This window comes from Hyla sarda, unplaced genomic scaffold (genome assembly GCF_029499605.1).
Source record: "Hyla sarda isolate aHylSar1 unplaced genomic scaffold, aHylSar1.hap1 scaffold_1012, whole genome shotgun sequence".
In the NCBI taxonomy this organism is placed as follows: Eukaryota; Metazoa; Chordata; class Amphibia; order Anura; family Hylidae; genus Hyla; species Hyla sarda.
In genome coordinates, this window is record NW_026607631.1 from 1 (window position 1) to 132728 (window position 132728).

Sequence of the window (132728 nt, forward strand, 5' to 3'; positions counted from 1 at the left end):
TATGATTAAGAACTTCTTGAGCATCTATTGTGAGTCTATTGCTGGTGGTACTAAGCAGACAAGCAGCATTGGTGTATTTAATGGCACGTATAAGTTCTTTGTGAAGTTGCGGCTTGATGGAGATTGCATTGGAGGCGTTAAGCACCCTCCGGCGAACTTTACCATTGCTGGTTTCAGAGGTTATCTCTATTACTACGGACAGCCATCTTTCTGTAGAAATTGTCTATTGTTTGGACATGTGAAGGAGGCCTGCCCTGGCAGTAAGAAATGCAGGAACTGTAAGCAACCGGGGCATGAGGCGGGTGCATGTCCACACCCGAGGACCTGTGACCTATGTGGGGAAGCTGGCCATGTGTACAAGAACTGTCCAGTGTTGAAGAGGAGGGAGGAGGAGAGGAGAATGGAAGAGGAAATGGTGGAGAGGAGGAGGGCAGCTGCAGCTGCGGCTGCAGTGGTTCCTGCAAGAGAGAGCGTTATTATTGGAGAGGTACAGAGTCCTGTGGTGGTAGAGGAGCAAGTGAAGGTGGTGGAGGAGCAAGTGGTGGTGGAGGAGGAGCAAATGGCGGTGCAAGTGGAAGAAGGGGAGATTGAGGATGCTCCCAGTCCCCCGGCTGAGGAGTCGCCGCAAATTGAAGAGTGGTCTTCTTCTGAGGGTGAAGACCGTGAGGAGAGACATAGAGAGAGAGAGGATGACTTTGATCTTTTTCGTCCCCCCAAGAAGACGGCCAGGAAGCTTTCTGGTGGACAGATGGAGTCGACGCTGGTGGCTACGGACAATCGGTATCAACCGCTATCTGAGAGCGACATGGATGCGTGCTCTGCGGGAGAAGCTTCTCCCACACCGCTGAGGAAAGCTACTTAAATAACTTTCTTCTTTTCTGTCAAATTCTTCCTTAGGGTTGTTAAGATGGTGGTATGTCTTTTTTAGTCGGTTCTATAAACGTTAGAGTCTTTAGAAGTAAAGTAAGAAGGACAGTAATTTTGGAGGACTTGGCAGGGAAAAAAGCGGACATTATTTGTTTGCAGGAATGTGGGCTAAATGATATTCCGGGGAAGGGAGAATGGGCTTATGGTCCTGCTGTTTGGTCGGTGTCTGGGCATAATAGGAATGATGGGGTAGGGGTGCTTTTTAAGAGCTTTAAGTTTGAAGTTTGTAGTTATGTGGTAATAGAGGAGGGGAGGTGTATCATGGTGGAGGTTAAGGTGCAGGGGGTTAAATTTAGGTTGATAAATGTGTATGCGCCGGTAAGGAGGGAGGAGCGGGTGGGGTTGTTGGAGGTAATTAAGAGGTTTCTGCCGGGTAAAATACCTTTGGTGTGGGTGGGGGATTTCAATTGTGAAATTGAGGGGAATGTGGATGTATCTGGGAATATTCTTAAAAGTATGGTGTGTGACTTTAAGTTAAAGGATGTGGCTGAAGCGTGTGGAGTGTGTCCTTTGTTAGATACATATTATTCTGATAGTGGAAGTCATAGTTCCAGACTTGATATGTGTTTTGTGTCTAAGGGTGTGTTATGTAAGAATTATATGCAAGAAAAAGTAGGATATTCAGATCATGAGTATGTGTGTTGTGAGTTAGTATTGGATGCAGATTGTGTGAGTGGGAGGGGTGTATGGAAATTAAATGTTAAATTGTTGGAAGTGGAAGGAGTGTATGATAGATATGTTAATAAGTATAGGGGTTGGTGTAAGAAAAAGAATGATTTTCCTGATATATTGTGTTGGTGGGAATGGGTTAAGGGTCAAACAAAAGTTTTCTTTAAAAGAGAGGGATATAAGCGGAATGCTGGGAGGAAGAAGAAGTATGAATGGTTGAATAAAAGATTGGTGTTTCTCAATAAGTTAAAGAAGTATGGCTGGAGTGTGGGTGAGCAGATTGAGGTTGTGAAGAGTGATCTAAAAAATTGGTTGAATGAGAAAGGTAAAGAGTTGATGTATCAAGCAAAACTTGATAAGTTAGAGAAAGATGAGAAATGTTCGAGATATTTCTTTAAAAAAGTTATTGGGAAGAGAGAGGATATGGTAAGAGTGTATGATGATGATGGCTGTCTGGTTAAAGGTAAAGCTGTGTTGGGAGTGGTTAAAAATTTTTATGAAGAGTTGTATGCGGTAAAAGATTGTGAAGAGGACTTGCAGGATGAAGTGTTGAGAGTGCTTGATAAGAGGGTGGATGGTAGTGAATATGGGACTCTGATGAGAGAGATTGGAGAGGAGGAAGTGAAGAGGACTGCGGATAGTATGTCAAGAAATAAAACGCCTGGAGAGGATGGGTTACCTGTTGAATTTTATGCTTGGATTTGGGATGTTGTGAAGGATGATTTGGTGGAAGTGTATAGGTATATGTGGAGGAATGAGAGAATGGTGGAAAGTATGAAGAGTGGAGTGGTTGTGTTGATTTATAAGAAAGGTGATGTGAATGATGTGAGGAATTGGAGGCCGATAACTTTGTTGAATGTAGATTATAAGGTGTTTGCTAAAATAATTACAAATAGGATGAGAGATGTGGTTGAGCAGGTGATTGAAGAAGAACAAGTGTGTGGAGTGCCTGGGAGAAGAATAAATGAAAATTTGTGTTTGTTGAGAGATTTGTTATGGGATAGTATGAGTAGGAAACAGGAGGTTAGAGTGATGTCGATAGATTTTGAAAAGGCGTTTGATCGTCTGTCACATAGGTTTTTGTTTAGAGTATTAGTGAGAATGGGATTCCCGGGTGATTTTGTTAATGTTGTAAGGATGCTGTATGATGGAGTATATAGTAAGGTTTTGATAAATGGTTGGATGTCTGAGAAGGTGAAAGTATGTTCTGGTGTAAGGCAGGGTTGTCCGTTGTCCCCTATGGCTTTTATATGTGCTATGGAGCCATTATTAGAGATGTTGCGGCGGGATAAGTGTGTTAGAGGGTTAAAAATTCCAGGGAGTGGTGGGAGAGAAGTCAAAGTTTTGGCCTACATGGATGATGTGTGTATTTTGGGAGAGTCTGTGGCTGTTATGAGAAGGGCAAAGTTACTAGTTGGATTGTTTTGTGGAGCGTCTGGGTTTAAGGTGAATTGGGACAAAAGTGAGTATAAATGTTTTGGTAGTATGCAAGGAAGTGAGGATGTGGGTATGAAGAATATTGAAGGTGGTATTCAGGTTTTAGGTGTTAAAATGGATGAAAGATTGGATGGGAGAGAAAGTTGGGATGATGTAGAGAAGAGAGTGTCCAAAAAATTGAGTCTTTGGAGGTTGAGAGATTTGTCTATGGTTGGGAAAGTGCTGGTTGTGAAAAGTGTAATATTGCCTATTTTATTGTATGTGGCAATAGTGTTTCCGCCAAGTTATATGGTTTTAAGGAAGTTAAAAAGAATTTTGTTTGTGTTTTTTTGGGGTACAAAAGTGGAAAGAGTGAGGAGAGAAGTTGTGATGAAGGATGGTAGTAAGGGTGGAATGGGATTTCCAAATCTAGATGTGTATTTGGGGGTGAATGTGGTGTTTGCGGTTAGAAGGATGATGAGAGGAGAAAAGAATTTTGCATGTATGTTGAGATATTTAGGTGGGCGTGTGTTATGCAAATTAGGTTGGCTGGAGAGAGATTTGAGAGTGCCTTATGCGTTTGTGTGCCCGAGTTGGTATTTGTATGTGGAAAAGTTTTTGGAGAGTTATAGGTTGATTGGTGTGAGAAAGGAGTTGTTTGAAAGTAAGAAGAATGTGTTTGGGTATGTCGCCGCAAGTGAGGTGGAGTGTCCGATTAATATGGTAAGAGGCCAGGATGTGTCTAAGGTGTGGAAGAGTTTAATGACAGATGGAATATCAAATAGACAGAGAGAGATAGGATGGCAGTGTTTGCATGGAGCCCTACCAGTAAGAGAGTTCCAAAGGAATAGAGGTATTGGAAGGAGTGAAATATGTCCGAGGGAAGATTGTAGTGGGGTTGAAAGTGTGATGCATGTGATTTGGAATTGTGACATGGCTCAGAATGTATGGAGAGGGATAGGTCCGTTGTGTAAGGAGTTGACTGGGATAAATAGGTTCTCATATGAGGTTGTGATGTTTGGTCTTAGTATGATTGGAAGAAAGAATGAAAGGGTGTTGTTTGTGTTGTTGGCGATTGTGAAGGAAGTCTTGTGGGATGTTAGAAATTTATATGTGTTTAAGAGAAAAGATGTGACTGTGGAAGGAAGTTTAAGAATGATTCTGGATAGGTTGTACACCGTTTATTTACGTGATAAAAAGAAATTAGGTGAAATAGATGCAGAGGGGATATGGAAATTTTTGAAGTGGAGACATGTTGTAAGGGTGTAATGGTGATGGTATTTGAATTTGTTTTGAATTTGCTTTGAACAAATAAAGAATGACCTAATGATGAGTTAGACTTTACCATGAGTCAAAAATGACGCGTTATCTAAGTGGTGTTTAGTCTAAACCTGAAGGTTTATAAAAAAAAAAAAAAAAAAAAAAAAATCTGTTCTTATCAGTTTAATATCTGATACGTCCCCTATCTGGGGACCATATATTAAATGGATTTTTGAGAACGGGGGCTGATTTCGAAGCTTGCTTCCGTCGCCCTATGCATTGACCCGATATGGCAGTATCTTCGGGTACAGTGCACCACCCCCTTACAGGGTTAAAAAGAAAGATTCCTACTTTCATTGCTACCTGCTTGCTGGCTAGCCAGCTAGCCAGCCCCGTGGGCCTTGCTGCTGCTGCAGCCAAAAAACAAAAGGTGGTGCTGCTGCTGCTTCTGCTGCTTCTGCTTCTGCTTGTGTCTGGCCGCTGTTGGAGCGTCCAGGCACAGGACTTCTGCTGCTGCTGACTAAATGGCCTCCTTAATTGGATCATTTGAGTAGCCAGCACACCTGTGCAGGTAGGGCATGACATGATAGGCAGCTGCCTTGATAGCGGGTGGGTGCTGAATGTTCCTAATTGACAAAATAAGATTAATGCTTATGAAGAAATATAAAATCTCATCCCTTCCCCAATATCGCGCCACACCCCTACCCCTTAATTCCCTGGTTGAACTTGATGGACATATGTCTTTTTTCGACCGTACTAACTATGTAACTATGTAACATAACATGGGGGGGGGGGGGGTCTCCTGGCTGTTCACACAGGTGTGTCATTGCTGTACATTGACCATGCATTGCTTCTGTGGTATTGCAAAGGCAAAGACAAATGCTTCCAGCCATCCATTGCACTAATGGATTGGTCATCAGCTGGTTGTCTATGTCCCGCATCAATATAGACCAAAGTACAGAGGGTTAGGCTATGCTATTGTGCACCTACCTGATGCATCAGAAGGTGCGAGGCCCTTGCTAAATTCTGTGCACAGACTTTGAGATCTATACTTTAGACTGTATCTAAACCTGCTCCAACATGGACTGACATTCTGGCCTACTTTCAGCCGATGCGACTTGTCTGTCGCTGAACAGTCGCTTTTTATGTATTCAGCACCTATGTATAATGTTGTAAAAATGCTCTAGAAGCTAAAGTCGCAGAAATGTCACACATATTTGGCCTGCAACTTTCTGTGCGACAAATTCAGACAGGAAAAATCAGTATAAATCCTTAGAAAATTATCCCCCAGTGTCTCCATCTGCTGGCGGTATTGAATAAGCATTGCTGCACTGATGGGGTATGCATTAGACGAAAAAAAAGAAGAAAAAGAAGAATAATACGCCCAGAAAAGAGGCGAAAAGGAGAAAAACGTAAAAAAACGTGAAAAAAAGTAAGAGGAAGAGAAGGGAAAAAAAGGTGGAAATGGGTTTAAAAGTGATTTCGGCGGAGAAATATATATATATATATATATATATATATATATATACGCGCACACACACACATATATATAAACGTATTCTCCGTTGAGATATTGCAGCCGCTGCTGTGTCCAGGCCCAGGAGCCTTAGCACTGTGCTGTGATGTCACTCAATACCACTGACATCACTAGGTGTAAACAACATCTCTCCTTTGCTGTGTATGTGACTATGGAGCTGTTTGGTGATGTCGTCTATTATGGCCTTCATAGAAGCAACAGGAGATTGTTGCATCCATCTAGAACCCTCAGAACTACAGTGCTATGATGTCACTCACTTCCACAGGCCTTGCAGAGTGTAAACAACAACAACCCAGCTTTGTTGTGTATGTAACCATAGGGATTTGTGATGTCACCTAGAACCTTCACAGCAGCGACAGCTTTATGAGGAGCATCAGCACTGCTCTGCCTGAGCAGAACCATCACCGCCATAGGTTGTCAAATAACCCGGGTTTAACCCACACAGGTAAGTCCAATGGGGTGCAGGCATGTCCTCTATGCTTACAGCTTCCCGTGGGTGTTGGTTTGATACCGTTTGGGGACAGCCAAGGAGGCATCTGCAGGCAACAAAGGTAGGTGTGTGCTTGTGTGTGTGTTTCCTATGCAGATCCTAAGCCCAGTGTCACATGCAAGTAGGAGGAGTAAGAAGGGTTCCTGGCAAATCCGGGTTATGGATTGCATTTAAAAAGGCCCCGTGGGAGTGCAATGGGCCCCTGTCTTGCTGCTTAGCAATAATGGTATGGGTTTAGGTTCTGCTGTGTGTACTGGTGGTTGACTGCCCCCCAGCCCAGAGTGTGCATGGAAAATTGTCTGGCAGCCTCCCTGACAGCAAGCAGTGATAGTGCCCATGAAGGGCACCTTGTTGGGCCCGCCCCTTTCACGGTTATCGCTTCTCGGCCTTTTGGCTTCGATCCCGTGCGGTTTACCGGGCGGGTTAGGAGTTGAAGGGGGTGGTGATCGGGGCCCTCTTTGCGGGGGGCCCTGGGTTATTTCGGAGTTGCGATAGTGGGTTTCATCGCCTGCAAAAATGAGTGGAGGAGAGAGGATTCGCGGAATGGAAGACACGGTCAGGATTTTCGTCCCAACGGAACATCGGGGAACGGTTGGCCTGGACCAGATTGTGCTGGAGATTCTACGCAGGCTCCAGTACCTAAAGGTAACAGATGTATTTGCAATGCAAGATTTCCCTAGACAGGGTATTTATGATGTTACATTTGTTAATTCCGAGATTTGTCAGAGGGTCTACAAGGACCTGGAAGGAATGAAGAGAAAGAATGAGCCGGATATTATGAGGAAAGTTAAAGTAGAGCCTTTGTTTCTGAGTACAGAGAAAGTGGTCATCGTACATATGTACAATCCCAAAGTTACAGACTCAATGTTAACAAATTTTCTTTATCGTTATTGTGAAGAAGTGAAGTTTTTTGGAAAACTAAAGAACAGACATGGTTTTTTTAACTGTAAAAGGAAATATGTTGTGAAGTTCAAGAAGGATGAGTCTATGGAGGAGGGAATTAAGAGTATTCCTCAAGTTTTTTCCATTGGAGGAGAGCGTGGTTTTTGTTTTTATGAGGGGCAGCTTCAGTTTTGCCGCAAATGTCAAGCATATGGCCACGTGCAGGACGCATGTCCTGTGAAGGGTGTTGTTTGTAGGAACTGTGGCAAGACTGGGCATGAAACAAGTTTTTGCGTTGAGGAAAAGACTTGTGATATTTGTGGGAGTAATTCCCATTTGGCAAGAGGATGTCACTTATGGTACAAGAGAAGGAGTTATGCTGATGCGGCTGGAAGTAAAGGTGGACAGAGCAATGAACAGGGAATGGGAAGGAGGTCTTTTTCAGAAGCCACAGGTGTGGATGGAGGTGTGGATGGAGGTGAAAAATCTAATGTGGAGGGGGAATGTGAAGTCGGGAGGAGCGCAGGTGGTACGATTGTTAAAAATGTTGTTGCTCAGGTGGATGTGATTAAAGAGGCTTTTGTGGAGACAAGTGTGGTGGTTGAACAGGAGTATAAGAAAGTGGTCTCCACAAGTGAAATAACATGTGCAAAGGGGGTGGAGGTCAAGAAGATTGAAACTGTGTATGGAGATGTTTTTCCTTGTGGAAGCATGAGTGGTGATGTGGAATGTCCAGACCCTGTTGTGGGGGAGGAGGAGGGAATGGAATTCCAAGAAAATGTGCAGTCACCTGAGAAGTCCCTTACACCTGCTCAGAGATTTGTCAGCAGTGATGAGGAGGATGAGGTGGGGGTGGAAAGTAAAAGAAGTAAAAAAGGAAGTTGGACTGGGGATCAAGAGGACCCAGTGGTTGGAAGAGGAGTTGAAATGGACAGGGACTCTGATCCAGGGTCGCCTGATTGTTATGAAAATGTTTTAAGGAAAGTTGAGAGTCAGAGCAGTAATTTTTAACTATGATGGATATTAAAGTTTTGATTTTATTCATTTTAGTTATTATGACTCTTATCTTAACAACCCTTAATGTCAGGAGTATTGGATCAGAAGTAAGAAGAGCTGCTATTTTTGAGGTGTTGGAGAATGTGAGAGCTGATATAATATGTTTACAGGAGTGTGCAATTAAATCTGCACCTTATGCTGATGAGTGGAGGATGGGACAATCTTTTTGGTCAACTAGTACGGATAACAAGAATGAAGGAGTTGGTTTTTTAATCAAAAATAACAATATCAAAGTTTTAAATTGCCAGATTTTAATACCAGGCCGTTGCATGGTTTTAAACTTTGAGTTTTTAGACCAGAGGATTAGAGTTTTTAACGTATATGCCCCAGCAGAGAAGAAAGAGCGGTTGGTTTTTTTAGAGTCCTTGAAGTTTTTTATCCCTGGTCGGGAAAGTACTATAGTGGCTGGTGATTTTAACTGTATCCGTACTGTTAATGACCGTGAGAGTGCTGCTGAAGTCCGAACTGACATTACCTCTAATGCTTTAAATCAATTAGTACAAGACTTACACTATATAGATGCTGGACTGATGATTGACACTGATGATAGATATACATATGTATCGGATAGTGGTCACTGTAAATCCCGAATAGATTATATTTTTGTGTCTGAAGGGATGAAGGTGGCCCGGTGTAATCAGATGATGTCGATTTTCTCAGATCATAAAATTTTATCTGCTGAAATAAGCATCTCAGAGTCCATTGCCTTTGGTAGGGGACTCTAGAAGTTGAATGTGAGTTTACTTGAAGAAGAGGAGGTAATGGCAGGTTTTAAAAATATATTTTTATCCTGTGCTGCTAAACATGACTGTTTTAAAAATATTTTAGACTGGTGGGATTGGGCTAAAGTGAACTTTGCTGGTTATTTTAAGTCTGTTTGCATTAAGAGAGCACAGGAGAAGAGGCGGAGAGATGAGACTTTAGTTTCACAGTTGGAGACTCTCTTTAAGTTTAAGAACGCTGGTCTAGAGGTGGATGCTGAAATTTGTGAAATTAAGGAAGAGATGAAGACAAGGTTGAAGGAAAGAGGAAGGAATATTGTTTACAGGGCTAAGGTGCAACATTTGGAGGAGAATGAACAATGTAGTCGATATTTTTTTAAAAAGTGTTTTAAGCCAAAGGGGGTCTTTAAGTCGGTTTTAACCTCAAGTGGTGAGGTGGTTGGTAGGGAGATGGAGGAGGAGGTTTGTAAATTTTATGAAACACTTTTTAGTAATGAAAGTAAAGCTGCTATTAATGAAATGGAAGACTACTGTAACATTTTAGAGGATCAAATTCCAGATGAGGAGAAAGTTTTTTTGGTGGAAGATGTTAGTGAAAATGAAATTAGAATGGCGCTGAATGGAATGGCAAAAGGTAAAACCCCTGGTAGTGACGGCCTTCCAGCTGAGTTTTATGTTGTATTTTGGCCTCTTTTAAAAGATGTTTTTACTCGGGTTGTGCAATATGTTTTTAAGTTTGGGATTTTAGCTGATTCAATGAAGAAGGGAATTATCACACTAATACATAAGAAAGGTGACGAACGTGATATAAAAAATTGGAGACCAATTTTATTGTTAAACAGTGACTATAAAATTATTGCTAAAATTGTTGCAAACAGGCTTAGGAATATTATTGGCCATATGGTAGATAATTACCAAGTATGTGCTGTACCCGGGAGAAGAATTACTGATAATTTATTGATTTTAAGGGATGTTATTTATTATTGTAATTTTAATAAGGTGCCTCTTTTTGTCGAGTCAGTGGATTTCGAGAAGGCCTATGATAAAGTCGCACACAAATTTATGTTTATGGCCCTAAAACATATGGGGATCCCAATGAAGTTATTACATGTTATTAAAGGGTTATATAATGGTGTTACTGGACAAGTTTTAATGAATGGCCATGTTGGTCCTGCTTTTAAGATTTTATCAGGGGTTCGGCAGGGTTGCCCACTCTCCCCAATCCTTTTCATCTGTGTAATAGAGGCCTTGTTAAAGAATGTTCAGAAAGACAAATGTGTTAAAGGAGTTTTTATACCTGGCAGTGGTGGGAGTGATCTTAAGGTTTTAAGCTACATGGATGATGTTGTGTTTACATGTACTTCAAAAGCAGATTTGAATAGAGTGAATTTGCATATTCAAATTTTTTGCTGTGTGGCCGGAATGTGTGTAAACTGGGGCAAATGTCATTTGGTGAATTTTGGGAAATGCGAAGATGTGTTGGTGGATGGAGTAGAGATAAAGGAGAATGTGGAAGTTTTAGGGGTCATTTTTGAAAAGAATCTTAAAGGGACAGAGACTTACAACAAGCTGGACAGTAAAATTGAAAAGAAATTGAATTTTTGGAAATTGAGGAGTTTATCCCTTAAAGGGAAAGTACTTGTTATTAAGACTGTGATTTTACCTTTACTTTTATATACTGCGATGGTTTTTCCACCTGGTAAGCTTTGGATGAGGAAGACAACAAGAAGACTTTTTGTTTTCTTTTGGGGATCCAAAATGGAAAAAATGAAAAGAGAGAAGGTAATGAGTACTGTAAAGAATGGTGGATATGACTTTCCAAATATTGATTTGTTTTTAAAGTTACACTATTTTCTTTTAATTTTCAAGACGATCCAGTGCAATAGTAAAACAGCTGATATGTGTAAATATTTAGCAGGATGGTTGTTTTCTAAGTGGGGCTGGTGTGAGAGGGATCTGAGGAAACCAATGGCGCTGATTATACCTACCTTTTATGTGGTTCTTCGGTCTTTCAATGATCAGTTTAATTTGAGCTCCTTGGGGAAACCTGAAAAGAAGAAAATAGAATATGAGTTGAGAAAGAGTGAAAAATTTAATGAAGTACCATTCTGTAATATTGCACAGTCAGTTAAGATTTGGAGCCTTTTTAATTCCTTTGGTTTATCAAATAGACAAAAAGATGTGGTATGGATGTCTTACCATGGTTGCCTCCCAACTCGAGTGTTTTTAAGAGGAAGAGGAATAAGAGTGAGTGAACAGTGTCCAAGAGAGGGTTGTGGAGGTAAAGAAGATATTGTACATTTGTGGTGGGACTGTTTTTATGCCAAGGAAGTTTTTAGGCTTTTAACAAGATTTTTTATTGCACTTATGGGTTTTAATGATTTTACTTTTGAGAAAATTTTTATCGGTCAGGACTTTAACATGAAGAATGATGCACGTGTTACTTGGATAATTTTTTCTGTTTTTAAAGAAGTTTTATGGGACTCCAGGAATTTGCTTGTTTTTAAAAATGTTTCCATTTCTCCAAGTGAATGTAGGAGGTTGTTGCTCGGAAGACTTTTTATTGCATATTTATTAGATAGGAAGAGAATGGGAGAAGACAATGCTGAAAAGATCTGGAAATATACCCAATGGTGGAAACTGTAAGTCTGACCAGTTTATGTTTTGTTTTTTAAATGTTTTTGTTTTCCTTCAGCTTTCACCTTTTGGTTTTAAGTTCTTGACCCTCGGTTCCCTTTTTTTTGTCTTTCCGCATGATGTTTTTTCAGACATTGTTTTAAGTGACGAGTCCTGGTAGGAGACCTGATGATCGTTCAAACAATAGTCTGTAACTGAGGAAAAAAAAAAAAAAAAAAAAAAAAAAAAAAAATCTGTTCTTATCAGTTTAATATCTGATACGTCCCCTATCTGGGGACCATATATTAAATGGATTTTTGAGAACGGGGGCCGATTTCGAAGCTTGCTTCCGTCGCCCTATGCATTGACCCGATATGGCAGTATCTTCGGGTACAGTGCACCACCCCCTTACAGGGTTAAAAAGAAAGATTCCTACTTTCATTGCTACCTGCTTGCTGGCTAGCCAGCTAGCCAGCCCTGTGGGCCTTGCTGCTGCTGCAGCCAAAAAACAAAAGGTGGTGCTGCTGCTGCTTCTGCTGCTTCTGCTTCTGCTTGTGTCTGGCCGCTGTTGGAGCGTCCAGGCACAGGACTTCTGCTGCTGCTGACTAAATGGCCTCCTTAATTGGATCATTTGAGTAGCCAGCACACCTGTGCAGGTAGGGCATGACATGATAGGCAGCTGCCTTGATAGCGGGTGGGTGCTGAATGTTCCTAATTGACAAAATAAGATTAATGCTTATGAAGAAATATAAAATCTCATCCCTTCCCCAATATCGCGCCACACCCCTACCCCTTAATTCCCTGGTTGAACTTGATGGACATATGTCTTTTTTCGACCGTACTAACTATGTAACTATGTAACATAACATGGGGGGGGGGGGGTCTCCTGGCTGTTCACACAGGTGTGTCATTGCTGTACATTGACCATGCATTGCTTCTGTGGTATTGCAAAGGCAAAGACAAATGCTTCCAGCCATCCATTGCACTAATGGATTGGTCATCAGCTGGCTGTCTATGTCCCGCATCAATATAGACCAAAGTACAGAGGGTTAGGCTATGCTATTGTGCACCTACCTGATGCATCAGAAGGTGCGAGGCCCTTGCTAAATTCTGTGCACAGACTTTGAGATCTATACTTTAGACTGTATCTAAACCTGCTCCAACATGGACTGACATTCTGGCCTACTTTCAGCCGATGCGACTTGTCTGTCGCTGAACAGTCGCTTTTTATGTATTCAGCACCTATGTATAATGTTGTAAAAATGCTCTAGAAGCTAAAGTCGCAGAAATGTCACACATATTTGGCCTGCAACTTTCTGTGCGACAAATTCAGACAGGAAAAATCAGTATAAATCCTTAGAAAATTATCCCCCAGTGTCTCCATCTGCTGGCGGTATTGAATAAGCATTGCTGCACTGATGGGGTATGCATTAGACGAAAAAAAAGAAGAAAAAGAAGAATAATACGCCCAGAAAAGAGGCGAAAAGGAGAAAAACGTTAAAAAACGTGAAAAAAAAGTAAGAGGAAGAGAAGGGAAAAAAAGGTGGAAATGGGTTTAAAAGTGATTTCGGCGGAGAAATATATATATATATATATATATATATATATATATATACGCGCACACACACACATATATATAAACGTATTCTCCGTTGAGATATTGCAGCCGCTGCTGTGTCCAGGCCCAGGAGCCTTAGCACTGTGCTGTGATGTCACTCAATACCACTGACATCACTAGGTGTAAACAACATCTCTCCTTTGCTGTGTATGTGACTATGGAGCTGTTTGGTGATGTCGTCTATTATGGCCTTCATAGAAGCAACAGGAGATTGTTGCATCCATCTAGAACCCTCAGAACTACAGTGCTATGATGTCACTCACTTCCACAGGCCTTGCAGAGTGTAAACAACAACAACCCAGCTTTGTTGTGTATGTAACCATAGGGATTTGTGATGTCACCTAGAACCTTCACAGCAGCGACAGCTTTATGAGGAGCATCAGCACTGCTCTGCCTGAGCAGAACCATCACCGCCATAGGTTGTCAAATAACCCGGGTTTAACCCACACAGGTAAGTCCAATGGGGTGCAGGCATGTCCTCTATGCTTACAGCTTCCCGTGGGTGTTGGTTTGATACCGTTTGGGGACAGCCAAGGAGGCATCTGCAGGCAACAAAGGTAGGTGTGTGCTTGTGTGTGTGTTTCCTATGCAGATCCTAAGCCCAGTGTCACATGCAAGTAGGAGGAGTAAGAAGGGTTCCTGGCAAATCCGGGTTATGGATTGCATTTAAAAAGGCCCCGTGGGAGTGCAATGGGCCCCTGTCTTGCTGCTTAGCAATAATGGTATGGGTTTAGGTTCTGCTGTGTGTACTGGTGGTTGACTGCCCCCCAGCCCAGAGTGTGCATGGAAAATTGTCTGGCAGCCTCCCTGACAGCAAGCAGTGATAGTGCCCATGAAGGGCACCTTGTTGGGCCCGCCCCTTTCACGGTTATCGCTTCTCGGCCTTTTGGCTAAGATCAAGTGTAGTATTTGCTTGCTTGATCTGGCTGGAAGGTGCCCGGGGTACCCGCTCCTTTTCCCTGGGGGATCGTTCCATCTTTTGGTGGGACTAAACCCCCTTGCTGACATCAGGGTAGCGGCTTAGTCCCCGGGCAACGAGGAGCGATCACCACCTACCTACCTGCCTGCAGTAGGGGAGGTGTTTTTTCTGCGATGGAGGAGGCTGGCAAGAAAGAAGAGCCTGCTGGAGGTGTACCTAGCTACGCCAGACTACGAAATGGAGTCCGAATTACTCTCTTGGATGCTGGAAAGAAGGAGAGAGGTTTATTCTTCGTGGTGGAGGAAATTTTGTTCCAGCTTTTTGAGCTGAGGAAGGACCTGATATTATCCATGCTGGAATTTCCAAGAAGTGGAGTCTATGATGTGGTTCTGGTTTCGGAGGAGGACTATGGTGTGTTCTGCAATAAAGCATTGCTGTGGAAGTCGCACCCTGTGTTGGGAGGGGTAGAGATTACTCCCCATTTCCCGACTCGGGAAAGACTTATAACTGTGAGGATGTACAGTCCGTATATCACAGAAGAGGAGATTGTTTTGTTCCTTTCTAGATTCTGTGAGGAGGTGAAGCCAAAAGGCAAGATCTATAATCAATATGGACTTTGGACGACAAAGTGGAAATTTCAAGTGAAGTTTCAGAAAGCACCTGATGGAAAGCTAATTTATCCCCCAGGGCGTTTTAAGATTGGCCCAGTAAATGGGGACCTGTTCTTTTCAGGCATGGACGACTTTTGTCGAAAGTGTAAAAGGTATGGCCATAGGAAAGATTTTTGTGATATTATTTGGTGCTATAAATGCCAAGAAGAAGGCCATGAGCCAGAAGCATGTAAGGTGAAGAAAAAGTGTCATCTATGTGGTGATGAGGGACACTTGGCAGGAATGTGTCCTAAGAAGAAGAGGAAGAAAAAGGAGGTTATGAAACGAAGTAGGGAGGAGGAAACTGATGTGAGGGAAGAACCTGAAGAGGAGGAAACTCCAACCAGGAAAGTGATGGAGGAGAAGAAAAGGAAAGAAAATGAAGAAGAATATGTAACGGTAGAGTATGGAGGCTCTCTTGATGTTGTCTTCAAGAGTGTGTCAAAAAAAGAGAAAAAAGCCTTTGACGAGGATTTGGGAAATCTGAAAGAAAGATTGGGAATCAAAGTCAATGAAGCAAGGGATAAAGTCTATTGTTCCTTTCACGCAGATATAGATAGATTTGTGGAAACATACAAGGTTCCAGCGTGGCTGGCGATTCCAGCCAAAAGTGAGATGCTGAGTGGATCTATCACTTGTGGTTTCTTAGACTTCTTGATGGTCTTTGCATGGAGAAGAGGAATGACATTTGGGTAATTTTTCTTTAAGAAATTATAGCATGGTTAGTTTTGGTTTAATTATTTTTTTATGTTTTAAATATGGTTTCTTTTATTGTTTAAAAAAAAAAAAAAAAAAAAAAAAAAAGATAAAGGAATAAAGAAAAACGGTTTTTCCTGATGATGAACAAAAAATCAAGCTCAAATAAGATCTTAGAGCTCTGATGGAGTTCTGAGGGTTAACTTAAAAAAAAAAAATCTGTTCTTATCAGTTTAATATCTGATACGTCCCCTATCTGGGGACCATATATTAAATGGATTTTTGAGAACGGGGGCCGATTTCGAAGCTTGCTTCCGTCGCCCTATGCATTGACCCGATATGGCAGTATCTTCGGGTACAGTGCACCACCCCCTTACAGGGTTAAAAAGAAAGATTCCTACTTTCATTGCTACCTGCTTGCTGGCTAGCCAGCTAGCCAGCCCTGTGGGCCTTGCTGCTGCTGCAGCCAAAAAACAAAAGGTGGTGCTGCTGCTGCTTCTGCTGCTTCTGCTTCTGCTTGTGTCTGGCCGCTGTTGGAGCGTCCAGGCACAGGACTTCTGCTGCTGCTGACTAAATGGCCTCCTTAATTGGATCATTTGAGTAGCCAGCACACCTGTGCAGGTAGGGCATGACATGATAGGCAGCTGCCTTGATAGCGGGTGGGTGCTGAATGTTCCTAATTGACAAAATAAGATTAATGCTTATGAAGAAATATAAAATCTCATCCCTTCCCCAATATCGCGCCACACCCCTACCCCTTAATTCCCTGGTTGAACTTGATGGACATATGTCTTTTTTCGACCGTACTAACTATGTAACTATGTAACATAACATGGGGGGGGGGGGGGGGGTCTCCTGGCTGTTCACACAGGTGTGTCATTGCTGTACATTGACCATGCATTGCTTCTGTGGTATTGCAAAGGCAAAGACAAATGCTTCCAGCCATCCATTGCACTAATGGATTGGTCATCAGCTGGCTGTCTATGTCCCGCATCAATATAGACCAAAGTACAGAGGGTTAGGCTATGCTATTGTGCACCTACCTGATGCATCAGAAGGTGCGAGGCCCTTGCTAAATTCTGTGCACAGACTTTGAGATCTATACTTTAGACTGTATCTAAACCTGCTCCAACATGGACTGACATTCTGGCCTACTTTCAGCCGATGCGACTTGTCTGTCGCTGAACAGTCGCTTTTTATGTATTCAGCACCTATGTATAATGTTGTAAAAATGCTCTAGAAGCTAAAGTCGCAGAAATGTCACACATATTTGGCCTGCAACTTTCTGTGCGACAAATTCAGACAGGAAAAATCAGTATAAATCCTTAGAAAATTATCCCCCAGTGTCTCCATCTGCTGGCGGTATTGAATAAGCATTGCTGCACTGATGGGGTATGCATTAGACGAAAAAAAAGAAGAAAAAGAAGAATAATACGCCCAGAAAAGAGGCGAAAAGGAGAAAAACGTAAAAAAACGTGAAAAAAAAGTAAGAGGAAGAGAAGTGAAAAAAAGGTGGAAATGGGTTTAAAAGTGATTTCGGCGGAGAAATATATATATATATATATATATATATATATATATATATATATATACGCGCACACACACACATATATATAAACGTATTCTCCGTTGAGATATTGCAGCCGCTGCTGTGTCCAGGCCCAGGAGCCTTAGCACTGTGCTGTGATGTCACTCAATACCACTGACATCACTAGGTGTAAACAACATCTCTCCTTTGCTGTGTATGTGACTATGGAGCTGTTTGGTGATGTCGTCTATTATGGCCTTCATAGAAGCAACAGGAGATTGTTGCATCCATCTAGAACCCTCAGAACTACAGTGCTATGATGTCACTCACTTCCACAGGCCTTGCAGAGTGTAAACAACAACAACCCAGCTTTGTTGTGTATGTAACCATAGGGATTTGTGATGTCACCTAGAACCTTCACAGCAGCGACAGCTTTATGAGGAGCATCAGCACTGCTCTGCCTGAGCAGAACCATCACCGCCATAGGTTGTCAAATAACCCGGGTTTAACCCACACAGGTAAGTCCAATGGGGTGCAGGCATGTCCTCTATGCTTACAGCTTCCCGTGGGTGTTGGTTTGATACCGTTTGGGGACAGCCAAGGAGGCATCTGCAGGCAACAAAGGTAGGTGTGTGCTTGTGTGTGTGTTTCCTATGCAGATCCTAAGCCCACTGTCACATGCAAGTAGGAGGAGTAAGAAGGGTTCCTGGCAAATCCGGGTTATGGATTGCATTTAAAAAGGCCCCGTGGGAGTGCAATGGGCCCCTGTCTTGCTGCTTAGCAATAATGGTATGGGTTTAGGTTCTGCTGTGTGTACTGGTGGTTGACTGCCCCCCAGCCCAGAGTGTGCATGGAAAATTGTCTGGCAGCCTCCCTGACAGCAAGCAGTGATAGTGCCCATGAAGGGCACCTTGTTGGGCCCGCCCCTTTCACGGTTATCGCTTCTCGGCCTTTTGGCTAAGATCGGGGTTTATTGCCTCGGTCGGCGCTGAGGGTGCGAGTGAACTGCGCCGCGACTAGCTGCGTAGGTGATCAAGACTGTGGTACTCGTTACCGACAGATTTGGAAAGATGGCTGGATCCAACATGTCTGCAGTGGAGAAGACCGTACGCATCAAGGTGCTAACCACGGATCGTCTAAGAAACAGCATTGAATACATCGGCCATACCATTGTGGAGCGACTGGCAGGATTTTCCTTGAGCGACCTCTTTTGTGTCCAGGAGAACAAGCGCCAAGGTATTTATGACGTGTCCTTCTTATATGATGCTGACTGCCAGAACTTTTATGAGTGCTTAAAACGGAACAGTGGAAGTGAGGTTTTGCGGGATGTGTCCTTTTATCCCCTTTTTGAAATGGGGACAAAGACTTTGTTTATCCACATGTACAATCCGTTTGTTGATGTCTCTATGATTAAGAACTTCTTGAGCATCTATTGTGAGTCTATTGCTGGTGGTACTAAGCAGACAAGCAGCATTGGTGTATTTAATGGCACGTATAAGTTCTTTGTGAAGTTGCGGCTTGATGGAGATTGCATTGGAGGCGTTAAGCACCCTCCGGCGAACTTTACCATTGCTGGTTTCAGAGGTTATCTCTATTACTACGGACAGCCATCTTTCTGTAGAAATTGTCTATTGTTTGGACATGTGAAGGAGGCCTGCCCTGGCAGTAAGAAATGCAGGAACTGTAAGCAACCGGGGCATGAGGCGGGTGCATGTCCACACCCGAGGACCTGTGACCTATGTGGGGAAGCTGGCCATGTGTACAAGAACTGTCCAGTGTTGAAGAGGAGGGAGGAGGAGAGGAGAATGGAAGAGGAAATGGTGGAGAGGAGGAGGGCAGCTGCAGCTGCGGCTGCAGTGGTTCCTGCAAGAGAGAGCGTTATTATTGGAGAGGTACAGAGTCCTGTGGTGGTAGAGGAGCAAGTGAAGGTGGTGGAGGAGCAAGTGGTGGTGGAGGAGGAGCAAATGGCGGTGCAAGTGGAAGAAGGGGAGATTGAGGATGCTCCCAGTCCCCCGGCTGAGGAGTCGCCGCAAATTGAAGAGTGGTCTTCTTCTGAGGGTGAAGACCGTGAGGAGAGACATAGAGAGAGAGAGGATGACTTTGATCTTTTTCGTCCCCCCAAGAAGACGGCCAGGAAGCTTTCTGGTGGACAGATGGAGTCGACGCTGGTGGCTACGGACAATCGGTATCAACCGCTATCTGAGAGCGACATGGATGCGTGCTCTGCGGGAGAAGCTTCTCCCACACCGCTGAGGAAAGCTACTTAAATAACTTTCTTCTTTTCTGTCAAATTCTTCCTTAGGGTTGTTAAGATGGTGGTATGTCTTTTTTAGTCGGTTCTATAAACGTTAGAGTCTTTAGAAGTAAAGTAAGAAGGACAGTAATTTTGGAGGACTTGGCAGGGAAAAAAGCGGACATTATTTGTTTGCAGGAATGTGGGCTAAATGATATTCCGGGGAAGGGAGAATGGGCTTATGGTCCTGCTGTTTGGTCGGTGTCTGGGCATAATAGGAATGATGGGGTAGGGGTGCTTTTTAAGAGCTTTAAGTTTGAAGTTTGTAGTTATGTGGTAATAGAGGAGGGGAGGTGTATCATGGTGGAGGTTAAGGTGCAGGGGGTTAAATTTAGGTTGATAAATGTGTATGCGCCGGTAAGGAGGGAGGAGCGGGTGGGGTTGTTGGAGGTAATTAAGAGGTTTCTGCCGGGTAAAATACCTTTGGTGTGGGTGGGGGATTTCAATTGTGAAATTGAGGGGAATGTGGATGTATCTGGGAATATTCTTAAAAGTATGGTGTGTGACTTTAAGTTAAAGGATGTGGCTGAAGCGTGTGGAGTGTGTCCTTTGTTAGATACATATTATTCTGATAGTGGAAGTCATAGTTCCAGACTTGATATGTGTTTTGTGTCTAAGGGTGTGTTATGTAAGAATTATATGCAAGAAAAAGTAGGATATTCAGATCATGAGTATGTGTGTTGTGAGTTAGTATTGGATGCAGATTGTGTGAGTGGGAGGGGTGTATGGAAATTAAATGTTAAATTGTTGGAAGTGGAAGGAGTGTATGATAGATATGTTAATAAGTATAGGGGTTGGTGTAAGAAAAAGAATGATTTTCCTGATATATTGTGTTGGTGGGAATGGGTTAAGGGTCAAACAAAAGTTTTCTTTAAAAGAGAGGGATATAAGCGGAATGCTGGGAGGAAGAAGAAGTATGAATGGTTGAATAAAAGATTGGTGTTTCTCAATAAGTTAAAGAAGTATGGCTGGAGTGTGGGTGAGCAGATTGAGGTTGTGAAGAGTGATCTAAAAAATTGGTTGAATGAGAAAGGTAAAGAGTTGATGTATCAAGCAAAACTTGATAAGTTAGAGAAAGATGAGAAATGTTCGAGATATTTCTTTAAAAAAGTTATTGGGAAGAGAGAGGATATGGTAAGAGTGTATGATGATGATGGCTGTCTGGTTAAAGGTAAAGCTGTGTTGGGAGTGGTTAAAAATTTTTATGAAGAGTTGTATGCGGTAAAAGATTGTGAAGAGGACTTGCAGGATGAAGTGTTGAGAGTGCTTGATAAGAGGGTGGATGGTAGTGAATATGGGACTCTGATGAGAGAGATTGGAGAGGAGGAAGTGAAGAGGACTGCGGATAGTATGTCAAGAAATAAAACGCCTGGAGAGGATGGGTTACCTGTTGAATTTTATGCTTGGATTTGGGATGTTGTGAAGGATGATTTGGTGGAAGTGTATAGGTATATGTGGAGGAATGAGAGAATGGTGGAAAGTATGAAGAGTGGAGTGGTTGTGTTGATTTATAAGAAAGGTGATGTGAATGATGTGAGGAATTGGAGGCCGATAACTTTGTTGAATGTAGATTATAAGGTGTTTGCTAAAATAATTACAAATAGGATGAGAGATGTGGTTGAGCAGGTGATTGAAGAAGAACAAGTGTGTGGAGTGCCTGGGAGAAGAATAAATGAAAATTTGTGTTTGTTGAGAGATTTGTTATGGGATAGTATGAGTAGGAAACAGGAGGTTAGAGTGATGTCGATAGATTTTGAAAAGGCGTTTGATCGTCTGTCACATAGGTTTTTGTTTAGAGTATTAGTGAGAATGGGATTCCCGGGTGATTTTGTTAATGTTGTAAGGATGCTGTATGATGGAGTATATAGTAAGGTTTTGATAAATGGTTGGATGTCTGAGAAGGTGAAAGTATGTTCTGGTGTAAGGCAGGGTTGTCCGTTGTCCCCTATGGCTTTTATATGTGCTATGGAGCCATTATTAGAGATGTTGCGGCGGGATAAGTGTGTTAGAGGGTTAAAAATTCCAGGGAGTGGTGGGAGAGAAGTCAAAGTTTTGGCCTACATGGATGATGTGTGTATTTTGGGAGAGTCTGTGGCTGTTATGAGAAGGGCAAAGTTACTAGTTGGATTGTTTTGTGGAGCGTCTGGGTTTAAGGTGAATTGGGACAAAAGTGAGTATAAATGTTTTGGTAGTATGCAAGGAAGTGAGGATGTGGGTATGAAGAATATTGAAGGTGGTATTCAGGTTTTAGGTGTTAAAATGGATGAAAGATTGGATGGGAGAGAAAGTTGGGATGATGTAGAGAAGAGAGTGTCCAAAAAATTGAGTCTTTGGAGGTTGAGAGATTTGTCTATGGTTGGGAAAGTGCTGGTTGTGAAAAGTGTAATATTGCCTATTTTATTGTATGTGGCAATAGTGTTTCCGCCAAGTTATATGGTTTTAAGGAAGTTAAAAAGAATTTTGTTTGTGTTTTTTTGGGGTACAAAAGTGGAAAGAGTGAGGAGAGAAGTTGTGATGAAGGATGGTAGTAAGGGTGGAATGGGATTTCCAAATCTAGATGTGTATTTGGGGGTGAATGTGGTGTTTGCGGTTAGAAGGATGATGAGAGGAGAAAAGAATTTTGCATGTATGTTGAGATATTTAGGTGGGCGTGTGTTATGCAAATTAGGTTGGCTGGAGAGAGATTTGAGAGTGCCTTATGCGTTTGTGTGCCCGAGTTGGTATTTGTATGTGGAAAAGTTTTTGGAGAGTTATAGGTTGATTGGTGTGAGAAAGGAGTTGTTTGAAAGTAAGAAGAATGTGTTTGGGTATGTCGCCGCAAGTGAGGTGGAGTGTCCGATTAATATGGTAAGAGGCCAGGATGTGTCTAAGGTGTGGAAGAGTTTAATGACAGATGGAATATCAAATAGACAGAGAGAGATAGGATGGCAGTGTTTGCATGGAGCCCTACCAGTAAGAGAGTTCCAAAGGAATAGAGGTATTGGAAGGAGTGAAATATGTCCGAGGGAAGATTGTAGTGGGGTTGAAAGTGTGATGCATGTGATTTGGAATTGTGACATGGCTCAGAATGTATGGAGAGGGATAGGTCCGTTGTGTAAGGAGTTGACTGGGATAAATAGGTTCTCATATGAGGTTGTGATGTTTGGTCTTAGTATGATTGGAAGAAAGAATGAAAGGGTGTTGTTTGTGTTGTTGGCGATTGTGAAGGAAGTCTTGTGGGATGTTAGAAATTTATATGTGTTTAAGAGAAAAGATGTGACTGTGGAAGGAAGTTTAAGAATGATTCTGGATAGGTTGTACACCGTTTATTTACGTGATAAAAAGAAATTAGGTGAAATAGATGCAGAGGGGATATGGAAATTTTTGAAGTGGAGACATGTTGTAAGGGTGTAATGGTGATGGTATTTGAATTTGTTTTGAATTTGCTTTGAACAAATAAAGAATGACCTAATGATGAGTTAGACTTTACCATGAGTCAAAAATGACGCGTTATCTAAGTGGTGTTTAGTCTAAACCTGAAGGTTTATAAAAAAAAAAAAAAAAAAAAAAAAATCTGTTCTTATCAGTTTAATATCTGATACGTCCCCTATCTGGGGACCATATATTAAATGGATTTTTGAGAACGGGGGCTGATTTCGAAGCTTGCTTCCGTCGCCCTATGCATTGACCCGATATGGCAGTATCTTCGGGTACAGTGCACCACCCCCTTACAGGGTTAAAAAGAAAGATTCCTACTTTCATTGCTACCTGCTTGCTGGCTAGCCAGCTAGCCAGCCCCGTGGGCCTTGCTGCTGCTGCAGCCAAAAAACAAAAGGTGGTGCTGCTGCTGCTTCTGCTGCTTCTGCTTCTGCTTGTGTCTGGCCGCTGTTGGAGCGTCCAGGCACAGGACTTCTGCTGCTGCTGACTAAATGGCCTCCTTAATTGGATCATTTGAGTAGCCAGCACACCTGTGCAGGTAGGGCATGACATGATAGGCAGCTGCCTTGATAGCGGGTGGGTGCTGAATGTTCCTAATTGACAAAATAAGATTAATGCTTATGAAGAAATATAAAATCTCATCCCTTCCCCAATATCGCGCCACACCCCTACCCCTTAATTCCCTGGTTGAACTTGATGGACATATGTCTTTTTTCGACCGTACTAACTATGTAACTATGTAACATAACATGGGGGGGGGGGGGGTCTCCTGGCTGTTCACACAGGTGTGTCATTGCTGTACATTGACCATGCATTGCTTCTGTGGTATTGCAAAGGCAAAGACAAATGCTTCCAGCCATCCATTGCACTAATGGATTGGTCATCAGCTGGTTGTCTATGTCCCGCATCAATATAGACCAAAGTACAGAGGGTTAGGCTATGCTATTGTGCACCTACCTGATGCATCAGAAGGTGCGAGGCCCTTGCTAAATTCTGTGCACAGACTTTGAGATCTATACTTTAGACTGTATCTAAACCTGCTCCAACATGGACTGACATTCTGGCCTACTTTCAGCCGATGCGACTTGTCTGTCGCTGAACAGTCGCTTTTTATGTATTCAGCACCTATGTATAATGTTGTAAAAATGCTCTAGAAGCTAAAGTCGCAGAAATGTCACACATATTTGGCCTGCAACTTTCTGTGCGACAAATTCAGACAGGAAAAATCAGTATAAATCCTTAGAAAATTATCCCCCAGTGTCTCCATCTGCTGGCGGTATTGAATAAGCATTGCTGCACTGATGGGGTATGCATTAGACGAAAAAAAAGAAGAAAAAGAAGAATAATACGCCCAGAAAAGAGGCGAAAAGGAGAAAAACGTAAAAAAACGTGAAAAAAAGTAAGAGGAAGAGAAGGGAAAAAAAGGTGGAAATGGGTTTAAAAGTGATTTCGGCGGAGAAATATATATATATATATATATATATATATATATATACGCGCACACACACACATATATATAAACGTATTCTCCGTTGAGATATTGCAGCCGCTGCTGTGTCCAGGCCCAGGAGCCTTAGCACTGTGCTGTGATGTCACTCAATACCACTGACATCACTAGGTGTAAACAACATCTCTCCTTTGCTGTGTATGTGACTATGGAGCTGTTTGGTGATGTCGTCTATTATGGCCTTCATAGAAGCAACAGGAGATTGTTGCATCCATCTAGAACCCTCAGAACTACAGTGCTATGATGTCACTCACTTCCACAGGCCTTGCAGAGTGTAAACAACAACAACCCAGCTTTGTTGTGTATGTAACCATAGGGATTTGTGATGTCACCTAGAACCTTCACAGCAGCGACAGCTTTATGAGGAGCATCAGCACTGCTCTGCCTGAGCAGAACCATCACCGCCATAGGTTGTCAAATAACCCGGGTTTAACCCACACAGGTAAGTCCAATGGGGTGCAGGCATGTCCTCTATGCTTACAGCTTCCCGTGGGTGTTGGTTTGATACCGTTTGGGGACAGCCAAGGAGGCATCTGCAGGCAACAAAGGTAGGTGTGTGCTTGTGTGTGTGTTTCCTATGCAGATCCTAAGCCCAGTGTCACATGCAAGTAGGAGGAGTAAGAAGGGTTCCTGGCAAATCCGGGTTATGGATTGCATTTAAAAAGGCCCCGTGGGAGTGCAATGGGCCCCTGTCTTGCTGCTTAGCAATAATGGTATGGGTTTAGGTTCTGCTGTGTGTACTGGTGGTTGACTGCCCCCCAGCCCAGAGTGTGCATGGAAAATTGTCTGGCAGCCTCCCTGACAGCAAGCAGTGATAGTGCCCATGAAGGGCACCTTGTTGGGCCCGCCCCTTTCACGGTTATCGCTTCTCGGCCTTTTGGCTTCGATCCCGTGCGGTTTACCGGGCGGGTTAGGAGTTGAAGGGGGTGGTGATCGGGGCCCTCTTTGCGGGGGGCCCTGGGTTATTTCGGAGTTGCGATAGTGGGTTTCATCGCCTGCAAAAATGAGTGGAGGAGAGAGGATTCGCGGAATGGAAGACACGGTCAGGATTTTCGTCCCAACGGAACATCGGGGAACGGTTGGCCTGGACCAGATTGTGCTGGAGATTCTACGCAGGCTCCAGTACCTAAAGGTAACAGATGTATTTGCAATGCAAGATTTCCCTAGACAGGGTATTTATGATGTTACATTTGTTAATTCCGAGATTTGTCAGAGGGTCTACAAGGACCTGGAAGGAATGAAGAGAAAGAATGAGCCGGATATTATGAGGAAAGTTAAAGTAGAGCCTTTGTTTCTGAGTACAGAGAAAGTGGTCATCGTACATATGTACAATCCCAAAGTTACAGACTCAATGTTAACAAATTTTCTTTATCGTTATTGTGAAGAAGTGAAGTTTTTTGGAAAACTAAAGAACAGACATGGTTTTTTTAACTGTAAAAGGAAATATGTTGTGAAGTTCAAGAAGGATGAGTCTATGGAGGAGGGAATTAAGAGTATTCCTCAAGTTTTTTCCATTGGAGGAGAGCGTGGTTTTTGTTTTTATGAGGGGCAGCTTCAGTTTTGCCGCAAATGTCAAGCATATGGCCACGTGCAGGACGCATGTCCTGTGAAGGGTGTTGTTTGTAGGAACTGTGGCAAGACTGGGCATGAAACAAGTTTTTGCGTTGAGGAAAAGACTTGTGATATTTGTGGGAGTAATTCCCATTTGGCAAGAGGATGTCACTTATGGTACAAGAGAAGGAGTTATGCTGATGCGGCTGGAAGTAAAGGTGGACAGAGCAATGAACAGGGAATGGGAAGGAGGTCTTTTTCAGAAGCCACAGGTGTGGATGGAGGTGTGGATGGAGGTGAAAAATCTAATGTGGAGGGGGAATGTGAAGTCGGGAGGAGCGCAGGTGGTACGATTGTTAAAAATGTTGTTGCTCAGGTGGATGTGATTAAAGAGGCTTTTGTGGAGACAAGTGTGGTGGTTGAACAGGAGTATAAGAAAGTGGTCTCCACAAGTGAAATAACATGTGCAAAGGGGGTGGAGGTCAAGAAGATTGAAACTGTGTATGGAGATGTTTTTCCTTGTGGAAGCATGAGTGGTGATGTGGAATGTCCAGACCCTGTTGTGGGGGAGGAGGAGGGAATGGAATTCCAAGAAAATGTGCAGTCACCTGAGAAGTCCCTTACACCTGCTCAGAGATTTGTCAGCAGTGATGAGGAGGATGAGGTGGGGGTGGAAAGTAAAAGAAGTAAAAAAGGAAGTTGGACTGGGGATCAAGAGGACCCAGTGGTTGGAAGAGGAGTTGAAATGGACAGGGACTCTGATCCAGGGTCGCCTGATTGTTATGAAAATGTTTTAAGGAAAGTTGAGAGTCAGAGCAGTAATTTTTAACTATGATGGATATTAAAGTTTTGATTTTATTCATTTTAGTTATTATGACTCTTATCTTAACAACCCTTAATGTCAGGAGTATTGGATCAGAAGTAAGAAGAGCTGCTATTTTTGAGGTGTTGGAGAATGTGAGAGCTGATATAATATGTTTACAGGAGTGTGCAATTAAATCTGCACCTTATGCTGATGAGTGGAGGATGGGACAATCTTTTTGGTCAACTAGTACGGATAACAAGAATGAAGGAGTTGGTTTTTTAATCAAAAATAACAATATCAAAGTTTTAAATTGCCAGATTTTAATACCAGGCCGTTGCATGGTTTTAAACTTTGAGTTTTTAGACCAGAGGATTAGAGTTTTTAACGTATATGCCCCAGCAGAGAAGAAAGAGCGGTTGGTTTTTTTAGAGTCCTTGAAGTTTTTTATCCCTGGTCGGGAAAGTACTATAGTGGCTGGTGATTTTAACTGTATCCGTACTGTTAATGACCGTGAGAGTGCTGCTGAAGTCCGAACTGACATTACCTCTAATGCTTTAAATCAATTAGTACAAGACTTACACTATATAGATGCTGGACTGATGATTGACACTGATGATAGATATACATATGTATCGGATAGTGGTCACTGTAAATCCCGAATAGATTATATTTTTGTGTCTGAAGGGATGAAGGTGGCCCGGTGTAATCAGATGATGTCGATTTTCTCAGATCATAAAATTTTATCTGCTGAAATAAGCATCTCAGAGTCCATTGCCTTTGGTAGGGGACTCTAGAAGTTGAATGTGAGTTTACTTGAAGAAGAGGAGGTAATGGCAGGTTTTAAAAATATATTTTTATCCTGTGCTGCTAAACATGACTGTTTTAAAAATATTTTAGACTGGTGGGATTGGGCTAAAGTGAACTTTGCTGGTTATTTTAAGTCTGTTTGCATTAAGAGAGCACAGGAGAAGAGGCGGAGAGATGAGACTTTAGTTTCACAGTTGGAGACTCTCTTTAAGTTTAAGAACGCTGGTCTAGAGGTGGATGCTGAAATTTGTGAAATTAAGGAAGAGATGAAGACAAGGTTGAAGGAAAGAGGAAGGAATATTGTTTACAGGGCTAAGGTGCAACATTTGGAGGAGAATGAACAATGTAGTCGATATTTTTTTAAAAAGTGTTTTAAGCCAAAGGGGGTCTTTAAGTCGGTTTTAACCTCAAGTGGTGAGGTGGTTGGTAGGGAGATGGAGGAGGAGGTTTGTAAATTTTATGAAACACTTTTTAGTAATGAAAGTAAAGCTGCTATTAATGAAATGGAAGACTACTGTAACATTTTAGAGGATCAAATTCCAGATGAGGAGAAAGTTTTTTTGGTGGAAGATGTTAGTGAAAATGAAATTAGAATGGCGCTGAATGGAATGGCAAAAGGTAAAACCCCTGGTAGTGACGGCCTTCCAGCTGAGTTTTATGTTGTATTTTGGCCTCTTTTAAAAGATGTTTTTACTCGGGTTGTGCAATATGTTTTTAAGTTTGGGATTTTAGCTGATTCAATGAAGAAGGGAATTATCACACTAATACATAAGAAAGGTGACGAACGTGATATAAAAAATTGGAGACCAATTTTATTGTTAAACAGTGACTATAAAATTATTGCTAAAATTGTTGCAAACAGGCTTAGGAATATTATTGGCCATATGGTAGATAATTACCAAGTATGTGCTGTACCCGGGAGAAGAATTACTGATAATTTATTGATTTTAAGGGATGTTATTTATTATTGTAATTTTAATAAGGTGCCTCTTTTTGTCGAGTCAGTGGATTTCGAGAAGGCCTATGATAAAGTCGCACACAAATTTATGTTTATGGCCCTAAAACATATGGGGATCCCAATGAAGTTATTACATGTTATTAAAGGGTTATATAATGGTGTTACTGGACAAGTTTTAATGAATGGCCATGTTGGTCCTGCTTTTAAGATTTTATCAGGGGTTCGGCAGGGTTGCCCACTCTCCCCAATCCTTTTCATCTGTGTAATAGAGGCCTTGTTAAAGAATGTTCAGAAAGACAAATGTGTTAAAGGAGTTTTTATACCTGGCAGTGGTGGGAGTGATCTTAAGGTTTTAAGCTACATGGATGATGTTGTGTTTACATGTACTTCAAAAGCAGATTTGAATAGAGTGAATTTGCATATTCAAATTTTTTGCTGTGTGGCCGGAATGTGTGTAAACTGGGGCAAATGTCATTTGGTGAATTTTGGGAAATGCGAAGATGTGTTGGTGGATGGAGTAGAGATAAAGGAGAATGTGGAAGTTTTAGGGGTCATTTTTGAAAAGAATCTTAAAGGGACAGAGACTTACAACAAGCTGGACAGTAAAATTGAAAAGAAATTGAATTTTTGGAAATTGAGGAGTTTATCCCTTAAAGGGAAAGTACTTGTTATTAAGACTGTGATTTTACCTTTACTTTTATATACTGCGATGGTTTTTCCACCTGGTAAGCTTTGGATGAGGAAGACAACAAGAAGACTTTTTGTTTTCTTTTGGGGATCCAAAATGGAAAAAATGAAAAGAGAGAAGGTAATGAGTACTGTAAAGAATGGTGGATATGACTTTCCAAATATTGATTTGTTTTTAAAGTTACACTATTTTCTTTTAATTTTCAAGACGATCCAGTGCAATAGTAAAACAGCTGATATGTGTAAATATTTAGCAGGATGGTTGTTTTCTAAGTGGGGCTGGTGTGAGAGGGATCTGAGGAAACCAATGGCGCTGATTATACCTACCTTTTATGTGGTTCTTCGGTCTTTCAATGATCAGTTTAATTTGAGCTCCTTGGGGAAACCTGAAAAGAAGAAAATAGAATATGAGTTGAGAAAGAGTGAAAAATTTAATGAAGTACCATTCTGTAATATTGCACAGTCAGTTAAGATTTGGAGCCTTTTTAATTCCTTTGGTTTATCAAATAGACAAAAAGATGTGGTATGGATGTCTTACCATGGTTGCCTCCCAACTCGAGTGTTTTTAAGAGGAAGAGGAATAAGAGTGAGTGAACAGTGTCCAAGAGAGGGTTGTGGAGGTAAAGAAGATATTGTACATTTGTGGTGGGACTGTTTTTATGCCAAGGAAGTTTTTAGGCTTTTAACAAGATTTTTTATTGCACTTATGGGTTTTAATGATTTTACTTTTGAGAAAATTTTTATCGGTCAGGACTTTAACATGAAGAATGATGCACGTGTTACTTGGATAATTTTTTCTGTTTTTAAAGAAGTTTTATGGGACTCCAGGAATTTGCTTGTTTTTAAAAATGTTTCCATTTCTCCAAGTGAATGTAGGAGGTTGTTGCTCGGAAGACTTTTTATTGCATATTTATTAGATAGGAAGAGAATGGGAGAAGACAATGCTGAAAAGATCTGGAAATATACCCAATGGTGGAAACTGTAAGTCTGACCAGTTTATGTTTTGTTTTTTAAATGTTTTTGTTTTCCTTCAGCTTTCACCTTTTGGTTTTAAGTTCTTGACCCTCGGTTCCCTTTTTTTTGTCTTTCCGCATGATGTTTTTTCAGACATTGTTTTAAGTGACGAGTCCTGGTAGGAGACCTGATGATCGTTCAAACAATAGTCTGTAACTGAGGAAAAAAAAAAAAAAAAAAAAAAAAAAAAAAAATCTGTTCTTATCAGTTTAATATCTGATACGTCCCCTATCTGGGGACCATATATTAAATGGATTTTTGAGAACGGGGGCCGATTTCGAAGCTTGCTTCCGTCGCCCTATGCATTGACCCGATATGGCAGTATCTTCGGGTACAGTGCACCACCCCCTTACAGGGTTAAAAAGAAAGATTCCTACTTTCATTGCTACCTGCTTGCTGGCTAGCCAGCTAGCCAGCCCTGTGGGCCTTGCTGCTGCTGCAGCCAAAAAACAAAAGGTGGTGCTGCTGCTGCTTCTGCTGCTTCTGCTTCTGCTTGTGTCTGGCCGCTGTTGGAGCGTCCAGGCACAGGACTTCTGCTGCTGCTGACTAAATGGCCTCCTTAATTGGATCATTTGAGTAGCCAGCACACCTGTGCAGGTAGGGCATGACATGATAGGCAGCTGCCTTGATAGCGGGTGGGTGCTGAATGTTCCTAATTGACAAAATAAGATTAATGCTTATGAAGAAATATAAAATCTCATCCCTTCCCCAATATCGCGCCACACCCCTACCCCTTAATTCCCTGGTTGAACTTGATGGACATATGTCTTTTTTCGACCGTACTAACTATGTAACTATGTAACATAACATGGGGGGGGGGGGTCTCCTGGCTGTTCACACAGGTGTGTCATTGCTGTACATTGACCATGCATTGCTTCTGTGGTATTGCAAAGGCAAAGACAAATGCTTCCAGCCATCCATTGCACTAATGGATTGGTCATCAGCTGGCTGTCTATGTCCCGCATCAATATAGACCAAAGTACAGAGGGTTAGGCTATGCTATTGTGCACCTACCTGATGCATCAGAAGGTGCGAGGCCCTTGCTAAATTCTGTGCACAGACTTTGAGATCTATACTTTAGACTGTATCTAAACCTGCTCCAACATGGACTGACATTCTGGCCTACTTTCAGCCGATGCGACTTGTCTGTCGCTGAACAGTCGCTTTTTATGTATTCAGCACCTATGTATAATGTTGTAAAAATGCTCTAGAAGCTAAAGTCGCAGAAATGTCACACATATTTGGCCTGCAACTTTCTGTGCGACAAATTCAGACAGGAAAAATCAGTATAAATCCTTAGAAAATTATCCCCCAGTGTCTCCATCTGCTGGCGGTATTGAATAAGCATTGCTGCACTGATGGGGTATGCATTAGACGAAAAAAAAGAAGAAAAAGAAGAATAATACGCCCAGAAAAGAGGCGAAAAGGAGAAAAACGTTAAAAAACGTGAAAAAAAAGTAAGAGGAAGAGAAGGGAAAAAAAGGTGGAAATGGGTTTAAAAGTGATTTCGGCGGAGAAATATATATATATATATATATATATATATATATATATATATATATACGCGCACACACACACATATATATAAACGTATTCTCCGTTGAGATATTGCAGCCGCTGCTGTGTCCAGGCCCAGGAGCCTTAGCACTGTGCTGTGATGTCACTCAATACCACTGACATCACTAGGTGTAAACAACATCTCTCCTTTGCTGTGTATGTGACTATGGAGCTGTTTGGTGATGTCGTCTATTATGGCCTTCATAGAAGCAACAGGAGATTGTTGCATCCATCTAGAACCCTCAGAACTACAGTGCTATGATGTCACTCACTTCCACAGGCCTTGCAGAGTGTAAACAACAACAACCCAGCTTTGTTGTGTATGTAACCATAGGGATTTGTGATGTCACCTAGAACCTTCACAGCAGCGACAGCTTTATGAGGAGCATCAGCACTGCTCTGCCTGAGCAGAACCATCACCGCCATAGGTTGTCAAATAACCCGGGTTTAACCCACACAGGTAAGTCCAATGGGGTGCAGGCATGTCCTCTATGCTTACAGCTTCCCGTGGGTGTTGGTTTGATACCGTTTGGGGACAGCCAAGGAGGCATCTGCAGGCAACAAAGGTAGGTGTGTGCTTGTGTGTGTGTTTCCTATGCAGATCCTAAGCCCAGTGTCACATGCAAGTAGGAGGAGTAAGAAGGGTTCCTGGCAAATCCGGGTTATGGATTGCATTTAAAAAGGCCCCGTGGGAGTGCAATGGGCCCCTGTCTTGCTGCTTAGCAATAATGGTATGGGTTTAGGTTCTGCTGTGTGTACTGGTGGTTGACTGCCCCCCAGCCCAGAGTGTGCATGGAAAATTGTCTGGCAGCCTCCCTGACAGCAAGCAGTGATAGTGCCCATGAAGGGCACCTTGTTGGGCCCGCCCCTTTCACGGTTATCGCTTCTCGGCCTTTTGGCTAAGATCAAGTGTAGTATCTGTTCTTATCAGTTTAATATCTGATACGTCCCCTATCTGGGGACCATATATTAAATGGATTTTTGAGAACGGGGGCCGATTTCGAAGCTTGCTTCCGTCGCCCTATGCATTGACCCGATATGGCAGTATCTTCGGGTACAGTGCACCACCCCCTTACAGGGTTAAAAAGAAAGATTCCTACTTTCATTGCTACCTGCTTGCTGGCTAGCCAGCTAGCCAGCCCTGTGGGCCTTGCTGCTGCTGCAGCCAAAAAACAAAAGGTGGTGCTGCTGCTGCTTCTGCTGCTTCTGCTTCTGCTTGTGTCTGGCCGCTGTTGGAGCGTCCAGGCACAGGACTTCTGCTGCTGCTGACTAAATGGCCTCCTTAATTGGATCATTTGAGTAGCCAGCACACCTGTGCAGGTAGGGCATGACATGATAGGCAGCTGCCTTGATAGCGGGTGGGTGCTGAATGTTCCTAATTGACAAAATAAGATTAATGCTTATGAAGAAATATAAAATCTCATCCCTTCCCCAATATCGCGCCACACCCCTACCCCTTAATTCCCTGGTTGAACTTGATGGACATATGTCTTTTTTCGACCGTACTAACTATGTAACTATGTAACATAACATGGGGGGGGGGGGGGGGTCTCCTGGCTGTTCACACAGGTGTGTCATTGCTGTACATTGACCATGCATTGCTTCTGTGGTATTGCAAAGGCAAAGACAAATGCTTCCAGCCATCCATTGCACTAATGGATTGGTCATCAGCTGGCTGTCTATGTCCCGCATCAATATAGACCAAAGTACAGAGGGTTAGGCTATGCTATTGTGCACCTACCTGATGCATCAGAAGGTGCGAGGCCCTTGCTAAATTCTGTGCACAGACTTTGAGATCTATACTTTAGACTGTATCTAAACCTGCTCCAACATGGACTGACATTCTGGCCTACTTTCAGCCGATGCGACTTGTCTGTCGCTGAACAGTCGCTTTTTATGTATTCAGCACCTATGTATAATGTTGTAAAAATGCTCTAGAAGCTAAAGTCGCAGAAATGTCACACATATTTGGCCTGCAACTTTCTGTGCGACAAATTCAGACAGGAAAAATCAGTATAAATCCTTAGAAAATTATCCCCCAGTGTCTCCATCTGCTGGCGGTATTGAATAAGCATTGCTGCACTGATGGGGTATGCATTAGACGAAAAAAAAGAAGAAAAAGAAGAATAATACGCCCAGAAAAGAGGCGAAAAGGAGAAAAACGTAAAAAAACGTGAAAAAAAAGTAAGAGGAAGAGAAGTGAAAAAAAGGTGGAAATGGGTTTAAAAGTGATTTCGGCGGAGAAATATATATATATATATATATATATATATATATATATATATACGCGCACACACACACATATATATAAACGTATTCTCCGTTGAGATATTGCAGCCGCTGCTGTGTCCAGGCCCAGGAGCCTTAGCACTGTGCTGTGATGTCACTCAATACCACTGACATCACTAGGTGTAAACAACATCTCTCCTTTGCTGTGTATGTGACTATGGAGCTGTTTGGTGATGTCGTCTATTATGGCCTTCATAGAAGCAACAGGAGATTGTTGCATCCATCTAGAACCCTCAGAACTACAGTGCTATGATGTCACTCACTTCCACAGGCCTTGCAGAGTGTAAACAACAACAACCCAGCTTTGTTGTGTATGTAACCATAGGGATTTGTGATGTCACCTAGAACCTTCACAGCAGCGACAGCTTTATGAGGAGCATCAGCACTGCTCTGCCTGAGCAGAACCATCACCGCCATAGGTTGTCAAATAACCCGGGTTTAACCCACACAGGTAAGTCCAATGGGGTGCAGGCATGTCCTCTATGCTTACAGCTTCCCGTGGGTGTTGGTTTGATACCGTTTGGGGACAGCCAAGGAGGCATCTGCAGGCAACAAAGGTAGGTGTGTGCTTGTGTGTGTGTTTCCTATGCAGATCCTAAGCCCAGTGTCACATGCAAGTAGGAGGAGTAAGAAGGGTTCCTGGCAAATCCGGGTTATGGATTGCATTTAAAAAGGCCCCGTGGGAGTGCAATGGGCCCCTGTCTTGCTGCTTAGCAATAATGGTATGGGTTTAGGTTCTGCTGTTTGTACTGGTGGTTGACTGCCCCCCAGCCCAGAGTGTGCATGGAAAATTGTCTGGCAGCCTCCCTGACAGCAAGCAGTGATAGTGCCCATGAAGGGCACCTTGTTGGGCCCGCCCTTTCACGGTTATCGCTTCTCGGCCTTTTGGCTAAGATCAAGTGTAGTATCTGCATTTGGTCTGGTCGGAAGGTGTCTGTGGTACCCCGCTTCTCGGCCTTGGGGGATTGTCTCTCCTTACGGAGGGACTTCACCCCCTTGCTGCTATTGGGGAGCGGGCTTAGTCCACAGACAACGGGTTGCGATCCCCCTGTCTCTGGGACCTTGTGTCTCAGAAGGCATTTTCGGTACGTTGAGCGTTACCTGTAGCTTCGGAAGCACCTAGGGTACCCCCGACCTCTGCCTTGGGTAAGGGTTCCGCTTTTATAGCGGGATTCCGAGCCCCTGCTGCTATTGGGGAAGGGGCTTAGTCCCTGGGTGTGGAAGATGCCGTTCTCCTGGGCTTTCCCCTCTGGGGAAATGTCGATGCGAAATACCATCCGCATAGAGGTGTCGGAGAGCCATCGTCAGTTGAAGAACCTCCGCTTCATTGCGGAGGTGATTCTTCTTGACTACTTCCGCCTCAATAGGGAGGACATCCTGTGTCTAAATGACCAGGAAAGCCGTGGCCTGTATACCGTCACCTTCACGGCCACGGCGTGTTGCGATAACATCTATGCAACCTTGTCTGGTGCGGACCAGAGGGACGATCGACTCGACGGTCTTTCGTTCCAGTTCCTCTATGGTGAGGAACATATACCGTTGGTGGTGGCTATGCACAGCCCTCATGTGACCACGGAGGATATAGCCACTTTTCTTCGGCGATACTGCGAAGAGGTGCGATTCGCAAACAAAATATTGAACTCCGTGCGGTTCTGGAACGGCAAGAGGAAGTTCTGGGTCAAGCTCCGTAAGGATCCCGGTGGTATTGGGGGTCTTTGCCATCCGCCCCCAAATTTTGCCATCGGGAGAGTTCGGGGCTTCCTGTTCTATCCTCAAATGCCTATGTATTGCCGAAATTGCTTGAGGTTTGGCCACACCCAGGAGACCTGCGGCGCGGAGCGTGTGATTCGCTGCAATAGGTGTGGCCAAGAAGGTCACATAGCCTCAAGATGTAGCCATACGATAAGGTGTAACCTCTGCGGAGAGGAAAATCATGATTTTAATTCCTGTCCCCATAAAGCAAAAACTACGATGGGTGGGTCAAGGCTGGGCCCACCCAAAGAGGGGACAGGACAAAAGACGTCCTTTTTTAAGATGCCCAAACCCCAGAAGGCAGGTACTGATGGGTCCAGGCCCAAGACCTCTGGTGCTCCATCGGGGGGCCCACCGGTGGTAGTGCTGGGGGGAGGCCATGGGGATTCCACGAAGCCCGGGCGGGTGATCGAGTTTACTGCCCGGGAAATTGAAAGACGTCGATCGACTTCCTACCTGGCTCAAGAGCCCGCCGAAACTTCTGAAGGGGGCTCACCTGTGGCGGGTGGCAGCCGACGGGCCTCGGTGGGGGCAGAGGTGGACCCAAAATTGCAGCATAAGCCAGGTACTGGCTTGGCCCAGGGTCGCCCTGCTCCGGACGAAGAGGCCCCGGTGAAAGCCCGCCGGAAGGGGAGCCAGGTGGCCAGGTCTGAGCCCGGTCCTGTTACTCCGCCTATACAGGACAGGGCCAAGAAGACAAGTGGCGCCAAACCAGGGTTTGCTGCCCCGCCAGCAGTGGACCCGGTGGGTAAAACTGGCCATCGTCGATCGATGGGGAAGTTGGAGCAACAGTCCTCAGCAACGCTTGCTGGGGAACAAGCGATGAAAACTTCCCAAGGTAGCGGCAAAGGTTCCGGAAAAGAGGCCTCACAGGCCCCTGTGCAGCAGTTCCAGTCGTCAAAAGATGAAAGAAGACGCAGATCCATCAGCCGGGGGCCAGAGATTACATCGAGTGAGAGCAACACAGAGGATATGGACAGCAGTATGACATTTAAAAGACAAAGAGAAGAAGAAGAGGAAGACATTCAAAGGAAAGCGGCGTGCCGTAGTTCGGACGAGAGCGAGCTCAGGGTCGGGGCATCATCGATCTCAAGCTCCGACCCTCAGAACATTAAGGAGCTGATGACCCCGCAGGCGGGGGATGACGGTACGCAGCTTATTATTGACTTTGATTCTCCAAGCACGGACTCTCCATAAACTATGCCTATCCCTGTAAAAATTGCCTCACTCAATGTGAGGTCCTTAAAGAGCCCTGATCGCAGGGCTGCTTTATTTTCTTATCTAGAGACATGTGACTTTGACCTTTGCCTGCTACAAGAATGTGGAATCCCTAGTAAAATGGACTATAAAGACTTAAAAGAAGACTGGAAGCTGGGCCCATCCATATGGTCCGGTGCAAATGACTGTCGTTCTGTGGGTGTTGGGCTGCTCTGCCGAGGCCAGTCCTTTTCTATTCATACAGTAACTGAGATTGTGCCTGGCAGAGCTCTTTTAATTCATCTATATTTTAATGGACTTTTAATTCGTGTTTTAAATGTGTATGCCCCTCCTGATAAACAGGAGCGGGCAGAACTATTTGAAATTTTACCACTGTTTTGTGTTGGGTCTTCCCCCCTGCTGGTGGGAGGTGATTTTAACTGCATACGTGATGGGGAACACCGGCAGGGTGGGGATATTAATCGTAAAGACCGCACTTCTTACCTGCTTAAAAATTTTATTGATGATTTTAACTTGAAAGATTGCTGGAAGGATCTCTTGCCGGAGGACCCGGGCGCCACATGGTCCAATGGAAGAGTGAGCTCCAGAATCGATTTTAGTTTTTCCTCTAGAGCTTTTAAACCCCTGAAATGCACGCTCGAGCAGAATATCTTCTCTGATCATAAGCTCTTCTTGGTGGTCCTGGAGCTAGAGGGGGAGCAAAAAGCAAAAAGGGGCCTCTGGAGATTAAACACCACACTCCTAGAGGACCCTGAGATAAAAGAGGAGTTTGTGCGGACCTACCAATGCTGGCAATCACAAAGAAAACCCCACGAGCCTATGCTGCACTGGTGGGAGGGCACCAAATCTAAAATCAGGTTTTTTTTTATCAAAGCAGGTAAGAAGAAGGCAAAAATGGAAAAACAGTGGTTTTATGTTCTTAACATGCGTTTAAATGTACTTTTTAAATTGAAAGAAGCTGGTATGGATGTAGAAAATGATATTTTAAACCTTAAAACTGAAATAAAACATGCCATAGAAAAGAAAGGGAAACAAATCATTTTTAACTCACATGTGCAGCACCTGGAGGAGGGCGAGAAATGTTCCCGTTTCTTTTTTAAAAAAGTGATGAATAGGAGGGATATCATCCAAAACCTTGAGGGTGAATCCACTCCAAAAGGCATGTTAGATGCAGTTTTTAACTTCTACCAGCTTCTTTTTAATAAGAAAGATCTTAATCCATCCTTTTTAGAACATGTTCTTAATTCCCTTGATTTTAAGCTAGATGTTTTAGACCAGGAGGTTTTATCCCGTGATCTTAACTTAGATGAACTTTTATTTGTTTTTAAAAGTTTTTCTAGTGGGAAGGCCCCTGGGGAAGATGGTTTACCCATCGAATTTTATTTAGCTTTTTGGGATATTTTAAAGGATGATATGGTTTTATTGTATAAAGAAACTTTTATTGTTAATGAACTTCCCCCTTCCTGGAGGAGGGGGATTGTATCATTACTTTTTAAAAAGGGTGAAAAGGATATGCTAAAAAATTGGCGCCCCATCACACTTTTAAATGTCGATTATAAAGTTTTAGCCAAGTTATTAGCTGTCCGTTTTAAACCTTTTATTCATAAATTAATTCACCCAAATCAGGTTTGTGGGGTACCTGGAAGGTCTATAGCTGAATCCCTAAATATTTTAAGAGATGTTTTATGGTATTTTAAGGATAGAAATCAAACTGTAGCAATTTTATCCTTAGACTTTGAAAAAGCCTTTGATAGGGTCTCCCATGAATACCTGTTTTTAGTTCTTAAAAAGATGGCAGTGCCTGAAACGATTTTAAGCCGAATCATGCTTTTATACCGATCCTGTTTTAGTCAAGTCTCTGTTAATGGCTTTTTAACCAGCGGTGTTCCTCTTTTATCAGGTGTCAAACAGGGCTGCCCCCTGTCCCCACTCCTTTTTATTTGCGCAATCGAACCACTGATGGCCCTCCTCAGAAAAGACCGGGTAGTAAGAGGCGTACCGATACCTGGTGGAGGAGGGACCCATCTAAAGGTGTTGGGGTACATGGATGATGTCACCATACTGTGCCCGGACTCTCCATCCATGAGGGGGGCATTGAGGAACACCAGCTATTTCTGCGAGGTCTCTGGTTTTAAGCTAAACACAGATAAATGTGACTGTTTTTATATTGGCTCCTGGGATTCATCCATCACCCCAGGAGTCACAATGCAACAGGATCAAATTAAAGTTTTAGGTATTGTTTTTAACCAGGTCAATGATGGGAGCCCTAACTGGGATTCAGCTATAGCTAAGATGGAGAAGAAGATTTTAATGTGGAATCTTAGAAACCTTACCATGGAGGGGAAGATTTTAATAATAAAGATGGTTTTACTCCCTATTATGCTATACATTGCCATGGTATTTCCTCCATCTATTTTATACATTAAAAAAGTAACTAGAATTGTTTTTACTTTTTTATGGGGTTCAAAAATGGAGAAATTAAAGCGTGATTTTATGTACAAAAGTAAAGATAATGGCGGGAAAGATGTTCCTAACCTTTTTACTTTCTTTTACATAAAGTATTTCTGTTTCTGTTTTAAAATTATTAAATCCGATGGCATTTTTAGCTGCTTTTTAAGGTACGCTGCGGGCATGGTTTTTAAAAGATGGTTGCGCATCCCTCTGAACGCTCCGGTGCTTCTGTGTCCCCCAAAACATTATGTGGTGTTGGAAAAGACAGTCAGGCTCCTAGGTCTCCAAGATTTGGAGCCTGACATACTGGGGGACCAGAGAAAGGTATCAAAGGTCCTCAGGCGGAGTGAGGTTACCCTGGCAGTGTCCAATTTCACACAGGCAAGATCCAAAAAGGTATGGCGGAACGTGTACGGGAAGTTTCTGGCGAATGTACACAGGGATCTTGCCTGGGCAATCGTCCACCAGTGCCTCCCTACTCGTGAGTTCCAGCACAGGCGAGGACTGGTGGCGAGAGCCAAGTGCCCGAGAGATGGCTGCGGAGTGGACGAAACGGTGCTGCACATATTTTGGAACTGCCCTTTTGCACGGGAGCTTTGGAGGAAGGTAGGCCCACTTTTGAAGTGGGCCTGCGGCCTAAAAGATTTTAATCACGAATGTGTCTTTTACGGTCTTTTTAACTGCCCCAATTTTAAACAGCAGATGATCTGCTGGATGATTATTAATTGTTTTAAAAATGCCATCTGGAAAGTTAGGAACATCTTACTTTTTAAACATGATTTTATTGATGTTAAAAACTGTATAAAGCTGGCCCTGAGTGAGATGTACATCTATTACCTAAGAGACAAGAAACAGTTGGGGGCCAGCGAGGCAGCATCCATGTGGTGTCTGCCTCTATGGAACGAAATAACAATATAATCAGTTTTTATGACATTTGTATAATGTTTTATCCTGCCATTTTTATTTTTTCTCCTTTTATAACTGGTTTTATTATTTGTATTTTAAAACTTTTGTGAACCTTTTATTATTTTGCATTTTAAATTCTGTATGGTTTCTTATTTATTCAATAAAATTTTGTTGAAACCTTATCTGTTCTTATCAGTTTAATATCTGATACGTCCCCTATCTGGGGACCATATATTAAATGGATTTTTGAGAACGGGGGCCGATTTCGAAGCTTGCTTCCGTCGCCCTATGCATTGACCCGATATGGCAGTATCTTCGGGTACAGTGCACCACCCCCTTACAGGGTTAAAAAGAAAGATTCCTACTTTCATTGCTACCTGCTTGCTGGCTAGCCAGCTAGCCAGCCCTGTGGGCCTTGCTGCTGCTGCAGCCAAAAAACAAAAGGTGGTGCTGCTGCTGCTTCTGCTGCTTCTGCTTCTGCTTGTGTCTGGCCGCTGTTGGAGCGTCCAGGCACAGGACTTCTGCTGCTGCTGACTAAATGGCCTCCTTAATTGGATCATTTGAGTAGCCAGCACACCTGTGCAGGTAGGGCATGACATGATAGGCAGCTGCCTTGATAGCGGGTGGGTGCTGAATGTTCCTAATTGACAAAATAAGATTAATGCTTATGAAGAAATATAAAATCTCATCCCTTCCCCAATATCGCGCCACACCCCTACCCCTTAATTCCCTGGTTGAACTTGATGGACATATGTCTTTTTTCGACCGTACTAACTATGTAACTATGTAACATAACATGGGGGGGGGGGGTCTCCTGGCTGTTCACACAGGTGTGTCATTGCTGTACATTGACCATGCATTGCTTCTGTGGTATTGCAAAGGCAAAGACAAATGCTTCCAGCCATCCATTGCACTAATGGATTGGTCATCAGCTGGCTGTCTATGTCCCGCATCAATATAGACCAAAGTACAGAGGGTTAGGCTATGCTATTGTGCACCTACCTGATGCATCAGAAGGTGCGAGGCCCTTGCTAAATTCTGTGCACAGACTTTGAGATCTATACTTTAGACTGTATCTAAACCTGCTCCAACATGGACTGACATTCTGGCCTACTTTCAGCCGATGCGACTTGTCTGTCGCTGAACAGTCGCTTTTTATGTATTCAGCACCTATGTATAATGTTGTAAAAATGCTCTAGAAGCTAAAGTCGCAGAAATGTCACACATATTTGGCCTGCAACTTTCTGTGCGACAAATTCAGACAGGAAAAATCAGTATAAATCCTTAGAAAATTATCCCCCAGTGTCTCCATCTGCTGGCGGTATTGAATAAGCATTGCTGCACTGATGGGGTATGCATTAGACGAAAAAAAAGAAGAAAAAGAAGAATAATACGCCCAGAAAAGAGGCGAAAAGGAGAAAAACGTAAAAAAACGTGAAAAAAAAGTAAGAGGAAGAGAAGGGGAAAAAAAGGTGGAAATGGGTTTAAAAGTGATTTCGGCGGAGAAATATATATATATATATATATATATATATATACGCGCACACACACACATATATATAAACGTATTCTCCGTTGAGATATTGCAGCCGCTGCTGTGTCCAGGCCCAGGAGCCTTAGCACTGTGCTGTGATGTCACTCAATACCACTGACATCACTAGGTGTAAACAACATCTCTCCTTTGCTGTGTATGTGACTATGGAGCTGTTTGGTGATGTCGTCTATTATGGCCTTCATAGAAGCAACAGGAGATTGTTGCATCCATCTAGAACCCTCAGAACTACAGTGCTATGATGTCACTCACTTCCACAGGCCTTGCAGAGTGTAAACAACAACAACCCAGCTTTGTTGTGTATGTAACCATAGGGATTTGTGATGTCACCTAGAACCTTCACAGCAGCGACAGCTTTATGAGGAGCATCAGCACTGCTCTGCCTGAGCAGAACCATCACCGCCATAGGTTGTCAAATAACCCGGGTTTAACCCACACAGGTAAGTCCAATGGGGTGCAGGCATGTCCTCTATGCTTACAGCTTCCCGTGGGTGTTGGTTTGATACCGTTTGGGGACAGCCAAGGAGGCATCTGCAGGCAACAAAGGTAGGTGTGTGCTTGTGTGTGTGTTTCCTATGCAGATCCTAAGCCCAGTGTCACATGCAAGTAGGAGGAGTAAGAAGGGTTCCTGGCAAATCCGGGTTATGGATTGCATTTAAAAAGGCCCCGTGGGAGTGCAATGGGCCCCTGTCTTGCTGCTTAGCAATAATGGTATGGGTTTAGGTTCTGCTGTGTGTACTGGTGGTTGACTGCCCCCCAGCCCAGAGTGTGCATGGAAAATTGTCTGGCAGCCTCCCTGACAGCAAGCAGTGATAGTGCCCATGAAGGGCACCTTGTTGGGCCCGCCCCTTTCACGGTTATCGCTTCTCGGCCTTTTGGCTAAGATCAAGTGTAGTATCTGTTCTTATCAGTTTTCATGCTGGTGGGGATGGGTGCTGCATGGAGGATGCAGGTGTACCAGGGCTTTCCGGGGCTGGTTCTGAGGAATCAGCTCGACGGCTGCCCCGATGTGACCTGTTCCCTCCGGGTCTCGCCATGAGGCTGAGAGGGTCTAGAGCCGAGGTACTTTTGTGCCTCGGGGAGTGGTGACCCCGAGGTGCCGAAACTCACTGGGAGAATAGGCTCACTGAGTTGAAGCACGGGCACCATAATCTCTTCACCTTGTGGCACTCACCTCTTGATTCCCGGCCTTCTGGCTAGGATCAGAGAAATTTTTATAGATCCGGCCGGATGTCCGGGCAGTATATCTGCACACATTCACTTATTTATTTCTTTTTTTGTCTCACTGTGTCACTTTTTGCGTGTTGTGTGTTCACAGGATTTGTCAGGATGCGGTAGCCCTTCTGGGTGTCCCTCCTGGCGGTCTAGGGGAGGTGTGTGTGGCCATTAGGTTCCGCACCTCCCTGCAAACACCCCAGGTACTCCTGCTTTGGCAGGGTACCTACCGTAATCGGCTCTGCGGGCAGATACCTTGGCCAACGCCAAGGGGGATGCCGGGAGCATTTGTGGTCCCCTAGTAGCTTCGGCGAAAAGGGACATCGAACCTGGAACCTCGCAGGTACCTTTTGGTCCGGAGGCGAAGGGTAAGGTTTGTTGGGGGGCCTCTCTCCTATCGGAGAAGGGCTTGCGATAGACCGCATCCTTTGTGCACGTTTTTTTAGTGTAACACGTTTGCACTTTTTCTTGCACTTTGGGTGAATCGAAAGCACGTTCCTCGGCTTTAGAAAAAAAAAAAAAAAAAAAAAATCTGTTCTTATCAGTTTAATATCTGATACGTCCCCTATCTGGGGACCATATATTAAATGGATTTTTGAGAACGGGGGCCGATTTCGAAGCTTGCTTCCGTCGCCCTATGCATTGACCCGATATGGCAGTATCTTCGGGTACAGTGCACCACCCCCTTACAGGGTTAAAAAGAAAGATTCCTACTTTCATTGCTACCTGCTTGCTGGCTAGCCAGCTTTCCAGCCCTGTGGGCCTTGCTGCTGCTGCAGCCAAAAAACAAAAGGTGGTGCTGCTGCTGCTTCTGCTGCTTCTGCTGCTTCTGCTTCTGCTTGTGTCTGGCCGCTGTTGGAGCGTCCAGGCACAGGACTTCTGCTGCTGCTGACTAAATGGCCTCCTTAATTGGATCATTTGAGTAGCCAGCACACCTGTGCAGGTAGGGCATGACATGATAGGCAGCTGCCTTGATAGCGGGTGGGTGCTGAATGTTCCTAATTGACAAAATAAGATTAATGCTTATAAAGAAATATAAAATCTCATCCCTTCCCCAATATCGCGCCACACCCCTACCCCTTAATTCCCTGGTTGAACTTGATGGACATATGTCTTTTTTCGACCGTACTAACTATGTAACTATGTAACATAACATGGGGGGGGGGGGTCTCCTGGCTGTTCACACAGGTGTGTCATTGCTGTACATTGACCATGCATTGCTTCTGTGGTATTGCAAAGGCAAAGACAAATGCTTCCAGCCATCCATTGCACTAATGGATTGGTCATCAGCTGGCTGTCTATGTCCCGCATCAATATAGACCAAAGTACAGAGGGTTAGGCTATGCTATTGTGCACCTACCTGATGCATCAGAAGGTGCGAGGCCCTTGCTAAATTCTGTGCACAGACTTTGAGATCTATACTTTAGACTGTATCTAAACCTGCTCCAACATGGACTGACATTCTGGCCTACTTTCAGCCGATGCGACTTGTCTGTCGCTGAACAGTCGCTTTTTATGTATTCAGCACCTATGTATAATGTTGTAAAAATGCTCTAGAAGCTAAAGTCGCAGAAATGTCACACATATTTGGCCTGCAACTTTCTGTGCGACAAATTCAGACAGGAAAAATCAGTATAAATCCTTAGAAAATTATCCCCCAGTGTCTCCATCTGCTGGCGGTATTGAATAAGCATTGCTGCACTGATGGGGTATGCATTAGACGAAAAAAAAGAAGAAAAAGAAGAATAATACGCCCAGAAAAGAGGCGAAAAGGAGAAAAACGTAAAAAAACGTGAAAAAAAAGTAAGAGGAAGAGAAGGGGAAAAAAAGGTGGAAATGGGTTTAAAAGTGATTTCGGCGGAGAAATATATATATATATATATATATATATATATATATATATATATATACGCGCACACACACACATATATATAAACGTATTCTCCGTTGAGATATTGCAGCCGCTGCTGTGTCCAGGCCCAGGAGCCTTAGCACTGTGCTGTGATGTCACTCAATACCACTGACATCACTAGGTGTAAACAACATCTCTCCTTTGCTGTGTATGTGACTATGGAGCTGTTTGGTGATGTCGTCTATTATGGCCTTCATAGAAGCAACAGGAGATTGTTGCATCCATCTAGAACCCTCAGAACTACAGTGCTATGATGTCACTCACTTCCACAGGCCTTGCAGAGTGTAAACAACAACAACCCAGCTTTGTTGTGTATGTAACCATAGGGATTTGTGATGTCACCTAGAACCTTCACAGCAGCGACAGCTTTATGAGGAGCATCAGCACTGCTCTGCCTGAGCAGAACCATCACCGCCATAGGTTGTCAAATAACCCGGGTTTAACCCACACAGGTAAGTCCAATGGGGTGCAGGCATGTCCTCTATGCTTACAGCTTCCCGTGGGTGTTGGTTTGATACCGTTTGGGGACAGCCAAGGAGGCATCTGCAGGCAACAAAGGTAGGTGTGTGCTTGTGTGTGTGTTTCCTATGCAGATCCTAAGCCCAGTGTCACATGCAAGTAGGAGGAGTAAGAAGGGTTCCTGGCAAATCCGGGTTATGGATTGCATTTAAAAAGGCCCCGTGGGAGTGCAATGGGCCCCTGTCTTGCTGCTTAGCAATAATGGTATGGGTTTAGGTTCTGCTGTGTGTACTGGTGGTTGACTGCCCCCCAGCCCAGAGTGTGCATGGAAAATTGTCTGGCAGCCTCCCTGACAGCAAGCAGTGATAGTGCCCATGAAGGGCACCTTGTTGGGCCCGCCCCTTTCACGGTTATCGCTTCTCGGCCTTTTGGCTAAGATCAAGTGTAGTATCTGTTCTTATCCGGTTAATATCTGATACGTCCCCTATCTGGGGACCATATATTAAATGGATTTTTGAGAACGGGGGCCGATTTCGAAGCTTGCTTCCGTCGCCCTATGCATTGACCCGATATGGCAGTATCTTCGGGTACAGTGCACCACCCCCTTACAGGGTTAAAAAGAAAGATTCATACTTTCATTGCTACCTGCTTGCTGGCTAGCCAGCTTTCCAGCCCTGTGGGCCTTGCTGCTGCTGCAGCCAAAAAACAAAAGGTGGTGCTGCTGCTGCTTCTGCTGCTTCTGCTGCTTCTGCTTCTGCTTGTGTCTGGCCGCTGTTGGAGCGTCCAGGCACAGGACTTCTGCTGCTGCTGACTAAATGGCCTCCTTAATTGGATCATTTGAGTAGCCAGCACACCTGTGCAGGTAGGGCATGACATGATAGGCAGCTGCCTTGATAGCGGGTGGGTGCTGAATGTTCCTAATTGACAAAATAAGATTAATGCTTATGAAGAAATATAAAATCTCATCCCTTCCCCAATATCGCGCCACACCCCTACCCCTTAATTCCCTGGTTGAACTTGATGGACATATGTCTTTTTTCGACCGTACTAACTATGTAACTATGTAACATAACATGGGGGGGGGGGGGTCTCCTGGCTGTTCACACAGGTGTGTCATTGCTGTACATTGACCATGCATTGCTTCTGTGGTATTGCAAAGGCAAAGACAAATGCTTCCAGCCATCCATTGCACTAATGGATTGGTCATCAGCTGGCTGTCTATGTCCCGCATCAATATAGACCAAAGTACAGAGGGTTAGGCTATGCTATTGTGCACCTACCTGATGCATCAGAAGGTGCGAGGCCCTTGCTAAATTCTGTGCACAGACTTTGAGATCTATACTTTAGACTGTATCTAAACCTGCTCCAACATGGACTGACATTCTGGCCTACTTTCAGCCGATGCGACTTGTCTGTCGCTGAACAGTCGCTTTTTATGTATTCAGCACCTATGTATAATGTTGTAAAAATGCTCTAGAAGCTAAAGTCGCAGAAATGTCACACATATTTGGCCTGCAACTTTCTGTGCGACAAATTCAGACAGGAAAAATCAGTATAAATCCTTAGAAAATTATCCCCCAGTGTCTCCATCTGCTGGCGGTATTGAATAAGCATTGCTGCACTGATGGGGTATGCATTAGACGAAAAAAAAGAAGAAAAAGAAGAATAATACGCCCAGAAAAGAGGCGAAAAGGAGAAAAACGTAAAAAAACGTGAAAAAAAAGTAAGAGGAAGAGAAGGGAAAAAAAGGTGGAAATGGGTTTAAAAGTGATTTCGGCGGAGAATATATATATATATATATATATATATATATATATATATATACGCGCACACACACACATATATATAAACGTATTCTCCGTTGAGATATTGCAGCCGCTGCTGTGTCCAGGCCCAGGAGCCTTAGCACTGTGCTGTGATGTCACTCAATACCACTGACATCACTAGGTGTAAACAACATCTCTCCTTTGCTGTGTATGTGACTATGGAGCTGTTTGGTGATGTCGTCTATTATGGCCTTCATAGAAGCAACAGGAGATTGTTGCATCCATCTAGAACCCTCAGAACTACAGTGCTATGATGTCACTCACTTCCACAGGCCTTGCAGAGTGTAAACAACAACAACCCAGCTTTGTTGTGTATGTAACCATAGGGATTTGTGATGTCACCTAGAACCTTCACAGCAGCGACAGCTTTATGAGGAGCATCAGCACTGCTCTGCCTGAGCAGAACCATCACCGCCATAGGTTGTCAAATAACCCGGGTTTAACCCACACAGGTAAGTCCAATGGGGTGCAGGCATGTCCTCTATGCTTACAGCTTCCCGTGGGTGTTGGTTTGATACCGTTTGGGGACAGCCAAGGAGGCATCTGCAGGCAACAAAGGTAGGTGTGTGCTTGTGTGTGTGTTTCCTATGCAGATCCTAAGCCCAGTGTCACATGCAAGTAGGAGGAGTAAGAAGGGTTCCTGGCAAATCCGGGTTATGGATTGCATTTAAAAAGGCCCCGTGGGAGTGCAATGGGCCCCTGTCTTGCTGCTTAGCAATAATGGTATGGGTTTAGGTTCTGCTGTGTGTACTGGTGGTTGACTGCCCCCCAGCCCAGAGTGTGCATGGAAAATTGTCTGGCAGCCTCCCTGACAGCAAGCAGTGATAGTGCCCATGAAGGGCACCTTGTTGGGCCCGCCCCTTTCACGGTTATCGCTTCTCGGCCTTTTGGCTAAGATCAAGTGTAGTATCTGTTCTTATCAGTTTAATATCTGATACGTCCCCTATCTGGGGACCATATATTAAATGGATTTTTGAGAACGGGGGCCGATTTCGAAGCTTGCTTCCGTCGCCCTATGCATTGACCCGATATGGCAGTATCTTCGGGTACAGTGCACCACCCCCTTACAGGGTTAAAAAGAAAGATTCCTACTTTCATTGCTACCTGCTTGCTGGCTAGCCAGCTAGCCAGCCCTGTGGGCCTTGCTGCTGCTGCAGCCAAAAAACAAAAGGTGGTGCTGCTGCTGCTTCTGCTGCTTCTGCTTCTGCTTGTGTCTGGCCGCTGTTGGAGCGTCCAGGCACAGGACTTCTGCTGCTGCTGACTAAATGGCCTCCTTAATTGGATCATTTGAGTAGCCAGCACACCTGTGCAGGTAGGGCATGACATGATAGGCAGCTGCCTTGATAGCGGGTGGGTGCTGAATGTTCCTAATTGACAAAATAAGATTAATGCTTATGAAGAAATATAAAATCTCATCCCTTCCCCAATATCGCGCCACACCCCTACCCCTTAATTCCCTGGTTGAACTTGATGGACATATGTCTTTTTTCGACCGTACTAACTATGTAACTATGTAACATAACATGGGGGGGGGGGGGGGGGGTCTCCTGGCTGTTCACACAGGTGTGTCATTGCTGTACATTGACCATGCATTGCTTCTGTGGTATTGCAAAGGCAAAGACAAATGCTTCCAGCCATCCATTGCACTAATGGATTGGTCATCAGCTGGCTGTCTATGTCCCGCATCAATATAGACCAAAGTACAGAGGGTTAGGCTATGCTATTGTGCACCTACCTGATGCATCAGAAGGTGCGAGGCCCTTGCTAAATTCTGTGCACAGACTTTGAGATCTATACTTTAGACTGTATCTAAACCTGCTCCAACATGGACTGACATTCTGGCCTACTTTCAGCCGATGCGACTTGTCTGTCGCTGAACAGTCGCTTTTTATGTATTCAGCACCTATGTATAATGTTGTAAAAATGCTCTAGAAGCTAAAGTCGCAGAAATGTCACACATATTTGGCCTGCAACTTTCTGTGCGACAAATTCAGACAGGAAAAATCAGTATAAATCCTTAGAAAATTATCCCCCAGTGTCTCCATCTGCTGGCGGTATTGAATAAGCATTGCTGCACTGATGGGGTATGCATTAGACGAAAAAAAAGAAGAAAAAGAAGAATAATACGCCCAGAAAAGAGGCGAAAAGGAGAAAAACGTAAAAAAACGTGAAAAAAAAGTAAGAGGAAGAGAAGGGAAAAAAAGGTGGAAATGGGTTTAAAAGTGATTTCGGCGGAGAAATATATATATATATATATATATATATATATATATATATATATATATACGCGCACACACACACATATATATAAACGTATTCTCCGTTGAGATATTGCAGCCGCTGCTGTGTCCAGGCCCAGGAGCCTTAGCACTGTGCTGTGATGTCACTCAATACCACTGACATCACTAGGTGTAAACAACATCTCTCCTTTGCTGTGTATGTGACTATGGAGCTGTTTGGTGATGTCGTCTATTATGGCCTTCATAGAAGCAACAGGAGATTGTTGCATCCATCTAGAACCCTCAGAACTACAGTGCTATGATGTCACTCACTTCCACAGGCCTTGCAGAGTGTAAACAACAACAACCCAGCTTTGTTGTGTATGTAACCATAGGGATTTGTGATGTCACCTAGAACCTTCACAGCAGCGACAGCTTTATGAGGAGCATCAGCACTGCTCTGCCTGAGCAGAACCATCACCGCCATAGGTTGTCAAATAACCCGGGTTTAACCCACACAGGTAAGTCCAATGGGGTGCAGGCATGTCCTCTATGCTTACAGCTTCCCGTGGGTGTTGGTTTGATACCGTTTGGGGACAGCCAAGGAGGCATCTGCAGGCAACAAAGGTAGGTGTGTGCTTGTGTGTGTGTTTCCTATGCAGATCCTAAGCCCAGTGTCACATGCAAGTAGGAGGAGTAAGAAGGGTTCCTGGCAAATCCGGGTTATGGATTGCATTTAAAAAGGCCCCGTGGGAGTGCAATGGGCCCCTGTCTTGCTGCTTAGCAATAATGGTATGGGTTTAGGTTCTGCTGTGTGTACTGGTGGTTGACTGCCCCCCAGCCCAGAGTGTGCATGGAAAATTGTCTGGCAGCCTCCCTGACAGCAAGCAGTGATAGTGCCCATGAAGGGCACCTTGTTGGGCCCGCCCCTTTCACGGTTATCGCTTCTCGGCCTTTTGGCTAAGATCAAGTGTAGTATCTGTTCTTATCAGTTTAATATCTGATACGTCCCCTATCTGGGGACCATATATTAAATGGATTTTTGAGAACGGGGGCTGATTTCGAAGCTTGCTTCCGTCGCCCTATGCATTGACCCGATATGGCAGTATCTTCGGGTACAGTGCACCACCCCCTTACAGGGTTAAAAAGAAAGATTCCTACTTTCATTGCTACCTGCTTGCTGGCTAGCCAGCTAGCCAGCCCTGTGGGCCTTGCTGCTGCTGCAGCCAAAAAACAAAAGGTGGTGCTGCTGCTGCTTCTGCTGCTTCTGCTTCTGCTTGTGTCTGGCCGCTGTTGGAGCGTCCAGGCACAGGACTGCTGCTGCTGCTGACTAAATGGCCTCCTTAATTGGATCATTTGAGTAGCCAGCACACCTGTGCAGGTAGGGCATGACATGATAGGCAGCTGCCTTGATAGCGGGTGGGTGCTGAATGTTCCTAATTGACAAAATAAGATTAATGCTTATGAAGAAATATAAAATCTCATCCCTTCCCCAATATCGCGCCACACCCCTACCCCTTAATTCCCTGGTTGAACTTGATGGACATATGTCTTTTTTCGACCGTACTAACTATGTAACTATGTAACATAACATGGGGGGGGGGGGGGGGTCTCCTGGCTGTTCACACAGGTGTGTCATTGCTGTACATTGACCATGCATTGCTTCTGTGGTATTGCAAAGGCAAAGACAAATGCTTCCAGCCATCCATTGCACTAATGGATTGGTCATCAGCTGGCTGTCTATGTCCCGCATCAATATAGACCAAAGTACAGAGGGTTAGGCTATGCTATTGTGCACCTACCTGATGCATCAGAAGGTGCGAGGCCCTTGCTAAATTCTGTGCACAGACTTTGAGATCTATACTTTAGACTGTATCTAAACCTGCTCCAACATGGACTGACATTCTGGCCTACTTTCAGCCGATGCGACTTGTCTGTCGCTGAACAGTCGCTTTTTATGTATTCAGCACCTATGTATAATGTTGTAAAAATGCTCTAGAAGCTAAAGTCGCAGAAATGTCACACATATTTGGCCTGCAACTTTCTGTGCGACAAATTCAGACAGGAAAAATCAGTATAAATCCTTAGAAAATTATCCCCCAGTGTCTCCATCTGCTGGCGGTATTGAATAAGCATTGCTGCACTGATGGGGTATGCATTAGACGAAAAAAAAGAAGAAAAAGAAGAATAATACGCCCAGAAAAGAGGCGAAAAGGAGAAAAACGTAAAAAAACGTGAAAAAAAAGTAAGAGGAAGAGAAGGGAAAAAAAGGTGGAAATGGGTTTAAAAGTGATTTCGGCGGAGAATATATATATATATATATATATATATATATATATATATATATATATACGCGCACACACACACATATATATAAACGTATTCTCCGTTGAGATATTGCAGCCGCTGCTGTGTCCAGGCCCAGGAGCCTTAGCACTGTGCTGTGATGTCACTCAATACCACTGACATCACTAGGTGTAAACAACATCTCTCCTTTGCTGTGTATGTGACTATGGAGCTGTTTGGTGATGTCGTCTATTATGGCCTTCATAGAAGCAACAGGAGATTGTTGCATCCATCTAGAACCCTCAGAACTACAGTGCTATGATGTCACTCACTTCCACAGGCCTTGCAGAGTGTAAACAACAACAACCCAGCTTTGTTGTGTATGTAACCATAGGGATTTGTGATGTCACCTAGAACCTTCACAGCAGCGACAGCTTTATGAGGAGCATCAGCACTGCTCTGCCTGAGCAGAACCATCACCGCCATAGGTTGTCAAATAACCCGGGTTTAACCCACACAGGTAAGTCCAATGGGGTGCAGGCATGTCCTCTATGCTTACAGCTTCCCGTGGGTGTTGGTTTGATACCGTTTGGGGACAGCCAAGGAGGCATCTGCAGGCAACAAAGGTAGGTGTGTGCTTGTGTGTGTGTTTCCTATGCAGATCCTAAGCCCAGTGTCACATGCAAGTAGGAGGAGTAAGAAGGGTTCCTGGCAAATCCGGGTTATGGATTGCATTTAAAAAGGCCCCGTGGGAGTGCAATGGGCCCCTGTCTTGCTGCTTAGCAATAATGGTATGGGTTTAGGTTCTGCTGTGTGTACTGGTGGTTGACTGCCCCCCAGCCCAGAGTGTGCATGGAAAATTGTCTGGCAGCCTCCCTGACAGCAAGCAGTGATAGTGCCCATGAAGGGCACCTTGTTGGGCCCGCCCCTTTCACGGTTATCGCTTCTCGGCCTTTTGGCTAAGATCAAGTGTAGTATCTGTTCTTATCAGTTTAATATCTGATACGTCCCCTATCTGGGGACCATATATTAAATGGATTTTTGAGAACGGGGGCTGATTTCGAAGCTTGCTTCCGTCGCCCTATGCATTGACCCGATATGGCAGTATCTTCGGGTACAGTGCACCACCCCCTTACAGGGTTAAAAAGAAAGATTCCTACTTTCATTGCTACCTGCTTGCTGGCTAGCCAGCTAGCCAGCCCTGTGGGCCTTGCTGCTGCTGCAGCCAAAAAACAAAAGGTGGTGCTGCTGCTGCTTCTGCTGCTTCTGCTTCTGCTTGTGTCTGGCCGCTGTTGGAGCGTCCAGGCACAGGACTGCTGCTGCTGCTGACTAAATGGCCTCCTTAATTGGATCATTTGAGTAGCCAGCACACCTGTGCAGGTAGGGCATGACATGATAGGCAGCTGCCTTGATAGCGGGTGGGTGCTGAATGTTCCTAATTGACAAAATAAGATTAATGCTTATGAAGAAATATAAAATCTCATCCCTTCCCCAATATCGCGCCACACCCCTACCCCTTAATTCCCTGGTTGAACTTGATGGACATATGTCTTTTTTCGACCGTACTAACTATGTAACTATGTAACATAACATGGGGGGGGGGGGGTCTCCTGGCTGTTCACACAGGTGTGTCATTGCTGTACATTGACCATGCATTGCTTCTGTGGTATTGCAAAGGCAAAGACAAATGCTTCCAGCCATCCATTGCACTAATGGATTGGTCATCAGCTGGCTGTCTATGTCCCGCATCAATATAGACCAAAGTACAGAGGGTTAGGCTATGCTATTGTGCACCTACCTGATGCATCAGAAGGTGCGAGGCCCTTGCTAAATTCTGTGCACAGACTTTGAGATCTATACTTTAGACTGTATCTAAACCTGCTCCAACATGGACTGACATTCTGGCCTACTTTCAGCCGATGCGACTTGTCTGTCGCTGAACAGTCGCTTTTTATGTATTCAGCACCTATGTATAATGTTGTAAAAATGCTCTAGAAGCTAAAGTCGCAGAAATGTCACACATATTTGGCCTGCAACTTTCTGTGCGACAAATTCAGACAGGAAAAATCAGTATAAATCCTTAGAAAATTATCCCCCAGTGTCTCCATCTGCTGGCGGTATTGAATAAGCATTGCTGCACTGATGGGGTATGCATTAGACGAAAAAAAAGAAGAAAAAGAAGAATAATACGCCCAGAAAAGAGGCGAAAGGGAGAAAAACGTAAAAAAACGTGAAAAAAAAGTAAGAGGAAGAGAAGGGAAAAAAAGGTGGAAATGGGTTTAAAAGTGATTTCGGCGGAGAAATATATATATATATATATATATATATATATATATATATATATACGCGCACACACACACATATATATAAACGTATTCTCCGTTGAGATATTGCAGCCGCTGCTGTGTCCAGGCCCAGGAGCCTTAGCACTGTGCTGTGATGTCACTCAATACCACTGACATCACTAGGTGTAAACAACATCTCTCCTTTGCTGTGTATGTGACTATGGAGCTGTTTGGTGATGTCGTCTATTATGGCCTTCATAGAAGCAACAGGAGATTGTTGCATCCATCTAGAACCCTCAGAACTACAGTGCTATGATGTCACTCACTTCCACAGGCCTTGCAGAGTGTAAACAACAACAACCCAGCTTTGTTGTGTATGTAACCATAGGGATTTGTGATGTCACCTAGAACCTTCACAGCAGCGACAGCTTTATGAGGAGCATCAGCACTGCTCTGCCTGAGCAGAACCATCACCGCCATAGGTTGTCAAATAACCCGGGTTTAACCCGCACAGGTAAGTCCAATGGGGTGCAGGCATGTCCTCTATGCTTACAGCTTCCCGTGGGTGTTGGTTTGATACCGTTTGGGGACAGCCAAGGAGGCATCTGCAGGCAACAAAGGTAGGTGTGTGCTTGTGTGTGTGTTTCCTATGCAGATCCTAAGCCCAGTGTCACATGCAAGTAGGAGGAGTAAGAAGGGTTCCTGGCAAATCCGGGTTATGGATTGCATTTAAAAAGGCCCCGTGGGAGTGCAATGGGCCCCTGTCTTGCTGCTTAGCAATAATGGTATGGGTTTAGGTTCTGCTGTGTGTACTGGTGGTTGACTGCCCCCCAGCCCAGAGTGTGCATGGAAAATTGTCTGGCAGCCTCCCTGACAGCAAGCAGTGATAGTGCCCATGAAGGGCACCTTGTTGGGCCCGCCCCTTTCACGGTTATCGCTTCTCGGCCTTTTGGCTAAGATCAAGTGTAGTATTTGCTTGCTTGATCTGGCTGGAAGGTGCCCGGGGTACCCGCTCCTTTTCCCTGGGGGATCGTTCCATCTTTTGGAGGGACTAAACCCCCTTGCTGACATCAGGGTAGCGGCTTAGTCCCCGGGCAACGAGGAGCGATCACCACCTACCTGCTTGCAGTAGGGGAGGTGTTTTGTTCTGCGATGGAGGAGGCTGGCAAGACAGAAGATCCTGCTGTAGGTGTACCTAGCTACGCCAGACTACGAAATGGAGTTCGTGTTACTCTTTTGGACCCTGAGAAGAAGGAGAGAGGCTTATTTTTCGTAGTGGAAGAGATTTTGTTCAAGCTCTTTGAGCTGAAGAAGGAACAGATTTTATCCATGCTGGAATTTCCAAGAAGTGGTATCTATGACGTGGTTCTGGTTTCGGAGGAGGACTGTGGTATGTTCTGCAATAAAGCATTGCTGTGGAAGTCGCACCCTGTGTTGGGAGGGGTAGAGATTACTCCCCATTTTCCGACGCAGGAAAGACTTCTAACTGTAAGGATGTACAGTCCGTATATCCCAGAAGAGGAGATTGTTTTGTTCCTTTCCAGATTCTGTGAGGAGGTGAAGCCAAAAGGCAAGATATATAATCAATTCGGTCTTTGGACGACGAAGTGGAAATTTCAAGTAAAGTTTCAGAAAGCACCTGATGGAAGGCTAATGTATCCGCCTGGTCGTTTTAAGATTGGTACAGTTAATGGGGACCTGTTCTTTTCTGGCATGGACGACTTTTGTCGAAAGTGTAAGAAGTACGGGCATAGGAAAGATTTCTGCGACATCTTGTGGTGCTATAAATGTCAAGGAGAAGGCCATGAACCAGAAGCATGTAAAGAAAAGAAAAAATGTCACCTATGTGGTGATGAGGGGCATCTGGTAGGCACGTGTCCTAAGAGGAAGAAGAAGAAGAAGGAGGGTATGAAAAGAAATAGAGAGGAGGAAATTGAGGTGAGTGAAGAACCGGAAGGGGAAGAAGCTCCAACTAGAAAAGTGGTGGAGGAGAAGAAAAGGAAAGAAAATGAAGAAGATGAATTTATACCGGTAAGGTATGGAGGCTCTCTTGATGTTGTTTTCGAGAGTGTGACAAATAAAGAGAAAAAGGCCTTTGACAAGGATTTGGGTAGTCTAAAAGAAAGATTGGGATACAAAATCAATGAAGCAAGGGATAAAGTTTATCGTTCGTTTCACGCAGATGTGGATAGATTTGTGGAAACATACAAAGTTCCGGCGTGGCTGGCGGTTCCAGCTAAAAGTGAGATGCAGAGAGGTGCAATAACTTGTGGTTTCCTAGAGTTCTTGATGGTTTTTGCATGGAGAAGAGGAATGACCTTTTGGTAAACCTCTTTGGTGAAATATTGCATGGTTAGTTTTGGTAAAATATTTTTTTATGTTTTAAATATGGTTTCTTTTATTGTTAAAAAAGATAAAGAAATAAAGAAAAACGGTTTTCCTGATGATGAACAAAAAAAAATCAAGCTCAAATAAGAACTTAGAGCTCTGATGGAGTTCTGAGGGTTAACTTAAAAATCTGTTCTTATCAGTTTAATATCTGATACGTCCCCTATCTGGGGACCATATATTAAATGGATTTTTGAGAACGGGGGCCGATTTCGAAGCTTGCTTCCGTCGCCCTATGCATTGACCCGATATGGCAGTATCTTCGGGTACAGTGCACCACCCCCTTACAGGGTTAAAAAGAAAGATTCCTACTTTCATTGCTACCTGCTTGCTGGCTAGCCAGCTAGCCAGCCCTGTGGGCCTTGCTGCTGCTGCAGCCAAAAAACAAAAGGTGGTGCTGCTTCTGCTGCTTCTGCTTCTGCTTGTGTCTGGCCGCTGTTGGAGCGTCCAGGCACAGGACTTCTGCTGCTGCTGACTAAATGGCCTCCTTAATTGGATCATTTGAGTAGCCAGCACACCTGTGCAGGTAGGGCATGACATGATAGGCAGCTGCCTTGATAGCGGGTGGGTGCTGAATGTTCCTAATTGACAAAATAAGATTAATGCTTATGAAGAAATATAAAATCTCATCCCTTCCCCAATATCGCGCCACACCCCTACCCCTTAATTCCCTGGTTGAACTTGATGGACATATGTCTTTTTTCGACCGTACTAACTATGTAACTATGTAACATAACATGGGGGGGGGGGGGTCTCCTGGCTGTTCACACAGGTGTGTCATTGCTGTACATTGACCATGCATTGCTTCTGTGGTATTGCAAAGGCAAAGACAAATGCTTCCAGCCATCCATTGCACTAATGGATTGGTCATCAGCTGGCTGTCTATGTCCCGCATCAATATAGACCAAAGTACAGAGGGTTAGGCTATGCTATTGTGCACCTACCTGATGCATCAGAAGGTGCGAGGCCCTTGCTAAATTCTGTGCACAGACTTTGAGATCTATACTTTAGGCTGTATCTAAACCTGCTCCAACATGGACTGACATTCTGGCCTACTTTCAGCCAATTGCGACTTGTCTGTCGCTGAACAGTCGCTTTTTATGTATTCAGCACCTATGTATAATGTTGTAAAAATGCTCTAGAAGCTAAAGTCGCAGAAATGTCACACATATTTGGCCTGCAACTTTCTGTGCGACAAATTCAGACAGGAAAAATCAGTATAAATCCTTAGAAAATTATCCCCCATGGTCTCCATCTGCTGGCGGTATTGAATAAGCATTGCTGCACTGATGGGGTATGCATTAGACGAAAAAAAAGAAGAAAAAGAAGAATAATACGCCCAGAAAAGAGGCGAAAAGGAGAAAAACGTAAAAAAACGTGAAAAAAAAGTAAGAGGAAGAGAAGGGAAAAAAAGGTGGAAATGGGTTTAAAAGTGATTTCGGCGGAGAAATATATATATATATATATATATATATATATATATATATATATATATATATATATGCGCACACACACACATATATATAAACGTATTCTCCGTTGAGATATTGCAGCCGCTGCTGTGTCCAGGCCCAGGAGCCTTAGCACTGTGCTGTGATGTCACTCAATACCACTGACATCACTAGGTGTAAACAACATCTCTCCTTTGCTGTGTATGTGACTATGGAGCTGTTTGGTGATGTCGTCTATTATGGCCTTCATAGAAGCAACAGGAGATTGTTGCATCCATCTAGAACCCTCAGAACTACAGTGCTATGATGTCACTCACTTCCACAGGCCTTGCAGAGTGTAAACAACAACAACCCAGCTTTGTTGTGTATGTAACCATAGGGATTTGTGATGTCACCTAGAACCTTCACAGCAGCGACAGCTTTATGAGGAGCATCAGCACTGCTCTGCCTGAGCAGAACCATCACCGCCATAGGTTGTCAAATAACCCGGGTTTAACCCACACAGGTAAGTCCAATGGGGTGCAGGCATGTCCTCTATGCTTACAGCTTCCCGTGGGTGTTGGTTTGATACCGTTTGGGGACAGCCAAGGAGGCATCTGCAGGCAACAAAGGTAGGTGTGTGCTTGTGTGTGTGTTTCCTATGCAGATCCTAAGCCCAGTGTCACATGCAAGTAGGAGGAGTAAGAAGGGTTCCTGGCAAATCCGGGTTATGGATTGCATTTAAAAAGGCCCCGTGGGAGTGCAATGGGCCCCTGTCTTGCTGCTTAGCAATAATGGTATGGGTTTAGGTTCTGCTGTGTGTACTGGTGGTTGACTGCCCCCCAGCCCAGAGTGTGCATGGAAAATTGTCTGGCAGCCTCCCTGACAGCAAGCAGTGATAGTGCCCATGAAGGGCACCTTGTTGGGCCCGCCCCTTTCACGGTTATCGCTTCTCGGCCTTTTGGCTAAGATCAAGTGTAGTATCTGTTCTTATCAGTTTAATATCTGATACGTCCCCTATCTGGGGACCATATATTAAATGGATTTTTGAGAACGGGGGCCGATTTCGAAGCTTGCTTCCGTCGCCCTATGCATTGACCCGATATGGCAGTATCTTCGGGTACAGTGCACCACCCCCTTACAGGGTTAAAAAGAAAGATTCCTACTTTCATTGCTACCTGCTTGCTGGCTAGCCAGCTAGCCAGCCCTGTGGGCCTTGCTGCTGCTGCAGCCAAAAAACAAAAGGTGGTGCTGCTGCTGCTTCTGCTGCTTCTGCTTCTGCTTGTGTCTGGCCGCTGTTGGAGCGTCCAGGCACAGGACTTCTGCTGCTGCTGACTAAATGGCCTCCTTAATTGGATCATTTGAGTAGCCAGCACACCTGTGCAGGTAGGGCATGACATGATAGGCAGCTGCCTTGATAGCGGGTGGGTGCTGAATGTTCCTAATTGACAAAATAAGATTAATGCTTATGAAGAAATATAAAATCTCATCCCTTCCCCAATATCGCGCCACACCCCTACCCCTTAATTCCCTGGTTGAACTTGATGGACATATGTCTTTTTTCGACCGTACTAACTATGTAACTATGTAACATAACATGGGGGGGGGGTGGGGGGTCTCCTGGCTGTTCACACAGGTGTGTCATTGCTGTACATTGACCATGCATTGCTTCTGTGGTATTGCAAAGGCAAAGACAAATGCTTCCAGCCATCCATTGCACTAATGGATTGGTCATCAGCTGGCTGTCTATGTCCCGCATCAATATAGACCAAAGTACAGAGGGTTAGGCTATGCTATTGTGCACCTACCTGATGCATCAGAAGGTGCGAGGCCCTTGCTAAATTCTGTGCACAGACTTTGAGATCTATACTTTAGACTGTATCTAAACCTGCTCCAACATGGACTGACATTCTGGCCTACTTTCAGCCGATGCGACTTGTCTGTCGCTGAACAGTCGCTTTTTATGTATTCAGCACCTATGTATAATGTTGTAAAAATGCTCTAGAAGCTAAAGTCGCAGAAATGTCACACATATTTGGCCTGCAACTTTCTGTGCGACAAATTCAGACAGGAAAAATCAGTATAAATCCTTAGAAAATTATCCCCCAGTGTCTCCATCTGCTGGCGGTATTGAATAAGCATTGCTGCACTGATGGGGTATGCATTAGACGAAAAAAAAGAAGAAAAAGAAGAATAATACGCCCAGAAAAGAGGCGAAAAGGAGAAAAACGTAAAAAAACGTGAAAAAAAAGTAAGAGGAAGAGAAGGGAAAAAAAGGTGGAAATGGGTTTAAAAGTGATTTCGGCGGAGAAATATATATATATATATATATATATATATATATATATATATATATATACGCGCACACACACACATATATATAAACGTATTCTCCGTTGAGATATTGCAGCCGCTGCTGTGTCCAGGCCCAGGAGCCTTAGCACTGTGCTGTGATGTCACTCAATACCACTGACATCACTAGGTGTAAACAACATCTCTCCTTTGCTGTGTATGTGACTATGGAGCTGTTTGGTGATGTCGTCTATTATGGCCTTCATAGAAGCAACAGGAGATTGTTGCATCCATCTAGAACCCTCAGAACTACAGTGCTATGATGTCACTCACTTCCACAGGCCTTGCAGAGTGTAAACAACAACAACCCAGCTTTGTTGTGTATGTAACCATAGGGATTTGTGATGTCACCTAGAACCTTCACAGCAGCGACAGCTTTATGAGGAGCATCAGCACTGCTCTGCCTGAGCAGAACCATCACCGCCATAGGTTGTCAAATAACCCGGGTTTAACCCACACAGGTAAGTCCAATGGGGTGCAGGCATGTCCTCTATGCTTACAGCTTCCCGTGGGTGTTGGTTTGATACCGTTTGGGGACAGCCAAGGAGGCATCTGCAGGCAACAAAGGTAGGTGTGTGCTTGTGTGTGTGTTTCCTATGCAGATCCTAAGCCCAGTGTCACATGCAAGTAGGAGGAGTAAGAAGGGTTCCTGGCAAATCCGGGTTATGGATTGCATTTAAAAAGGCCCCGTGGGAGTGCAATGGGCCCCTGTCTTGCTGCTTAGCAATAATGGTATGGGTTTAGGTTCTGCTGTGTGTACTGGTGGTTGACTGCCCCCCAGCCCAGAGTGTGCATGGAAAATTGTCTGGCAGCCTCCCTGACAGCAAGCAGTGATAGTGCCCATGAAGGGCACCTTGTTGGGCCCGCCCCTTTCACGGTTATCGCTTCTCGGCCTTTTGGCTAAGATCAAGTGTAGTATCTGTTCTTATCAGTTTAATATCTGATACGTCCCCTATCTGGGGACCATATATTAAATGGATTTTTGAGAACGGGGGCCGATTTCGAAGCTTGCTTCCGTCGCCCTATGCATTGACCCGATATGGCAGTATCTTCGGGTACAGTGCACCACCCCCTTACAGGGTTAAAAAGAAAGATTCCTACTTTCATTGCTACCTGCTTGCTGGCTAGCCAGCTAGCCAGCCCTGTGGGCCTTGCTGCTGCTGCAGCCAAAAAACAAAAGGTGGTGCTGCTGCTGCTTCTGCTGCTTCTGCTTCTGCTTGTGTCTGGCCGCTGTTGGAGCGTCCAGGCACAGGACTTCTGCTGCTGCTGACTAAATGGCCTCCTTAATTGGATCATTTGAGTAGCCAGCACACCTGTGCAGGTAGGGCATGACATGATAGGCAGCTGCCTTGATAGCGGGTGGGTGCTGAATGTTCCTAATTGACAAAATAAGATTAATGCTTATGAAGAAATATAAAATCTCATCCCTTCCCCAATATCGCGCCACACCCCTACCCCTTAATTCCCTGGTTGAACTTGATGGACATATGTCTTTTTTCGACCGTACTAACTATGTAACTATGTAACATAACATGGGGGGGGGGGGGGTCTCCTGGCTGTTCACACAGGTGTGTCATTGCTGTACATTGACCATGCATTGCTTCTGTGGTATTGCAAAGGCAAAGACAAATGCTTCCAGCCATCCATTGCACTAATGGATTGGTCATCAGCTGGCTGTCTATGTCCCGCATCAATATAGACCAAAGTACAGAGGGTTAGGCTATGCTATTGTGCACCTACCTGATGCATCAGAAGGTGCGAGGCCCTTGCTAAATTCTGTGCACAGACTTTGAGATCTATACTTTAGACTGTATCTAAACCTGCTCCAACATGGACTGACATTCTGGCCTACTTTCAGCCGATGCGACTTGTCTGTCGCTGAACAGTCGCTTTTTATGTATTCAGCACCTATGTATAATGTTGTAAAAATGCTCTAGAAGCTAAAGTCGCAGAAATGTCACACATATTTGGCCTGCAACTTTCTGTGCGACAAATTCAGACAGGAAAAATCAGTATAAATCCTTAGAAAATTATCCCCCAGTGTCTCCATCTGCTGGCGGTATTGAATAAGCATTGCTGCACTGATGGGGTATGCATTAGACGAAAAAAAAGAAGAAAAAGAAGAATAATACGCCCAGAAAAGAGGCGAAAAGGAGAAAAACTTAAAAAAACGTGAAAAAAAAGTAAGAGGAAGAGAAGGGAAAAAAAGGTGGAAATGGGTTTAAAAGTGATTTCGGCGGAGATATATATATATATATATATATATATATATATATATATATATATATACGCGCACACACACACATATATATAAACGTATTCTCCGTTGAGATATTGCAGCCGCTGCTGTGTCCAGGCCCAGGAGCCTTAGCACTGTGCTGTGATGTCACTCAATACCACTGACATCACTAGGTGTAAACAACATCTCTCCTTTGCTGTGTATGTGACTATGGAGCTGTTTGGTGATGTCGTCTATTATGGCCTTCGTAGAAGCAACAGGAGATTGTTGCATCCATCTAGAACCCTCAGAACTACAGTGCTATGATGTCACTCACTTCCACAGGCCTTGCAGAGTGTAAACAACAACAACCCAGCTTTGTTGTGTATGTAACCATAGGGATTTGTGATGTCACCTAGAACCTTCACAGCAGCGACAGCTTTATGAGGAGCATCAGCACTGCTCTGCCTGAGCAGAACCATCACCGCCATAGGTTGTCAAATAACCCGGGTTTAACCCACACAGGTAAGTCCAATGGGGTGCAGGCATGTCCTCTATGCTTACAGCTTCCCGTGGGTGTTGGTTTGATACCGTTTGGGGACAGCCAAGGAGGCATCTGCAGGCAACAAAGGTAGGTGTGTGCTTGTGTGTGTGTTTCCTATGCAGATCCTAAGCCCAGTGTCACATGCAAGTAGGAGGAGTAAGAAGGGTTCCTGGCAAATCCGGGTTATGGATTGCATTTAAAAAGGCCCCGTGGGAGTGCAATGGGCCCCTGTCTTGCTGCTTAGCAATAATGGTATGGGTTTAGGTTCTGCTGTGTGTACTGGTGGTTGACTGCCCCCCAGCCCAGAGTGTGCATGGAAAATTGTCTGGCAGCCTCCCTGACAGCAAGCAGTGATAGTGCCCATGAAGGGCACCTTGTTGGGCCCGCCCCTTTCACGGTTATCGCTTCTCGGCCTTTTGGCTAAGATCAAGTGTAGTATCTGTTCTTATCAGTTTAATATCTGATACGTCCCCTATCTGGGGACCATATATTAAATGGATTTTTGAGAACGGGGGCCGATTTCGAAGCTTGCTTCCGTCGCCCTATGCATTGACCCGATATGGCAGTATCTTCAGGTACAGTGCACCACCCCCTTACAGGGTTAAAAAGAAAGATTCCTACTTTCATTGCTACCTGCTTGCTGGCTAGCCAGCTAGCCAGCCCTGTGGGCCTTGCTGCTGCTGCAGCCAAAAAACAAAAGGTGGTGCTGCTGCTGCTTCTGCTGCTTCTGCTTCTGCTTGTGTCTGGCCGCTGTTGGAGCGTCCAGGCACAGGACTTCTGCTGCTGCTGACTAAATGGCCTCCTTAATTGGATCATTTGAGTAGCCAGCACACCTGTGCAGGTAGGGCATGACATGATAGGCAGCTGCCTTGATAGCGGGTGGGTGCTGAATGTTCCTAATTGACAAAATAAGATTAATGCTTATGAAGAAATATAAAATCTCATCCCTTCCCCAATATCGCGCCACACCCCTACCCCTTAATTCCCTGGTTGAACTTGATGGACATATGTCTTTTTTCGACCGTACTAACTATGTAACTATGTAACATAACATGGGGGGGGGGGGGGTCTCCTGGCTGTTCACACAGGTGTGTTATTGCTGTACATTGACCATGCATTGCTTCTGTGGTATTGCAAAGGCAAAGACAAATGCTTCCAGCCATCCATTGCACTAATGGATTGGTCATCAGCTGGCTGTCTATGTCCCGCATCAATATAGACCAAAGTACAGAGGGTTAGGCTATGCTATTGTGCACCTTCCTGATGCATCAGAAGGTGTGAGGCCCTTGCTAAATTCTGTGCACAGACTTTGAGATCTATACTTTAGACTGTATCTAAACCTGCTCCAACATGGACTGACATTCTGGCCTACTTTCAGCCGATGCGACTTGTCTGTCGCTGAACAGTCGCTTTTTATGTATTCAGCACCTATGTATAATGTTGTAAAAATGCTCTAGAAGCTAAAGTCGCAGAAATGTCACACATATTTGGCCTGCAACTTTCTGTGCGACAAATTCAGACAGGAAAAATCAGTATAAATCCTTAGAAAATTATCCCCCAGTGTCTCCATCTGCTGGCGGTATTGAATAAGCATTGCTGCACTGATGGGGTATGCATTAGACGAAAAAAAAGAAGAAAAAGAAGAATAATACGCCCAGAAAAGAGGCGAAAAGGAGAAAAACGTAAAAAAACGTGAAAAAAAAGTAAGAGGAAGAGAAGGGAAAAAAAGGTGGAAATGGGTTTAAAAGTGATTTCGGCGGAGAAATATATATATATATATATATATATATATATATATATATATATACGCGCACACACACACATATATATAAACGTATTCTCCGTTGAGATATTGCAGCCGCTGCTGTGTCCAGGCCCAGGAGCCTTAGCACTGTGCTGTGATGTCACTCAATACCACTGACATCACTAGGTGTAAACAACATCTCTCCTTTGCTGTGTATGTGACTATGGAGCTGTTTGGTGATGTCGTCTATTATGGCCTTCATAGAAGCAACAGGAGATTGTTGCATCCATCTAGAACCCTCAGAACTACAGTGCTATGATGTCACTCACTTCCACAGGCCTTGCAGAGTGTAAACAACAACAACCCAGCTTTGTTGTGTATGTAACCATAGGGATTTGTGATGTCACCTAGAACCTTCACAGCAGCGACAGCTTTATGAGGAGCATCAGCACTGCTCTGCCTGAGCAGAACCATCACCGCCATAGGTTGTCAAATAACCCGGGTTTAACCCACACAGGTAAGTCCAATGGGGTGCAGGCATGTCCTCTATGCTTACAGCTTCCCGTGGGTGTTGGTTTGATACCGTTTGGGGACAGCCAAGGAGGCATCTGCAGGCAACAAAGGTAGGTGTGTGCTTGTGTGTGTGTTTCCTATGCAGATCCTAAGCCCAGTGTCACATGCAAGTAGGAGGAGTAAGAAGGGTTACTGGCAAATCCGGGTTATGGATTGCATTTAAAAAGGCCCCGTGGGAGTGCAATGGGCCCCTGTCTTGCTGCTTAGCAATAATGGTATGGGTTTAGGTTCTGCTGTGTGTACTGGTGGTTGACTGCCCCCCAGCCCAGAGTGTGCATGGAAAATTGTCTGGCAGCCTCCCTGACAGCAAGCAGTGATAGTGCCCATGAAGGGCACCTTGTTGGGCCCGCCCCTTTCACGGTTATCGCTTCTCGGCCTTTTGGCTAAGATCAAGTGTAGTATCTGTTCTTATCAGTTTAATATCTGATACGTCCCCTATCTGGGGACCATATATTAAATGGATTTTTGAGAACGGGGGCCGATTTCGAAGCTTGCTTCCGTCGCCCTATGCATTGACCCGATATGGCAGTATCTTCGGGTACAGTGCACCACCCCCTTACAGGGTTAAAAAGAAAGATTCCTACTTTCATTGCTACCTGCTTGCTGGCTAGCCAGCTAGCCAGCCCTGTGGGCCTTGCTGCTGCTGCAGCCAAAAAACAAAAGGTGGTGCTGCTGCTGCTTCTCTTCTGCTTGTGTCTGGCCGCTGTTGGAGCGTCCAGGCACAGGACTTCTGCTGCTGCTGACTAAATGGCCTCCTTAATTGGATCATTTGAGTAGCCAGCACACCTGTGCAGGTAGGGCATGACATGATAGGCAGCTGCCTTGATAGCGGGTGGGTGCTGAATGTTCCTAATTGACAAAATAAGATTAATGCTTATGAAGAAATATAAAATCTCATCCCTTCCCCAATATCGCGCCACACCCCTACCCCTTAATTCCCTGGTTGAACTTGATGGACATATGTCTTTTTTCGACCGTACTAACTATGTAACTATGTAACATAACATGGGGGGGGGGGGGGGTCTCCTGGCTGTTCACACAGGTGTGTCATTGCTGTACATTGACCATGCATTGCTTCTGTGGTATTGCAAAGGCAAAGACAAATGCTTCCAGCCATCCATTGCACTAATGGATTGGTCATCAGCTGGCTGTCTATGTCCCGCATCAATATAGACCAAAGTACAGAGGGTTAGGCTATGCTATTGTGCACCTACCTGATGCATCAGAAGGTGCGAGGCCCTTGCTAAATTCTGTGCACAGACTTTGAGATCTATACTTTAGACTGTATCTAAACCTGCTCCAACATGGACTGACATTCTGGCCTACTTTCAGCCGATGCGACTTGTCTGTCGCTGAACAGTCGCTTTTTATGTATTCAGCACCTATGTATAATGTTGTAAAAATGCTCTAGAAGCTAAAGTCGCAGAAATGTCACACATATTTGGCCTGCAACTTTCTGTGCGACAAATTCAGACAGGAAAAATCAGTATAAATCCTTAGAAAATTATCCCCCAGTGTCTCCATCTGCTGGCGGTATTGAATAAGCATTGCTGCACTGATGGGGTATGCATTAGACGAAAAAAAAGAAGAAAAAGAAGAATAATACGCCCAGAAAAGAGGCGAAAAGGAGAAAAACTTAAAAAAACGTGAAAAAAAAGTAAGAGGAAGAGAAGGGAAAAAAAGGTGGAAATGGGTTTAAAAGTGATTTCGGCGGAGAAATATATATATATATATATATATATATATATATATATATATATATATATACGCGCACACACACACATATATATAAACGTATTCTCCGTTGAGATATTGCAGCCGCTGCTGTGTCCAGGCCCAGGAGCCTTAGCACTGTGCTGTGATGTCACTCAATACCACTGACATCACTAGGTGTAAACAACATCTCTCCTTTGCTGTGTATGTGACTATGGAGCTGTTTGGTGATGTCGTCTATTATGGCCTTCGTAGAAGCAACAGGAGATTGTTGCATCCATCTAGAACCCTCAGAACTACAGTGCTATGATGTCACTCACTTCCACAGGCCTTGCAGAGTGTAAACAACAACAACCCAGCTTTGTTGTGTATGTAACCATAGGGATTTGTGATGTCACCTAGAACCTTCACAGCAGCGACAGCTTTATGAGGAGCATCAGCACTGCTCTGCCTGAGCAGAACCATCACCGCCATAGGTTGTCAAATAACCCGGGTTTAACCCACACAGGTAAGTCCAATGGGGTGCAGGCATGTCCTCTATGCTTACAGCTTCCCGTGGGTGTTGGTTTGATACCGTTTGGGGACAGCCAAGGAGGCATCTGCAGGCAACAAAGGTAGGTGTGTGCTTGTGTGTGTGTTTCCTATGCAGATCCTAAGCCCAGTGTCACATGCAAGTAGGAGGAGTAAGAAGGGTTCCTGGCAAATCCGGGTTATGGATTGCATTTAAAAAGGCCCCGTGGGAGTGCAATGGGCCCCTGTCTTGCTGCTTAGCAATAATGGTATGGGTTTAGGTTCTGCTGTGTGTACTGGTGGTTGACTGCCCCCCAGCCCAGAGTGTGCATGGAAAATTGTCTGGCAGCCTCCCTGACAGCAAGCAGTGATAGTGCCCATGAAGGGCACCTTGTTGGGCCCGCCCCTTTCACGGTTATCGCTTCTCGGCCTTTTGGCTAAGATCAAGTGTAGTATCTGTTCTTATCAGTTTAATATCTGATACGTCCCCTATCTGGGGACCATATATTAAATGGATTTTTGAGAACGGGGGCCGATTTCGAAGCTTGCTTCCGTCGCCCTATGCATTGACCCGATATGGCAGTATCTTCAGGTACAGTGCACCACCCCCTTACAGGGTTAAAAAGAAAGATTCCTACTTTCATTGCTACCTGCTTGCTGGCTAGCCAGCTAGCCAGCCCTGTGGGCCTTGCTGCTGCTGCAGCCAAAAAACAAAAGGTGGTGCTGCTGCTGCTTCTGCTGCTTCTGCTTCTGCTTGTGTCTGGCCGCTGTTGGAGCGTCCAGGCACAGGACTTCTGCTGCTGCTGACTAAATGGCCTCCTTAATTGGATCATTTGAGTAGCCAGCACACCTGTGCAGGTAGGGCATGACATGATAGGCAGCTGCCTTGATAGCGGGTGGGTGCTGAATGTTCCTAATTGACAAAATAAGATTAATGCTTATGAAGAAATATAAAATCTCATCCCTTCCCCAATATCGCGCCACACCCCTACCCCTTAATTCCCTGGTTGAACTTGATGGACATATGTCTTTTTTCGACCGTACTAACTATGTAACTATGTAACATAACATGGGGGGGGGGGGGGTCTCCTGGCTGTTCACACAGGTGTGTTATTGCTGTACATTGACCATGCATTGCTTCTGTGGTATTGCAAAGGCAAAGACAAATGCTTCCAGCCATCCATTGCACTAATGGATTGGTCATCAGCTGGCTGTCTATGTCCCGCATCAATATAGACCAAAGTACAGAGGGTTAGGCTATGCTATTGTGCACCTTCCTGATGCATCAGAAGGTGTGAGGCCCTTGCTAAATTCTGTGCACAGACTTTGAGATCTATACTTTAGACTGTATCTAAACCTGCTCCAACATGGACTGACATTCTGGCCTACTTTCAGCCGATGCGACTTGTCTGTCGCTGAACAGTCGCTTTTTATGTATTCAGCACCTATGTATAATGTTGTAAAAATGCTCTAGAAGCTAAAGTCGCAGAAATGTCACACATATTTGGCCTGCAACTTTCTGTGCGACAAATTCAGACAGGAAAAATCAGTATAAATCCTTACAAAATTATCCCCCAGTGTCTCCATCTGCTGGCGGTATTGAATAAGCATTGCTGCACTGATGGGGTATGCATTAGACGAAAAAAAAGAAGAAAAAGAAGAATAATACGCCCAGAAAAGAGGCGAAAAGGAGAAAAACGTAAAAAAACGTGAAAAAAAAGTAAGAGGAAGAGAAGGGAAAAAAAGGTGGAAATGGGTTTAAAAGTGATTTCGGCGGAGAAATATATATATATATATATATATATATATATATATATACGCGCACACACACACATATATATAAACGTATTCTCCGTTGAGATATTGCAGCCGCTGCTGTGTCCAGGCCCAGGAGCCTTAGCACTGTGCTGTGATGTCACTCAATACCACTGACATCACTAGGTGTAAACAACATCTCTCCTTTGCTGTGTATGTGACTATGGAGCTGTTTGGTGATGTCGTCTATTATGGCCTTCATAGAAGCAACAGGAGATTGTTGCATCCATCTAGAACCCTCAGAACTACAGTGCTATGATGTCACTCACTTCCACAGGCCTTGCAGAGTGTAAACAACAACAACCCAGCTTTGTTGTGTATGTAACCATAGGGATTTGTGATGTCACCTAGAACCTTCACAGCAGCGACAGCTTTATGAGGAGCATCAGCACTGCTCTGCCTGAGCAGAACCATCACCGCCATAGGTTGTCAAATAACCCGGGTTTAACCCACACAGGTAAGTCCAATGGGGTGCAGGCATGTCCTCTATGCTTACAGCTTCCCGTGGGTGTTGGTTTGATACCGTTTGGGGACAGCCAAGGAGGCATCTGCAGGCAACAAAGGTAGGTGTGTGCTTGTGTGTGTGTTTCCTATGCAGATCCTAAGCCCAGTGTCACATGCAAGTAGGAGGAGTAAGAAGGGTTACTGGCAAATCCGGGTTATGGATTGCATTTAAAAAGGCCCCGTGGGAGTGCAATGGGCCCCTGTCTTGCTGCTTAGCAATAATGGTATGGGTTTAGGTTCTGCTGTGTGTACTGGTGGTTGACTGCCCCCCAGCCCAGAGTGTGCATGGAAAATTGTCTGGCAGCCTCCCTGACAGCAAGCAGTGATAGTGCCCATGAAGGGCACCTTGTTGGGCCCGCCCCTTTCACGGTTATCGCTTCTCGGCCTTTTGGCTAAGATCAAGTGTAGTATCTGTTCTTATCAGTTTAATATCTGATACGTCCCCTATCTGGGGACCATATATTAAATGGATTTTTGAGAACGGGGGCCGATTTCGAAGCTTGCTTCCGTCGCCCTATGCATTGACCCGATATGGCAGTATCTTCGGGTACAGTGCACCACCCCCTTACAGGGTTAAAAAGAAAGATTCCTACTTTCATTGCTACCTGCTTGCTGGCTAGCCAGCTAGCCAGCCCTGTGGGCCTTGCTGCTGCTGCAGCCAAAAAACAAAAGGTGGTGCTGCTGCTGCTTCTGCTGCTTCTGCTTCTGCTTGTGTCTGGCCGCTGTTGGAGCGTCCAGGCACAGGACTTCTGCTGCTGCTGACTAAATGGCCTCCTTAATTGGATCATTTGAGTAGCCAGCACACCTGTGCAGGTAGGGCATGACATGATAGGCAGCTGCCTTGATAGCGGGTGGGTGCTGAATGTTCCTAATTGACAAAATAAGATTAATGCTTATGAAGAAATATAAAATCTCATCCCTTCCCCAATATCGCGCCACACCCCTACCCCTTAATTCCCTGGTTGAACTTGATGGACATATGTCTTTTTTCGACCGTACTAACTATGTAACTATGTAACATAACATGGGGGGGGGGGGGGTCTCCTGGCTGTTCACACAGGTGTGTCATTGCTGTACATTGACCATGCATTGCTTCTGTGGTATTGCAAAGGCAAAGACAAATGCTTCCAGCCATCCATTGCACTAATGGATTGGTCATCAGCTGGCTGTCTATGTCCCGCATCAATATAGACCAAAGTACAGAGGGTTAGGCTATGCTATTGTGCACATACCTGATGCATCAGAAGGTGCGAGGCCCTTGCTAAATTCTGTGCACAGACTTTGAGATCTATACTTTAGACTGTATCTAAACCTGCTCCAACATGGACTGACATTCTGGCCTACTTTCAGCCGATGCGACTTGTCTGTCGCTGAACAGTCGCTTTTTATGTATTCAGCACCTATGTATAATGTTGTAAAAATGCTCTAGAAGCTAAAGTCGCAGAAATGTCACACATATTTGGCCTGCAACTTTCTGTGCGACAAATTCAGACAGGAAAAATCAGTATAAATCCTTAGAAAATTATCCCCCAGTGTCTCCATCTGCTGGCGGTATTGAATAAGCATTGCTGCACTGATGGGGTATGCATTAGACGAAAAAAAAGAAGAAAAAGAAGAATAATACGCCCAGAAAAGAGGCGAAAAGGAGAAAAACGTAAAAAAAACGTGAAAAAAAAGTAAGAGGAAGAGAAGTGAAAAAAAGGTGGAAATGGGTTTAAAAGTGATTTCGGCGGAGAAATATATATATATATATATATATACGCGCACACACACACATATATATAAACGTATTCTCCGTTGAGATATTGCAGCCGCTGCTGTGTCCAGGCCCAGGAGCCTTAGCACTGTGCTGTGATGTCACTCAATACCACTGACATCACTAGGTGTAAACAACATCTCTCCTTTGCTGTGTATGTGACTATGGAGCTGTTTGGTGATGTCGTCTATTATGGCCTTCATAGAAGCAACAGGAGATTGTTGCATCCATCTAGAACCCTCAGAACTACAGTGCTATGATGTCACTCACTTCCACAGGCCTTGCAGAGTGTAAACAACAACAACCCAGCTTTGTTGTGTATGTAACCATAGGGATTTGTGATGTCACCTAGAACCTTCACAGCAGCGACAGCTTTATGAGGAGCATCAGCACTGCTCTGCCTGAGCAGAACCATCACCGCCATAGGTTGTCAAATAACCCGGGTTTAACCCACACAGGTAAGTCCAATGGGGTGCAGGCATGTCCTCTATGCTTACAGCTTCCCGTGGGTGTTGGTTTGATACCGTTTGGGGACAGCCAAGGAGGCATCTGCAGGCAACAAAGGTAGGTGTGTGCTTGTGTGTGTGTTTCCTATGCAGATCCTAAGCCCAGTGTCACATGCAAGTAGGAGGAGTAAGAAGGGTTCCTGGCAAATCCGGGTTATGGATTGCATTTAAAAAGGCCCCGTGGGAGTGCAATGGGCCCCTGTCTTGCTGCTTAGCAATAATGGTATGGGTTTAGGTTCTGCTGTGTGTACTGGTGGTTGACTGCCCCCCAGCCCAGAGTGTGCATGGAAAATTGTCTGGCAGCCTCCCTGACAGCAAGCAGTGATAGTGCCCATGAAGGGCACCTTGTTGGGCCCGCCCCTTTCACGGTTATCGCTTCTCGGCCTTTTGGCTAAGATCAAGTGTAGTATCTGTTCTTATCAGTTTAATATCTGATACGTCCCCTATCTGGGGACCATATATTAAATGGATTTTTGAGAACGGGGGCTGATTTCGAAGCTTGCTTCCGTCGCCCTATGCATTGACCCGATATGGCAGTATCTTCGGGTACAGTGCACCACCCCCTTACAGGGTTAAAAAGAAAGATTCCTACTTTCATTGCTACCTGCTTGCTGGCTAGCCAGCTAGCCAGCCCTGTGGGCCTTGCTGCTGCTGCAGCCAAAAAACAAAAGGTGGTGCTGCTGCTGCTTCTGCTGCTTCTGCTTCTGCTTGTGTCTGGCCGCTGTTGGAGCGTCCAGGCACAGGACTGCTGCTGCTGCTGACTAAATGGCCTCCTTAATTGGATCATTTGAGTAGCCAGCACACCTGTGCAGGTAGGGCATGACATGATAGGCAGCTGCCTTGATAGCGGGTGGGTGCTGAATGTTCCTAATTGACAAAATAAGATTAATGCTTATGAAGAAATATAAAATCTCATCCCTTCCCCAATATCGCGCCACACCCCTACCCCTTAATTCCCTGGTTGAACTTGATGGACATATGTCTTTTTTCGACCGTACTAACTATGTAACTATGTAACATAACATGGGGGGGGGGGGGGTCTCCTGGCTGTTCACACAGGTGTGTCATTGCTGTACATTGACCATGCATTGCTTCTGTGGTATTGCAAAGGCAAAGACAAATGCTTCCAGCCATCCATTGCACTAATGGATTGGTCATCAGCTGGCTGTCTATGTCCCGCATCAATATAGACCAAAGTACAGAGGGTTAGGCTATGCTATTGTGCACCTACCTGATGCATCAGAAGGTGCGAGGCCCTTGCTAAATTCTGTGCACAGACTTTGAGATCTATACTTTAGACTGTATCTAAACCTGCTCCAACATGGACTGACATTCTGGCCTACTTTCAGCCGATGCGACTTGTCTGTCGCTGAACAGTCGCTTTTTATGTATTCAGCACCTATGTATAATGTTGTAAAAATGCTCTAGAAGCTAAAGTCGCAGAAATGTCACACATATTTGGCCTGCAACTTTCTGTGCGACAAATTCAGACAGGAAAAATCAGTATAAATCCTTAGAAAATTATCCCCCAGTGTCTCCATCTGCTGGCGGTATTGAATAAGCATTGCTGCACTGATGGGGTATGCATTAGACGAAAAAAAAGAAGAAAAAGAAGAATAATACGCCCAGAAAAGAGGCGAAAGGGAGAAAAACGTAAAAAAACGTGAAAAAAAAGTAAGAGGAAGAGAAGGGAAAAAAAGGTGGAAATGGGTTTAAAAGTGATTTCGGCGGAGAAATATATATATATATATATATATATATATATATATATACGCGCACACACACACATATATATAAACGTATTCTCCGTTGAGATATTGCAGCCGCTGCTGTGTCCAGGCCCAGGAGCCTTAGCACTGTGCTGTGATGTCACTCAATACCACTGACATCACTAGGTGTAAACAACATCTCTCCTTTGCTGTGTATGTGACTATGGAGCTGTTTGGTGATGTCGTCTATTATGGCCTTCATAGAAGCAACAGGAGATTGTTGCATCCATCTAGAACCCTCAGAACTACAGTGCTATGATGTCACTCACTTCCACAGGCCTTGCAGAGTGTAAACAACAACAACCCAGCTTTGTTGTGTATGTAACCATAGGGATTTGTGATGTCACCTAGAACCTTCACAGCAGCGACAGCTTTATGAGGAGCATCAGCACTGCTCTGCCTGAGCAGAACCATCACCGCCATAGGTTGTCAAATAACCCGGGTTTAACCCGCACAGGTAAGTCCAATGGGGTGCAGGCATGTCCTCTATGCTTACAGCTTCCCGTGGGTGTTGGTTTGATACCGTTTGGGGACAGCCAAGGAGGCATCTGCAGGCAACAAAGGTAGGTGTGTGCTTGTGTGTGTGTTTCCTATGCAGATCCTAAGCCCAGTGTCACATGCAAGTAGGAGGAGTAAGAAGGGTTCCTGGCAAATCCGGGTTATGGATTGCATTTAAAAAGGCCCCGTGGGAGTGCAATGGGCCCCTGTCTTGCTGCTTAGCAATAATGGTATGGGTTTAGGTTCTGCTGTGTGTACTGGTGGTTGACTGCCCCCCAGCCCAGAGTGTGCATGGAAAATTGTCTGGCAGCCTCCCTGACAGCAAGCAGTGATAGTGCCCATGAAGGGCACCTTGTTGGGCCCGCCCCTTTCACGGTTATCGCTTCTCGGCCTTTTGGCTAAGATCAAGTGTAGTATCTGTTCTTAGTTTAATATCTGATACGTCCCCTATCTGGGGACCATATATTAAATGGATTTTTGAGAACGGGGGCCGATTTCGAAGCTTGCTTCCGTCGCCCTATGCATTGACCCGATATGGCAGTATCTTCGGGTACAGTGCACCACCCCCTTACAGGGTTAAAAAGAAAGATTCCTACTTTCATTGCTACCTGCTTGCTGGCTAGCCAGCTAGCCAGCCCTGTGGGCCTTGCTGCTGCTGCAGCCAAAAAACAAAAGGTGGTGCTGCTGCTGCTTCTGCTGCTTCTGCTTCTGCTTGTGTCTGGCCGCTGTTGGAGCGTCCAGGCACAGGACTTCTGCTGCTGCTGACTAAATGGCCTCCTTAATTGGATCATTTGAGTAGCCAGCACACCTGTGCAGGTAGGGCATGACATGATAGGCAGCTGCCTTGATAGCGGGTGGGTGCTGAATGTTCCTAATTGACAAAATAAGATTAATGCTTATGAAGAAATATAAAATCTCATCCCTTCCCCAATATCGCGCCACACCCCTACCCCTTAATTCCCTGGTTGAACTTGATGGACATATGTCTTTTTTCGACCGTACTAACTATGTAACTATGTAACATAACATGGGGGGGGGGGGTCTCCTGGCTGTTCACACAGGTGTGTCATTGCTGTACATTGACCATGCATTGCTTCTGTGGTATTGCAAAGGCAAAGACAAATGCTTCCAGCCATCCATTGCACTAATGGATTGGTCATCAGCTGGCTGTCTATGTCCCGCATCAATATAGACCAAAGTACAGAGGGTTAGGCTATGCTATTGTGCACCTACCTGATGCATCAGAAGGTGCGAGGCCCTTGCTAAATTCTGTGCACAGACTTTGAGATCTATACTTTAGACTGTATCTAAACCTGCTCCAACATGGACTGACATTCTGGCCTACTTTCAGCCGATGCGACTTGTCTGTCGCTGAACAGTCGCTTTTTATGTATTCAGCACCTATGTATAATGTTGTAAAAATGCTCTAGAAGCTAAAGTCGCAGAAATGTCACACATATTTGGCCTGCAACTTTCTGTGCGACAAATTCAGACAGGAAAAATCAGTATAAATCCTTAGAAAATTATCCCCCAGTGTCTCCATCTGCTGGCGGTATTGAATAAGCATTGCTGCACTGATGGGGTATGCATTAGACGAAAAAAAAGAAGAAAAAGAAGAATAATACGCCCAGAAAAGAGGCGAAAAGGAGAAAAACGTAAAAAAACGTGAAAAAAAAGTAAGAGGAAGAGAAGGGAAAAAAAGGTGGAAATGGGTTTAAAAGTGATTTCGGCGGAGAAATATATATATATATATATATATATATATATATATATATATATATATATATACGCGCACACACACACATATATATAAACGTATTCTCCGTTGAGATATTGCAGCCGCTGCTGTGTCCAGGCCCAGGAGCCTTAGCACTGTGCTGTGATGTCACTCAATACCACTGACATCACTAGGTGTAAACAACATCTCTCCTTTGCTGTGTATGTGACTATGGAGCTGTTTGGTGATGTCGTCTATTATGGCCTTCATAGAAGCAACAGGAGATTGTTGCATCCATCTAGAACCCTCAGAACTACAGTGCTATGATGTCACTCACTTCCACAGGCCTTGCAGAGTGTAAACAACAACAACCCAGCTTTGTTGTGTATGTAACCATAGGGATTTGTGATGTCACTTAGAACCTTCACAGCAGCGACAGCTTTATGAGGAGCATCAGCACTGCTCTGCCTGAGCAGAACCATCACCGCCATAGGTTGTCAAATAACCCGGGTTTAACCCACACAGGTAAGTCCAATGGGGTGCAGGCATGTCCTCTATGCTTACAGCTTCCCGTGGGTGTTGGTTTGATACCGTTTGGGGACAGCCAAGGAGGCATCTGCAGGCAACAAAGGTAGGTGTGTGCTTGTGTGTGTGTTTCCTATGCAGATCCTAAGCCCAGTGTCACATGCAAGTAGGAGGAGTAAGAAGGGTTCCTGGCAAATCCGGGTTATGGATTGCATTTAAAAAGGCCCCGTGGGAGTGCAATGGGCCCCTGTCTTGCTGCTTAGCAATAATGGTATGGGTTTAGGTTCTGCTGTGTGTACTGGTGGTTGACTGCCCCCCAGCCCAGAGTGTGCATGGAAAATTGTCTGGCAGCCTCCCTGACAGCAAGCAGTGATAGTGCCCATGAAGGGCACCTTGTTGGGCCCGCCCCTTTCACGGTTATCGCTTCTCGGCCTTTTGGCTAAGATCAAGTGTAGTATTTGCTTGCTTGATCTGGCTGGAAGGTGCCCGGGGTACCCGCTCCTTTTCCCTGGGGGATCGTTCCATCTTTTGGAGGGACTAAACCCCCTTGCTGACATCAGGGTAGCGGCTTAGTCCCCGGGCAACGAGGAGCGATCACCACCTACCTGCTTGCAGTAGGGGAGGTGTTTTGTTCTGCGATGGAGGAGGCTGGCAAGACAGAAGATCCTGCTGTAGGTGTACCTAGCTACGCCAGACTACGAAATGGAGTTCGTGTTACTCTTTTGGACCCTGAGAAGAAGGAGAGAGGCTTATTTTTCGTAGTGGAAGAGATTTTGTTCAAGCTCTTTGAGCTGAAGAAGGAACAGATTTTATCCATGCTGGAATTTCCAAGAAGTGGTATCTATGACGTGGTTCTGGTTTCGGAGGAGGACTGTGGTATGTTCTGCAATAAAGCATTGCTGTGGAAGTCGCACCCTGTGTTGGGAGGGGTAGAGATTACTCCCCATTTTCCGACGCAGGAAAGACTTCTAACTGTAAGGATGTACAGTCCGTATATCCCAGAAGAGGAGATTGTTTTGTTCCTTTCCAGATTCTGTGAGGAGGTGAAGCCAAAAGGCAAGATATATAATCAATTCGGTCTTTGGACGACGAAGTGGAAATTTCAAGTAAAGTTTCAGAAAGCACCTGATGGAAGGCTAATGTATCCGCCTGGTCGTTTTAAGATTGGTACAGTTAATGGGGACCTGTTCTTTTCTGGCATGGACGACTTTTGTCGAAAGTGTAAGAAGTACGGGCATAGGAAAGATTTCTGCGACATCTTGTGGTGCTATAAATGTCAAGGAGAAGGCCATGAACCAGAAGCATGTAAAGAAAAGAAAAAATGTCACCTATGTGGTGATGAGGGGCATCTGGTAGGCACGTGTCCTAAGAGGAAGAAGAAGAAGAAGGAGGGTATGAAAAGAAATAGAGAGGAGGAAATTGAGGTGAGTGAAGAACCGGAAGGGGAAGAAGCTCCAACTAGAAAAGTGGTGGAGGAGAAGAAAAGGAAAGAAAATGAAGAAGATGAATTTATACCGGTAAGGTATGGAGGCTCTCTTGATGTTGTTTTCGAGAGTGTGACAAATAAAGAGAAAAAGGCCTTTGACAAGGATTTGGGTAGTCTAAAAGAAAGATTGGGATACAAAATCAATGAAGCAAGGGATAAAGTTTATCGTTCGTTTCACGCAGATGTGGATAGATTTGTGGAAACATACAAAGTTCCGGCGTGGCTGGCGGTTCCAGCTAAAAGTGAGATGCAGAGAGGTGCAATAACTTGTGGTTTCCTAGAGTTCTTGATGGTTTTTGCATGGAGAAGAGGAATGACCTTTTGGTAAACCTCTTTGGTGAAATATTGCATGGTTAGTTTTGGTAAAATATTTTTTTATGTTTTAAATATGGTTTCTTTTATTGTTAAAAAAGATAAAGAAATAAAGAAAAACGGTTTTCCTGATGATGAACAAAAAAAAATCAAGCTCAAATAAGAACTTAGAGCTCTGATGGAGTTCTGAGGGTTAACTTAAAAATCTGTTCTTATCAGTTTAATATCTGATACGTCCCCTATCTGGGGACCATATATTAAATGGATTTTTGAGAACGGGGGCCGATTTCGAAGCTTGCTTCCGTCGCCCTATGCATTGACCCGATATGGCAGTATCTTCGGGTACAGTGCACCACCCCCTTACAGGGTTAAAAAGAAAGATTCCTACTTTCATTGCTACCTGCTTGCTGGCTAGCCAGCTAGCCAGCCCTGTGGGCCTTGCTGCTGCTGCAGCCAAAAAACAAAAGGTGGTGCTGCTTCTGCTGCTTCTGCTTCTGCTTGTGTCTGGCCGCTGTTGGAGCGTCCAGGCACAGGACTTCTGCTGCTGCTGACTAAATGGCCTCCTTAATTGGATCATTTGAGTAGCCAGCACACCTGTGCAGGTAGGGCATGACATGATAGGCAGCTGCCTTGATAGCGGGTGGGTGCTGAATGTTCCTAATTGACAAAATAAGATTAATGCTTATGAAGAAATATAAAATCTCATCCCTTCCCCAATATCGCGCCACACCCCTACCCCTTAATTCCCTGGTTGAACTTGATGGACATATGTCTTTTTTCGACCGTACTAACTATGTAACTATGTAACATAACATGGGGGGGGGTCTCCTGGCTGTTCACACAGGTGTGTCATTGCTGTACATTGACCATGCATTGCTTCTGTGGTATTGCAAAGGCAAAGACAAATGCTTCCAGCCATCCATTGCACTAATGGATTGGTCATCAGCTGGCTGTCTATGTCCCGCATCAATATAGACCAAAGTACAGAGGGTTAGGCTATGCTATTGTGCACCTACCTGATGCATCAGAAGGTGCGAGGCCCTTGCTAAATTCTGTGCACAGACTTTGAGATCTATACTTTAGACTGTATCTAAACCTGCTCCAACATGGACTGACATTCTGGCCTACTTTCAGCCGATGCGACTTGTCTGTCGCTGAACAGTCGCTTTTTATGTATTCAGCACCTATGTATAATGTTGTAAAAATGCTCTAGAAGCTAAAGTCGCAGAAATGTCACACATATTTGGCCTGCAACTTTCTGTGCGACAAATTCAGACAGGAAAAATCAGTATAAATCCTTAGAAAATTATCCCCCAGTGTCTCCATCTGCTGGCGGTATTGAATAAGCATTGCTGCACTGATGGGGTATGCATTAGACGAAAAAAAAGAAGAAAAAGAAGAATAATACGCCCAGAAAAGAGGCGAAAAGGAGAAAAATGTAAAAAAACGTGAAAAAAAAGTAAGAGGAAGAGAAGGGAAAAAAAGGTGGAAATGGGTTTAAAAGTGATTTCGGCGGAGAAATATATATATATATATATATATATATATATATATATATATATATACGCGCACACACACACATATATATAAACGTATTCTCCGTTGAGATATTGCAGCCGCTGCTGTGTCCAGGCCCAGGAGCCTTAGCACTGTGCTGTGATGTCACTCAATACCACTGACATCACTAGGTGTAAACAACATCTCTCCTTTGCTGTGTATGTGACTATGGAGCTGTTTGGTGATGTCGTCTATTATGGCCTTCATAGAAGCAACAGGAGATTGTTGCATCCATCTAGAACCCTCAGAACTACAGTGCTATGATGTCACTCACTTCCACAGGCCTTGCAGAGTGTAAACAACAACAACCCAGCTTTGTTGTGTATGTAACCATAGGGATTTGTGATGTCACCTAGAACCTTCACAGCAGCGACAGCTTTATGAGGAGCATCAGCACTGCTCTGCCTGAGCAGAACCATCACCGCCATAGGTTGTCAAATAACCCGGGTTTAACCCACACAGGTAAGTCCAATGGGGTGCAGGCATGTCCTCTATGCTTACAGCTTCCCGTGGGTGTTGGTTTGATACCGTTTGGGGACAGCCAAGGAGGCATCTGCAGGCAACAAAGGTAGGTGTGTGCTTGTGTGTGTGTTTCCTATGCAGATCCTAAGCCCAGTGTCACATGCAAGTAGGAGGAGTAAGAAGGGTTCCTGGCAAATCCGGGTTATGGATTGCATTTAAAAAGGCCCCGTGGGAGTGCAATGGGCCCCTGTCTTGCTGCTTAGCAATAATGGTATGGGTTTAGGTTCTGCTGTGTGTACTGGTGGTTGACTGCCCCCCAGCCCAGAGTGTGCATGGAAAATTGTCTGGCAGCCTCCCTGACAGCAAGCAGTGATAGTGCCCATGAAGGGCACCTTGTTGGGCCCGCCCCTTTCACGGTTATCGCTTCTCGGCCTTTTGGCTAAGATCAAGTGTAGTATCTGTTCTTATCAGTTTAATATCTGATACGTCCCCTATCTGGGGACCATATATTAAATGGATTTTTGAGAACGGGGGCCGATTTCGAAGCTTGCTTCCGTCGCCCTATGCATTGACCCGATATGGCAGTATCTTCGGGTACAGTGCACCACCCCCTTACAGGGTTAAAAAGAAAGATTCCTACTTTCATTGCTACCTGCTTGCTGGCTAGCCAGCTAGCCAGCCCTGTGGGCCTTGCTGCTGCTGCAGCCAAAAAACAAAAGGTGGTGCTGCTGCTGCTTCTGCTTCTGCTTGTGTCTGGCCGCTGTTGGAGCGTCCAGGCACAGGACTTCTGCTGCTGCTGACTAAATGGCCTCCTTAATTGGATCATTTGAGTAGCCAGCACACCTGTGCAGGTAGGGCATGACATGATAGGCAGCTGCCTTGATAGCGGGTGGGTGCTGAATGTTCCTAATTGACAAAATAAGATTAATGCTTATGAAGAAATATAAAATCTCATCCCTTCCCCAATATCGCGCCACACCCCTACCCCTTAATTCCCTGGTTGAACTTGATGGACATATGTCTTTTTTCGACCGTACTAACTATGTAACTATGTAACATAACATGGGGGGGGGGGGGGGGTCTCCTGGCTGTTCACACAGGTGTGTCATTGCTGTACATTGACCATGCATTGCTTCTGTGGTATTGCAAAGGCAAAGACAAATGCTTCCAGCCATCCATTGCACTAATGGATTGGTCATCAGCTGGCTGTCTATGTCCCGCATCAATATAGACCAAAGTACAGAGGGTTAGGCTATGCTATTGTGCACCTACCTGATGCATCAGAAGGTGCGAGGCCCTTGCTAAATTCTGTGCACAGACTTTGAGATCTATACTTTAGACTGTATCTAAACCTGCTCCAACATGGACTGACATTCTGGCCTACTTTCAGCCGATGCGACTTGTCTGTCGCTGAACAGTCGCTTTTTATGTATTCAGCACCTATGTATAATGTTGTAAAAATGCTCTAGAAGCTAAAGTCGCAGAAATGTCACACATATTTGGCCTGCAACTTTCTGTGCGACAAATTCAGACAGGAAAAATCAGTATAAATCCTTAGAAAATTATCCCCCAGTGTCTCCATCTGCTGGCGGTATTGAATAAGCATTGCTGCACTGATGGGGTATGCATTAGACGAAAAAAAAGAAGAAAAAGAAGAATAATACGCCCAGAAAAGAGGCGAAAAGGAGAAAAACGTAAAAAAACGTGAAAAAAAAGTAAGAGGAAGAGAAGGGAAAAAAAGGTGGAAATGGGTTTAAAAGTGATTTCGGCGGAGAAATATATATATATATATATATATATATATATATATATATATATATATATATACGCGCACACACACACATATATATAAACGTATTCTCCGTTGAGATATTGCAGCCGCTGCTGTGTCCAGGCCCAGGAGCCTTAGCACTGTGCTGTGATGTCACTCAATACCACTGACATCACTAGGTGTAAACAACATCTCTCCTTTGCTGTGTATGTGACTATGGAGCTGTTTGGTGATGTCGTCTATTATGGCCTTCATAGAAGCAACAGGAGATTGTTGCATCCATCTAGAACCCTCAGAACTACAGTGCTATGATGTCACTCACTTCCACAGGCCTTGCAGAGTGTAAACAACAACAACCCAGCTTTGTTGTGTATGTAACCATAGGGATTTGTGATGTCACCTAGAACCTTCACAGCAGCGACAGCTTTATGAGGAGCATCAGCACTGCTCTGCCTGAGCAGAACCATCACCGCCATAGGTTGTCAAATAACCCGGGTTTAACCCACACAGGTAAGTCCAATGGGGTGCAGGCATGTCCTCTATGCTTACAGCTTCCCGTGGGTGTTGGTTTGATACCGTTTGGGGACAGCCAAGGAGGCATCTGCAGGCAACAAAGGTAGGTGTGTGCTTGTGTGTGTGTTTCCTATGCAGATCCTAAGCCCAGTGTCACATGCAAGTAGGAGGAGTAAGAAGGGTTCCTGGCAAATCCGGGTTATAGATTGCATTTAAAAAGGCCCCGTGGGAGTTCAATGGGCCCCTGTCTTGCTGCTTAGCAATAATGGTATGGGTTTAGGTTCTGCTGTGTGTACTGGTGGTTGACTGCCCCCCAGCCCAGAGTGTGCATGGAAAATTGTCTGGCAGCCTCCCTGACAGCAAGCAGTGATAGTGCCCATGAAGGGCACCTTGTTGGGCCCGCCCCTTTCACGGTTATCGCTTCTCGGCCTTTTGGCTAAGATCAAGTGTAGTATCTGTTCTTATCAGTTTAATATCTGATACGTCCCCTATCTGGGGACCATATATTAAATGGATTTTTGAGAACGGGGGCCGATTTCGAAGCTTGCTTCCGTCGCCCTATGCATTGACCCGATATGGCAGTATCTTCGGGTACAGTGCACCACCCCCTTACAGGGTTAAAAAGAAAGATTCCTACTTTCATTGCTACCTGCTTGCTGGCTAGCCAGCTAGCCAGCCCTGTGGGCCTTGCTGCTGCTGCTGCAGCCAAAAAACAAAAGGTGGTGCTGCTGCTGCTTCTGCTGCTTCTGCTTCTGCTTGTGTCTGGCCGCTGTTGGAGCGTCCAGGCACAGGACTTCTGCTGCTGCTGACTAAATGGCCTCCTTAATTGGATCATTTGAGTAGCCAGCACACCTGTGCAGGTAGGGCATGACATGATAGGCAGCTGCCTTGATAGCGGGTGGGTGCTGAATGTTCCTAATTGACAAAATAAGATTAATGCTTATGAAGAAATATAAAATCTCATCCCTTCCCCAATATCGCGCCACACCCCTACCCCTTAATTCCCTGGTTGAACTTGATGGACATATGTCTTTTTTCGACCGTACTAACTATGTAACTATGTAACATAACATGGGGGGGGGGGGGGTCTCCTGGCTGTTCACACAGGTGTGTCATTGCTGTACATTGACCATGCATTGCTTCTGTGGTATTGCAAAGGCAAAGACAAATGCTTCCAGCCATCCATTGCACTAATGGATTGGTCATCAGCTGGCTGTCTATGTCCCGCATCAATATAGACCAAAGTACAGAGGGTTAGGCTATGCTATTGTGCACCTACCTGATGCATCAGAAGGTGCGAGGCCCTTGCTAAATTCTGTGCACAGACTTTGAGATCTATACTTTAGACTGTATCTAAACCTGCTCCAACATGGACTGACATTCTGGCCTACTTTCAGCCGATGCGACTTGTCTGTCGCTGAACAGTCGCTTTTTATGTATTCAGCACCTATGTATAATGTTGTAAAAATGCTCTAGAAGCTAAAGTCGCAGAAATGTCACACATATTTGGCCTGCAACTTTCTGTGCGACAAATTCAGACAGGAAAAATCAGTATAAATCCTTAGAAAATTATCCCCCAGTGTCTCCATCTGCTGGCGGTATTGAATAAGCATTGCTGCACTGATGGGGTATGCATTAGACGAAAAAAAAGAAGAAAAAGAAGAATAATACGCCCAGAAAAGAGGCGAAAAGGAGAAAAACGTAAAAAAACGTGAAAAAAAAGTAAGAGGAAGAGAAGGGAAAAAAAGGTGGAAATGGGTTTAAAAGTGATTTCGGCGGAGAAATATATATATATATATATATATATATATATATATATATATATACGCGCACACACACACATATATATAAACGTATTCTCCGTTGAGATATTGCAGCCGCTGCTGTGTCCAGGCCCAGGAGCCTTAGCACTGTGCTGTGATGTCACTCAATACCACTGACATCACTAGGTGTAAACAACATCTCTCCTTTGCTGTGTATGTGACTATGGAGCTGTTTGGTGATGTCGTCTATTATGGCCTTCATAGAAGCAACAGGAGATTGTTGCATCCATCTAGAACCCTCAGAACTACAGTGCTATGATGTCACTCACTTCCACAGGCCTTGCAGAGTGTAAACAACAACAACCCAGCTTTGTTATGTATGTAACCATAGGGATTTGTGATGTCACCTAGAACCTTCACAGCAGCGACAGCTTTATGAGGAGCATCAGCACTGCTCTGCCTGAGCAGAACCATCACCGCCATAGGTTGTCAAATAACCCGGGTTTAACCCACACAGGTAAGTCCAATGGGGTGCAGGCATGTCCTCTATGCTTACAGCTTCCCGTGGGTGTTGGTTTGATACCGTTTGGGGACAGCCAAGGAGGCATCTGCAGGCAACAAAGGTAGGTGTGTGCTTGTGTGTGTGTTTCCTATGCAGATCCTAAGCCCAGTGTCACATGCAAGTAGGAGGAGTAAGAAGGGTTCCTGGCAAATCCGGGTTATGGATTGCATTTAAAAAGGCCCCGTGGGAGTGCAATGGGCCCCTGTCTTGCTGCTTAGCAATAATGGTATGGGTTTAGGTTCTGCTGTGTGTACTGGTGGTTGACTGCCCCCCAGCCCAGAGTGTGCATGGAAAATTGTCTGGCAGCCTCCCTGACAGCAAGCAGTGATAGTGCCCATGAAGGGCACCTTGTTGGGCCCGCCCCTTTCACGGTTATCGCTTCTCGGCCTTTTGGCTAAGATCAAGTGTAGTATCTGTTCTTATCAGTTTAATATCTGATACGTCCCCTATCTGGGGACCATATATTAAATGGATTTTTGAGAACGGGGGCCGATTTCGAAGCTTGCTTCCGTCGCCCTATGCATTGACCCGATATGGCAGTATCTTCGGGTACAGTGCACCACCCCCTTACAGGGTTAAAAAGAAAGATTCCTACTTTCATTGCTACCTGCTTGCTGGCTAGCCAGCTAGCCAGCCCTGTGGGCCTTGCTGCTGCTGCAGCCAAAAAACAAAAGGTGGTGCTGCTGCTGCTTCTGCTGCTTCTGCTTCTGCTTGTGTCTGGCCGCTGTTGGAGCGTCCAGGCACAGGACTTCTGCTGCTGCTGACTAAATGGCCTCCTTAATTGGATCATTTGAGTAGCCAGCACACCTGTGCAGGTAGGGCATGACATGATAGGCAGCTGCCTTGATAGCGGGTGGGTGCTGAATGTTCCTAATTGACAAAATAAGATTAATGCTTATGAAGAAATATAAAATCTCATCCCTTCCCCAATATCGCGCCACACCCCTACCCCTTAATTCCCTGGTTGAACTTGATGGACATATGTCTTTTTTCGACCATACTAACTATGTAACTATGTAACATAACATGGGGGGGGGGGGGTCTCCTGGCTGTTCACACAGGTGTGTCATTGCTGTACATTGACCATGCATTGCTTCTGTGGTATTGCAAAGGCAAAGACAAATGCTTCCAGCCATCCATTGCACTAATGGATTGGTCATCAGCTGGCTGTCTATGTCCCGCATCAATATAGACCAAAGTACAGAGGGTTAGGCTATGCTATTGTGCACCTACCTGATGCATCAGAAGGTGCGAGGCCCTTGCTAAATTCTGTGCACAGACTTTGAGATCTATACTTTAGACTGTATCTAAACCTGCTCCAACATGGACTGACATTCTGGCCTACTTTCAGCCGATGCGACTTGTCTGTCGCTGAACAGTCGCTTTTTATGTATTCAGCACCTATGTATAATGTTGTAAAAATGCTCTAGAAGCTAAAGTCGCAGAAATGTCACACATATTTGGCCTGCAACTTTCTGTGCGACAAATTCAGACAGGAAAAATCAGTATAAATCCTTAGAAAATTATCCCCCAGTGTCTCCATCTGCTGGCGGTATTGAATAAGCATTGCTGCACTGATGGGGTATGCATTAGACGAAAAAAAAGAAGAAAAAGAAGAATAATACGCCCAGAAAAGAGGCGAAAAGGAGAAAAACGTAAAAAAACGTGAAAAAAAAGTAAGAGGAAGAGAAGGGAAAAAAAGGTGGAAATGGGTTTAAAAGTGATTTCGGCGGAGAAATATATATATATATATATATATATATATATATATATATATACGCGCACACACACACATATATATAAACGTATTCTCCGTTGAGATATTGCAGCCGCTGCTGTGTCCAGGCCCAGGAGCCTTAGCACTGTGCTGTGATGTCACTCAATACCACTGACATCACTAGGTGTAAACAACATCTCTCCTTTGCTGTGTATGTGACTATGGAGCTGTTTGGTGATGTCGTCTATTATGGCCTTCATAGAAGCAACAGGAGATTGTTGCATCCATCTAGAACCCTCAGAACTACAGTGCTATGATGTCACTCACTTCCACAGGCCTTGCAGAGTGTAAACAACAACAACCCAGCTTTGTTGTGTATGTAACCATAGGGATTTGTGATGTCACCTAGAACCTTCACAGCAGCGACAGCTTTATGAGGAGCATCAGCACTGCTCTGCCTGAGCAGAACCATCACCGCCATAGGTTGTCAAATAACCCGGGTTTAACCCACACAGGTAAGTCCAATGGGGTGCAGGCATGTCCTCTATGCTTACAGCTTCCCGTGGGTGTTGGTTTGATACCGTTTGGGGACAGCCAAGGAGGCATCTGCAGGCAACAAAGGTAGGTGTGTGCTTGTGTGTGTGTTTCCTATGCAGATCCTAAGCCCAGTGTCACATGCAAGTAGGAGGAGTAAGAAGGGTTCCTGGCAAATCCGGGTTATGGATTGCATTTAAAAAGGCCCCGTGGGAGTGCAATGGGCCCCTGTCTTGCTGCTTAGCAATAATGGTATGGGTTTAGGTTCTGCTGTGTGTACTGGTGGTTGACTGCCCCCCAGCCCAGAGTGTGCATGGAAAATTGTCTGGCAGCCTCCCTGACAGCAAGCAGTGATAGTGCCCATGAAGGGCACCTTGTTGGGCCCGCCCCTTTCACGGTTATCGCTTCTCGGCCTTTTGGCTAAGATCAAGTGTAGTATCTGTTCTTACCTGGCAGGGGAGATACCATGATCGCTACGGTCTGAAGAACTCCAAGCATTGTGGTAGAGATTTTGCGTAGTACGATTGCAGTACTTTTCGTTCTTATTAGAACCGCATTTCTCTAGAGCATACCACCTGAAGATCGTCTCCTGCCTGCCTCGGAACATCTGAAGAAGGAGAAGATCTTGAAGACTGCAGCTCCGGAAGAAGCCGACGAAGAACCTGGAAGAAGGGAATCGGCGGTGAATTCCGGAACAGCGGCGAAGAGGAAGGCGGCGCAGAATCTTTTCGAAGAAACTCGCTGCCTCTGGAGAAGGATTTGCATAGCTCCTCCCACCGGGACCGGATCTGCATAGCTCCTCCCACCCGGGAAAGAAGACTTTGCGAAGCCTCTCTCCACAAGCAAGCAAGGAAGCGGAAAAGAGCCTGCTGGAAGAAGCCATGGCCTCAACCAGCAAGTCCACCCAGGAGGCTGCAGGGCAAGGCCTGGAGGTCCAGCCCCAACCACAGCAAGCTTCAACCTCCACCACGGCAAGGCAGAAGGGCGGCAGAATTCCTAACCTGGAAGCTCCAACCCTGGAGCCCTGGATGAGGCAGACTGTTGCCTTGAAGCTCAAGCCCGTGGACGGAAGGGTGCCGGACATGTCCCACGACGTGTTCTGCAAGAAGATGCTGGCGGATCAAGGCTTCCCCACGGCTGACACCCTGGGAATAGCAACCTTCTTTTCGGGAATCTTCTACATCACCTTTGCCACCATTGGGACCTGTAGAAGATACTGGGAGGTGGTGAAAGCGGCGAGTCCCGAATCCCCTTTCTCTCGCTTTGTGGGCAACTGCCTTATTCAAAGAGAGGAGAGGCGGGTGACGGTCTCAATGCGGAACCCACACACCCCAGGCACGGACATCTCGACCTTCCTGAAGCGCTTCTGCACCGTGGTGAGGGAGCCCACCCGCATCCTGAACTCACTCGGATACTGGACCTGCAAGTGGTCTGTGGTCGTCAGACTCAACAAGAACCCTGCTTCTCCAGACGGACTACAGCACCTGCCAACGACATTTTCCTTGGGCAACTCCACAGGACTTATCTTCTACCCGGACATGCCGCAGACCTGCAGGAGATGTGGCAAGATGGGCCACGAGGGCAAGGACTGTACGGAGGATGCCTGCAGGTATTGCCGTGTGACAGGTCACACGACCAAGGACTGCCCCAAGAGCAAGACCTGCAACCTCTGCGGACTGGCAGCCCACAGCTACAAGGACTGCCCCCAGAGGGAGAGAACATGGGCATCTGTGGCAGCGAGAGCACCGAAGCCAGCCCCAGCTCCGGAGCCAACACCACGGATGGCCAAGCCGACCAAGGAGGGTAAGAAGGCGAAAGCCACCACCCCTGCCCCGTCCCGCCCCTCCCCTGCCCCTCCCGCCCCATCCCCTGCCCCTCCCGCCCCATCTCCTGCCCCATCCCGCCCCACCCCTGCCCCATCCCGTCCCACCCCTGCCCCATCCCGTCCCACCCCTGCCCCTCCTGCCCCATCCCGTCCCACCCCTGCCCCTCCTGCCCCATCCCGTCCCACCCCCACCCCTCCTGCCCCATCCCGCCCCACCCCTGCCCCCCGTACCCCACCCCGGCCCACCCCTGCCCCCCGTACCCCACCCCGGCCCACCCCTGCCCCGTCCTCCCCTGCCCGGCCCACCCCTGCCCCGTCCTCCCCTGCCCGGCCCACCCCTGCCCCGTCCTCCCCTGCCCGGGCACTCTCTCCTGCCCCCCGCCCCACCCAGCCTCCTTTCTCTCCTGGCCCAGCAGCACCTAACCCCCCTCCAGCTGCTGGTGCCCGCCCTTCGGAGGACTTTCCTGTGCTTCCTCCCCCAGGTACCATACAGAGGAAGAGGAAAGGAAGGGACAACGTATCAGAAGAGTCCCACAAAAGAAAGATAATCGAGACCTGCGAAACCCCTCAAGCTTCAGATGAGGAGGAGGAGATGGAGCAGGTCTGCGAGAGCCCTGAGGCTTCAGAAGGAGAGGAGGTGATGGAGCAGGCCCAAGTGGAGCAGGTCCAAGCAGAGCCAGTCCAAGCTCAATCTATGGAGGAGCTGCTGCAGGACCCAGAGGTTAAGAAAATCCTGGACACTCCGTCCAACACGGTCTACGACGAGTTCTTGGAAGGGCGCTACGAGAAGCCACACGAGCCGACAGGCGCCAGAGAAGAGGACCCGTCCGACCAGACTGGTAACTAGTATCAGAACTAACCTCTCTTTTTTTATTCCCATGGCTGATCTCAACATCTTCTGCATTAATGTGAGGAGTATTAGAGCTTGGTTTAGATTCCAGACTGTTCTTACGTTCTTAGATTCCCAGAGGTGTGATGTTTACATGTTGCAGGAATGTGCTTTGTCTGCTTCTAGGTCTTACAACCATCTGGCCAGGCAGTGGCCTCACGGCCCTTCCTACTGGTCTGGTGGGGGCGACAATAGGTCTGCGGGGGTGGCCATCCTGATCAGGGGAGGTAACTTTGCACTTGATTCCGTCCGGGAGCTCGTCTGTGGCAGACTTCTTGTCGCAGACGGTTCCTGGGCGGGTGAGCCCGTGCGGCTCATCAACGTGTACGCCTCCCCTGAGAGGGATGTCCGACTGGAGGTTCTCCAGGCCCTGCGGGCTGAACTCGCCACCACTAGGGCAGTAGTGTTGGGTGGTGACTTCAACTGCCCCATTGAGGTGGACGGGCGCAGTTCTGGCACATCCGCCAACCTGGACGTGACGTCTAAACTGCTGATTGAGATGGTGACGGAGGCATCCTTGCAGGACGTTGTCGGGTCCATCGGGAACGGCTCCGTAAACTATACGTGGAGCCGCCCCGATGGCTCGCTCCGTTCTCGGATAGACTTCATCTTCACTTCGAGAGCAGTCAGAAAGGTGTCGTACTCTATGGTCCCCTGCTTCTTCTCTGACCACAGGGCCATTCGATTCCGGGGGACTCTGGGCCATGGATTCCCTCCTGGCCCAGGCTCCTGGAAGTTGAATTGTGCCCTGTTGGAGCAGAGGGAGGTCATGGAGGAACTTAGGGATGCGTACCTTGTATGGCGAAATGACAAATGTCTGTTCAAGTGCATCAGCGATTGGTGGGAATATGTTAAAGTCGAATTCCGTTGTTTCTTTCAGGCAAAAGGCAGACAACAGGCGTGTGCGAAGAAGTGGGACTTGAGGAAACTGCAGCGCGAGCTGCGGTCCCTGCAGGACCTGCTCCAGTGTGGCTGGGACGTCAGGGAGGAGCTGGAGGAGACCAAAAAGAGCTTGAAAAGGCACTTTGAGGAGGAATCCAAGCGAATCGTCTTTCGTTCCAAGGTGGAGAACCTGGAGAAGGGTGAGAAATGTAACTCTTTCTTTTTCAGGAAGCTCCATGCCGGCCACACGCCCCTGACTGAGCTACGAGATGAGACCGGACACATGAGGAGCGGCAAGGAGGAAGTGATGGGGGTCGTCCACGACTTCTACAGCAACCTCTACGCCCCCAAGTCATCCGACCCCGAAGCCGCCGAGAGGTTCCTGTCAGGTGTCACTAACGTTGTTGATCCCGCAGGTGCGGCGGCTATGGACGATCCCTTGACGGTGGGGGAGCTGCTCTCTGCCGCTAGATCCTTTAAGCCCGGCAGGACCCCGGGCAGTGACGGTCTCCCGGCCGAGCTCTACGTAGCGCTGGGTGACCTGATCTGTCCGGACCTGTTGGAGGTGTACGAGGAGATGGTGGTGGGGGGCAGAATGCCTCCGTCGTTGAGGGAAGGGATGATCACGATCTTGTATAAGCGGAAGGGGGAGAGATGTGACCTGAAAAACTGGCGTCCCATCTCTCTCCTGAACGTGGACTACAAGATCCTCGCCAAGGTGCTGGCCAACAGGCTGAAACCTGTCATGGGGCAGATCGTCCATCCGGACCAGACCTGCAGCATTCCTGGCCGCAGGATTGCCGACAGCCTTGCCCTTGTGAGAGACACGGTCCATTACATCCAGGACCGCGGGGGCCGCGCCGCCCTGGTCAGCTTAGATCAGGAGAAGGCGTTCGACCGTGTCTCCCACGCATTCATGGACAGGGTTTTGCGCAGGCTGGGTCTGGGGAAGATGTTTTGCTCTTTTGTTAACGTTATGTATTTTGACATTTACAGCACGGTGTTGGTGAACGGCTGGAAGACTGACCCCTTTTCCATTCTTTCAGGGGTTAGACAAGGCTGCCCTCTTTCACCTCTCCTTTTTGTTTGTGTTATAGAGCTCTTCGCTGAGACTATCCGGCAGAATGGAGAGATCAGAGGGATCACCGCACCAGGACCAGATCGCCACGAGGTCAAGTGCTCGCTCTACATGGACGACGTGACCGTCTTCTGCGCTGACCAGCGTTCGGTGACTGCACTCGTCCAGACCTGCGAGGACTTCGGCAGAGCTTCGGGGGCAAAAGTCAACTGTGGGAAGTCGGAGGCCATGCTCTTCGGGGAGTGGCACCTGGCTTCTTCCGCCCCCTTCCCCTTTACTATTAAGCCGGACTTCATTCAAATTCTTGGAGTCTGGTTCGGGAAGGAAGGAGCGGCCCTTAAGTCTTGGCAAGACCGACTAGGAAGGATAAACTCAAAGATCGGACTGTGGAGCTCCAGAAAGCTCACGATGGAAGGCAAGGCACTTGTCCTGCGGAGTGAAGTTTTGCCTGTGCTCCAATATACCGCACAGGCCTGGCCTCCCCATACCACCGTTTGCAAGGCCATCACCCGGACAGTGTTTGGCTTCGTCTGGGGCAAAATGGACAGAGTCAAGAGGACCGTGATGTACAAGGAACCCCGCAAGGGAGGGAAGGGAATACCCGACATCCCCGCTCTGCTGAGGGCCTCCTTTGCATGTGTCACGGTGCAGCGGACTCTTGTAGAAAAGACTGGCTCAGCGGGCAGGTCCATGTCTCGCTTGCTTCTCATGCCCCTCTGGAGACAGCTGGGCTGGGACAAGTGGGACAGCTCCATCCCTTACAACTGGAACACTCCCTGGTTCTATGGGGATGTTGTCCGGTTTGTGAGGGAGCACCAGCTGGAAGGACTGAAACCAGACCTATGGAAGCCAAAGACAATCCACAAGCTCATCCGAGCTAAGGACTCGACCGAGCTGGTTCCGGGACTCCCCGCAGCCACTGCAGAGACAGTTTGGAACAATGTGGCCTCAAAGCGGCTTACCAATGGACACAAGGACTTGTCGTGGATGGCCGTCATGGGAGGTCTCTCTCTCAGGTCATTCATGCATGCCCGCAACCTGTGCAAGACCCGGTACTGCCCCCGTTGCCCCTACGTGGAGGAAACATCTTTCCACGTGTTTTGGCAGTGCCCCTTTGCACAGGGTCTGTTGGACGCCCTAGAACAGGAACTCAGAGACTCAGTGCCCAGGAGCTGCCTATCGTACCATTCGGTGCTTTACGGCCTGTTCCCTGGGACCCACGACGTGGAGGCCATCCAGGAGGCCTGGCGCCTTATGAACTGTTTTAAGGACGCAGTGTGGCTTGCCAGGAACCGCCTCGTGATCAACAGGGAAAACATGTCCGTCCGGGACTGCCGCAGGTTCATCAAGAACCTGCTTAGAGACTATTCCATCTTGGACAGCTCGGCCGTTGATGAGGAAGAAGAGGAGTGAAGACCCCTCTCCTTCTCCCATGTCTCCCTGAAGATACAGCCCAACAGTTTGGCCCTGTGATCCGCCCCCTCCCTACCCCCACATAGTCGCCCACACCCCTACCCCGATCACAGAGTGTATTATTTGGTTTTTGTTTGATCTCTTGTGCCTTTATATTGCAGGATTGAGCTGAATGTTAGAGTAGCATGGTGTGCGATGTATAGCTTAGGGAACCTTTGCTGTGTATTGTACTATCATGCTTTGTGTGACTGTAATTTATTGTACGACTTGTAATGACTGAACGGAAAATAAAGCTCTTTCAATCAAAAAATCTGTTCTTATCAGTTTAATATCTGATACGTCCCCTATCTGGGGACCATATATTAAATGGATTTTTGAGAACGGGGGCCGATTTCGAAGCTTGCTTCCGTCGCCCTATGCATTGACCCGATATGGCAGTATCTTCGGGTACAGTGCACCACCCCCTTACAGGGTTAAAAAGAAAGATTCCTACTTTCATTGCTACCTGCTTGCTGGCTAGCCAGCTAGCCAGCCCTGTGGGCCTTGCTGCTGCTGCAGCCAAAAAACAAAAGGTGGTGCTGCTGCTGCTTCTGCTGCTTCTGCTTCTGCTTGTGTCTGGCCGCTGTTGGAGCGTCCAGGCACAGGACTTCTGCTGCTGCTGACTAAATGGGCTCCTTATTTGGATCATTTGAGTAGCCAGCACACCTGTGCAGGTAGGGCATGACATGATAGGCAGCTGCCTTGATAGCGGGTGGGTGCTGAATGTTCCTAATTGACAAAATAAGATTAATGCTTATGAAGAAATATAAAATCTCATCCCTTCCCCAATATCGCGCCACACCCCTACCCCTTAATTCCCTGGTTGAACTTGATGGACATATGTCTTTTTTCGACCGTACTAACTATGTAACTATGTAACATAACATGGGGGGGGGGGGGGGTCTCCTGGCTGTTCACACAGGTGTGTCATTGCTGTACATTGACCATGCATTGCTTCTGTGGTATTGCAAAGGCAAAGACAAATGCTTCCAGCCATCCATTGCACTAATGGATTGGTCATCAGCTGGCTGTCTATGTCCCGCATCAATATAGACCAAAGTACAGAGGGTTAGGCTATGCTATTGTGCACCTACCTGATGCATCAGAAGGTGCGAGGCCCTTGCTAAATTCTGTGCACAGACTTTGAGATCTATACTTTAGACTGTATCTAAACCTGCTCCAACATGGACTGACATTCTGGCCTACTTTCAGCCGATGCGACTTGTCTGTCGCTGAACAGTCGCTTTTTATGTATTCAGCACCTATGTATAATGTTGTAAAAATGCTCTAGAAGCTAAAGTCGCAGAAATGTCACACATATTTGGCCTGCAACTTTCTGTGCGACAAATTCAGACAGGAAAAATCAGTATAAATCCTTAGAAAATTATCCCCCAGTGTCTCCATCTGCTGGCGGTATTGAATAAGCATTGCTGCACTGATGGGGTATGCATTAGACGAAAAAAAAGAAGAAAAAGAAGAATAATACGCCCAGAAAAGAGGCGAAAAGGAGAAAAACGTAAAAAAACGTGAAAAAAAAGTAAGAGGAAGAGAAGGGAAAAAAAGGTGGAAATGGGTTTAAAAGTGATTTCGGCGGAGAAATATATATATATATATATATATATATATATATATATATATATATACGCGCACACACACACATATATATAAACGTATTCTCCGTTGAGATATTGCAGCCGCTGCTGTGTCCAGGCCCAGGAGCCTTAGCACTGTGCTGTGATGTCACTCAATACCACTGACATCACTAGGTGTAAACAACATCTCTCCTTTGCTGTGTATGTGACTATGGAGCTGTTTGGTGATGTCGTCTATTATGGCCTTCATAGAAGCAACAGGAGATTGTTGCATCCATCTAGAACCCTCAGAACTACAGTGCTATGATGTCACTCACTTCCACAGGCCTTGCAGAGTGTAAACAACAACAACCCAGCTTTGTTGTGTATGTAACCATAGGGATTTGTGATGTCACCTAGAACCTTCACAGCAGCGACAGCTTTATGAGGAGCATCAGCACTGCTCTGCTGAGCAGAACCATCACCGCCATAGGTTGTCAAATAACCCGGGTTTAACCCACACAGGTAAGTCCAATGGGGTGCAGGCATGTCCTCTATGCTTACAGCTTCCCGTGGGTGTTGGTTTGATACCGTTTGGGGACAGCCAAGGAGGCATCTGCAGGCAACAAAGGTAGGTGTGTGCTTGTGTGTGTGTTTCCTATGCAGATCCTAAGCCCAGTGTCACATGCAAGTAGGAGGAGTAAGAAGGGTTCCTGGCAAATCCGGGTTATGGATTGCATTTAAAAAGGCCCCGTGGGAGTGCAATGGGCCCCTGTCTTGCTGCTTAGCAATAATGGTATGGGTTTAGGTTCTGCTGTGTGTACTGGTGGTTGACTGCCCCCCAGCCCAGAGTGTGCATGGAAAATTGTCTGGCAGCCTCCCTGACAGCAAGCAGTGATAGTGCCCATGAAGGGCACCTTGTTGGGCCCGCCTCTTTCACGGTTATCGCTTCTCGGCCTTTTGGCTAAGATCAAGTGTAGTATCTGTTCTTATCAGTTTAATATCTGATACGTCCCCTATCTGGGGACCATATATTAAATGGATTTTTGAGAACGGGGGCCGATTTCGAAGCTTGCTTCCGTCGCCCTATGCATTGACCCGATATGGCAGTATCTTCGGGTACAGTGCACCACCCCCTTACAGGGTTAAAAAGAAAGATTCCTACTTTCATTGCTACCTGCTTGCTGGCTAGCCAGCTAGCCAGCCCTGTGGGCCTTGCTGCTGCTGCAGCCAAAAAACAAAAGGTGGTGCTGCTGCTGCTTCTGCTGCTTCTGCTTCTGCTTGTGTCTGGCCGCTGTTGGAGCGTCCAGGCACAGGACTTCTGCTGCTGCTGACTAAATGGCCTCCTTATTTGGATCATTTGAGTAGCCAGCACACCTGTGCAGGTAGGGCATGACATGATAGGCAGCTGCCTTGATAGCGGGTGGGTGCTGAATGTTCCTAATTGACAAAATAAGATTAATGCTTATGAAGAAATATAAAATCTCATCCCTTCCCCAATATCGCGCCACACCCCTACCCCTTAATTCCCTGGTTGAACTTGATGGACATATGTCTTTTTTCGACCGTACTAACTATGTAACTATGTAACATAACATGGGGGGGGGGGGGGGGGGGGTCTCCTGGCTGTTCACACAGGTGTGTCATTGCTGTACATTGACCATGCATTGCTTCTGTGGTATTGCAAAGGCAAAGACAAATGCTTCCAGCCATCCATTGCACTAATGGATTGGTCATCAGCTGGCTGTCTATGTCCCGCATCAATATAGACCAAAGTACAGAGGGTTAGGCTATGCTATTGTGCACCTACCTGATGCATCAGAAGGTGCGAGGCCCTTGCTAAATTCTGTGCACAGACTTTGAGATCTATACTTTAGACTGTATCTAAACCTGCTCCAACATGGACTGACATTCTGGCCTACTTTCAGCCGATGCGACTTGTCTGTCGCTGAACAGTCGCTTTTTATGTATTCAGCACCTATGTATAATGTTGTAAAAATGCTCTAGAAGCTAAAGTCGCAGAAATGTCACACATATTTGGCCTGCAACTTTCTGTGCGACAAATTCAGACAGGAAAAATCAGTATAAATCCTTAGAAAATTATCCCCCAGTGTCTCCATCTGCTGGCGGTATTGAATAAGCATTGCTGCACTGATGGGGTATGCATTAGACGAAAAAAAAGAAGAAAAAGAAGAATAATACGCCCAGAAAAGAGGCGAAAAGGAGAAAAACGTAAAAAAACGTGAAAAAAAAGTAAGAGGAAGAGAAGGGAAAAAAAGGTGGAAATGGGTTTAAAAGTGATTTCGGCGGAGAAATATATATATATATATATATATATATATATATATATATATACGCGCACACACACACATATATATAAACGTATTCTCCGTTGAGATATTGCAGCCGCTGCTGTGTCCAGGCCCAGGAGCCTTAGCACTGTGCTGTGATGTCACTCAATACCACTGACATCACTAGGTGTAAACAACATCTCTCCTTTGCTGTGTATGTGACTATGGAGCTGTTTGGTGATGTCGTCTATTATGGCCTTCATAGAAGCAACAGGAGATTGTTGCATCCATCTAGAACCCTCAGAACTACAGTGCTATGATGTCACTCACTTCCACAGGCCTTGCAGAGTGTAAACAACAACAACCCAGCTTTGTTGTGTATGTAACCATAGGGATTTGTGATGTCACCTAGAACCTTCACAGCAGCGACAGCTTTATGAGGAGCATCAGCACTGCTCTGCCTGAGCAGAACCATCACCGCCATAGGTTGTCAAATAACCCGGGTTTAACCCACACAGGTAAGTCCAATGGGGTGCAGGCATGTCCTCTATGCTTACAGCTTCCCGTGGGTGTTGGTTTGATACCGTTTGGGGACAGCCAAGGAGGCATCTGCAGGCAACAAAGGTAGGTGTGTGCTTGTGTGTGTGTTTCCTATGCAGATCCTAAGCCCAGTGTCACATGCAAGTAGGAGGAGTAAGAAGGGTTCCTGGCAAATCCGGGTTATGGATTGCATTTAAAAAGGCCCCGTGGGAGTGCAATGGGCCCCTGTCTTGCTGCTTAGCAATAATGGTATGGGTTTAGGTTCTGCTGTGTGTACTGGTGGTTGACTGCCCCCCAGCCCAGAGTGTGCATGGAAAATTGTCTGGCAGCCTCCCTGACAGCAAGCAGTGATAGTGCCCATGAAGGGCACCTTGTTGGGCCCGCCCCTTTCACGGTTATCGCTTCTCGGCCTTTTGGCTTCGATCCTGTGCGGTTTACCGGGCAGGGTAGGAGTCGGAAGGGGTGGTGATCGGGGCCCTCTTTTGCGGGGGGCCCTGGATTGTTACTGGGTTGCGATAGTGGGTATCTTAACCTGCAAAAATGAGCGGAGAGAGGACTCGAGGATACGGTGCGGATTTACGTTCCTGGCGAACACCGGGGGACGATTGGATTGGATCAAGTTGTGCTGGAGATTCTTCGCAAGCTCCAGTACCTTCAGGTATGGCATGTAATCGCTATGCAAGACTTCCCTAGGCAAGGGATTTACGATATAACCTTTTATGATTCTGAGGTTTGCCAGAGGGTCTACATGGACTTAGAAGTGATGAAGAGGAGGAATGAGCCAGCTATAATGAGTAAGGTGAAAGTGGAGCCATTATTCATGAATATGTCTAAGGTTGTTATAGTCCATATGTACAACCCGAAGGTTTCGGATGAGATGGTGACCAATTTTTTGTACCGATATTGTGATGAAGTTAAATTTCTTGGAAGACTCAAGAACAGACATGGGTATTTTAATTGTAAAAGGAAATTTGTTGTAAAATTTAAAAAGGACGAAGGAATGGAAGAGGGAAGGAAGAGTATACCACAGGTATTTTCTATTGGAGGAGAAAGAGGTTTTTGTTTTTATGAAGGACAGTTGCAGTACTGTAGACGTTGTCACGCTTATGGACATGTACAGGAGTCTTGCCCTGAGCAAGGAGTATGCTGCAGGAATTGTGGGAAATCAGGTCACAAGAGAAGAAAACGTGTGATATCTGTGGTAGTGAGGAGCATTTGGCTAGAGGATGCAGTTTATGGTATAGAAAGAAAATGAGCTATGCTGACGCAGCAGGAAATAGAAGAGAGGAAAGAGGAGAAAGGCCATTTCCACGTGTTTTTGGTGTGAATGCTGAGGTGACTCAGGTGATTGACGAGAACTCTGTAAAAGGGAGTGCAGCAGGTGTGACAGTGCAGCACATGAATACTCAGGAAAAATCTGGAAAAGGGGAGGAGGGTGACTCCACTGGTGTGCATTGTGAGGAGACTGGTGTTGGTGAAGAGTTTACTGAGGTCAGTAAGAAGAAAGCACGTAAAGGGAAAAAAGAGAAAGTGGTGGAGAGTGTGGAGACTGTGTGTAGGGAGGTTCCCCCATGTGAAGAAACAATTGAGGATTTTGAATGCCCAAACCCAGTGGTGGGGGAGGAGGAGGGGATGGAGTTTCAGGAGAATGAGAGTGAGAGATCCCTAACACCTGGGCAGAGGGTGATTAGTGGGGAGGAGAATGTAACATCTGAAGAGGAGGAGAAGGAGGAGGAGGAGGGGGAAGATGAAGATGCAAATGGAGGCTTTCAAGGTAAAAGTAAAAGGTGTAAGAAAGGGAGTTGGTCAGGGGATCAGACGGATCCTGTGTATGGAGGTGAGAAAATGATGGACAGGGACTCTCAAGTGGGGTCGCCTGATTGCTATGGGATGCTGCTAAGGAAGGTTGAAGGTCAGAATACTAACTTCTAGTTAAAATGGATGTTAAGAAAATGGATTGCCTTCTTTCCTTTTTAATGGCATTGGTTGTGGCTACTCTTAATGTTTGGAGTATAGGAACAACCATCAGAAGAGCAGCAGTTTTTGATTTTTTGGAGAATGTGAAGGGAGATATATTTTGTTTACAGGAGTGTGCAATTAAGTCTGCACCTTATGTAGATGAATGGAAGAGAGGGCAGTCTTTTTGGTCTACATGCACAGAGAATAAAAATGAAGGTGTGGGGATTTTATTGTGTAACAGGGACATTAAAGTTTTAAATTGCCAAGTTTTAGTACCAGGTCGTTGTATGGTTTTAAATTTTGAGTTTTTAGGCCAGAGAATGAGAGTTTTTAATGTATATGCGCCAGCAGAAAAACAGGCACGTGTGTTATTTTTAGAGTCTCTTAAACTTTTTATTCCTGGTCGTGATGGTACTATTATTGTTGGTGATTTTAACTGCATTAGATCCGTCAATGATCGTGAGAGCTCTGCTAAGGTTAGAACTGATATTACTTCAAATGTTTTAAACCAAATTATTCAAGACTTACATTATTCTGATGTTGGACTGATGGTTAGCACTGATGAAAGATACACCTATATATCAGATAGTGGCCGCTGTAAATCCCGGATTGATTACATTCTTGTCTCTGAGGGGATTAAGGTGGTCCGGTGCAATCAAATGATGTCAACTTTCTCAGATCATAAGATGGTGTCGGCAGAAATAAGTATTGCAGAGTCCTTTCATTTTGGTAGAGGGCTCTGGAAATTAAATGTAAGTCTATTAGAAGATGAAGAAGTAATGGCCGGTTTTAAAGATTTTTTTTTATCTTGTACTTCTAAACAATCTGTTTTTAGTAATGTTTTAGCTTGGTGGGATTGGGCAAAAAGTGAGTTTGCTAAGTATTTTAAGTTCATTTGCATAAGGAGGGCACAAGAAAAGAGGAGGGGTTATGAAAGGCTTATCTCACGTTTAGAAACTCTCTTTAAGTTTAAACATGTTGGTGTGGAGGTGGAGGAGGAAATTGAGAAGGTGAAAATTGAGATGAAGAACAGGTTGTTGGAAAGAGGTAGAAATATTGTTTTTAAATCCAAAGTTCAACATTTGGAGGAAAATGAACAATGTACAAGATATTTCTTTAAAAAATGTTTTAATGCTAGGGGTGTTTTTAAGTCTGTTTTAACTCCTACAGGGGAAGTTGTTGGTGATGAGATGGTGAAGGAGATTGGCAGATTTTATGAAACACTTTTTAGTAATAAGAGCAGAGCCAGTGAGACGGAGATGAATGATTATTGTAATATTTTAGAGAATAATGTCCCTGAAGGAAAAAGTGCATTTTTAATTGAGGAAGTTTGTGAAGGGGAGATCAAGCAGGCTCTGGACAAGACAGCGAAAGGGAAGACACCGGGCTGTGATGGCCTCCCCTTTGAGTTTTATTCAGTTTTTTGGCATATTTTAAAGCAAGATTTTACACGGGTGGTGCAATATGTTTTTAACTCAGGTATTTTAGCGGAGTCTATGAAGAAAGGAGTTATTACCTTGATACATAAGAAAGGTGATGAAAGAGATTTGAAAAACTGGAGGCCGATCACATTATTGAATACAGATTATAAGATCATTGCAAAGATTGTGGCGAACAGGATGAGTGACATAGTTGAGCACCTTGTTGGAGAATACCAAGTTTGTGCAGTGCCAAATAGGAGAATAACTGATAATTTATTAGTTTTAAGAGACTCTATTTATTATAGTAATTTTAATAAGAATGCACTTTTTGTGGAATCCATTGATTTTGAAAAAGCTTATGACAGAGTTGCTCATGATTTTATGTTTATGGTTTTAAAGCATATGGGTATTCCTGAGAAGCTACTGTTTGTGATTAAAAGTTTTTATTATGGGGCAACAAGTCAGATTTTAGTCAATGGACATGTGGGGCCGGGTTTTAATATTTTATCAGGAGTACGACAGGGATGCCCACTCTCCCCAATTTTATTCATTTGTGTCATTGAGGCCTTGCTCAAAAATGTACAGAAGGACAAATGTGTGAGTGGTGTTTTTATCCCGGGAAGTAATGGAAGGAATTTGAAGGTTTTAAGTTACATGGATGATGTGGTTTTTACTTGCACTTCCCAAGCTGATCTTAATAGAGTGAATTTGCATGTAAAGATTTTTTGTTGTATTGCTGGTATGAAAGTCAATTGGGGGAAGTGCCAATTGAGTAATTTTGGAAAGCAAGGAAAAGTGGTGGTGGATGGCGTGGATGAGAAGGAAGATATTGAAGTGTTAGGGGTTGTTTTTGAAAAAAATCTAAAAGGAGGGAAAAGTTATGAGAAGTTGGAGGAGAAGATAGAGAAGAAATTATCTTTTTGGAAATTGAGAAACTTGTCCCTTAAAGGTAAAGTTCTGATTTTAAAGGCAGTAATTTTGCCACTACTATTATATACTGCAATGGTTTTCCCACCCGGCAAATTATGGACCAGAAGGATGACAAGGAAGTTGTTTATTTTTTTCTGGGGTTCAAAGATGGAAAAGATGAAGAGGGAGGAAGTGATGAAGAGCGTGAAGAAAGGCGGATATAATTTCCCGGATATTAATCTGTTTTTAAAGACTCATTACTTTCTTTTAATTTATAAAGTGTCTCAGTGCAATAATTGGGTGGCAGACATGAGCAGGTATTTGGCAGGATGGTTGTTTTCCAAATGGGGCTGGTGTGAGAAGGATCTGAGGAGACCAATAGCGCAAGTTATACCTACCTTCTATGTGGTTCTCAGGTCTTTCAGTGATCAATTTGGTTTGAGTTCCCTGGGAAAACCTGAGAAAAAGAAAATTGAAAATGAAATAAGAAAAAATGAGAGATTATATGAAGTACCATTCTGCACTACTGCTCAGTCTATGAAGATCTGGAATTTTTTTAATGTTAGAGGATTATCCAATAGACAGAGAGATGTAAACTGGATGACTTTTCATGGCTGCCTCCCAACCAGAGCTTTCCTGAATGGACGAGGAATAAGAGTGAGCGAGAAATGTCCAAGAGAGGGTTGTGGAGGCAGGGAGGATACAGTGCACTTATTTTGGAACTGTTTTTATGCAAGAGAATTTTTTATGCTTCTACAGAGGTTTTTTTCTGCAATCACGGGATATGTTGATTTTAATTTTGAGAAGATTTTTATTGGTCAGGATTTTAGCAGGAGAGAGGACACACGTGAAAGCTGGATTGTATTTTCTGTTTTTAAAGAAGTTTTATGGGATTCTAGAAACCTGCTTGTTTTTAAAAATGTGTGTATTTCTCCAAGGGAGTTGAAGAGACTTTTTTTTGGAAGGTTGTTTATTATTTTTCTATTTGACAAGAAGAGAATGGGAGAGGAAGAGGCTGAAAAGATTTGGAGATACAAGGAATGGAGAAAGTTGTAAGTATCCTGATCAAGGTTTTGAATTTGTGCTTCTCTTATAGTTTTCTTATTGAGATATTTTTCCGCATGATGTTTTTTCAGACTTTGTTTAGAAGTGATGAGTTTTGGTAGGTGACCTGATGATCGCTTGAACAATAGTCTGTAACTGAGGAAAAAAAAAAAAAAAAAAAAAAAAAAAAAATCTGCTCTTATCAGTTTAATATCTGATACGTCCCCTATCTGGGGACCATATATTAAATGGATTTTTGAGAACGGGGGCCGATTTCGAAGCTTGCTTCCGTCGCCCTATGCATTGACCCGATATGGCAGTATCTTCGGGTACAGTGCACCACCCCCTTACAGGGTTAAAAAGAAAGATTCCTACTTTCATTGCTACCTGCTTGCTGGCTAGCCAGCTAGCCAGCCCTGTGGGCCTTGCTGCTGCTGCAGCCAAAAAACAAAAGGTGGTGCTGCTGCTGCTTCTGCTGCTTCTGCTTCTGCTTGTGTCTGGCCGCTGTTGGAGCGTCCAGGCACAGGACTTCTGCTGCTGCTGACTAAATGGCCTCCTTAATTGGATCATTTGAGTAGCCAGCACACCTGTGCAGGTAGGGCATGACATGATAGGCAGCTGCCTTGATAGCGGGTGGGTGCTGAATGTTCCTAATTGACAAAATAAGATTAATGCTTATGAAGAAATATAAAATCTCATCCCTTCCCCAATATCGCGCCACACCCCTACCCCTTAATTCCCTGGTTGAACTTGATGGACATATGTCTTTTTTCGACCGTACTAACTATGTAACTATGTAACATAACATGGGGGGGGGGGGGTCTCCTGGCTGTTCACACAGGTGTGTCATTGCTGTACATTGACCATGCATTGCTTCTGTGGTATTGCAAAGGCAAAGACAAATGCTTCCAGCCATCCATTGCACTAATGGATTGGTCATCAGCTGGCTGTCTATGTCCCGCATCAATATAGACCAAAGTACAGAGGGTTAGGCTATGCTATTGTGCACCTACCTGATGCATCAGAAGGTGCGAGGCCCTTGCTAAATTCTGTGCACAGACTTTGAGATCTATACTTTAGACTGTATCTAAACCTGCTCCAACATGGACTGACATTCTGGCCTACTTTCAGCCGATGCGACTTGTCTGTCGCTGAACAGTCGCTTTTTATGTATTCAGCACCTATGTATAATGTTGTAAAAATGCTCTAGAAGCTAAAGTCGCAGAAATGTCACACATATTTGGCCTGCAACTTTCTGTGCGACAAATTCAGACAGGAAAAATCAGTATAAATCCTTAGAAAATTATCCCCCAGTGTCTCCATCTGCTGGCGGTATTGAATAAGCATTGCTGCACTGATGGGGTATGCATTAGACGAAAAAAAAGAAGAAAAAGAAGAATAATACGCCCAGAAAAGAGGCGAAAAGGAGAAAAACGTAAAAAAACGTGAAAAAAAAGTAAGAGGAAGAGAAGGGAAAAAAAGGTGGAAATGGGTTTAAAAGTGATTTCGGCGGAGAAATATATATATATATATATATATATATATATATATATATATATATACGCGCACACACACACATATATATAAACGTATTCTCCGTTGAGATATTGCAGCCGCTGCTGTGTCCAGGCCCAGGAGCCTTAGCACTGTGCTGTGATGTCACTCAATACCACTGACATCACTAGGTGTAAACAACATCTCTCCTTTGCTGTGTATGTGACTATGGAGCTGTTTGGTGATGTCGTCTATTATGGCCTTCATAGAAGCAACAGGAGATTGTTGCATCCATCTAGAACCGTCAGAACTACAGTGCTATGATGTCACTCACTTCCACAGGCCTTGCAGAGTGTAAACAACAACAACCCAGCTTTGTTGTGTATGTAACCATAAGGATTTGTGATGTCACCTAGAACCTTCACAGCAGCGACAGCTTTATGAGGAGCATCAGCACTGCTCTGCCTGAGCAGAACCATCACCGCCATAGGTTGTCAAATAACCCGGGTTTAACCCACACAGGTAAGTCCAATGGGGTGCAGGCATGTCCTCTATGCTTACAGCTTCCCGTGGGTGTTGGTTTGATACCGTTTGGGGACAGCCAAGGAGGCATCTGCAGGCAACAAAGGTAGGTGTGTGCTTGTGTGTGTGTTTCCTATGCAGATCCTAAGCCCAGTGTCACATGCAAGTAGGAGGAGTAAGAAGGGTTCCTGGCAAATCCGGGTTATGGATTGCATTTAAAAAGGCCCCGTGGGAGTGCAATGGGCCCCTGTCTTGCTGCTTAGCAATAATGGTATGGGTTTAGGTTCTGCTGTGTGTACTGGTGGTTGACTGCCCCCCAGCCCAGAGTGTGCATGGAAAATTGTCTGGCAGCCTCCCTGACAGCAAGCAGTGATAGTGCCCATGAAGGGCACCTTGTTGGGCCCGCCCCTTTCACGGTTATCGCTTCTCGGCCTTTTGGCTAAGATCAAGTGTAGTATCTGTTCTTATCAGTTTAATATCTGATACGTCCCCTATCTGGGGACCATATATTAATTGGATTTTTGAGAACGGGGGCCGATTTCGAAGCTTGCTTCCGTCGCCCTATGCATTGACCCGATATGGCAGTATCTTCGGGTACAGTGCACCACCCCCTTACAGGGTTAAAAAGAAAGATTCCTACTTTCATTGCTACCTGCTTGCTGGCTAGCCAGCTAGCCAGCCCTGTGGGCCTTGCTGCTGCTGCAGCCAAAAAACAAAAGGTGGTGCTGCTGCTGCTTCTGCTGCTTCTGCTTCTGCTTGTGTCTGGCCGCTGTTGGAGCGTCCAGGCACAGGACTTCTGCTGCTGCTGACTAAATGGCCTCCTTAATTGGATCATTTGAGTAGCCAGCACACCTGTGCAGGTAGGGCATGACATGATAGGCAGCTGCCTTGATAGCGGGTGGGTGCTGAATGTTCCTAATTGACAAAATAAGATTAATGCTTATGAAGAAATATAAAATCTCATCCCTTCCCCAATATCGCGCCACACCCCTACCCCTTAATTCCCTGGTTGAACTTGATGGACATATGTCTTTTTTCGACCGTACTAACTATGTAACTATGTAACATAACATGGGGGGGGGGGGGTCTCCTGGCTGTTCACACAGGTGTGTCATTGCTGTACATTGACCATGCATTGCTTCTGTGGTATTGCAAAGGCAAAGACAAATGCTTCCAGCCATCCATTGCACTAATGGATTGGTCATCAGCTGGCTGTCTATGTCCCGCATCAATATAGACCAAAGTACAGAGGGTTAGGCTATGCTATTGTGCACCTACCTGATGCATCAGAAGGTGCGAGGCCCTTGCTAAATTCTGTGCACAGACTTTGAGATCTATACTTTAGACTGTATCTAAACCTGCTCCAACATGGACTGACATTCTGGCCTACTTTCAGCCGATGCGACTTGTCTGTCGCTGAACAGTCGCTTTTTATGTATTCAGCACCTATGTATAATGTTGTAAAAATGCTCTAGAAGCTAAAGTCGCAGAAATGTCACACATATTTGGCCTGCAACTTTCTGTGCGACAAATTCAGACAGGAAAAATCAGTATAAATCCTTAGAAAATTATCCCCCAGTGTCTCCATCTGCTGGCGGTATTGAATAAGCATTGCTGCACTGATGGGGTATGCATTAGACGAAAAAAAAGAAGAAAAAGAAGAATAATACGCCCAGAAAAGAGGCGAAAAGGAGAAAAACGTAAAAAAACGTGAAAAAAAAGTAAGAGGAAGAGAAGGGAAAAAAAGGTGGAAATGGGTTTAAAAGTGATTTCGGCGGAGAAATATATATATATATATATATATATATATATATATATATATATATATATACGCGCACACACACACATATATATAAACGTATTCTCCGTTGAGATATTGCAGCCGCTGCTGTGTCCAGGCCCAGGAGCCTTAGCACTGTGCTGTGATGTCACTCAATACCACTGACATCACTAGGTGTAAACAACATCTCTCCTTTGCTGTGTATGTGACTATGGAGCTGTTTGGTGATGTCGTCTATTATGGCCTTCATAGAAGCAACAGGAGATTGTTGCATCCATCTAGAACCCTCAGAACTACAGTGCTATGATGTCACTCACTTCCACAGGCCTTGCAGAGTGTAAACAACAACAACCCAGCTTTGTTGTGTATGTAACCATAGGGATTTGTGATGTCACCTAGAACCTTCACAGCAGCGACAGCTTTATGAGGAGCATCAGCACTGCTCTGCCTGAGCAGAACCATCACCGCCATAGGTTGTCAAATAACCCGGGTTTAACCCACACAGGTAAGTCCAATGGGGTGCAGGCATGTCCTCTATGCTTACAGCTTCCCGTGGGTGTTGGTTTGATACCGTTTGGGGACAGCCAAGGAGGCATCTGCAGGCAACAAAGGTAGGTGTGTGCTTGTGTGTGTGTTTCCTATGCAGATCCTAAGCCCAGTGTCACATGCAAGTAGGAGGAGTAAGAAGGGTTCCTGGCAAATCCGGGTTATGGATTGCATTTAAAAAGGCCCCGTGGGAGTGCAATGGGCCCCTGTCTTGCTGCTTAGCAATAATGGTATGGGTTTAGGTTCTGCTGTGTGTACTGGTGGTTGACTGCCCCCCAGCCCAGAGTGTGCATGGAAAATTGTCTGGCAGCCTCCCTGACAGCAAGCAGTGATAGTGCCCATGAAGGGCACCTTGTTGGGCCCGCCCCTTTCACGGTTATCGCTTCTCGGACTTTTGGCTAAGATCAAGTGTAGTATCTGTTCTTATCAGTTTAATATCTGATACGTCCCCTATCTGGGGACCATATATTAAATGGATTTTTGAGAACGGGGGCCGATTTCGAAGCTTGCTTCCGTCGCCCTATGCATTGACCCGATATGGCAGTATCTTCGGGTACAGTGCACCACCCCCTTACAGGGTTAAAAAGAAAGATTCCTACTTTCATTGCTACCTGCTTGCTGGCTAGCCAGCTAGCCAGCCCTGTGGGCCTTGCTGCTGCTGCAGCCAAAAAACAAAAGGTGGTGCTGCTGCTGCTTCTGCTTGTGTCTGGCCGCTGTTGGAGCGTCCAGGCACAGGACTTCTGCTGCTGCTGACTAAATGGCCTCCTTAATTGGATCATTTGAGTAGCCAGCACACCTGTGCAGGTAGGGCATGACATGATAGGCAGCTGCCTTGATAGCGGGTGGGTGCTGAATGTTCCTAATTGACAAAATAAGATTAATGCTTATGAAGAAATATAAAATCTCATCCCTTCCCCAATATCGCGCCACACCCCTACCCCTTAATTCCCTGGTTGAACTTGATGGACATATGTCTTTTTTCGACCGTACTAACTATGTAACTATGTAACATAACATGGGGGGGGGGGGGGGTCTCCTGGCTGTTCACACAGGTGTGTCATTGCTGTACATTGACCATGCATTGCTTCTGTGGTATTGCAAAGGCAAAGACAAATGCTTCCAGCCATCCATTGCACTAATGGATTGGTCATCAGCTGGCTGTCTATGTCCCGCATCAATATAGACCAAAGTACAGAGGGTTAGGCTATGCTATTGTGCACCTACCTGATGCATCAGAAGGTGCGAGGCCCTTGCTAAATTCTGTGCACAGACTTTGAGATCTATACTTTAGACTGTATCTAAACCTGCTCCAACATGGACTGACATTCTGGCCTACTTTCAGCCGATGCGACTTGTCTGTCGCTGAACAGTCGCTTTTTATGTATTCAGCACCTATGTATAATGTTGTAAAAATGCTCTAGAAGCTAAAGTCGCAGAAATGTCACACATATTTGGCCTGCAACTTTCTGTGCGACAAATTCAGACAGGAAAAATCAGTATAAATCCTTAGAAAATTATCCCCCAGTGTCTCCATCTGCTGGCGGTATTGAATAAGCATTGCTGCACTGATGGGGTATGCATTAGACGAAAAAAAAGAAGAAAAAGAAGAATAATACGCCCAGAAAAGAGGCGAAAAGGAGAAAAACGTAAAAAAAACTTGAAAAAAAAGTAAGAGGAAGAGAAGGGAAAAAAAGGTGGAAATGGGTTTAAAAGTGATTTCGGCGGAGAAATATATATATATATATATATATATATATATATATATATATATATATATATATACGCGCACACACACACATATATATAAACGTATTCTCCGTTGAGATATTGCAGCCGCTGCTGTGTCCAGGCCCAGGAGCCTTAGCACTGTGCTGTGATGTCACTCAATACCACTGACATCACTAGGTGTAAACAACATCTCTCCTTTGCTGTGTATGTGACTATGGAGCTGTTTGGTGATGTCGTCTATTATGGCCTTCATAGAAGCAACAGGAGATTGTTGCATCCATCTAGAACCCTCAGAACTACAGTGCTATGATGTCACTCACTTCCACAGGCCTTGCAGAGTGTAAACAACAACAACCCAGCTTTGTTGTGTATGTAACCATAGGGATTTGTGATGTCACCTAGAACCTTCACAGCAGCGACAGCTTTATGAGGAGCATCAGCACTGCTCTGCCTGAGCAGAACCATCACCGCCATAGGTTGTCAAATAACCCGGGTTTAACCCACACAGGTAAGTCCAATGGGGTGCAGGCATGTCCTCTATGCTTACAGCTTCCCGTGGGTGTTGGTTTGATACCGTTTGGGGACAGCCAAGGAGGCATCTGCAGGCAACAAAGGTAGGTGTGTGCTTGTGTGTGTGTTTCCTATGCAGATCCTAAGCCCAGTGTCACATGCAAGTAGGAGGAGTAAGAAGGGTTCCTGGCAAATCCGGGTTATGGATTGCATTTAAAAAGGCCCCGTGGGAGTGCAATGGGCCCCTGTTTTGCTGCTTAGCAATAATGGTATGGGTTTAGGTTCTGCTGTGTGTACTGGTGGTTGACTGCCCCCCAGCCCAGAGTGTGCATGGAAAATTGTCTGGCAGCCTCCCTGACAGCAAGCAGTGATAGTGCCCATGAAGGGCACCTTGTTGGGCCCGCCCCTTTCACGGTTATCGCTTCTCGGCCTTTTGGCTAAGATCAAGTGTAGTATCTGTTCTTATCAGTTTAATATCTGATACGTCCCCTATCTGGGGACCATATATTAAATGGATTTTTGAGAACGGGGGCCGATTTCGAAGCTTGCTTCCGTCGCCCTATGCATTGACCCGATATGGCAGTATCTTCGGGTACAGTGCACCACCCCCTTACAGGGTTAAAAAGAAAGATTCCTACTTTCATTGCTACCTGCTTGCTGGCTAGCCAGCTAGCCAGCCCTGTGGGCCTTGCTGCTGCTGCAGCCAAAAAACAAAAGGTGGTGCTGCTGCTGCTTCTGCTGCTTCTGCTTCTGCTTGTGTCTGGCCGCTGTTGGAGCGTCCAGGCACAGGACTTCTGCTGCTGCTGACTAAATGGCCTCCTTAATTGGATCATTTGAGTAGCCAGCACACCTGTGCAGGTAGGGCATGACATGATAGGCAGCTGCCTTGATAGCGGGTGGGTGCTGAATGTTCCTAATTGACAAAATAAGATTAATGCTTATGAAGAAATATAAAATCTCATCCCTTCCCCAATATCGCGCCCCACCCCTACCCCTTAATTCCCTGGTTGAACTTGATGGACATATGTCTTTTTTCGACCGTACTAACTATGTAACTATGTAACATAACATGGGGGGGGGGGGGGGGGTCTCCTGGCTGTTCACACAGGTGTGTCATTGCTGTACATTGACCATGCATTGCTTCTGTGGTATTGCAAAGGCAAAGACAAATGCTTCCAGCCATCCATTGCACTAATGGATTGGTCATCAGCTGGCTGTCTATGTCCCGCATCAATATAGACCAAAGTACAGAGGGTTAGGCTATGCTATTGTGCACCTACCTGATGCATCAGAAGGTGCGAGGCCCTTGCTAAATTCTGTGCACAGACTTTGAGATCTATACTTTAGACTGTATCTAAACCTGCTCCAACATGGACTGACATTCTGGCCTACTTTCAGCCGATGCGACTTGTCTGTCGCTGAACAGTCGCTTTTTATGTATTCAGCACCTATGTATAATGTTGTAAAAATGCTCTAGAAGCTAAAGTCGCAGAAATGTCACACATATTTGGCCTGCAACTTTCTGTGCGACAAATTCAGACAGGAAAAATCAGTATAAATCCTTAGAAAATTATCCCCCAGTGTCTCCATCTGCTGGCGGTATTGAATAAGCATTGCTGCACTGATGGGGTATGCATTAGACGAAAAAAAAGAAGAAAAAGAAGAATAATACGCCCAGAAAAGAGGCGAAAAGGAGAAAAACGTAAAAAAACGTGAAAAAAAAGTAAGAGGAAGAAAAGGGAAAAAAAGGTGGAAATGGGTTTAAAAGTGATTTCGGCGGAGAATATATATATATATATATATATATATATATATATATATATATATATATATATATATAAGCGCACACACACACATATATATAAACGTATTCTCCGTTGAGATATTGCAGCCGCTGCTGTGTCCAGGCCCAGGAGCCTTAGCACTGTGCTGTGATGTCACTCAATACCACTGACATCACTAGGTGTAAACAACATCTCTCCTTGCTGTGTATGTGACTATGGAGCTGTTTGGTGATGTCGTCTATTATGGCCTTCATAGAAGCAACAGGAGATTGTTGCATCCATCTAGAACCCTCAGAACTACAGTGCTATGATGTCACTCACTTCCACAGGCCTTGCAGAGTGTAAACAACAACAACCCAGCTTTGTTGTGTATGTAACCATAGGGATTTGTGATGTCACCTAGAACCTTCACAGCAGCGACAGCTTTATGAGGAGCATCAGCACTGCTCTGCCTGAGCAGAACCATCACCGCCATAGGTTGTCAAATAACCCGGGTTTAACCCACACAGGTAAGTCCAATGGGGTGCAGGCATGTCCTCTATGCTTACAGCTTCCCGTGGGTGTTGGTTTGATACCGTTTGGGGACAGCCAAGGAGGCATCTGCAGGCAACAAAGGTAGGTGTGTGCTTGTGTGTGTGTTTCCTATGCAGATCCTAAGCCCAGTGTCACATGCAAGTAGGAGGAGTAAGAAGGGTTCCTGGCAAATCCGGGTTATGGATTGCATTTAAAAAGGCCCCGTGGGAGTGCAATGGGCCCCTGTCTTGCTGCTTAGCAATAATGGTATGGGTTTAGGTTCTGCTGTGTGTACTGGTGGTTGACTGCCCCCCAGCCCAGAGTGTGCATGGAAAATTGTCTGGCAGCCTCCCTGACAGCAGGCAGTGATAGTGCCCATGAAGGGCACCTTGTTGGGCCCGCCCCTTTCACGGTTATCGCTTCTCGGCCTTTTGGCTAAGATCAAGTGTAGTATCTGTTCTTATCAGTTTAATATCTGATACGTCCCCTATCTGGGGACCATATATTAAATGGATTTTTGAGAACGGGGGCCGATTTCAAAGCTTGCTTCCGTCGCCCTATGCATTGACCCGATATGGCAGTATCTTCGGGTACAGTGCACCACCCCCTTACAGGGTTAAAAAGAAAGATTCCTACTTTCATTGCTACCTGCTTGCTGGCTAGCCAGCTAGCCAGCCCTGTGGGCCTTGCTGCTGCTGCAGCCAAAAAACAAAAGGTGGTGCTGCTGCTGCTTCTGCTGCTTCTGCTTCTGCTTGTGTCTGGCCGCTGTTGGAGCGTCCAGGCACAGGACTTCTGCTGCTGCTGACTAAATGGCCTCCTTAATTGGATCATTTGAGTAGCCAGCACACCTGTGCAGGTAGGGCATGACATGATAGGCAGCTGCCTTGATAGCGGGTGGGTGCTGAATGTTCCTAATTGACAAAATAAGATTAATGCTTATGAAGAAATATAAAATCTCATCCCTTCCCCAATATCGCGCCACACCCCTACCCCTTAATTCCCTGGTTGAACTTGATGGACATATGTCTTTTTTCGACCGTACTAACTATGTAACTATGTAACATAACATGGGGGGGGGGGTCTCCTGGCTGTTCACACAGGTGTGTCATTGCTGTACATTGACCATGCATTGCTTCTGTGGTATTGCAAAGGCAAAGACAAATGCTTCCAGCCATCCATTGCACTAATGGATTGGTCATCAGCTGGCTGTCTATGTCCCGCATCAATATAGACCAAAGTACAGAGGGTTAGGCTATGCTATTGTGCACCTACCTGATGCATCAGAAGGTGCGAGGCCCTTGCTAAATTCTGTGCACAGACTTTGAGATCTATACTTTAGACTGTATCTAAACCTGCTCCAACATGGACTGACATTCTGGCCTACTTTCAGCCGATGCGACTTGTCTGTCGCTGAACAGTCGCTTTTTATGTATTCAGCACCTATGTATAATGTTGTAAAAATGCTCTAGAAGCTAAAGTCGCAGAAATGTCACACATATTTGGCCTGCAACTTTCTGTGCGACAAATTCAGACAGGAAAAATCAGTATAAATCCTTAGAAAATTATCCCCCAGTGTCTCCATCTGCTGGCGGTATTGAATAAGCATTGCTGCACTGATGGGGTATGCATTAGACGAAAAAAAAGAAGAAAAAGAAGAATAATACGCCCAGAAAAGAGGCGAAAAGGAGAAAAACGTAAAAAAACGTGAAAAAAAAGTAAGAGGAAGAGAAGGGAAAAAAAGGTGGAAATGGGTTTAAAAGTGATTTCGGCGGAGAAATATATATATATATATATATATATATATATATATATATATATATATATACGCACACACACACACATATATATAAACGTATTCTCCGTTGAGATATTGCAGCCGCTGCTGTGTCCAGGCCCAGGAGCCTTAGCACTGTGCTGTGATGTCACTCAATACCACTGACATCACTAGGTGTAAACAACATCTCTCCTTTGCTGTGTATGTGACTATGGAGCTGTTTGGTGATGTCGTCTATTATGGCCTTCATAGAAGCAACAGGAGATTGTTGCATCCATCTAGAACCCTCAGAACTACAGTGCTATGATGTCACTCACTTCCACAGGCCTTGCAGAGTGTAAACAACAACAACCCAGCTTTGTTGTGTATGTAACCATAGGGATTTGTGATGTCACCTAGAACCTTCACAGCAGCGACAGCTTTATGAGGAGCATCAGCACTGCTCTGCCTGAGCAGAACCATCACCGCCATAGGTTGTCAAATAACCCGGGTTTAACCCACACAGGTAAGTCCAATGGGGTGCAGGCATGTCCTCTATGCTTACAGCTTCCCGTGGGTGTTGGTTTGATACCGTTTGGGGACAGCCAAGGAGGCATCTGCAGGCAACAAAGGTAGGTGTGTGCTTGTGTGTGTGTTTCCTATGCAGATCCTAAGCCCAGTGTCACATGCAAGTAGGAGGAGTAAGAAGGGTTCCTGGCAAATCCGGGTTATGGATTGCATTTAAAAAGGCCCCGTGGGAGTGCAATGGGCCCCTGTCTTGCTGCTTAGCAATAATGGTATGGGTTTAGGTTCTGCTGTGTGTACTGGTGGTTGACTGCCCCCCAGCCCAGAGTGTGCATGGAAAATTGTCTGGCAGCCTCCCTGACAGCAAGCAGTGATAGTGCCCATGAAGGGCACCTTGTTGGGCCCGCCCCTTTCACAGTTATCGCTTCTCGGACTTTTGGCTAAGATCAAGTGTAGTATCTGTTCTTATCAGTTTAATATCTGATACGTCCCCTATCTGGGGACCATATATTAAATGGATTTTTGAGAACGGGGGCCGATTTCGAAGCTTGCTTCCGTCGCCCTATGCATTGACCCGATATGGCAGTATCTTCGGGTACAGTGCACCACCCCCTTACAGGGTTAAAAAGAAAGATTCCTACTTTCATTGCTACCTGCTTGCTGGCTAGCCAGCTAGCCAGCCCTGTGGGCCTTGCTGCTGCTGCAGCCAAAAAACAAAAGGTGGTGCTGCTGCTGCTTCTGCTGCTTCTGCTTCTGCTTGTGTCTGGCCGCTGTTGGAGCGTCCAGGCACAGGACTTCTGCTGCTGCTGACTAAACGGCCTCCTTAATTGGATCATTTGAGTAGCCAGCACACCTGTGCAGGTAGGGCATGACATGATAGGCAGCTGCCTTGATAGCGGGTGGGTGCTGAATGTTCCTAATTGACAAAATAAGATTAATGCTTATGAAGAAATATAAAATCTCATCCCTTCCCCAATATCGCGCCACACCCCTACCCCTTAATTCCCTGGTTGAACTTGATGGACATATGTCTTTTTTCGACCGTACTAACTATGTAACTATGTAACATAACATGGGGGGGGGGGGGGTCTCCTGGCTGTTCACACAGGTGTGTCATTGCTGTACATTGACCATGCATTGCTTCTGTGGTATTGCAAAGGCAAAGACAAATGCTTCCAGCCATCCATTGCACTAATGGATTGGTCATCAGCTGGCTGTCTATGTCCCGCATCAATATAGACCAAAGTACAGAGGGTTAGGCTATGCTATTGTGCACCTACCTGATGCATCAGAAGGTGCGAGGCCCTTGCTAAATTCTGTGCACAGACTTTGAGATCTATACTTTAGACTGTATCTAAACCTGCTCCAACATGGACTGACATTCTGGCCTACTTTCAGCCGATGCGACTTGTCTGTCGCTGAACAGTCGCTTTTTATGTATTCAGCACCTATGTATAATGTTGTAAAAATGCTCTAGAAGCTAAAGTCGCAGAAATGTCACACATATTTGGCCTGCAACTTTCTGTGCGACAAATTCAGACAGGAAAAATCAGTATAAATCCTTAGAAAATTATCCCCCAGTGTCTCCATCTGCTGGCGGTATTGAATAAGCATTGCTGCACTGATGGGGTATGCATTAGACGAAAAAAAAGAAGAAAAAGAAGAATAATACGCCCAGAAAAGAGGCGAAAAGGAGAAAAACGTAAAAAAACGTGAAAAAAAAGTAAGAGGAAGAGAAGGGAAAAAAAGGTGGAAATGGGTTTAAAAGTGATTTCGGCGGAGAAAAATATATATATATATATATATATATATATATATATACGCGCACACACACACATATATATAAACGTATTCTCCGTTGAGATATTGCAGCCGCTGCTGTGTCCAGGCCCAGGAGCCTTAGCACTGTGCTGTGATGTCACTCAATACCACTGACATCACTAGGTGTAAACAACATCTCTCCTTTGCTGTGTATGTGACTATGGAGCTGTTTGGTGATGTCGTCTATTATGGCCTTCATAGAAGCAACAGGAGATTGTTGCATCCATCTAGAACCCTCAGAACTACAGTGCTATGATGTCACTCACTTCCACAGGCCTTGCAGAGTGTAAACAACAACAACCCAGCTTTGTTGTGTATGTAACCATAGGGATTTGTGATGTCACCTAGAACCTTCACAGCAGCGACAGCTTTATGAGGAGCATCAGCACTGCTCTGCCTGAGCAGAACCATCACCGCCATAGGTTGTCAAATAACCCGGGTTTAACCCACACAGGTAAGTCCAATGGGGTGCAGGCATGTCCTCTATGCTTACAGCTTCCCGTGGGTGTTGGTTTGATACCGTTTGGGGACAGCCAAGGAGGCATCTGCAGGCAACAAAGGTAGGTGTGTGCTTGTGTGTGTGTTTCCTATGCAGATCCTAAGCCCAGTGTCACATGCAAGTAGGAGGAGTAAGAAGGGTTCCTGGCAAATCCGGGTTATGGATTGCATTTAAAAAGGCCCCGTGGGAGTGCAATGGGCCCCTGTCTTGCTGCTTAGCAATAATGGTATGGGTTTAGGTTCTGCTGTGTGTACTGGTGGTTGACTGCCCCCCAGCCCAGAGTGTGCATGGAAAATTGTCTGGCAGCCTCCCTGACAGCAAGCAGTGATAGTGCCCATGAAGGGCACCTTGTTGGGCCCGCCCCTTTCACGGTTATCGCTTCTCGGCCTTTTGGCTAAGATCAAGTGTAGTATCTGTTCTTATCAGTTTAATATCTGATACGTCCCCTATCTGGGGACCATATATTAAATGGATTTTTGAGAACGGGGGCCGATTTCGAAGCTTGCTTCCGTCGCCCTATGCATTGACCCGATATGGCAGTATCTTCGGGTACAGTGCACCACCCCCTTACAGGGTTAAAAAGAAAGATTCCTACTTTCATTGCTACCTGCTTGCTGGCTAGCCAGCTAGCCAGCCCTGTGGGCCTTGCTGCTGCTGCAGCCAAAAAACAAAAGGTGGTGCTGCTGCTGCTTCTGCTGCTTCTGCTTCTGCTTGTGTCTGGCCGCTGTTGGAGCGTCCAGGCACAGGACTTCTGCTGCTGCTGACTAAATGGCCTCCTTAATTGGATCATTTGAGTAGCCAGCACACCTGTGCAGGTAGGGCATGACATGATAGGCAGCTGCCTTGATAGCGGGTGGGTGCTGAATGTTCCTAATTGACAAAATAAGATTAATGCTTATGAAGAAATATAAAATCTCATCCCTTCCCCAATATCGCGCCACACCCCTACCCCTTAATTCCCTGGTTGAACTTGATGGACATATGTCTTTTTTCGACCGTACTAACTATGTAACTATGTAACATAACATGGGGGGGGGGGGGTCTCCTGGCTGTTCACACAGGTGTGTCATTGCTGTACATTGACCATGCATTGCTTCTGTGGTATTGCAAAGGCAAAGACAAATGCTTCCAGCCATCCATTGCACTAATGGATTGGTCATCAGCTGGCTGTCTATGTCCCGCATCAATATAGACCAAAGTACAGAGGGTTAGGCTATGCTATTGTGCACCTACCTGATGCATCAGAAGGTGCGAGGCCCTTGCTAAATTCTGTGCACAGACTTTGAGATCTATACTTTAGACTGTATCTAAACCTGCTCCAACATGGACTGACATTCTGGCCTACTTTTAGCCGATGCGACTTGTCTGTCGCTGAACAGTCGCTTTTTATGTATTCAGCACCTATGTATAATGTTGTAAAAATGCTCTAGAAGCTAAAGTCGCAGAAATGTCACACATATTTGGCCTGCAACTTTCTGTGCGACAAATTCAGACAGGAAAAATCAGTATAAATCCTTAGAAAATTATCCCCCAGTGTCTCCATCTGCTGGCGGTATTGAATAAGCATTGCTGCACTGATGGGGTATGCATTAGACGAAAAAAAAGAAGAAAAAGAAGAATAATACGCCCAGAAAAGAGGCGAAAAGGAGAAAAACGTAAAAAAACTTGAAAAAAAAGTAAGAGGAAGAGAAGGGAAAAAAAGGTGGAAATGGGTTTAAAAGTGATTTCGGCGGAGAAATATATATATATATATATATATATATATATATATATATATATATATATATACGCGCACACACACACACATATATATAAACGTATTCACCGTTGAGATATTGCAGCCGCTGCTGTGTCCAGGCCCAGGAGCCTTAGCACTGTGCTGTGATGTCACTCAATACCACTGACATCACTAGGTGTAAACAACATCTCTCCTTTGCTGTGTATGTGACTATGGAGCTGTTTGGTGATGTCGTCTATTATGGCCTTCATAGAAGCAACAGGAGATTGTTGCATCCATCTAGAACCCTCAGAACTACAGTGCTATGATGTCACTCACTTCCACAGGCCTTGCAGAGTGTAAACAACAACAACCCAGCTTTGTTGTGTATGTAACCATAGGGATTTGTGATGTCACCTAGAACCTTCACAGCAGCGACAGCTTTATGAGGAGCATCAGCACTGCTCTGCCTGAGCAGAACCATCACCGCCATAGGTTGTCAAATAACCCGGGTTTAACCCACACAGGTAAGTCCAATGGGGTGCAGGCATGTCCTCTATGCTTACAGCTTCCCGTGGGTGTTGGTTTGATACCGTTTGGGGACAGCCAAGGAGGCATCTGCAGGCAACAAAGGTAGGTGTGTGCTTGTGTGTGTGTTTCCTATGCAGATCCTAAGCCCAGTGTCACATGCAAGTAGGAGGAGTAAGAAGGGTTCCTGGCAAATCCGGGTTATGGATTGCATTTAAAAAGGCCCCGTGGGAGTGCAATGGGCCCCTGTCTTGCTGCTTAGCAATAATGGTATGGGTTTAGGTTCTGCTGTGTGTACTGGTGGTTGACTGCCCCCCAGCCCAGAGTGTGCATGGAAAATTGTCTGGCAGCCTCCCTGACAGCAAGCAGTGATAGTGCCCATGAAGGGCACCTTGTTGGGCCCGCCCCTTTCACGGTTATCGCTTCTCGGCCTTTTGGCTAAGATCACGTGTGGATTTCTGTGCGTGGTTCGGGTTGAAAGGAGTGGTGATCGGGGCCCTCTTTACGGGGGGCCCTGGATTGTTGCTGAGCTGCGATCGTGGGTTTTACCTGCAAAAATGAGCGAGAAGGCGCGTGGACTTGAGGACACGGTGCGGATCTATGTTCCTGGCGAGCACCGGGGGACGATCGGACTTGACCAAATCGTTTTGGAGATTCTTCGCAAGCTTGATTACCTACAGGTATGGAATGTATTGGCTATACAGGATTTTCCTAGACAAGGAATTTATGATATTACTTTTTGTGGTTCTGAGATTTGCCAGAGAGTCTATATGGATCTTGAAGAAATGAAAAGGAAAAGTGAGCCTGCTATAATGAAGAAGATTAAAGTGGAACCGTTATTTATGAATACAACAAAGGTAGTAATTGTCCACATGTATAATCCTAAGGTTTCTGATGAAATGGTTACAAACTTTTTGTTCCGGTATTGCGAGGAAGTGAAATTTATAGGAAGACTTAAGAACAAGTTTGGGTACTTTAATTGTAAGAGAAAGTTTATTGTAAAATTTAAAAAAGATGAAGGAATGCAAGATGGAAGGAAGAGCATACCACAGGTGTTTTCTATCGGAGGAGAGAGAGGTTTCTGCTTTTATGAAGGCCAGTTGCAATATTGTAGAAAGTGCCATGCCTATGGCCATGTGCAGGATTATTGCCCTGAGAAAGGAGAATGTTGCAGAAATTGTGGGAAAACTGGTCATGAAGCAAGTATCTGTACAGAGAAGAAGACATGTGATATCTGTGGAAGTGAGGAACATTTGGCAAGAGGCTGTGATATGTGGTATAAAAAGAAGAGAAGTTATGCTGATGCAGCTGGGAATAGAGGAGAACAAAGAGAAAAAGGGGGAGGGAGGTTTGTTCCTGGAGTTGGTGAGAGTGTGAGTGTGAGTGTTAATGTGGCACAGGTGGCTGAGGAAAGTTCTGTGATAGTGGAGCACATTAGCACTCAGGAGAGGTCAGGGGAGGAGGGTGTTTCCACTGCTGTGACTGGTGAGGAGACAGGTGTGGGAGGTGAATTTACCTTGGTGAAAAAGAAAAAAGCAAAAAAAGTGAAAGTGGTGGAGAAAATTGAGACAGTGTATGGTGATGTTCTTTCTAGTGAAGAGGCTATGGATGATATTGAATGTCCAAACCCAATTGTGGGGGAGGAGGAGGGAATGGAGGTTGTTGGGTCATCTCAGAGATCTCTAACACCTGGTCAGAGAGTTTCTCGCAGTAAGGAAGAAGAGGAGGAGGAAGATGAGGATGTGCAGGTTGTGAATAAAAGGTGTAAGACAGGGAGCTGGACTGAGGATCAGGAAGCCCTTGTTCTTGGTAGTGATAATGAAATAGACAGGGACTCTAACATAGGGTCGCCTGATTGTTTTGCAAGTTTACATAGGAAAGTTGAAGGCCAAAATGTTAATTTCTAAGTTAAGATGGATTTTAAAGCATTTGGTTTTCTTTTCCTAGTTATTATGACTTTGGTTGTAACAACTATTAATGTAAGAAGTATTGAGTCTGAAATTAGGAGAGCTGCAATTTTTGATATTCTTGAGAATGTTAGAAGTGATGTGATATGTTTACAGGAGTGTGCAATAAAGTCAGCACCTTATGCAAATGAGTGGAAGTGTGGGCAGTCCTTCTGGTCCACATGTGCAGAAAACAAAAATGAAGGTGTGGGGATTTTATTGCGAAACAGGGACATTAAAGTTTTAAATTGCCAAATTTTAGTACCTGGTCGTTGTATGGTTTTAATTTTTGAGGTTTTGGGTCAGAGGATGAGAATTTTTAATGTGTATGCTCCAGCAGAAAAACAAGCACGTTTGTCTTTTTTAGAGTCCCTTAAGTTTTTTATCCCTGGTCGTGAAGATACTATTATTGTTGGCGATTTTAACTGCATTAGATCCGTCAATGATCGTGAGAGCTCTGCTGAGGTTAGAACTGATATTACTTCCAATGTTTTAAATCAAATTATTCAAGACTTGCATTTTACTGATGTTGGACTGATGGTTAGCACTGATGAAAGATATACGTACATATCAGATAGTGGCCGCTGTAAATCCCGGATCGATTACATCCTGGTCTCTGATGGGATTAAGGTGGTCCGGTGCAATCAAATGATGTCAACTTTCTCAGACCACAAGATGGTGTCGGCTGAGATAAGTGTCACAGAGTCCCTTCATTTTGGGAGGGGGCTCTGGAAATTAAATGTAAGTCTATTGGAAGATGAGGAAGTAATGGCTGGTTTTAATCATGTGTTTTTATCCTGTGTTTCTAAACAACCTGATTTTAGTAATGTCTTAGTGTGGTGGGAATGGGCTAAAGGAGAGTTTTCTAATTTCTTTAAGATGTTTTGCATAAAGAGAGCACAAGAGAAGAGGAGGAGTGATGAAAGGCTTGTATCCCGGTTAGAGACTCTCTATAAGTTTAAACGTGTTGGTGTGGAGGTGGAGGATGAGATTGTTAAGGTGAAGGGGGAGATGAAAAAAAGGTTGTTGGAAAAGGGAAGGAATATTGTATATAAGTCTAAAGTGCAGCACCTAGAAGAAAATGAGCAGTGTACACGGTATTTCTTTAAAAAATGTTTTAATGCTAAAGGTGTTTTTAAATCTGTTTTTACCCCTACGGGGGAAGTTTTTGGAGAGGAGATGGTGAAGGAGATTGGCAGATTTTATGAGACACTCTTTAGTAATAAGAGCAGAGCCAGTGAGACGGAGATGAATGATTATTGTAATATTTTGGAGAATAATGTTCCTGTTGAAAAAGTAGATTTTTTAATTGATGATGTTAGTGAAGGGGAGATCAAGCAGGCCCTGGATAAGATGGCCAAAGGGAAGACACCAGGCTGTGATGGTCTCCCCGCTGAGTTTTATTCCGCGTTCTGGAATATTTTAAGTAAAGAGTTTACACGGGTGGTGCAATATGTTTTTAACTCAGGTGTTTTAGCTGAATCTATGAAGAAAGGGGTCATAACATTAATTCATAAAAAAGGTGATGGCAGAGATCTTAAAAATTGGAGACCTATAACTTTATTAAATTGTGACTACAAGATAATTGCTAAGATTGTGGCTAATAGACTGAGTGATGTAGTGGACCACCTTGTGGGAGAATACCAAGTTTGTGCAGTACCGAAAAGAAAAATAACAGATAATTTATTGCTTTTAAGAGACTCTATTTATTACAGTAACTTTAACAAGAATGCACTGTTTGTTGAGTCCATAGATTTTGAAAAGGCTTATGATAAGGTTGCACATGATTTTATGTTCATTGCTTTAAAACACTTAGGTATTCCAGAAAAGTTATTATCTGTTATTATGAGTTTTTATCATGGGGTGACAAGTCAGATTTTAGTAAATGGGCATGTGGGGCCTGCTTTTAATGTCTTGTCTGGAGTCAGACAGGGATGCCCAATCTCCCCAATTCTGTTTATATGCGTTATAGAGGGCCTGTTGAAGAATGTGCAGAAAGATAAATGTGTGAGTGGTGTTTTTATTCCAGGTAGTGATGGTAGTAAGTTAAAGGTTTTAAGTTATATGGACGATGTGGTTTTTACTTGTACATCCCAAGCAGATCTCAACAGAGTAAATTTGCATGTGAGGATTTTTTGTTGTGTGGCTGGGATGAATGTGAACTGGGGGAAGTGCCAATTATGCAGTTTGGGGAACCAAGAGAATATAGTAGTGGATGGTGTTAAGGAAAAAGAAGACATTGAAGTGCTAGGAGTGATATTTGACAAAGACCTCAAAGGAAAGAAGAGTTATGAGACTTTGGACAGTAAAATTGAGAAGAAGCTATCCTTCTGGAGGTTAAGGAACTTGTCACTTAAAGGGAAAGTTCTTATCATTAAGTCTGTAATCCTACCGCTTCTCTTGTATACGGCTATGGTGCTTCCTCCAGGGAAGTTATGGACTAGGAGAGTTACAAGGAAGCTTTTTGTGTTCTTCTGGGGGTCTAAGATGGAGAAAATGAAAAGAGAAGAAGTGATGAAGAGTATGAATTTGGGCGGATATAACTTTCCAAACATTGATCTGTTTTTAAAGGTGCACTATTTTTTTTTTTAATTTTTAAATTGATACAGTGCAATAATAGGGCGGCAGACATGAGTAAATACCTTGCAGGATGGTTGTTTTCCAAATGGGGCTGGTGTGAGAGGGATTTGAGGAGACCCATAGCACATGTGATACCTACCTTCTATGTGCTCCTCAGGTCTTTCAATGATCAATTTGGTTTGAGCTCTTTAGGTGAACCTGATAAAAAGAAAATAGAACAGGAAATAAGGAAAAATGAGAGATTATATGAAGTACCATTCTGCACTAATGCTCAGTCTGTGAAGATTTGGAAGTTTTTTAAAGTTATTGGACTATCAAACAGACAAAAAGACGTTAGTTGGATGTCCTTTCATGGCTGCCTCCCAACCCGATCTTTTTTAAATGGAAGAGGTTTGAGAATAAGTGACAGATGCCCAAGAGAGGGTTGTGGAGGTAGAGAAGACTTAGTGCACCTTTATTGGGACTGTTTTTATGCAAAATAATTTTTTATGTTTTTAAAGAGGTTTTTAATCCAACTCACTGGATATAATAGTTTTTCTTTTGAGAAAGTTTTTATTGGTCAAGATCTTAGTAAAAAGGAAGATACACGTACTAATTGGATTCTTTTTTCTGTTTTTAAAGAGGTTTTATGGGACTCACGCAATTTGCTTGTTTTTAAAAATGTTGTTATTCCTCCGAGGGAATTGAAAAGATTGTTTTTAGGAAGGATTTTTACTATCTTTCTACTGGACAAAAAGAGAATTGGTGAAGAAGAAGCGGAGAAAATCTGGATGCATACACGATGGAAGAATTTATAAGAAGTACGTAAAGGAGAAAGCTGTAAGTTTTTGACCAATTTCTGTGATTGTTTTTGACATGTTTTTTTTGTTTTGTTGTTTGGTCACTTTTTCTTGGCACTTAGTTTTTTCCGTATGATGTTTTTTCAGATATTGTTTTAAGTGACGAGTCTTGGTAGGTGACCTGATGATCGTCCAAACAATAGTCTGTAACTGAGGAAAAAAAAAAAAAAAAAAAAAAAAAAAAAAAAGAAAAAAAAAAGAGAAAAAAAAAAAAAAAAATCTGTTCTTATCAGTTTAATATCTGATACGTCCCCTATCTGGGGACCATATATTAAATGGATTTTTGAGAACGGGGGCCGATTTCGAAGCTTGCTTCCGTCGCCCTATGCATTGACCCGATATGGCAGTATCTTCGGGTACAGTGCACCACCCCCTTACAGGGTTAAAAAGAAAGATTCCTACTTTCATTGCTACCTGCTTGCTGGCTAGCCAGCTAGCCAGCCCTGTGGGCCTTGCTGCTGCTGCAGCCAAAAAACAAAAGGTGGTGCTGCTGCTGCTTCTGCTGCTTCTGCTTCTGCTTGTGTCTGGCCGCTGTTGGAGCGTCCAGGCACAGGACTTCTGCTGCTGCTGACTAAATGGCCTCCTTAATTGGATCATTTGAGTAGCCAGCACACCTGTGCAGGTAGGGCATGACATGATAGGCAGCTGCCTTGATAGCGGGTGGGTGCTGAATGTTCCTAATTGACAAAATAAGATTAATGCTTATGAAGAAATATAAAATCTCATCCCTTCCCCAATATCGCGCCACACCCCTACCCCTTAATTCCCTGGTTGAACTTGATGGACATATGTCTTTTTTCGACCGTACTAACTATGTAACTATGTAACATAACATGGGGGGGGGGGGGGGGTCTCCTGGCTGTTCACACAGGTGTGTCATTGCTGTACATTGACCATGCATTGCTTCTGTGGTATTGCAAAGGCAAAGACAAATGCTTCCAGCCATCCATTGCACTAATGGATTGGTCATCAGCTGGCTGTCTATGTCCCGCATCAATATAGACCAAAGTACAGAGGGTTAGGCTATGCTATTGTGCACCTACCTGATGCATCAGAAGGTGCGAGGCCCTTGCTAAATTCTGTGCACAGACTTTGAGATCTATACTTTAGACTGTATCTAAACCTGCTCCAACATGGACTGACATTCTGGCCTACTTTCAGCCGATGCGACTTGTCTGTCGCTGAACAGTCGCTTTTTATGTATTCAGCACCTATGTATAATGTTGTAAAAATGCTCTAGAAGCTAAAGTCGCAGAAATGTCACACATATTTGGCCTGCAACTTTCTGTGCGACAAATTCAGACAGGAAAAATCAGTATAAATCCTTAGAAAATTATCCCCCAGTGTCTCCATCTGCTGGCGGTATTGAATAAGCATTGCTGCACTGATGGGGTATGCATTAGACGAAAAAAAAGAAGAAAAAGAAGAATAATACGCCCAGAAAAGAGGCGAAAAGGAGAAAAACGTAAAAAAACTTGAAAAAAAAGTAAGAGGAAGAGAAGGGAAAAAAAGGTGGAAATGGGTTTAAAAGTGATTTCGGCGGAGAAATATATATATATATATATATATATATATATATATATATATATACGCGCACACACACACATATATATAAACGTATTCTCCGTTGAGATATTGCAGCCGCTGCTGTGTCCAGGCCCAGGAGCCTTAGCACTGTGCTGTGATGTCACTCAATACCACTGACATCACTAGGTGTAAACAACATCTCTCCTTTGCTGTGTATGTGACTATGGAGCTGTTTGGTGATGTCGTCTATTATGGCCTTCATAGAAGCAACAGGAGATTGTTGCATCCATCTAGAACCCTCAGAACTACAGTGCTATGATGTCACTCACTTCCACAGGCCTTGCAGAGTGTAAACAACAACAACCCAGCTTTGTTGTGTATGTAACCATAGGGATTTGTGATGTCACCTAGAACCTTCACAGCAGCGACAGCTTTATGAGGAGCATCAGCACTGCTCTGCCTGAGCAGAACCATCACCGCCATAGGTTGTCAAATAACCCGGGTTTAACCCACACAGGTAAGTCCAATGGGGTGCAGGCATGTCCTCTATGCTTACAGCTTCCCGTGGGTGTTGGTTTGATACCATTTGGGGACAGCCAAGGAGGCATCTGCAGGCAACAAAGGTAGGTGTGTGCTTGTGTGTGTGTTTCCTATGCAGATCCTAAGCCCAGTGTCACATGCAAGTAGGAGGAGTAAGAAGGGTTCCTGGCAAATCCGGGTTATGGATTGCATTTAAAAAGGCCCCGTGGGAGTGCAATGGGCCCCTGTCTTGCTGCTTAGCAATAATGGTATGGGTTTAGGTTCTGCTGTGTGTACTGGTGGTTGACTGCCCCCCAGCCCAGAGTGTGCATGGAAAATTGTCTGGCAGCCTCCCTGACAGCAAGCAGTGATAGTGCCCATGAAGGGCACCTTGTTGGGCCCGCCCCTTTCACGGTTATCGCTTCTCGGCCTTTTGGCTAAGATCAAGTGTAGTATCTGTTCTTATCAGTTTAATATCTGATACGTCCCCTATCTGGGGACCATATATTAAATGGATTTTTGAGAACGGGGGACGATTTCGAAGCTTGCTTCCGTCGCCCTATGCATTGACCCGATATGGCAGTATCTTCGGGTACAGTGCACCACCCCCTTACAGGGTTAAAAAGAAAGATTCCTACTTTCATTGCTACCTGCTTGCTGGCTAGCCAGCCCTGTGGGCCTTGCTGCTGCTGCAGCCAAAAAACAAAAGGTGGTGCTGCTGCTGCTTCTGCTGCTTCTGCTTCTGCTTGTGTCTGGCCGCTGTTGGAGCGTCCAGGCACAGGACTTCTGCTGCTGCTGACTAAATGGCCTCCTTAATTGGATCATTTGAGTAGCCAGCACACCTGTGCAGGTAGGGCATGACATGATAGGCAGCTGCCTTGATAGCGGGTGGGTGCTGAATGTTCCTAATTGACAAAATAAGATTAATGCTTATGAAGAAATATAAAATCTCATCCCTTATCCAATATCGCGCCACACCCCTACCCCTTAATTCCCTGGTTGAACTTGATGGACATATGTCTTTTTTCGACCGTACTAACTATGTAACTATGTAACATAACATGGGGGGGGGGGGGGGGGGTCTCCTGGCTGTTCACACAGGTGTGTCATTGCTGTACATTGACCATGCATTGCTTCTGTGGTATTGCAAAGGCAAAGACAAATGCTTCCAGCCATCCATTGCACTAATGGATTGGTCATCAGCTGGCTGTCTATGTCCCGCATCAATATAGACCAAAGTACAGAGGGTTAGGCTATGCTATTGTGCACCTACCTGATGCATCAGAAGGTGCGAGGCCCTTGCTAAATTCTGTGCACAGACTTTGAGATCTATACTTTAGACTGTATCTAAACCTGCTCCAACATGGACTGACATTCTGGCCTACTTTCAGCCGATGCGACTTGTCTGTCGCTGAACAGTCGCTTTTTATGTATTCAGCACCTATGTATAATGTTGTAAAAATGCTCTAGAAGCTAAAGTCGCAGAAATGTCACACATATTTGGCCTGCAACTTTCTGTGCGACAAATTCAGACAGGAAAAATCAGTATAAATCCTTAGAAAATTATCCCCCAGTGTCTCCATCTGCTGGCGGTATTGAATAAGCATTGCTGCACTGATGGGGTATGCATTAGACGAAAAAAAAGAAGAAAAAGAAGAATAATACGCCCAGAAAAGAGGCGAAAAGGAGAAAAACGTAAAAAAACGTGAAAAAAAAGTAAGAGGAAGAGAAGGGAAAAAAAGGTGGAAATGGGTTTAAAAGTGATTTCGGCGGAGAAATATATATATATATATATATATATATATATATATATATATATATATATATATATATACGCGCACACACACACATATATATAAACGTATTCTCCGTTGAGATATTGCAGCCGCTGCTGTGTCCAGGCCCAGGAGCCTTAGCACTGTGCTGTGATGTCACTCAATACCACTGACATCACTAGGTGTAAACAACATCTCTCCTTTGCTGTGTATGTGACTATGGAGCTGTTTGGTGATGTCGTCTATTATGGCCTTCATAGAAGCAACAGGAGATTGTTGCATCCATCTAGAACCCTCAGAACTACAGTGCTATGATGTCACTCACTTCCACAGGCCTTGCAGAGTGTAAACAACAACAACCCAGCTTTGTTGTGTATGTAACCATAGGGATTTGTGATGTCACCTAGAACCTTCACAGCAGCGACAGCTTTATGAGGAGCATCAGCACTGCTCTGCCTGAGCAGAACCATCACCGCCATAGGTTGTCAAATAACCCGGGTTTAACCCACACAGGTAAGTCCAATGGGGTGCAGGCATGTCCTCTATGCTTACAGCTTCCCGTGGGTGTTGGTTTGATACCGTTTGGGGACAGCCAAGGAGGCATCTGCAGGCAACAAAGGTAGGTGTGTGCTTGTGTGTGTGTTTCCTATGCAGATCCTAAGCCCAGTGTCACATGCAAGTAGGAGGAGTAAGAAGGGTTCCTGGCAAATCCGGGTTATGGATTGCATTTAAAAAGGCCCCGTGGGAGTGCAATGGGCCCCTGTCTTGCTGCTTAGCAATAATGGTATGGGTTTAGGTTCTGCTGTGTGTACTGGTGGTTGACTGCCCCCCAGCCCAGAGTGTGCATGGAAAATTGTCTGGCAGCCTCCCTGACAGCAAGCAGTGATAGTGCCCATGAAGGGCACCTTGTTGGGCCCGCCCCTTTCACGGTTATCGCTTCTCGGCCTTTTGGCTAAGATCAAGTGTAGTATCTGCATTTGGTCTGGTCGGAAGGTGTCTGTGGTACCCCGCTTCTCGGCCTTGGGGGATTGTCTCTCCTTACGGAGGGACTTCACCCCCTTGCTGCTATTGGGGAGCGGGCTTAGTCCACAGACAACGGGTTGCGATCCCCCTGTCTCTGGGACCTTGTGTCTCAGAAGGCATTTTCGGTACGTTGAGCGTTACCTGTAGCTTCGGAAGCACCTAGGGTACCCCCGACCTCTGCCTTGGGTAAGGGTTCCGCTTTTATAGCGGGATTCCGAGCCCCTGCTGCTATTGGGGAAGGGGCTTAGTCCCTGGGTGTGGAAGATGCCGTTCTCCTGGGCTTTCCCCTCTGGGGAAATGTCGATGCGAAATACCATCCGCATAGAGGTGTCGGAGAGCCATCGTCAGTTGAAGAACCTCCGCTTCATTGCGGAGGTGATTCTTCTTGACTACTTCCGCCTCAATAGGGAGGACATCCTGTGTCTAAATGACCAGGAAAGCCGTGGCCTGTATACCGTCACCTTCACGGCCACGGCATGTTGCGATAACATCTATGCAACCTTGTCTGGTGCGGACCAGAGGGACGATCGACTCGACGGTCTTTCGTTCCAGTTCCTCTATGGTGAGGAACATATACCGTTGGTGGTGGCTATGCACAGCCCTCATGTGACCACGGAGGATATAGCCACTTTTCTTCGGCGATACTGCGAAGAGGTGCGATTCGCAAACAAAATCTTGAACTCCGTGCGGTTCTGGAACGGCAAGAGGAAGTTCTGGGTCAAGCTCCGTAAGGATCCCGGTGGTATTGGGGGTCTTTGCCATCCGCCCCCAAATTTTGCCATCGGGAGAGTTCGGGGCTTCCTGTTCTATCCTCAAATGCCTATGTATTGCCGAAATTGCTTGAGGTTTGGCCACACCCAGGAGACCTGCGGCGCGGAGCGTGTGATTCGCTGCAATAGGTGTGGCCAAGAAGGTCACATAGCCTCAAGATGTAGCCATTCGATAAGGTGCAACCTCTGCGGAGAGGAAAATCACGATTTTAATTCCTGTCCCCATAAAGCAAAAACTACGATGGGTGGGTCAAGGCTGGGCCCACCCAAAGAGGGGACAGGACAAAAGACGTCCTTTTTTAAGATGCCCAAACCCCAGATGGCAGGTACTGATGGGTCCAGGCCCAAGACCTCTGGTGCTCCATCGGGGGGCCCACCGGTGGTAGTGCTAGGGGGAGGCCATGGGGATTCCACGAAGCCCGGGCGGGTGATCGAGTTTACTGCCCGGGAAATTGAAAGACGTCGATCGACTTCCTACCTGGCTCAAGAGCCCGCCGAAACTTCTGAAGGGGGCTCACCTGTGGCGGGTGGCAGCCGACGGGCCTCGGTGGGGGCAAAGGTGGACCCAAAATTACAGCATAAGCCAGGTACTGGCTTGGCCCAGGGTCGCCCTGCTCCGGACGAAGAGGCCCCGGTGAAAGCCCGCCGGAAGGGGAGCCAGGTGGCCAGGTCTGAGCCCGGTCCTGTTACTCCGCCTATACAGGACAGGGCCAAGAAGACAAGTGGCGCCAAACCAGGGTTTGCTGCCCCGCCAGCAGTGGACCCGGTGGGTAAAACTGGCCATCGTCGATCGATGGGGAAGTTGGAGCAACAGTCCTCAGCAACGCTTGCTGGGGAACAAGCGATGAAAACTTCCCAAGGTAGCGGCAAAGGTTCCGGAAAAGAGGCCTCACAGGCCCCTGTGCAGCAGTTCCAGTCGTCAAATGATGAAAGAAGACGCAGATCCATCAGCCGGGGGCCAGAGATTACATCGAGTGAGAGCAACACAGAGGATATGGACAGCAGTGTGACATTTAAAAGACAAAGAGAAGAAGAAGAGGAAGACATTCAAAGGAAAGCGGCGTGCCGTAGTTCGGATGAGAGCGAGCTCAGGGTCGGGGCATCATCGATCTCAAGCTCCGACCCTCAGAACATCAAGGAGCTGATGACCCCGCAGGCGGGGGATGACGGTACGCAGCTTATTATTGACTTTGATTCTCCAAGCACGGACTCTCCATAAACTATGCCTATCCCTGTAAAAATTGCCTCACTCAATGTGAGGTCCTTAAAGAGCCCTGATCGCAGGGCTGCTTTATTTTCTTATCTAGAGACATGTGACTTTGACCTTTGCCTGCTACAAGAATGTGGAATCCCTAGTAAAATGGACTATAAAGACTTAAAAGAAGACTGGAAGCTGGGCCCATCCATATGGTCCGGTGCAAATGACTGTCGTTCTGTGGGTGTTGGGCTGCTCTGCCGAGGCCAGTCCTTTTCTATTCATACAGTAACTGAGATTGTGCCTGGCAGAGCTCTTTTAATTCATCTATATTTTAATGGACTTTTAATTCGTGTTTTAAATGTGTATGCCCCTCCTGATAAACAGGAGCGGGCAGAACTATTTGAAATTTTACCACTGTTTTGTGTTGGGTCTTCCCCCCTGCTGGTGGGAGGTGATTTTAACTGCATACGTGATGGGGAACACCGGCAGGGTGGGGATATTAATCGTAAAGACCGCACTTCTTACCTGCTTAAAAATTTTATTGATGATTTTAATTTGAAAGATTGCTGGAAGGATCTCTTGCCGGAGGACCCGGGCGCCACATGGTCCAATGGAAGAGTGAGCTCCAGAATCGATTTTATTTTTTCCTCTAGAGCTTTTAAACCCCTGAAATGCACGCTCGAGCAGAATATCTTCTCTGATCATAAGCTCCTCTTGGTGGGCCTGGAGCTAGAGGGGGAGCAAAAAGCAAAAAGGGGCCTCTGGAGATTAAACACCACACTCCTAGAGGACCCTGAGATAAAAGAGGAGTTTGTGCGGACCTACCAGTGCTGGCAATCACAAAGAAAACCCCACGAGCCTATGCTGCACTGGTGGGAGGGCACCAAATCTAAAATCAGATTTTTTTTTATCAAAGCAGGTAAGAAGAAGGCAAAAATGGAAAAACAGTGGTTTTATGTTCTTAACATGCGTTTAAATGTACTTTTTAAATTGAAAGAAGCTGGTATGGATGTAGAAAATGATATTTTAAACCTTAAAACTGAAATAAAACATGCCATAGAAAAGAAAGGGAAACAAATCATTTTTAACTCACATGTGCAGCACCTGGAGGAGGGCGAGAAATGTTCCCGTTTCTTTTTTAAAAAAGTGATGAATAGGAGGGATATCATCCAAAACCTTGAGGGTGAATCCACTCCAAAAGGCATGTTAGATGCAGTTTTTAACTTCTACCAGCTTCTTTTTAATAAGAAAGATCTTAATCCATCCTTTTTAGAACATGTTCTTAATTCCCTTGATTTTAAGCTAGATGTTTTAGACCAGGAGGTTTTATCCCGTGATCTTAACTTAGATGAACTTTTATTTGTTTTTAAAAGTTTTTCTAGTGGGAAGGCCCCTGGGGAAGATGGTTTACCCATCGAATTTTATTTAGCTTTTTGGGATATTTTAAAGGATGATATGGTTTTATTGTATAAAGAAACTTTTATTGTTAATGAACTTCCCCCTTCCTGGAGGAGGGGGATTGTATCATTACTTTTTAAAAAGGGTGAAAAGAATATGCTAAAAAATTGGCGCCCCATCACACTTTTAAATGTCGATTATAAAGTTTTAGCCAAGTTATTAGCTGTCCGTTTTAAACCTTTTATTCATAAATTAATTCACCCAAATCAGGTTTGTGGGGTACCTGGAAGGTCTATAGCTGAATCCCTAAATATTTTAAGAGATGTTTTATGGTATTTTAAGGATAGAAATCAAACTGTAGCAATTTTATCCTTAGACTTT

The 132728-nt window shown here is 45.1% G+C and overlaps 31 non-coding genes and 12 pseudogenes across 31 annotated transcripts; all 43 read left to right on the forward strand.

Annotated features, from left to right (window-relative positions):
• Positions 1 to 4406: 4406 nt before the first annotated feature.
• Positions 4407 to 4593, forward strand: LOC130298674 (U2 spliceosomal RNA). The gene has a single exon (XR_008849998.1). It is a non-coding gene; the product is annotated as a U2 spliceosomal RNA (small nuclear RNA).
• Positions 4594 to 11779: 7186 nt separating this feature from the next.
• On the forward strand, positions 11780 to 11981 carry LOC130298676 (U2 spliceosomal RNA; annotated as a pseudogene).
• A 2082-nt stretch (positions 11982 to 14063) lies between these two features.
• Positions 14064 to 14174, forward strand: LOC130298688 (U2 spliceosomal RNA; annotated as a pseudogene).
• A 1468-nt stretch (positions 14175 to 15642) lies between these two features.
• LOC130298672 (U2 spliceosomal RNA) lies at positions 15643 to 15829 on the forward strand. The gene has a single exon (XR_008849996.1). It is a non-coding gene; the product is annotated as a U2 spliceosomal RNA (small nuclear RNA).
• Positions 15830 to 22797: 6968 nt separating this feature from the next.
• LOC130298675 (U2 spliceosomal RNA) lies at positions 22798 to 22984 on the forward strand. Its single transcript, XR_008849999.1, has one exon. It is a non-coding gene; the product is annotated as a U2 spliceosomal RNA (small nuclear RNA).
• Positions 22985 to 30170: 7186 nt separating this feature from the next.
• Positions 30171 to 30372, forward strand: LOC130298677 (U2 spliceosomal RNA; annotated as a pseudogene).
• Positions 30373 to 32461: 2089 nt separating this feature from the next.
• On the forward strand, positions 32462 to 32652 carry LOC130298679 (U2 spliceosomal RNA). Its single transcript, XR_008850000.1, has one exon. It is a non-coding gene; the product is annotated as a U2 spliceosomal RNA (small nuclear RNA).
• A 2088-nt stretch (positions 32653 to 34740) lies between these two features.
• LOC130298684 (U2 spliceosomal RNA) lies at positions 34741 to 34958 on the forward strand (annotated as a pseudogene).
• A 5389-nt stretch (positions 34959 to 40347) lies between these two features.
• Positions 40348 to 40533, forward strand: LOC130298669 (U2 spliceosomal RNA). Its single transcript, XR_008849993.1, has one exon. It is a non-coding gene; the product is annotated as a U2 spliceosomal RNA (small nuclear RNA).
• A 2076-nt stretch (positions 40534 to 42609) lies between these two features.
• Positions 42610 to 42769, forward strand: LOC130298681 (U2 spliceosomal RNA; annotated as a pseudogene).
• Positions 42770 to 43463: 694 nt separating this feature from the next.
• Positions 43464 to 43649, forward strand: LOC130298673 (U2 spliceosomal RNA). Its single transcript, XR_008849997.1, has one exon. It is a non-coding gene; the product is annotated as a U2 spliceosomal RNA (small nuclear RNA).
• A 2099-nt stretch (positions 43650 to 45748) lies between these two features.
• LOC130298664 (U2 spliceosomal RNA) lies at positions 45749 to 45939 on the forward strand. Its single transcript, XR_008849990.1, has one exon. It is a non-coding gene; the product is annotated as a U2 spliceosomal RNA (small nuclear RNA).
• Positions 45940 to 48033: 2094 nt separating this feature from the next.
• LOC130298689 (U2 spliceosomal RNA) lies at positions 48034 to 48224 on the forward strand. The gene has a single exon (XR_008850001.1). It is a non-coding gene; the product is annotated as a U2 spliceosomal RNA (small nuclear RNA).
• Positions 48225 to 50321: 2097 nt separating this feature from the next.
• On the forward strand, positions 50322 to 50512 carry LOC130298644 (U2 spliceosomal RNA). Its single transcript, XR_008849971.1, has one exon. It is a non-coding gene; the product is annotated as a U2 spliceosomal RNA (small nuclear RNA).
• Positions 50513 to 52606: 2094 nt separating this feature from the next.
• Positions 52607 to 52797, forward strand: LOC130298656 (U2 spliceosomal RNA). The gene has a single exon (XR_008849982.1). It is a non-coding gene; the product is annotated as a U2 spliceosomal RNA (small nuclear RNA).
• Positions 52798 to 54885: 2088 nt separating this feature from the next.
• On the forward strand, positions 54886 to 55014 carry LOC130298686 (U2 spliceosomal RNA; annotated as a pseudogene).
• A 1419-nt stretch (positions 55015 to 56433) lies between these two features.
• Positions 56434 to 56622, forward strand: LOC130298670 (U2 spliceosomal RNA). The gene has a single exon (XR_008849994.1). It is a non-coding gene; the product is annotated as a U2 spliceosomal RNA (small nuclear RNA).
• A 2093-nt stretch (positions 56623 to 58715) lies between these two features.
• LOC130298645 (U2 spliceosomal RNA) lies at positions 58716 to 58906 on the forward strand. The gene has a single exon (XR_008849972.1). It is a non-coding gene; the product is annotated as a U2 spliceosomal RNA (small nuclear RNA).
• A 2096-nt stretch (positions 58907 to 61002) lies between these two features.
• LOC130298646 (U2 spliceosomal RNA) lies at positions 61003 to 61193 on the forward strand. Its single transcript, XR_008849973.1, has one exon. It is a non-coding gene; the product is annotated as a U2 spliceosomal RNA (small nuclear RNA).
• Positions 61194 to 63284: 2091 nt separating this feature from the next.
• LOC130298660 (U2 spliceosomal RNA) lies at positions 63285 to 63475 on the forward strand. The gene has a single exon (XR_008849986.1). It is a non-coding gene; the product is annotated as a U2 spliceosomal RNA (small nuclear RNA).
• A 2089-nt stretch (positions 63476 to 65564) lies between these two features.
• Positions 65565 to 65755, forward strand: LOC130298647 (U2 spliceosomal RNA). The gene has a single exon (XR_008849974.1). It is a non-coding gene; the product is annotated as a U2 spliceosomal RNA (small nuclear RNA).
• A 2086-nt stretch (positions 65756 to 67841) lies between these two features.
• LOC130298661 (U2 spliceosomal RNA) lies at positions 67842 to 68032 on the forward strand. The gene has a single exon (XR_008849987.1). It is a non-coding gene; the product is annotated as a U2 spliceosomal RNA (small nuclear RNA).
• Positions 68033 to 70115: 2083 nt separating this feature from the next.
• On the forward strand, positions 70116 to 70306 carry LOC130298648 (U2 spliceosomal RNA). The gene has a single exon (XR_008849975.1). It is a non-coding gene; the product is annotated as a U2 spliceosomal RNA (small nuclear RNA).
• Positions 70307 to 72376: 2070 nt separating this feature from the next.
• LOC130298668 (U2 spliceosomal RNA) lies at positions 72377 to 72567 on the forward strand. The gene has a single exon (XR_008849992.1). It is a non-coding gene; the product is annotated as a U2 spliceosomal RNA (small nuclear RNA).
• Positions 72568 to 74650: 2083 nt separating this feature from the next.
• Positions 74651 to 74838, forward strand: LOC130298665 (U2 spliceosomal RNA). Its single transcript, XR_008849991.1, has one exon. It is a non-coding gene; the product is annotated as a U2 spliceosomal RNA (small nuclear RNA).
• A 2095-nt stretch (positions 74839 to 76933) lies between these two features.
• On the forward strand, positions 76934 to 77062 carry LOC130298687 (U2 spliceosomal RNA; annotated as a pseudogene).
• Positions 77063 to 78481: 1419 nt separating this feature from the next.
• Positions 78482 to 78670, forward strand: LOC130298671 (U2 spliceosomal RNA). The gene has a single exon (XR_008849995.1). It is a non-coding gene; the product is annotated as a U2 spliceosomal RNA (small nuclear RNA).
• A 2080-nt stretch (positions 78671 to 80750) lies between these two features.
• Positions 80751 to 80941, forward strand: LOC130298649 (U2 spliceosomal RNA). The gene has a single exon (XR_008849976.1). It is a non-coding gene; the product is annotated as a U2 spliceosomal RNA (small nuclear RNA).
• A 2090-nt stretch (positions 80942 to 83031) lies between these two features.
• LOC130298651 (U2 spliceosomal RNA) lies at positions 83032 to 83222 on the forward strand. The gene has a single exon (XR_008849977.1). It is a non-coding gene; the product is annotated as a U2 spliceosomal RNA (small nuclear RNA).
• Positions 83223 to 85314: 2092 nt separating this feature from the next.
• Positions 85315 to 85505, forward strand: LOC130298652 (U2 spliceosomal RNA). The gene has a single exon (XR_008849978.1). It is a non-coding gene; the product is annotated as a U2 spliceosomal RNA (small nuclear RNA).
• Positions 85506 to 87591: 2086 nt separating this feature from the next.
• LOC130298683 (U2 spliceosomal RNA) lies at positions 87592 to 87768 on the forward strand (annotated as a pseudogene).
• A 5799-nt stretch (positions 87769 to 93567) lies between these two features.
• LOC130298667 (U2 spliceosomal RNA) lies at positions 93568 to 93741 on the forward strand (annotated as a pseudogene).
• A 2091-nt stretch (positions 93742 to 95832) lies between these two features.
• Positions 95833 to 96023, forward strand: LOC130298653 (U2 spliceosomal RNA). Its single transcript, XR_008849979.1, has one exon. It is a non-coding gene; the product is annotated as a U2 spliceosomal RNA (small nuclear RNA).
• Positions 96024 to 103185: 7162 nt separating this feature from the next.
• Positions 103186 to 103397, forward strand: LOC130298678 (U2 spliceosomal RNA; annotated as a pseudogene).
• Positions 103398 to 105487: 2090 nt separating this feature from the next.
• Positions 105488 to 105678, forward strand: LOC130298657 (U2 spliceosomal RNA). Its single transcript, XR_008849983.1, has one exon. It is a non-coding gene; the product is annotated as a U2 spliceosomal RNA (small nuclear RNA).
• Positions 105679 to 107772: 2094 nt separating this feature from the next.
• LOC130298662 (U2 spliceosomal RNA) lies at positions 107773 to 107963 on the forward strand. The gene has a single exon (XR_008849988.1). It is a non-coding gene; the product is annotated as a U2 spliceosomal RNA (small nuclear RNA).
• Positions 107964 to 110049: 2086 nt separating this feature from the next.
• LOC130298654 (U2 spliceosomal RNA) lies at positions 110050 to 110240 on the forward strand. Its single transcript, XR_008849980.1, has one exon. It is a non-coding gene; the product is annotated as a U2 spliceosomal RNA (small nuclear RNA).
• Positions 110241 to 112344: 2104 nt separating this feature from the next.
• LOC130298659 (U2 spliceosomal RNA) lies at positions 112345 to 112535 on the forward strand. The gene has a single exon (XR_008849985.1). It is a non-coding gene; the product is annotated as a U2 spliceosomal RNA (small nuclear RNA).
• Positions 112536 to 114627: 2092 nt separating this feature from the next.
• LOC130298663 (U2 spliceosomal RNA) lies at positions 114628 to 114818 on the forward strand. Its single transcript, XR_008849989.1, has one exon. It is a non-coding gene; the product is annotated as a U2 spliceosomal RNA (small nuclear RNA).
• Positions 114819 to 116901: 2083 nt separating this feature from the next.
• On the forward strand, positions 116902 to 117092 carry LOC130298655 (U2 spliceosomal RNA). The gene has a single exon (XR_008849981.1). It is a non-coding gene; the product is annotated as a U2 spliceosomal RNA (small nuclear RNA).
• Positions 117093 to 124340: 7248 nt separating this feature from the next.
• Positions 124341 to 124509, forward strand: LOC130298680 (U2 spliceosomal RNA; annotated as a pseudogene).
• Positions 124510 to 126600: 2091 nt separating this feature from the next.
• LOC130298658 (U2 spliceosomal RNA) lies at positions 126601 to 126791 on the forward strand. Its single transcript, XR_008849984.1, has one exon. It is a non-coding gene; the product is annotated as a U2 spliceosomal RNA (small nuclear RNA).
• A 2099-nt stretch (positions 126792 to 128890) lies between these two features.
• On the forward strand, positions 128891 to 129108 carry LOC130298685 (U2 spliceosomal RNA; annotated as a pseudogene).
• The last annotated feature ends 3620 nt before the right edge of the window (positions 129109 to 132728 follow it).